General features: G+C 41.9%; 11 protein-coding genes and 2 long non-coding RNA genes across 23 annotated transcripts; 6 read left to right on the top strand and 7 right to left on the bottom strand.

Moving 5' to 3' along the window:
• Positions 1-4,795: 4,795 nt before the first annotated feature.
• On the top strand, positions 4,796-7,336 carry s1pr4 (sphingosine-1-phosphate receptor 4). The gene is made up of 2 exons (XM_076278725.1): positions 4,796-4,836; positions 5,426-7,336. Exon 2 carries the CDS (start codon positions 5,548-5,550, stop codon positions 6,697-6,699), a length of 1,152 nt encoding a protein of 383 aa, XP_076134840.1. The 5' UTR covers positions 4,796-4,836; positions 5,426-5,547; the 3' UTR covers positions 6,700-7,336.
• A 7,795-nt stretch (positions 7,337-15,131) lies between these two features.
• LOC143117176 (uncharacterized) lies at positions 15,132-23,534 on the bottom strand. The gene is made up of 3 exons (XR_012985953.1): positions 23,236-23,534; positions 16,247-19,625; positions 15,132-15,716 (listed from the first exon to the last, which is right to left on the bottom strand). It is a non-coding gene; the product is annotated as an uncharacterized LOC143117176 (long non-coding RNA).
• Positions 23,535-33,084: 9,550 nt separating this feature from the next.
• On the top strand, positions 33,085-41,836 carry ncln (nicalin). Of its 6 annotated transcripts, none has more exons than XM_076278719.1 (15): positions 33,085-33,389; positions 33,946-34,136; positions 34,486-34,627; positions 34,744-34,838; positions 36,386-36,466; positions 37,287-37,390; positions 37,814-37,902; positions 38,147-38,286; positions 38,879-39,102; positions 39,345-39,432; positions 39,856-39,894; positions 40,246-40,409; positions 40,627-40,680; positions 40,764-40,842; positions 40,958-41,836. In XM_076278719.1, exons 1-15 carry the CDS (start codon positions 33,215-33,217, stop codon positions 41,021-41,023), a joined length of 1,731 nt encoding a protein of 576 aa, XP_076134834.1. In that variant the 5' UTR covers positions 33,085-33,214; the 3' UTR covers positions 41,024-41,836. The 6 variants fall into 6 exon arrangements, with proteins under 6 accessions (XP_076134834.1, XP_076134837.1, XP_076134836.1 ...); XM_076278722.1 differs by having other exon boundaries at positions 34,483-34,627; positions 38,879-39,057; positions 40,249-40,409; XM_076278721.1 differs by having other exon boundaries at positions 34,483-34,627; positions 38,879-39,057.
• A 395-nt stretch (positions 41,837-42,231) lies between these two features.
• cers1 (ceramide synthase 1) lies at positions 42,232-57,324 on the bottom strand. Of its 2 annotated transcripts, XM_076278724.1 has the most exons (7): positions 55,829-57,320; positions 49,607-49,766; positions 47,429-47,609; positions 47,133-47,294; positions 46,770-46,917; positions 45,620-45,765; positions 42,232-44,934 (listed from the first exon to the last, which is right to left on the bottom strand). In XM_076278724.1, the coding sequence occupies exons 1-7, from the start codon at positions 56,084-56,086 to the stop codon at positions 44,892-44,894; spliced, it is 1,098 nt and encodes a 365-aa protein (XP_076134839.1). In that variant the 5' UTR covers positions 56,087-57,320; the 3' UTR covers positions 42,232-44,891. The 2 variants fall into 2 exon arrangements, with proteins under 2 accessions (XP_076134839.1, XP_076134838.1); XM_076278723.1 differs by lacking the exon at positions 42,232-44,934 and having other exon boundaries at positions 45,628-46,917; positions 55,829-57,324.
• A 5,642-nt stretch (positions 57,325-62,966) lies between these two features.
• tnfaip8l1 (tumor necrosis factor, alpha-induced protein 8-like 1) lies at positions 62,967-69,852 on the top strand. The gene is made up of 2 exons (XM_076278716.1): positions 62,967-63,490; positions 67,712-69,852. Exon 2 carries the CDS (start codon positions 67,717-67,719, stop codon positions 68,275-68,277), a length of 561 nt encoding a protein of 186 aa, XP_076134831.1. The 5' UTR covers positions 62,967-63,490; positions 67,712-67,716; the 3' UTR covers positions 68,278-69,852.
• Positions 69,853-71,903: 2,051 nt separating this feature from the next.
• Positions 71,904-78,182, top strand: LOC143117170 (uncharacterized). The gene is made up of 4 exons (XM_076278713.1): positions 71,904-73,609; positions 74,267-74,884; positions 75,621-75,702; positions 76,922-78,182. The coding sequence occupies exons 1-2, from the start codon at positions 72,488-72,490 to the stop codon at positions 74,789-74,791; spliced, it is 1,647 nt and encodes a 548-aa protein (XP_076134828.1). The 5' UTR covers positions 71,904-72,487; the 3' UTR covers positions 74,792-74,884; positions 75,621-75,702; positions 76,922-78,182.
• On the bottom strand, positions 75,504-80,502 carry mydgf (myeloid-derived growth factor). Its single transcript, XM_076278714.1, has 6 exons — positions 80,307-80,502; positions 78,532-78,582; positions 78,383-78,444; positions 78,206-78,287; positions 76,859-76,931; positions 75,504-76,503 (listed from the first exon to the last, which is right to left on the bottom strand). Exons 1-6 carry the CDS (start codon positions 80,466-80,468, stop codon positions 76,424-76,426), a joined length of 510 nt encoding a protein of 169 aa, XP_076134829.1. The 5' UTR covers positions 80,469-80,502; the 3' UTR covers positions 75,504-76,423.
• Positions 80,503-84,612: 4,110 nt separating this feature from the next.
• Positions 84,613-87,064, bottom strand: LOC143116428 (uncharacterized). Of its 2 annotated transcripts, XR_012985777.1 has the most exons (6): positions 86,971-87,064; positions 86,054-86,170; positions 85,562-85,715; positions 85,340-85,432; positions 85,054-85,088; positions 84,613-84,876 (listed from the first exon to the last, which is right to left on the bottom strand). It is a non-coding gene; the product is annotated as an uncharacterized LOC143116428 (long non-coding RNA). The 2 variants fall into 2 exon arrangements; XR_012985776.1 differs by lacking the exon at positions 85,054-85,088.
• Positions 87,065-89,613: 2,549 nt separating this feature from the next.
• Positions 89,614-92,873, bottom strand: loxl5a (lysyl oxidase-like 5a). The gene is made up of 7 exons (XM_076277639.1): positions 91,691-92,873; positions 91,395-91,503; positions 91,065-91,202; positions 90,599-90,755; positions 90,335-90,430; positions 90,142-90,257; positions 89,614-90,057 (listed from the first exon to the last, which is right to left on the bottom strand). The coding sequence occupies exons 1-7, from the start codon at positions 92,649-92,651 to the stop codon at positions 90,051-90,053; spliced, it is 1,584 nt and encodes a 527-aa protein (XP_076133754.1). The 5' UTR covers positions 92,652-92,873; the 3' UTR covers positions 89,614-90,050.
• A 4,874-nt stretch (positions 92,874-97,747) lies between these two features.
• Positions 97,748-101,908, bottom strand: mibp (muscle-specific beta 1 integrin binding protein). Of its 2 annotated transcripts, XM_076278711.1 has the most exons (8): positions 101,667-101,908; positions 100,659-100,749; positions 100,219-100,267; positions 99,854-100,028; positions 98,737-98,808; positions 98,463-98,569; positions 98,237-98,322; positions 97,748-98,063 (listed from the first exon to the last, which is right to left on the bottom strand). In XM_076278711.1, exons 1-7 carry the CDS (start codon positions 101,690-101,692, stop codon positions 98,237-98,239), a joined length of 606 nt encoding a protein of 201 aa, XP_076134826.1. In that variant the 5' UTR covers positions 101,693-101,908; the 3' UTR covers positions 97,748-98,063. The 2 variants fall into 2 exon arrangements, with proteins under 2 accessions (XP_076134826.1, XP_076134827.1); XM_076278712.1 differs by lacking the exons at positions 100,219-100,267; positions 101,667-101,908.
• A 935-nt stretch (positions 101,909-102,843) lies between these two features.
• atcaya (ATCAY kinesin light chain interacting caytaxin a) lies at positions 102,844-109,579 on the bottom strand. Its single transcript, XM_076278710.1, has 13 exons — positions 109,055-109,579; positions 108,075-108,151; positions 106,593-106,651; positions 105,942-106,175; positions 105,626-105,796; positions 105,421-105,523; positions 105,140-105,271; positions 104,836-104,922; positions 104,657-104,755; positions 104,299-104,334; positions 104,090-104,164; positions 103,920-103,971; positions 102,844-103,759 (listed from the first exon to the last, which is right to left on the bottom strand). Exons 2-12 carry the CDS (start codon positions 108,149-108,151, stop codon positions 103,920-103,922), a joined length of 1,125 nt encoding a protein of 374 aa, XP_076134825.1. The 5' UTR covers positions 109,055-109,579; the 3' UTR covers positions 102,844-103,759.
• Positions 109,580-109,829: 250 nt separating this feature from the next.
• Positions 109,830-126,635, top strand: zfr2 (zinc finger RNA binding protein 2). Its single transcript, XM_076278706.1, has 19 exons — positions 109,830-109,898; positions 110,945-111,194; positions 111,486-111,600; positions 111,849-112,070; positions 112,248-112,561; positions 112,844-113,026; positions 113,334-113,580; positions 113,829-113,983; positions 114,169-114,288; positions 115,378-115,538; positions 116,208-116,334; positions 117,507-117,700; positions 118,260-118,428; positions 120,431-120,611; positions 121,769-121,857; positions 122,209-122,304; positions 122,394-122,505; positions 124,825-124,922; positions 125,026-126,635. The coding sequence occupies exons 1-19, from the start codon at positions 109,846-109,848 to the stop codon at positions 125,197-125,199; spliced, it is 3,060 nt and encodes a 1,019-aa protein (XP_076134821.1). The 5' UTR covers positions 109,830-109,845; the 3' UTR covers positions 125,200-126,635.
• A 200-nt stretch (positions 126,636-126,835) lies between these two features.
• On the top strand, positions 126,836-138,045 carry matk (megakaryocyte-associated tyrosine kinase). 3 transcript variants are annotated; one of them, XM_076278707.1, is made up of 12 exons: positions 126,837-127,096; positions 127,203-127,316; positions 127,395-127,510; positions 130,476-130,695; positions 132,534-132,627; positions 132,956-133,021; positions 133,255-133,354; positions 133,671-133,755; positions 134,325-134,398; positions 134,546-134,741; positions 134,857-134,943; positions 137,590-138,045. In XM_076278707.1, the coding sequence occupies exons 1-12, from the start codon at positions 127,088-127,090 to the stop codon at positions 137,779-137,781; spliced, it is 1,353 nt and encodes a 450-aa protein (XP_076134822.1). In that variant the 5' UTR covers positions 126,837-127,087; the 3' UTR covers positions 137,782-138,045. The 3 variants fall into 3 exon arrangements, with proteins under 3 accessions (XP_076134824.1, XP_076134822.1, XP_076134823.1); XM_076278708.1 differs by lacking the exon at positions 126,837-127,096 and having other exon boundaries at positions 127,227-127,316; positions 127,400-127,510; XM_076278709.1 differs by lacking the exons at positions 134,325-134,398; positions 134,546-134,741 and having other exon boundaries at positions 126,836-127,096.
• Positions 138,046-138,455: the final 410 nt, after the last annotated feature.

Raw genomic sequence — 138,455 nt, 5'->3', positions numbered from 1 at the left:
ATTGATCCCCAAGGGTCATTCTTAATTACAAAAGAAAATACACAGTAAGTAGGCTAATAGTAATAATCCTATAGTAATTTGACCATTTCATCATGCTTGAGTCATTGTACCCTAGGCTATAAATGTATACTATTTTTTCCTCTTTGTTGTTGTACACTAGGCCTACAAGTAGGCCCTGGCAGTAGGGGCCTATGGGCCTAGTAGCCTAGTTGTTGTACATCATTAGTTTCACTACTGTTTCGTGTTATTTTATATAGTCTGTTGTTGATAACCTATGCAATTCAGCAAGCCATTTTGCTTTGAGGACATCCAACACTACAATACTTCCACACATGGTAGCCTGCCAAATTCATCTAGACTAGCAATGTTTCCATCTATCATTCTAAAGCTATCATAGGTTGCCTACAGTCAAATGGATAATAGCCTATGGAAGTGTGTAGGTTTTAAGGTTGATGTCGTCGCAGATAATTTATCAATAAATAAATAAATAAAGACAAGTTATGAGTCAACAATTTTGTTCAGCATGTTTTCCATTTTATTTTTTTGAACTAGGTATGTTACTCTGCTTTAAAACTATTCTGGTTAAGCAGGTAATATTGAACAGACATAGACACAGACAGTGTAAGGTGATGCTTACCTCTTTAGTTAGGTTGGTCTAAACACAGACCTAGTGCACTACCCTGTGGTGAAAAACAGAACTCCAGGTTGCCTGATTTTTGTAATATATAATGTACCATCAGATGTCAGTATTGCTTTACCATTTTGTTTCAGACTATGGTGGTTGCTGTTTTTCAGACACAGTCTCGCACATGCAGTAGGCCTAATACATGCTGTATGGGGTGTATCCTGTTTTTTCGTTGTTCCATTATATTAAAGAAGTACAGTAAAACACACACACACACACACACACACACACACACACACACACACACACACACACACACACACACATTATTCATTAGATTTTTTAGGATAAACATAATATTCACAATAACACTTCAATATTTGATCAATCCTTGCATAGTGAATCTTATCCAATATGGTGAAAACAGTTATTAATCATCATACCTTTGTTTAATGGAATTAATACACCCTCTGTACACATGAAACAGTATCCGAAACAGTCTGCCAAACCATAAACATATGCATCTGACATACAGGAAGCATGAGTAATACACTTGAGAGATATTGTGCTTCAATGACACAATGTAGCGTAAAAGGATCCTGTCTTAGGCAAGTTCATTGGAGAGCAGCAACTCAGTCCTCAGTTCTAATCTTCACAGTCAACCACCGCATCCTACTATCCATACTCCCAAACATGGGCATTTCAGGCAAAGCCCACTCCTGGTTTGAATTGAATCCTACCTCACCGGGCGTACGTTTAATGTGTCATGGCTAGGACACATGTCTGCATCTCACTGCCTTGCCACAGGGGTGCCCCAAGGCTCAGTGCTGGGGCCCATTCTCTTTTGCTGTGTACACTACCTCATTGGGCCCAATCATCACTCATCACTGTTACGCAGATGATACACAACTATCTATCCTTCCTGCCTGATGATTCCACAGTCTTGGCATGGATCTTGGACTGTCTTGCCTGGCCTGCACCGTCTGAGAGCCAGGCCTTCTTGTCCAACATCAGTGTGTTACCTCACAAATGCATATCTGGAAGAACGGTCAGAAATTCCCATAAACACACTCCTAAACCTTGTGGAAAGCCAGAACAGTTGAACCTGCTATAGCTGCAAAGGATGGACCAACGTCATATTAAACCCCTATGGATTAAGAATGGGATGTCACTTAAGTTCATATGCGAGTCAAGGCAGGTGACCCAATACTTTTGGCAATTTGGTGTATCTCTACTTGTACAAGTCAGTGTACAAAACGTAGGATGTTGCCAATAGCTAGAGGTTAAGTAGGCTATTGTTCATGTTGTAAAAGTATAGTAGTTAACTGTGCTAAAACTGTTCTCTCAGCCACTAAATAAGAAAAGTTAGCTTCTTCTGGCTGAATGCTTTCAAAGTGCTTAAATTATGGGCTAAGTCAGTGTGTGAAATGTAATAAGCTAGGATTTAAAAAATATACATATATATTTAAATTAGCTCACCACATACAAGCTTTTCTTATTTCTTTCTCAGGGTGCTTTGCTTACATTATTAACTTCATGAACTTTATGAAGGGCCCATCGGGTTCCTTTTGCCTGGGGCCCCCAAAGTGCCTTGAAACGGCTCTGCAAGAGTGTCCCTCTGTGTTTAAAAAAAAAAAAAAAAACTCTTCCAACAATTCCTCCTCTCCTAGCACTTCTGACAACCTGATTGTCAGAACATCTGATACGCACTTATCACACCCTTCCCTCCTACTCCTCTTCCACTTCTCCTCCTACCATACTTGACTAGTACTTATTATGTAGGCACTCCTATCCTGTAGTACTAGTATTGACTGATGCAGTGGTAATTCCTAGCTAAGGTCTCATCTGCACTGTAGCTTAAATGTTATTCTATTGCTGTAGCTGTAGCTCTCTAGTTTAAATGTTAAAATGCTTAAATGTTATTCTATTGCTGTAAGTCGCCTTGGAGAAACGTGTCTGCCAAATGAATAAATGTACTGTAAATGCAAATGATTAGGGGGTAGCTGCCTCTTCGCATTTTGTCCAAAATGAATCATCAGCTTCCTTCTCCTACATGACATGAAATCCGGATTTCAGTCAAGGAGATGAGTTAGCATTTTCACAAGAAGATTTCAGAGAATGTGATAGAGCAGGTTATGACATTACATTACATAGCCTACCCTTAAGCATCTCCAATCATCATTATGAAATGCATGCCTCTGTGCAGGAGTCATCTATAGCACAGGCAACCACTGGGCTATGAAATGACAGTATGTGGTACATCATGATCATCTATGTTCCTCAGTTTTGAGACATCTCATGATGCATAACAGAATAATATTTTGCAACAGAATAATATTTTGGTAGAGAAACCAAAAGTCACTTTTAAGGGTAATTACCCTATGAAGGATAAGGGCAATGACTAAATCATATTGTCTAAGACTTTGGTCTATGGGCATGCAGTGACAGTGCTAACCACAAAAGCCTGTGGAGTCACCCAGGGATATGGGGGAGTTACAGTATGTTACAAAAGTGTTTGGATCATTTGCAGTGATTCAGAGAAGGGACTGGATTAATACCAGGTTTGTTAATGACACATATCTAAAGTCATTCAGCAACTTTTCCACCATACAAGCTCATGGATATTAAAGTGTTAATGCTTTTGTCCAAAGAAAGCAATCATGGTTAGAAATGAGTTTGACTGAGCGCATATAAATAAACAGAAAGGTAACACACTGGTGAGCCCACACATGTTTGTGGTTTTCAGAGAGTGTGAGGATGACCTAGTGAGGGGTGTGTGTACACTGTAATTCATATGCATGTATATGACTGGAACTGGCTCTGAATCTTTCATCAATACATTTTGTTCTTGGCATAATAGTGCATTGTAAAGCAAATGATCTTTCATACCGAAAGATGCTAAACAACTGAGAAAATATAGTTTTATGAATATATGCAGAGTAAATATACTGAATGACGCATTTGTTTTTGTTAATGACGCTGGAGTTAGAATAGAAATAGGTGAAAAGGTATACTAGCGTATCCTGTTTGTATGCTCTCCTCTCGAGTGGTTCATTTTACAGAGAAAGGGCGTTTTAACAGTTATGGGTGTTAAAAACAGGATGTGGCTACATATTCCTCTGTCATTGCAGTCAATCTAGAATAGGCGTTTCTTTATCTTGATTTAGAGGTATTGAAGACATGGTGTGGAGGAAAATGGATCTTTCAAATTTTGGCCTCTCAAAGTTAAAATAGTTAAGTGTGGCCAACGTTGTAGACAAAAGGGGAAGTAGTGTTAGTAATTTGTTGTAAAAATCAAGACCACCCCCATCAAAATATAGGTCACCTAATGGTCACCTAATTGTTTCTGTAGTATGTACAGTGTACAGTTTGCAGATCAGGGAATATCATCACTTCAAAAAGTGTGAAATATACCTATAAATGATGACAACAAGGTGATATGTATTTGAGGTGATGTTAATCATCATGGGAATAATTTAAAGTGCATAAAAGAGGTATGAGTCTCACTCAATCTCACACTTATAAATAGCCTGAACATTTGGGGTGTGGAAAATAGATTTAAATGGCTCATATGGTCTGTGGCCTACTGTACATTTGCAGCTGTGTGAAACGATCTGAGAAAGCTGAGATGGCTCATCAGTGTGTGAACACGAAATTTGTAGAAAGGGAGTGGTGCTTCCCGTTTTGTTTCTGAGAAAGATTGAGCAAAGCAAATTTCAAATTGAGGCTTTTGTAAGACGACTGATGGCATAATAGAGATTTAGTAGCAAAATACTTCTTGCAAAATAATAAATTAAAACATGTGGGATGTAGCCCTTATTTATATACTCTATGGATGTAGCACGTGCATGTAATGACGTACTTACAATGCATCCAAATATGTAAAAAACATATGCACACACATTTAAAAACATAGTACCTTATACAGTATATATTTAAATGATTGTTTTATTATTAATATTTGCCATAAAAATATTATTCTACAAGGATATTGACCATTTTAATTGTTGTCATCTGTCTATGGCACAATCACAGACTCTCTGAAAAAACGTGAGGAAAGAGAGGGCTTGCATCATGGTCTTTTTTCCCGTATAGGGTGTGCCAACCTGCAGACGGTCACAAAGCTTCCTTCCTCAGCCTTTTTACTCGCAAAACATCCGCACACGCTCAGAGGGAGGGGATACCCATCTGCATGTAGCATCTCTGCAGAGGTGAGTGAAACTGCTCAAGGCAGTCATTGTAGTACCAGTTCTTCTTCCTAAAAAATACTCTTAGTAAATAATCATGATATGATTTTTTATGATATGTATTTTATTGTAGATGATTTGTGTGAATTTTGTGTGCATATGAGATTTCTTTTTAGTTCTTCAGCTGTTTAAGGGTTTTACAGGGATATAATTAATCTGACCTTGTGTGTCCAATGCAAAACACATTTTTATTAAATAGTATGTGGTAAATATTTTGTGTTCTTTTATGCATTACCAGTTTTTAAAAAAAACAAATTGTGACGTTTTGCTTTACTGCACTTTACTTCTTCACATGTGCCACGCATTTAAATCCCCTGTGAGTTTGCCAAGTCACCTAACCACAAAGAGTAGTGAAACTAGAGTGGTATTTAAATACGCATGGCTGTTAAGGGTGTGAATGACTATTCAAGGCTCTCTACTCAGGCGCTCTACATTTTTCCTCAAACCTAACAAAAAAACTGTAAAAAAAATGCAGTTTATCATCAAAAAAAAAAATTTTTCTGAAGAAAGAAAGAAATACAGCCTAACACACACCCTTTATTTTTTGTGTCAGGCTATTTTTGCCAGATATTCAGGTCTCATTTGTGTCTGGTTGCGGGAGGTCGAGTGATAGCCTGAGTCACGACTAGAAAAAAGATCCTACTCCAGGAGTTTCACTGCAGCTTCAGCACCAGTATGGAGGCCCTCTACTCCCGCAGCGCCTGCCCCTCCATGTACGGCTCGGACAACTCCAGCGTCATCCTGCAGCACTACAACTACACGGGCCGGCTGCAGCACCGGCAGCCACGCCAGGGCGGGATCAGCGCGACCACGGCCAGCTTCCTGTTCATCAGCATCTGCATTATCCTGGAGAACCTGGTGGTGCTGATGGCTGTGCTCTTCCGCATCCGGCTGCGCAGCCGCTGGGTCTACATCTGCATCGCCAACATCACCCTCAGTGACCTGCTGGCTGGCGTGGCCTACGTGGTCAACCTGTGCATGTCGGGCAGCCGCACCTTCGAGCTGAGCCCGGCGCTCTGGTTGTTTCGCGAGGGGCTGCTATTCGTGGCGCTGGCCGCATCCATCTTCAGCCTGCTGCTGATCGCCGTGGAGCGCTACACGACTATGCTGAAGCCCTTGAACCAGAAGTCGGGCAAGAAGACGTGCCGCATCTACACCATGGTGTTGCTGTGCTGGGTGCTGGCGTGTGCCCTCGGCTTTCTACCCCTGCTGGGGTGGAACTGCATGTGCAACCTGGAGCGCTGCTCCACCCTCCTGCCCCTCTACTCCAAGAGCTACATCCTCTTCGCCCTCATCCTCTTCTTCTTCATCCTGCTGGCCATCGGTGTGCTCTACAGCGCCATCTTCCTGCACGTGAGGAAGAGCACGCAGTCGATCTCTCAGCGAGGCCGTGGACGCTCCATGCGACTGCTGAAGACGGTCATCACCATCGTGGGCGTCTTCAGCCTGTGCTGGGGCCCGCTCTTCTTCCTTCTGCTGGTGGACTTCTTCTGCTCGTCGCGCGACTGCCGCCTCCTGTTTAGCTCCGACTGGGTCATCGCCATGGCCGTGCTCAACTCCGCCCTGAACCCCATCATCTACTCGCTGGGCAGCATGGAGCTGCGCAAGGCCATCGCCAGCATCCTGTGCTGCTGCTGCCTGTGGACAGGCCTGATCGACCCCAAGACCTTCATGTCCAAGGAGACGGGCAGCACGTCCGGCAGCCGGCATGACAGCCTGCGGAACAGCTTCAGCAAGGTGAGAAGCATGAGCACCAGCCCCACGCCCAAACCCAGAAAGATGCGTCTGAGCACAACCACCTCTTGCCTGTCTGTGTCAAGTGGTTAGACCGCAGTGCACAGAAACACAGTGGAGTAAACCACAGGATACACCTTTGTGGCAGCTCCACCCAAGCACACTGCAAGTTCAGCACTTCTCCGGAACTGAAGGGTTGCAAAGTCTTTGCTTTTTCCACCTGACTGTCTGTTATTCATAAAATGAAAGAAACCAGCTCACCACAAAAAAAATGACAAAAACTAACTGTTAGAGCAGTTGAGAGCCGGTGTTTGGCTAAAATGTTTATTGCACTGTACTATTGCACTTGCAGCATCTGATTTATTGTCAGCCTGTGCTGAACATGGTTTCATTATGCTGCAATGTTCGTTTAGAATTTAGTCCTATTTCAACATACTTTCATGTAAGCAGGGATATGTATGTACTGTATATCATACAAATACATGAAATATAAAAAAAGATTTTAACTGGCAATTTATTTTTTACTTATTGTATTTTTACCAAAGTTTTATTTTTTTCTATAGTTTTTGTATATCACTTAAGTATTAAATGTGATTAGAATGCAGAACTGTGAACTGCATTTAGAACTTGCACATCAATGTATTTTGTAACAAAAGAGTCAAAGAGAGTTAATGTTTTTAATGGTTCTGTATTTTTGTATAATAAAGTTTTTTGTGGATTGTAAGATAAAGATGTAATGGCTTCATTTAATGTTATTTTGATTTACTCACATGGCGCAATCATAAATGGAGTCCCTTACTAAGACCAACTTCCTCACCTTCCCACAGTAAGTTACACCAAGTGAACTCAGGGTGGAGACATTCAAGCAGACAACTGTTTCTGCTGAAGGAAAGTACAGGTACAGTCCTTTACTCAGCGTTAGAGAATGCTACTTCAGAAAAGCCCAGGTGTATGCAGACTTCCTGCAACCCTGCACTCAGTTGTTCAGTAAAAATAAAAGTGGTTGTCTTCAGGGAGATGCCATCTTGCCTCAGATGCTGACTTAAGGTCAAAGTCCCCAAAACACTGCATGCTTTGCATAAACTCAGCAATGGTATTTATGTCCCCTGCCCTTGAGATAGTCATGCCTGGAGCAAACAGATATAGCCTACTTGAGCATTTGGCCTCCCACTAATGCTTTTCATCTTCGGTTGCAAAGCAGTCTATTTGCTGGTATGCTTATATACAAGTTAGGAGTACTTTGACTTCATTAGTGTCACTCCTCTCAGCAAGGTGTTGTTATTAACTAATGTAAAGAGATGTAAAGTACAACAATGTCACATCCTAAGGGGGATGATAATCTTACATTGTGGCAATTGGTGACAGTGCATCTAGAATGAAAGAAGACATGAGAAGATCATTACACCAAAACTGAAGGGTTCTGAGGGGTTAGCACTGTTCTCAATTTCCCAGGTTCTTCTCCAATCATGGTCCCACCTCGTGGCCATTTCTTGAACAGTCACGTGGCCTGTGAGGTCGAGCTGTGGGCGAAACAGCTGTCATAAATCACTCTGATGGATCACTCATCGGGCAGCACCATGGATAATCGATGAGGGGAGACAATGAAAAATCCCTGCTGCAGATGAAAGGGATGTCTCATGATACGGGTGACAGGGTGCACCCTGCTCCAGCCGGGCCACACCACACCAACGCTGCTGTTTGGTGCCAGATGAGGTGTGAGAACAGGCAGCAGAAACTCACCCCCCCCCCCTCTCTCTCCATGTGATTGATTTGCCCTAGCATGGAGACATGATTCATTGCCTTTATTCATATGCCCCTTTTTTGTTTCCAGATGGAGGTCAGAATAGCTGAGATCGAGGTGATTCAAATCTGCTCCTCAAGGTTTTTCTCTCGGAGCAAAGCGTTACTATGGAGAGTGTGCGGGGTTAATGCAATATTCTTCTCTTCAAGGAACGTATTCATAACCCAGAGCGTTTTTGAAGGATCAAACATGCATAACATCTTGTGCCAAAAGTTCACAAAGCCAAACAGAAAATTGCATTAAATCACATTGCATATTTTCCGCATAAAGCATTAACGAGACTCTTCAAAAACAGGCTGTCTGTGTGTAGACTGTTTGTCATGCAAACAAGTGGTTGCTAGCACAGACTTCAATGTGTTCCACCCAGGCTACATTTTTGACTGTTAAAGTAGATAAACCTCTCATCTTGAACTCTGGCAACAGCCCAACTCATGTCGGGGGCGGGGGGGGGGGGGGGGGGCAACCAGCAAATTCCACCAGCAAAAAGTTCTTGTTGAGGGCTTGGCCACTGGTTATATAAAAATATGATATTTAATGTGTCAAAAGCTGATCCATTGGAAAATGTTGCCTCTTTCCCACCCTCTCACACCTATTTCTATCTTGTTGGTTTTTTGAGGTGCAGTGGGTTAATAGCTGTTGCGTGCAGACACAGCTGTGCCCTCTTTAATTACTGTGCATAGCCTCCAGGTGTGTAGCACCAGATAGTGATGTACTGTCTGAGTGCGGACAGTCCCCAGCTCGACAGGTCTGGCGGTTCCAGGCAGTCAGTTTGACATGTACTGCTGTTTGGCAGTCAGTACAAGCTGTACTGCTGTTTGGCTACTCCAGCTACAGAGCGCACAGTATGTATAAATGTGGTATACAGTGATTGAATAACCACTGACACCACAGAGACACTTTTTCTGTGATCACATATCACAAGAGGTTTTACCACAGGCTTTATATCATACGCGTGATTTTTTTCTAAAAGGGAATACATAGAAATAATGACAGAATATTTTTGGAATGGTATGATTTTGTAAATGGTATTTCATTGTGAAAAGTTTACATGTACCTTGAAGCAGCCCTTGACATGGTATATATGTTACTTTAACAATCATGAACCAAAACGTTTCTCTCAGGAAATCAAAAAGAGGTCACAGTGATATAGAGGTTCTTTGTACACTGAATATCTTGATTGTTTCAAGTAAATGATAGGTATTGTTTTCTCAGTGGACATTAGGATATTATGTTAGTGCACAGACCTACCTGAATAACAACAGAGCACAGATCAGCTGTATTAATATGAGTGTGAAATCTACTTCTGCTTTCTGCTGCAAGTATCAATAGATAATGTAAAATTTCAAAATATCATTGTGACAGCGGTATATTCCAAGTAAAAACACATATAATTGGCCACTAAGAAGTTCACTTAGTACAGGATTAACAGGTAAATCTGAAACAAAGACACACCTAAAGTAAAAACTGGATTGGTCTCTACTGTGAAGCATTGTCATGATGTGACCTGGGATAGCCAACAGAGGACAGAGGCCATAGTGATCCCTTCACACAGCTTTGTTGTTTTATTGCACAGATGGTATTGCTCAGCTTAATTTAATTATAAAGGCTGCCCACAGCCATGGCCTGGACCAGAAAGACCCTGATTGAAGAGTGATGTGGACAACAAAAGACAATCAAACAACATAAAACAGCCACATCACGCAGTCTGGTCAGCATCAAGGAGAACAAGAAGGGCGGTCTGACATTGCTATGGAAACTAAAATAAGGAACTGGTCTGAAGTCCCTCTCCTTTATCTTATTACCTTCCTGGAACCGTTTGAGCAAGGGAAGCATTTGCTCAACAGATATATTTTTCAATGTTTGAAGGAGTTGACTTGTGGTAAACAGATGTATTAATGTGGCACAATCAAAAACTAGTCCTTATATATTCATTGACCTTAGTGACTTGAGTTAGCAGCTTAATTCTCAATACCAATTCCAGGTTTTGCCTGAAATTGCATAGCGCCTGCTTCAGAGGCCACTGTTCCCACCTAGTTTGGCCTATAATCAAATGCTTTACCTCTTTGGAAAGCTAAGACACTGTAGTTTCTTGGAAAACAATCAGAAGAACTGTGTGATGTACTGACACAGAGTTACAGAGACTAGAATATAGTTTTTTTTCTTTCTGCCGGATAACAAGCATCTATGAACTCACCACATTTCAGCCCTCTATGTCTAGAATGACAATATGAGTACTTTAGACCATTATTTGCCAAGGTATGCTCATGGAAACTCTCCATAGGACTTGGTTATCCAAAATGCATACTGACAATCAAATGCCTACTGTCTATGAACCCCTTTGTGTAGAAACATAATCTTGGTCTCAAATGAAAGGTAATATGTTTCATGCTTGCATTTGAATTGTACTTCAGGGGTTCTGATATGGAATGACTACACTAAATATGGAATAATTACACAAAAATATAAATCTTTGCAATTACTATTTCAATTCAATTGGTGTGTATAAGATGGACTATACATCTGTACAACTAATATTGGATAAAATAACATCATTATTCAATTTATATGGATTCCTGTTAAAGGACAATTCCGGCGCAAAATGAACCTAGGGGTTAATAACACATGTGTACCGAGTTCGACCGTTCGCTGGGATTTGTTTTCATGCTAGTCGAATGTGACCAGTTTTATTGCAAACCGCTTATTAGCGGTTAACGCTAGCCTTCGGGGCACACGTACAGTAGAAATAAATCACTATTTCTATACCACTAACAAGACTCAAAATAGCACCACACTTACACAGTAGCATAATGAGGGTCTCTACATGTAAACCGAAGCATTGAGAACTTTGTAAGTGTACAGGCAGTTTATTAAAAAGAAACACATTACCGTTCACGTCTGGTTCACATATACAGGCAGGCGATGTGAACTAAAATCAAACGTAATTTGCTCAATATAGGCCTATCAGAAATAATAGCTCCGATGTAACATAACTTGTGTAGTGTAGGCTACTTACTTAGTGGATCCATGTCCCTCTGGTAGCCTATGGATCGCCGCCGCCTGTGTGTGGTATTGACTACAGCTTCTAGCTCTCTCTCTCATAGCCCTTTCACGGAGCTCCCGCAGCTCTTCGTTGGTATTCCGACTCGAAAAGATAAGGACGTCCAATAAGGGTTCATCCTTGATGTCTTCAAATTCGTTCAAATAACCTGCCATCTCTTATGTCTCCTGTTGCGTTCAGTGCTTCTCTTTTGCACAGTCCTTCTGCAACAACGTTTCACCCGAGATTCACTTCACATCCCAGTTGTAACCAAGGCGCCTGCCTGTATGTGAACCAGACGTCAACGGTAATGTGTTTCTTTTTAATAAACTGCCTGTACACTTACAAAGTTCTCAATGCTTCGGTTTACATGTAGAGACCCTCATTATGCTACTGTGTAAGTGTGGGGCTATTTTGAGCCTTGTTAATGGTATAGAAATAGCGATTTCTTTCTCTGTACGTGTGCCCCGAAGGCTAGCGTTAACGCTAATAAGCGGTTTGCAATAAAACTGGTCACATTCGACTAGCATGAAAACAAATCCCAGCGAACGGTCGAACTCGGTACACATGTGTTATTAACCCCTAGGTTCATTTTGCGCCGGAATTGTCCTTTAATATTTCAAGACCCAATATGCTATATCTAGCATATTGCTAGGGTGTTCTGAATTGATCACGCTCAGCTTTTCTCGGCCTACAAGGCGTGTCATAAACCTACAAATGTCAACAGATCTACTATGCTGACCTGCCTGTTACATCTCATAGCCTAAATACTCTATCAGTAGCCTGGAGATTCCAGACCCTGGTAATCTAGAAAGATTAAGGGTCTGGCCCCGAATAATGTAATGGCCCAACTTGAGGGGCGACACCAAGCGTGCATTTGAAAATCTCATGCACGCAATTTGATTAGACTATAGCCTATATGACCAATGTTTACTTCGACGCAATTGGATAACACTACGACTGTCATCTGTTTAGCTCGCCTTTGGCCCGCCTTTATCAGATACACATGTGATTGGCTCCCCGCAATACAAGTTGTAAAAGTAACGTGCAACAATATTCATTGCCAGAGTGTCTCGCAGAGAAAATTCAAATTGTGCTCTTACGAGAACTCTGGATTTTCCAGGGTCTATCAGAGATGCACTAAAAAAGTCACAACTGAACTTGTCAAGTGGTACAAAATGGAGACAAGTCTCTGACATTGTCAATGCATGCCCAGATTGCTTGATATTGCACTGTGGAATGCCTTTGATCAGGAAGGATCATGACCCTTTTAATTGGTTTTTAACTAGGGTACCGTGTAAGCACTAAATGGTCAATGTCAAGAGGCATAAATATGAATTTTTCATCGTGTTGCTTTAGGCAATACTTGGCGCAACTTTTTGAGCAATGCTGCAGGGCAACCACATTCCATGTGTTCTCAAGAAATTGATGACTAAAGTTCTAAAGAAACGAGTGTATTGTGTGTGTGAGCAACCACCTTATCTTGCACTGGATCATCTTCCTGAAGTTCAATATTCTTATCACAGCAACTCTAGTTGTATAAAATACACAACTATAAAGTATTTTGATACAAAATATGAAGCCATTTTCTTCAACCCAATAAAATACAAATTACAAAATATTATTTTGCATTTGAAATACGTATTTCAAATTCATAGCATACAGTACTGCCCATCTCTGATGACAACCATAATATTACTTCATATGCTCAATTAATATGAATGGTATAGCACTTGAGATGTTACAGAATCTCAAAGAAGGACCTTAAAGGTAGCCTATATTATGCAGTTCCAGGTATTTTTGGCGACCGTAGAGTTCCCCCTAGAGTCGCGATATATCTATATTTTACTCTGCCATTGTAAATAGCCTACTTCTCGTGGTTTGTTCCCCCTGTACAATGAAAATGCTTTTCTTGTGGAAGCGAAGGATTAACAACAGGCAAAAACTATCTCCAAATCGAACCACGCATGGACAAGAAAGTTGATTGGATTAGCTTCTACATCGTCTATACCACTACACTACCAGCCGCTGAAATCAATGCCAGATTTCTATGTATTGAACTGTTAGTCAAAGTTAACACAGGTTAACATAAGTGAGAAATATACGCCCATGTTAACTGGTGCCATCACAATTTAACATGGGCATATGCAAGCCTCAAAACAACAAAATAGGTTCATCTTTGCCTCACATACCAAAACCTAACTGATGTACAACAAACTGGCATGTCCCACTAACACTTTATTCCGTTTTGGGGGTTAATAATATGAAATACGTCAGTCATGGGCAAAAATGATCATAACTTAGTGTCATGTCTCGGTGAAGTTATGCAGTGAGCTGTCTAATGATTTGAAGTGAACACATGAAACTTATTTTCTCCGAGTTAAATATTATTTAATTTGTTGGTCCTAATTTGACGACACAAAATGGTTATCATGGTAGCTTACAAAACTTTGATGAGAGAGTTTGATGACAGATGTTGCTGTTTCAGATTCCCATGTAGCCTAAATTAGAAAATAGTTTAGCCTACTTATACTGCTCGTTCAGCAGCCTGTTGCAAAACATTCACTTAGCCTAGATGTTTGCTATAATGAATATCTTGATCGACAAATAAGCTGTCACAAGACAACATAGACCTACATTCATTTAATAGGAACACCATGCTATTGCATAGATACAAAATAACCAGTGGTGTAATTGGTTAGCAGGGTGGACTATTGCTGCTAGCTTGCTATTTTAGTGAGCAGTTCGAGGCACAAAAAATGAGCAACGTCTGATGGGGTCATTTGTTACTGTTTGTGATGCAAAATTACTGAGGCAAAATTAATCTGCATTATTCAAGGCATGCATTCGCTGTGTTTGCTCATGTTATAGGCTATCACCAGTTAACATAGACATCAGGATAGCTAAGTTAGTAGACTAGTCTAATAGACTAAGTGTTGCTCTCTGTGGTGTAGTGCATAGTGCTTACTGCTTAGAACATTTTGCCTCAGTGAGACTCATGTTCGAAACCCAACAAAACCTTCGCTGATTTACTTTGACACATTTCCTGTTTGCACAACATTTTGTGTGGATGCTTAAGCAGACATGCATTATACATAGCGATTCCCGCATGTTTTCGGCAAGATCTTGCTTCATATTCTGTCATGCACTGTAGGCTTGTGAAAATGTGAATCTCCAGCACTGGAAGGGCGGCGGCAGAGCAAAGCGTTGTTAACAAGTAGGCAGGGTCTTGTTGAATATTCACAGATTTTATGCAAATATCACAAGTTAACCTGCTCACCATCTAAACTGGAACACCGGTTCTCTTGTTAGTGACTTGACAGCTATGCTGTATGGCTATGCTAGGTGAACGATTCCCCTACAAGTTTGTTTACCATCAAATTGGCTTCATAAAGGTTATATTAAGGTGAAGCCTTGCACAGTGTACCTTAGAAAACAATGAGGTTAATATGAGAAACAGCCCAAGATGGAAAACTTAGACTGAATGGCTTGCATGAATGTAGGGCTTGAATAGCTATGCTGTGGATGAATGGGACCACAAAAAGTTGTTTCAGAGCATGACAGCTGCTTGTAGAGACAAGTGAATGAACTTAGTGCACATATTTTTAAACTCATTCAACTAACACGACTGAGTGAAAAGACAAGGAAGAAGAACACTAGCCAAGGATCAGTTTAATATTTAATTAATCTGTTTTCAAGAAGAATGAAAATACAAAAGTTCACATACTGGAATGGAAAAATACAGCAAAGTAAAAAGCACTCATATGCCTGTTGGCTCAGAGCTTAATATAATTATAAAGTTCCTCCAGGTCAATCTGTAGAGCATCATGAAGACATGAAATAGGGAAAGGGTAAGTCAGGACAGCAATAGGGAGGCATAGGTGATGAAGCCACTGGTGGCAGGGCCAGGGCATTTAGTGTGGCAAAAGGAGTGGAGATGATTCAGCTTTTAGGTGCAGACTGCAGGGAGGGAGTGGTAAGACTGCGGTTACTGGTAGATGGAAAGGGTGGGTGGTACAATGATGTGGTCATTATGGGAGGAAATGGGGGGTGAAAGAGAGGAGATGGACACGAGAAGATAAGAGACAGGTTAGAACCATCTGTCACGGTTTCTTCAGAGAAGTGATGTTGCAGATAGAGGCTGTTCTCAGGAAGGGCAGAGGGCAGAGAAGACCTGAAGCTGATGGCAGCACTGATGAGTGCTCCCCGTCACTGTTCTGTCATCTTTGGGTCGTCTTGTGATGAAAAAGAACAGCCTGCTGCCAGTGATGTCTGCAGGAGGACAAACAAAATAGGATGGTAGAACCGTTGCTGGCAAGCAAAAGTGGGAAACAGTGGCCAGAATCCAGATGGGTGGGGTCAGTACTGGTGCTAACATGAAGAGCTGAGAAGGAGGGAGGTAGCTGGCAAATGAGGCTGGACTCAGGGTGCATTCAGGGCACCTCGGAATGACAAGGACCGCCCCCATGGCTACTTTGTTTTTCCGACAGCAAGTGTTCATGTGCTTTGCCATCAGAATGTGTGACAAACACGGATGCCACAACAAAGGTTAAAACATACACTCACTAATCCAAAACAAACAACTGTATTTGCTTAAAATATAGTGTAAGATGCTCGTGAAAGAATGATATGCAGCTTTCAAGTGGCAAAAACGGCAAATTTCCAAGTTCACATTAAAACTGTTGGACATGAAAGGCCACATGGACTACAAACGAACTACGTGACGACAAAAGTGATGACGAGCCCCTAACTGGGCAACTCTGTTAGAAAAATCTAGCCCCAGTGTCCGACCTCTGACTCACACATTAAGTGACGTGAATGACGCGTAATGATGATGTTTTCACTCTGAGAAAGGTTTTTCCGAAGCCCATAAACGCTAGGTCAGACTTGTGTTGACATCAACCTTCATGAGAGCTGTTAATGTTGGTAGCCGTTCCCACTTCCCAGCAGCTGTTGACCTGTTGACACAGAGGTGTGGAGGGCTGGAGACTCGGGGTGGGTGGGGCTGTGACTCAGGAGATGAGGCTTGTTGATGAGTCAATATTGGAGTCAGAGGGCTTAAATGCAAATGGCTGGAGGAGGCAGGTCTGGTGCAGGTCTAGTGCAAGGAAGTAGGAGTGATGTGCAAGACCGGGAGAAGGATAAGGGAGATATGGAGCTTAAGCAGTACAGCTAAAGATGTGCAAATGAAGACACAGCACTGACAGATTGTAAACCAGCAGGCCTCAAGAGGTGGACAGCAGAGCTGAACATACACACACACAGCATAAAAGATAGATTAGGATGGTGCACATTTAAATTGAAAGAGGGACTGAAGATTATCACAAAGCATGAAACTGATGGCTGAGCTGAAGATGTCTGATATCCTTTGAACTTTCCTCTCTGACTGATCTAATATGCTAGTGAGCTTGAGGGAGTGATGTGGGTATGAAGTAACCTTGGGCTTTCACTTAAACCACCAGAAGTGGCTTCATTGTTCCCCTCTCCAGTGGTGAAATGTGAAACAGACACTAGAAAGTTACTGCATGAAAGGGATTTTAACCAAACCATAAATCTGGCCCAAAGCTGGAGTCAAAGAGTCTTGAGTCAACTCCAGCTTTGGGCTGTTCCGATGTAGAGAATCCACAGGTACAAAAGTGGACTTATTGTTCTTGTCCCTCTTTTCTGGATCGAATCAAATCACCCGATTCACCTGAAAGTCTCCAATTGTCTTGTGAAAAGTAGAGGCTGGCAGATGCACTTACAGCAGATGAGACAGATGATGAGCCAAGCCAGGAGCCAAGCCAACTGAGCATGCAGTGAATTGTAACAGCGCAATTAAGAGAGAGAAGAGAAGAAAATAAATACATGAAAGAAGTAATGTGAAATATGACCATAGATGGTAATATTCATGACTCTTACTTAATTGAATATACCTGGGGGAAATTAATTTGACAACACTGATACACTGCAAATTTAAAATGTTTTGTTTTACTCAAGAAAATTGTACTGAGAGAAAATTGGACGAGAGTCAATTCAAGAAAAGTTTATCTGAAGTTCACCACCAGTAATTTGACATAATCTTTATCATAAAAACATGAGGTCACATTGCAGACATTCCAGTTTTTTGAAAATTGGGTGAAGAACAATTATGCAAACATTGACCAAAGGATTATTCCACAAAGACCACAAAGACCTTCAGTTCCTTGCTAGGTCTGAGATGTCTCTCAAATCACGCCTGTTTGTGCTCTCATAAAACTACTGATGCGATCTTAAAAAGGCCTTGTGAAGAAGTTTGCAGCTAAATCATCACAGCCCACATCCCAGCTCTGAGTCCCCGACACACACCTAATCAAATATTAAATTCAAATATTCATGTTCTTATCAGGGCCGTGTCTATAAGAACTGTCCTTTATGTCTAGGGGTTATAACCGCCAAATGGAATGCTCAGATCGGAGCAGCCAATTACGATTTGATTTGAACCTCGCTGGCCCTCAGCCAAGCAAATAGCTGAACTCGGCTGACCTTTCTGCGGCTGCTTGCAGTGGTCGTGCGGCACTCCGGCCGGTGATGAGTGGCGGGACTGATGTGGGAGCAGTGGGCCGCACTCCTGTTCCTGCTGAACTGAGCCAGTATTTTGAGGACACACTGATACCAGTTCAGTAGGCACAGAAGGTCATAACCCGGTTCACGGTGGATTCACACACAGCCCTCTGAGCTCAGGATGAAAAACAGAGGCAAGTGAACCAAAGGTCCTTTGTACAGGCTGTTGAACAATTATTTTTGAAACATTAAATGGGATGCGTGTACAAAAATGCAGGGTGGTATCGCTAGGTGAGGTAATGACAACAAAATGATTCAGATAGGCTTTCACAGAGACAGAGATGGGCAGGGAAAAGGCAGGGTGTGCATACAAAACATACGCATGTTTATTCTGTCTTGAACTATCTTTGTGCGACTGGTGGTGCAGCAGAAATAGGCAACTCCATCACAAAATGAAGCTGCTGTGCATCAAGCTCGATCCATTAGTCAGAGAATGCCATGCACACTCCAGAAAGGAAAAGCGGGGCGTGTCCTTTTTTATCCCCATAAATGAATGGCCTCGTTCAAGGCTGGGCACTGACTGAATGGGACGGGCCCACTGCATGCCGCAACTGGCTTGACATTTGCAGAGCATTCCTTGGGTCTTTATAAGAAATGTGTGCGGCCCGCCGCTGCTGATGCCGAGCCCACATCAGTGAGTGGGCTTCATGCAGCCCTGTGATTAACTCTGCCTTCTTCTTTTACAATGAGGTGAACGGCTCTCCAGCTGGGCCTCTTAACATCCTATCAACTATTTCACTTCAGGCACTGAACTTAGCCACTGTGAACAGTATGTTTTAGGGATCAATGCTCACCAATCAGCTAAGCTCTGTGCCTTTAGCAAGTGATGTTATAGGATGTATTGTGACCTATAGAGATACTGGGGAGAGAGTGTTACACCAGCTGTGATGCACATATCGGCTGCTTATGCTGTACAGTTGAGTGTGATTGTGGATATGTTGTGGGTGGTGATGTGGAGCTGGCTAAAGTAATATTTTGTGAATGGAGGGCAGGCATTGCGCACTCATCACAATCTTTGCTGCCTGTTCCATAAACTCCACACTATGCTGCACAGCATAATAGCTTGCGCTCATTCAATAATAAATCTAGTGAGGAGTACCCGTCGCTGAGAAATACTAGACCTTTTTCACAGTCATTCTGTACTCCTACGGATTAAATTTTGTTATTTACCCAAATCTCACATCTGTAAAATTCAATTCTCATATAATGCAAATAAGCGTATTTGGCAGCTGACAGATCTATTTGGGCTTGGGTTTATAGGACCGTAGCTTCAGCCTGGTATCTTTCGAATCTCCAAATGTGTGACCTTCTCCATATTCATTTAGAGCAGCACAACCTTTTTGTCCTCGTTATGCCACTTGCTCCGACGTCCAAGAGAGTCCGAGGGGTGTGTGGCGACACGTCGATGCCAACAGTGAGCGTCCTCCTCTCACACACACCTGGAAAGCAATGAAGGGGTGGAAATCCCTGGCAATGTGATTTTTGTTTATGTTTGTCCACCAAATCACGGTGCCAGGAACCCTCCCCATCATCGCCAGACTGGCGGCACCAGATGCTTCCCCAGCTGCAGTCCAGCTGTGACCTGTGGCTGCTCTCACCCTATGGGGAAAGAGAGAGGAAAAACATCATCTTAACCTACACCTCATGAAAAATAAAGATATTCAGCCCATGCAAAGATTTAGCACCACTGGAGCATGGATATAAATATCATCCTCCTTCTTGATCGACTTAGAGAAATAAATCAATGACATTGCATGAGACTCCAGTGGGTAATGGCATACTCTCCAGGTCAGAATGAGCTTTTGCAGTTTCTCACATTACTATGTGATGTCTAAGTGTTCGTAGAATCCTATTTTAGGACCGTAGTGATGGACATTATTATTATGATTTTCTTCAAACTGTTGTGCGAGTTCTTTCGAAGATTGGCATTTCAGAATTCTGCTGCCAATTCCTACTGCGGAGGTGTAAAAGACGTCTTTGTCGCCTAACTGCCACAATGATGTTAACAGATCAGAGCAAGACATGGCGGGAAGAGGGAAAACATTTTCAGATCGAACACCATTGCACTCAACTGAAAAGTGCTATGTTTATCCCAGCTATTTTCCTTCTTTGGAAAATTCCAAGGCCACCCTGCCGGTAACCACAAAATGCTGTGATTGTTCATGGAAAGTAGTGAATGAGCTGCAGCTTGAGAGACGAGAAGACTTTGTGCAAGGTAAACGCAGACTAAATCAAATTTAGAGCTGACCAATGCACTTCACGGCTGAAGACCATGCATGCATTGTTTTTCACACAACAAGCAGCCCTTGCTGGCATTCTGCAGGAAATTGCTGAAATCCTCCAAGGTATATAACAGTGTACTTTTAACTGGCACTATGGTGCAGAATTTTTCCAGAGGGGGAAATGTATGTCTCAGTTTGTGTTAATATTTAAGCCCCTCTTTCCCAAAGGAATCGTGAATTCATACTGTGTTTATCATGCACTGAGACGAACATGTGAGCATCTCACGCTACCCCAAGGAAGCAGCAGCAGGAAGCACGTCTGTGGAATGCCAGCAAAGCATTAGATGAAGACAAATTACGGGAGTGAACTATGTTAAAAATGTTGCCTTGGTCCATGGAGACATAAATCATGCCATGTGAGCAGAATAGCCAGTCATACCATGATGAACTTTTGCATGCAACATACTGTACATACAATGCAGCCTTAATGTATGTTCGGAGAGCAGAGTAGAAATTAACATAGAACAATATCTGCACACAGCTTGAGATTTCTGGATGAGCTTGGGACAGGCCTATTTCCATACCTTCGCACATTCAATTTACCTATGTGGAAAGGCAAATTAAGCGGGCTGGCACTTTACTTATGGGTCAGGAAGCAGTTTTTTTTCTCACGAAAGCCAGCCACGATTCAGCCAATAAAAAAAATTCATGCCTCACTACGAGATTTTTTCCCCTCCATAGGCTGAAACCACGTTTGCAAATCGTGGGCCAAGTCATTTGTTTACAAAGGAGACGCTCACAGGTCCCTGAGATCTACGAGCCCCTGTGTCAGTTTCACATCCAATTCATCGCCCCCTTTGCCATGCCCCATTTCAGTTACATGATCCAACTTTATAGAGGCACAGCGATTAGCTATCAGAATGTGTTTACCTCACAATGGTCAGCAAATGGTCAACACATGGAAAGGTCAGCCTCAGTGGGCGCCTTCTGCTGCAATCTCACATCAGTATGAGAGCCCTACTCACGGCACCAGCCCGCTTTGAAATGAATAGGGGGTGACTCATAGTGTTGGGCACATGCAGAGGGTCAGAGACAAGGTCTGAATATCAACTGAAATACTGCTTTTTTAAACTGGAGTTTGGAAAGTGCACTACTACACTATGACGCATTCATTTCTTTATTTTTTGGGTGTGATGTTTTGGTTGTAGAAATGTGCTTAGGAGGAATTACAGTGTTAATGGAATACTATAAGATAAATGCACATCTTCGCACACTGAGTTTTGTTTGTTAATTGTCCAGAAGAGTCTAAGGAGAGAAGTCTACAAGCTGCCTGTCTCAATACTGCCCAAGAAGTGCTCGTAACTTGACTAGTGCTCATTCAATATGTGAAATGCCAGCTCACAACACAGCACTGTGACACATTAATCAAAGACTAAGGCTATGTTTAGACAGAAACGATCTGAAGAGAAAATGCAAAAGTGGTGTTGCGTTCTCACTTATTATTCCGCGTTTAAACAAGCGTTTTTAGGGGGAAATCTGTGTGCATGCGGTGACGCAAATGTGTGTGAAATTCGATGTAGTATGCACGCCAGGCGGCTAGGTGGTAGTGTGAAGCACTGCTACACAACACCACCAAGTGCAGACTTTTGCGTTTTTACCCTTTAGACAGGAATGCGACGGTGAAGCGTTTTTAATATTTCCACTCTTGATGGGCGGTTTCACTTTTTTTTTCGTTTTTAAGCCCCAAAAAACGCTGTTGCCATCTAAACGAAAGGCACTTCTGATGAAATATTTTGTTGTTTTCTCCCACGAGTGTTGTTGTGTAAACAGGGCCTGTAGTTCATGATAGAAAAACACTTCCATACATACTTAAACCCCCAAATTGTTTATATATACACAGTATCAATCATGGCCCACAGCCTGGGACATACCCGCCCAAATCAAACATGCAATCTGTCTCCCAGATGTCTCCAGCTGCTGCGCCTGAGATACGCATCCATATTATCACATTCTAAACTCTAAGTCATACGGCTGCACCATAAAGCCAGGAGTACTCTCATTCATGAATTACATTACACATTCATGAATGGGGGCGGTCATGTCCTTCCACTGCCTTCAGTGTAAACAGGTTTGATTCACCAAATTATGCTAAGTGCCTGTTTTATTTCGACATCAAACATATTACAGATGGCTAGGCCTTTAATTGGACTTGTATCCAGCTATGGATAGGCTGCAGATATGGCGTCAGTGTTGTCCATGCATTTGTCTCGGTGACAATCATTTTTGCGGTAATCATGTCATTAAGACTGATGATTGTGTTGCAGCCTTATTGGCACCTCCCATGTGGGCTCTGACAGAGAGGCTGGCATGGAGAATCAGGATGTCAGCTCAAATTAACCTGAAAAAAACATGTTGCGATGCTGCTGAGGCCATCCCAGAAGAACCACAAAAAGAGTAAGATGACACCAGTCATTTTGCTAATTGCTAGGATCTTTGGTTTACAACTAATGCCTTTCAGCTTACATTAAAGTAATTAGCCAAATATATGTTTTTCTTTGCAAAGACCTCAGAGGAATATTCAGAATTTCAAAATTCACAGTTTAAGAGAAATTCAGTTTAGAGGTGTTAGATCTGTATGCAAGATATTATCTCCCTCATCTAACTAAAATTAGACATTGTCAACATTTTTGTTATGGCCTCATTATAAACAAGACTAAGATAATTTGCCCCTCTCTTTGCCCCACTCCCTCTGTAAAGCAGACGAAGTCTGTAACTCAAAACAAGTCTGTGAAAATGTTATTGACATTTCAGGCATGTTTTTCAGACGGCCACCTGAGAGTGAAACTTCATCAGTGTCCAGAAAGGAAAACCACTCTGGGCACAAAATAACAGACACACTCTGCAAAGTTGTACTTACTGTCTAGTAGTTTGTGAAACAGACACAGAAGAAAGAGAAAGACTGCTGAAACAGGGAACACATCACTCACCGTAGATTTTACGTGCTGATACCACACTGCGCCAAGTTCAAATGAGGATATGAACAGTGAGGCAGAGTTCAGTTCACGCCTTCAGATTCCATGAGAAATGCGTAATGTTCCCATCCACCACTATTCCGTTTGTTGTGTGGGGATGAGAGCGCCGTTCGGATCGCCCTTCTCCGTTGCCTCCCCTGCCTGGCATCAAGCGAAGGAGGGATAGAGAAAGAGGGAGAGAGAGAGAGAGAGGGGTCAGGTGTGGTGTGAACACTCTCCGTAGGCTGAATGCTATCCTGGTGTCTATCTCAACCTGATGAGGCAGAAAAGGGAAGGGAGAGAGAGAAGTAAAAGGGAAAGAAAGAGAGAGAGAGAGAGAGAGAGAGAGAGACTTTTAACTGGCAGTCCCGGGAGATCCACTTTCCATTTGAGACTTGCAATCAGTGCTGCCTTCTCTCTCTCTCTCCTCCCTCACCCCACCTTCTTTAACCCCCCCCCCTGTTTTTTTCCAGGCTCCGTTGAGACTGCTTTATTGTAGCAATTGCATTAGCCTTTAGCCAAAGAGGAATGAGTCTTAGTGCCTAATGCATTCTCTATCTCTTCTTCCCCCTCTTTCTCTCCCTCTCTCTCTTTCTCGCTCTCTCAGTCTGTCTGACTGTACACGTACACACCTTCTCACACTCCCTCTTTTGGAGTCTCTTTCTGTTTTATCCCTTAAAGGGCCACTGTCTTGCTTTGGCTGTTTCTGCTTCTGACTACTGATCATTCCTAATGCATATTTGTCCCAGTGTATTGCATTGTGTCTTATCAGTTGAGCATACACCACATAGGGTTGCAAAACCTATACCTAAACTACGTGGGAATGCTAAATGCAGGTGGGTATTAGTCTTACATTCATTATAGAAATAACTTTTAATAATTCATACCTTTGCAAACGTTTAATAAGTCATACCTTTTAACTTTAGCAATATCCAATCTGTTTTATTAGTCGTGATCAAAATCAAAAAGTCAGATCATGTTAAAAAAATAGTATGTTTTGCTGCTCTTGCTTTCTTTTCTAACGACAATAAATATTGTCTGGCTTTGAGGGCTGTGCTAGACAGTTGACCTTGACTGACTTGGCTTCTGCAATTCTTGGCATGCTGAGATAAATAAGCATTTAAACTTATGTAAATATATGTGGAGAGTTGACAGACTTTGTGCAGCCAATGTAAAACACGGTAAAAAAATTCTAAATATCATCCAAATCATCGGAACAATTGTCTGCGTCAGCTGATATCTTGTCTATCACATAAAACATTTTACTGCCCATGAAATTATCATAGAAAAATAAGCTGCAGCCATCAGTGCCTGTCTCTTGTTTAAGTTATGGGAAAGAGGGAGAGAAAGAGACAGACAGAAAGGAGAGAGAGAGTGAGTGAGAGAGAGAGAGAGAGAGAGAGAGAGAGAGAGAGAGAGAGAGAGAGAGAGAGCATTTTCAACAGCATATTTCTGTTTTGGGAAGGGGCAGGGGGGCTTGACAAATATGAGCACTGTGACATACAGAATGATTAGCTTCTTTTTATGTGTCCTCAATCATTTTGTTGTTCTTTTCCGGGCAAATGGAGGCAGCCACATGGAGCGGGCACTCATGTGGCTCTGGATGAATAAGTGGGCCTCATTTTTGCCCCTGGTTTATTTATTCTAAGATGGGGCATTTAGACTTTCCAGACCCGGTGCCAGGGCAGCCCAAAAAGGGGTAGCCTGTCTTTGTCAGAGGGGACTGTGGGCATGAGCCGTTTAGATGCCATGCGAATTACCCGCCGAGAAACACCCACACACAAGGGCACCAGTCTGCAGTTTTGCGAGGAGGTTGCATGACATGTGGCAGAGGCTCCTTGGCCCACAAATGAGCGCAGCAAGAATTCAATTTTTCATCAGGAAACCATTGAGCTCTTGGGCCCCACAATGAGAAGTTGGCTTAACACTCGAAGATTTATTAGAAAACACTTTTATCCAAACAAATCATTTAATTTACGTATGTGAAGATGTATGATAACAGTTTTGTGTTTTTGAATAGATGCAAATATCATAAACAGTGTTCTTCTGAACAAATGATATCGCCATTAGTTAATGCTGCTATGAATTCTCTATATATTTGAAGGGGGCACATAAATTCCAGAAATACATTGAGGCCCAGAGAGATAAACAAAGATTGCTCTCAGTATACAGGACAAGTGATATCCTGCAGAAGCCAGTTGGGAAGGACACTAAATTACTTTTCAATTGAAAATACACACACATGTTTTCCAAATCTATAAGAGTTTAACTTTAAGCCATCTACGGAGTAGAGTGTGGGGCAGATTGCTTGCCAAGCATCTCACTTTGCCAGAGCTATTTTCAGTCAGCTTGTTGTCGTGCTGTTGCAGCCGTCGTTGTTTCATTAAAACAACCATCTGGATCATTCGCAGAGCGAGACTGAGACCGCCACGATTTGTTCCCCAGCACTCGCTGGCTGTGGGGTGGCTATCGCACAAGGGGCAGGAGAGATGAGATTATTGCCTCGGCTTCACCCGCCCGTGCCTAAGAGGGGCAGCACATGTGCGGCTTGTGCGGCTTCCGCTGCCGAGGATGGTCCGAAAATCTGCTGGGACCATATGAACTCCCCGGTTCTGAACCACAGCTGGGCCCCCACATCTGGCGGCCACCCCTCCTCCAGACATCAAAGGCTGGGCTCGCTCCATGCAGACAGGTGGCACAGTAATGCCACTGGAAACCCCTCCCAGTACCCCCCCCCCCCCACACACACACACCTCCTGCCTCTGTAGAAGCCCACTGCATGCCCCCAAGGCTCCCGTGTAATGAAACGTGCCGCGCCCAAAAGCAGGACACGCTACCAAAACCTCGCCGCCAGCGCAACCGCCTATAAAAGAAATACTTGGTCTGTTGAGAGTATGCTGTGGAGTAGACCCACATGCCTGCCCAAACCTGCATAGAAAAGGCTGGCCTCATGAAAGCCACATCATCATTCAACCCCTACGGCCTATCCAACTCTGGAGCAACCAACACACACGCAATTGGTAGATTACACACATACACATACACACACACAGGGTGCAAATGGATTATATCATGCAAGACTAGACAGGTCATGCAAGAGCAAGTAAGCATCAACCTTCACCAACACCTGGATATCACCTTGAAAAAAAATCATAATGACCTAATGCAATATGATCTGGGCATTTTATTTTCCTTCCATATCCATAGCATAAGGTTTTCAGTTGAAATATATTTTACTTTACAAGAATATGTATGTACTGATCATCAACTCATAAATGGTATAAAATTCCCTCAATGTTATCATGTGATTTTTTCATCTTGAAGACATGTTTGTTCATTGCCTCCTGGGGCCATTCTAATGTAAATCAGTGACAAGGAAATATGGGGTACCGCATACCAAAGCCTTATTTAGATTAAAATCTTGTTTTTACATCTAGAGTCATTATTGTGCTATGTTGTGGCAAAAAGAAAAAGGGAAAAGTTCAAATACCTAGCCACATGATTAGCAGGGCATATTTGGAAACGAGAAACGAGAATGAACCCACATGGCAGCCCATAAATGACACAAGTGAGGTGTGTAGTTAGATTACTCAATGTCTAACTAATCACAGACCCTCTGAAGCAACCGGACACAGTCTGCTAAAATTAACAAAGTGTCCTAGGTGAGTAAGAGCACTTTCCTGTAAGGCTACTCCATGAACCCCATACATTTGTATTTCACAACTATGGTTACATTTTGGTTTCCTCATTTCCGTCTGAACCAGCAACCACAGACTTACTCTGTGAAAATACCATCTGATTCCTAACATGAATGGTACATTCATTACATCTAATAAGGAAATAAACACACACCTGAATGTACAGTATATCACCTTGTCCTTTGTCCAAAAACGGATTTTGATCCTACTGTTTTCTATTTGCACAGCTAGATCCTGTTAACACTACTACTGATATGAGTAGCACACCGGATAAGCTGTAGGTCAGTATACAGGCTTTGCTTAGGTCGTGTGAAAAGAAGTCTCATACCACACAAATCTCTAGGTGAGCGTAAGCTTTAACACAAGGAAACAGCCTTTTCTGTCGGAGATTACTCTTTGGAAGCACACTCGAATTTCAATCGTGTCTCCGCGGCATCTGGCCTTAGCTGTTGTTTGGATTGATAACAAGCAATGAATCCACACAGAAAACGCAAAGGAGGAAAACAACAAAACAATATGGCTCAAGTGGCTGCCAGATCTCATCACTCAACTTTTACCACAAAAACAATGATTGGTTAGATGGAGAACAGGATAGACACTGAGGCTTGGTCAGCCAATATAATCAATACAAATCATGTGTTAACAAAGCTGTCTCATGCACTAATTGACCCATTTCCATGCTGAAAGGGACATCTAAATGGTCTCCTCAAGCAGATCTGTGTCATCATATCATGTATCTACTGAAAACACAACGCACAAATTAAGGCACAAAATGGACGTACACACTTGGATTCCTAATTCCGTTCTTCCCCTGTTTATCCACATGAGTAATAGTGTGCAGAGTGAGATGGTAACCCAACCAAATAAGGCTAATCCAAATAAACAGAGAGCACGTTTTGGTGGTAGCCTAATCTAACCCACAATCTAACCCTATGGCCATACTCCTGTCTTATTGGCAGTTAAACAGGCCCCACTTCCTACTCCTGGGGACATGTACTAAATAGACCCATTCTCTCGAGCTGCTCTGGCCAGAAGGTTATGTGGGAGTATAATTGCCTTGTATTTCCATTGCTGTGTTCATTACGCTAACTGCTTGGCCCACGCTACATACCTCCGACTTGCCGCAATTTGTTGTGTTTGTTAGTTACTGTCAGATCCTCGACTGCCAGGCGCTTGTCTCTACAGAGAAGGTCAGTACAGTATTGTTTAAGAAAAATGGTTCAGACATGTTTGCTTTGTGATTCACCAGCCATGCAAATCAAAATAAAAAGAAAATAATACAAGTGGAACACAGAGAATAATTTTGGACTGTTCTGGAAAGGTCAGATGGAAAATGCTGTGACAAGGCTCTTTCATACAGTTTCAGTCGCTCCCTCTGGCGACAGTTAAGAATTTGTAATTAAGAAATTAAATTCACATAAACATCAAGCACAATGCATGATGATGACCTTTCTGTTTACTACAAGGGTTGGGGGGTGGGAAAGAAAATTGACATGAAAACACAGGCATTTTGAAGTCAGGAAAACACACATTTTGGGAATCCATTCTGGCACATTTCTGGGAAACAGTATGGACAGATGCCATGAGGACAGGTTAACAGTGAAATCAACAGGTCAGAAACATCAAAGCTCATCGACCCCCCACTGGCACCCCATGAGCATATTGCAATGCTGTCAGGACATCTAATCAGGCTGCTCTCCTTGTGGGCAATACACTTTACCCTGTTTACTGACAGTAAAAGGTAGAGGGAAGAAAAACAAATGAAAAAGGCTGTAGCATTTCAGCTTTGTGTTTATAAGAGTGAACACATGAGTCACTCAGGAGATTGAAATTAAAAACAGAGGCAGCGAGAGATGCACTCGCTGTTCAGATTCATATCTGTCCACTCTATTTAAGTCACAACCTCACAGTCACATTATCAGATTTACATGGAAGAATCTAAATCAAATTTTGACATAGCCAATCATGTGTTGCAAAAGTTAATTTCATTTTATCTAGCGGAATATCTAAGCATTCCTTACCTCTGTGTTTTCATGAACAACTGAGAGGATGAGGTGGTGAGATGAGATTTCTTAGAGAGGCAGAGCTCTGGCTGTTACTGGAGCAGTCTGTAACAGGATACGCAGACATGAGCAAAAAAAAAAAGACCTTCCTGAACGCATTAATGTAACTTAATGGAATCTGTGGCTCCACAGGACCTCCCCATCCATTATGTCTGTGTCTATACCTTACGAGATGCTGAGCAAATTACAGCATTGACTTCTCATAAACACTCACTCACACCCATACTGAGGAAACCAGATTACAATAATCAGTTCAGTATGTAATATTTATGTAAAATGTTGCTGTATTTTTATCTATAGATGTTTAGATTTAATCACGTTTGTGTTCTTAAGTAATTGAAAAGAATGGAAACTGTAAATACAATATTATGCACTGACAGCTAAACACTTACGAACACTTACTGAACACAGCTGAACACTTAAGTTAAAAGGGTCTCTTGTATGTTACATGGGCTTGACATGAGTTGATTACAAAATTATTAGACTGGCAGTGAACAAATGTCATAAAGGACGGGATGATTAAATTATTTCTTTGGTGCTGCGAAAGAGTTGTCTCTAAAATTATAAAACATATTACTGCATATTTTAATTTATAAGATAAGCATGCATGTTTTTCTACATTAAAAAAATGATGCTTGTAACCAAATTGCTTAATTCACTTTGTGTCCCATAGCAGACTGGACAGAATTTTGGAGGCCTTTCCATAAGCAATAGCACGCCCTCTTCCATTAAGTGAGATGGCAAAACAACATCTGATGGTCTGCTCACTTGTCTTGTTAATGGAGCCACGTGACAGTGAGTGAAAGTGCATGACATCACCTCTACTATATTCAGCCACAGTAACCTATGGCAAATTAATATTTCCTAAACATTATGTTTACAAATATATTTTAAATGTTTTCATAACACTCACAAACGTAATAGGCTAAACATCTGCAATTTTTAAATGTATGCTAATAATCCCACAAATTTTATAATTTTCCACAAAAGCTGTTGCCTACATACGTAATAACTAATTTCCAAAAAACATTAGAATTATTACACAATTATTTTTATCGCTTAATAATAATTACATAATAATTGTTACACTTGCAGGAACACCCACCAACATAATTAACTAACATTATAAAAAAAAATTCCCCAATCCCACCAAAGTAATACTTTCCCACACATGTATTAACTGTTGCCTACCTAATGATTATTACATTTGTGGGAAGCTATTACATTCATGGGAAGGTTAAAAAATGATTACATTAACTTCCCACAAACATCATAAATCACTAATTTAGTGAAATTCAATCTATTTTATTGGTTATAAGAGTATGTTTGTCAATAATCGTTGCCATCTGAACAAATCTCATGACCATATAATACCCATTCTTAAAAAACGCTTTCATAATTCTTCAAATTATTACATTACTGAGAAATTATGTCAATAATACACTCAATACACACCTATGATTAATTAAGAAACTGAAGTGCAACCATTTTAAACCATGTGCCTGATGCCTCAACCATTTTTTTTATCTGTTAAATGTTAAACCTGTATAAACTTGCACAATGCATTAAAAACCATGCACTTAGATTTTGTTAAAATAGGGCCAGAGGACATCAAGCTCCCGTGCCATGTTTTGCCTGCTAGGCTGCTTCCCCCCTCATTGCTGCTGCTATTTTACCTGCTAGGCTGCTTCCCCCCTCATTGCTGCTGCTATTTTACCTGCTAGGCTGCTTCCCCCCTCATTGCTGTTTGCTGCTATATAGGCCTAGATTGTCTCCAGAAAGAGTGCCAAATTTCTTAACTGTACAGTTCTAGGGGCTGCCACAGACAGAAGAAAGAAGCAGAATAATAACAAAATTATTGAAGCACAATGGATGGAGTATAATGGAGAAAAAGAGAAAGACACACAGCTTTGCTGCTTCACCCATAGTAAAGGTGATGAATGATAAGTAAAGGTAAACAGAAGGGGGAGCTACAAAGTTTCCCCGTTATTTGTTGAAAATAACTAGGGTACTGTTAACAGTGAGTGGCCAAATGTCTTAACCATACAGTTCAAGGGGCTACCCCAGTAAAAAGAAGCAAAATCTTCAGCTTTATGCTTAGCCACCAGTAAAAATAAAAATTAGAAACACAATGGTTTATTTGCATCGGCTTGGTCCCCAATCATAATTAAAAAAGAAAAAGAGAAAAACACCCACTATCTGGGTGCCTAGCAGCTTCACAAAAAGAATCAGGGTACTGTCCCCAATAAATATGCCAATTTTTAAAATTAAGTCATACGATTCTGGACTGCCATAGACTGGTATTATGAAAAATATAATACAAAAGGAAAGAAACACAGTGGATACTTAAGCAGATTCAGGGGCAAGGGTGGTAGGGGAGTATTAATACTTAGGAACAATAATAGGTGAAGCTATCATGGAATCCCAACACTGATGCCATCTATGAAAAGGGTCTGCAACGACTATATTTCATGCGGAAGCTGAGAAAGTTCAGAGTAAGAGAAATGATGGTCTTTTTCTATCACTCTTTTGTTGAGAGTATTTAAACTTTCTGCTCCATTGCCTGGTATTTTCCACTGTCAGTGACAAACAATTAAGATTGCTGGACATCAGTTAAATTCTCTGACCAAAATCTGCGAATCCAGGGTGGTGAGGAAAGGACAAGCAATTTGCGGTGACGGGCTAGATCCCCTATTCCAGGCGTATGAGGTGCAGCCATCAGGCAGAAGGTAAGGATGTCGTCCTTACAAACCAACCAGGCTCGCAAATCATTTATTCCTACCAGCATTACTCTGCTGAATAAGTTAGGGAAAGTAACTTGATCCTTTCTGTGTGATGATACTGCACTTTGTTATTATATTAAAATGTAACTGATGATATTGCACCTTACTAGTGATAGCCTACTGGTACTATGATACTGCACTTTACTATTTTATAATGTAGAGATACTTGGTGTTGTGTTGTTGTATGGGGGTGTGGGAGGGTTTAGTCGTCCTGTTGCTGTCTGTTTAATAGGCCAAGTAAAGGTAGAAACACAATGGCAATGTGGCCCTACAAACCATTGCTTGGCCCTAAAGAATCTGTCATTGGTCTTCGAATGTGTCAACATACAGGAAAATAAGATGACTCTGGTGTGTAATATCTAGCTTTTCCCATTCAAGTTGTTGCTAAACATGTATAACCTAAGAGGGATTTTTAAGCTATGATCACCTGACCACGTGTTTACTCATTTCTTCATACACTTTTTACACACTTGGCTTTTCCAAATTTGTTCTGAAAACTATTCATTGGTGTGGGGTCCCTCTGGTGGCCAAAGTGAGAGCAGCCTGTTTAGGCCTAGTAGTTGTTTGCTGACACCTATGGCTGACACACGTTGCAACCATAGACAGTAAAAGGTTGCAACGGAAGGGCTGGCCGTTTGTTGCAAACAGTTGGGGCTGTTACAGTTTTCCTAATTATAGAATGCGGTCTTGAGGCTAACCCTTACCAGAGAATGTCTAATAAGGGGAGAACTGTCACTCTCGGAACTCTGTGGTGCCAAATTCGGTTTGTATGGGATTAATAGAGAGTGAGGAGGCTCTCCGTAGACGGGCTCTGCACTTACACAGCAAAAGAAACTGACGAGAATCGAACTGCCAAACAAATGAAGGCCGGAGAGCCAATAAAATTGTAGCAGAGAATGTAGTCGCATCGTTGGGGTGAATGTACGGAAGGACCCCGTTTAGTCGAGATGTTCATAATGCCAGAGATAATGCATTAATTTCCGCACAGTGTTGTTTAGTCTTACCTTTAACACGTGAAATAGACAGTGAAGTGTCAAACATACAAACACATGTCATGAATAAATATGACAATTGACAATTCAACTACTGTAATATTGTTAAACATTAAAACCTGTATTAGTGCATTCTGTATATATAATATATTCTGCAGTGTCGGCTGCACATTTTGGGTCCCATCAAGATGATCCCTTTTGACTTCAAAATTCCTTTCGACGAGCTCAACACGGCACGCGACGGTTGTTAGGTGGCAGTTCACATTGCCTGTGTCAAAATGATAGCACCACCAAACTAGCTAAAGAGCTAACAAGCCTCTGACAGCGACCGCAGGTGTACCCAACATCCATCGACTGCCGGAAGATACACGCTCAGTTGTCACGTTTTCTTCTTAAACTTGCTACGTTTCAGCCTCAACATGTTCGAAGAAGCGAGCGAAGTGTTTGAGAACATGTTTAAATCTTCATTTCCTTTAACATTCATTGTGTTTTTGCCGGCTGTGCTTATTTTGGTCTCGCCACTTCCAGCCGAAGCGGCACATGAATTCACGGTGTACCGCATGCAACAGTACGACCTACAGGGACAGCCCTATGGTATGTTACACTCTGAAAAGTGTATTTTGCAGATTTATTTTTAAATTTACATACGTGTGTGGGTGTTATATGGGATAGTTTGCTAACTGACGTTAATGTTTATCACAACCGTTTGATAACTTGCCTTAGCTTAGTTAGCAATCTTGATTTGCTAGCGTTCATTCAAGGTTGCTAACATCATTGGCCAGATAAGAAGCTATCGAGCTCTGTTACCACTGGCTAATGTCAGGCTAGATTAGCTACCAATACGAATATAAACATTTGGAGGCACTCAGACATGTCCAGATTACCTTTTCAATGTTGACAGCATGAATTATTTGGCTGTGAGGCATAGTGGCAGCTATGACTGTAACCAAAATCAGCTGACGGTATTTAAACACAGGCAGGAGGTATGCTAAGTTGGCTAATTAACGAGGCTAACGTCAAATGAGTGGGCTACTGTAGCTAAACTTAGCTGGCGATATAACCAGATATTCTTTAAATGTTTTGTTTGTTTATATTGTGCAACTCCGAGAGATCAGTCAAATTTGTACTGATCTGTTACATGCCCCCTCAGGCACCAGAAACGCGATTTTAAATACCGAGGCTCGCACCGTGGAAGCAGAGGTGCTGAGTCGCCGCTGCGTGCTCCTCCGACTAGCAGATTTCTCATATGAGAAGTACCAGAAAGCTCTTCGACAGTCTGCCGGAGCTGTCGTCATTATTCTGCCAAAAAATATGTCCACCATGCCGCAGGACGTTTTGCAGGTATACTATTATTAAGAATATCCTGCCAGGTTATACACCATGTAAACTAAATGAGATTTAATAGTTACTTCACTATAACTTCACTATAAATTGTTACATAGTGTACACTACAATATACTATGTGGAATTATGTTTGTTTATCATAGTGTGGATAATGGTGTGTTACATTTTCATATGCAATGACATTCTTATTCTGTGTCTCCATTGGCATAGTATTGTGTAAAGATGTGTGGCCTTAAATGTTGATTTGTTAAAATCAGTAGCTTTTGTAGTTCAAGTCATGGAGACCATGCCATTTGTCATTTCTTAATTTCTCATGACACAATGTGTCCGATTCTCTTAACAGCAGTTCATGGAGATGGAGCCAGAGCTCCTTGCCACTGAAACTATTGTTCCAGTGTACTTTGCACTGGAAGATGATGAGCTGCTGTCCATATACAAGCAGACCCAGATCTCGTCATCATCACAAATATCTTCATCAGCAGCTGAGGGTATGGAGCAGACTCACAATGAATCTGAATGAACATGGCGTTGAATGGCAGCATTTCTCATACCAGCTACACCATATTTGACCACATGCTTACTAGGTGTGTTTTCTTTATTCTAGTGCTGCTGCACACAGCAACTGCCAATGGTTTTCAGATGGTCACCAGCGGCGCACAGAGCAAGGCAGTGAGCGACTGGGCCATCACCAGCCTGGAGGTGAGCAGACTGCTTCTTCAGCTCTCTAGCTCTCTATCGAGCTTCATGTTTGAATTATACCAATACTACAACTAAGTATTTTCCCCCCACCATATCCATAGCACATTGCCAGCAAGATCTAGACAAGACTATTATGGTTTAGATATTTCTACTGACTAAAGTGGCTCTAGACTGTATGTTGTTTGAGTGATTCCAGTCTCTCTTGGCTCTGAGAGTGTTAAATTATTTTCAATGGCTTTGTGTTCTACATAATGGAGCTTATGTCTTGACAAGGGACGACCTGATTTTAAAATGTAGATACTGAATACATTTTGCATGTATTTTTTAAAATCATATTTGCATGACTTGTAGGCTGTACAGATAAAGACAATTGCAGGCTATACAGACAGGCAGTCAGAGAGCTTGTCTAGGTCCCAGCTATCAGTTTACATACTCAAAGCATATTATAATAAAACATGATTCACCCTCTGTGTGGAAATAACCTCAAGTCACACAACTCGCTCCACATTCTTGGACTGCTGAATGAAGTGTGTGTGTCCATGTTAGTGGGCACATGAATCTGTGACCCCACAGTGTGACCACACACACATATAGAACGAATGCACTAGTTTGAAAAGCAGGTCAGATAAATAGGCTTAGCGATGCTGGATGGGGGGGGGGGGGGGCAGGGTTCTAGGTCTGCAGGCCTTTGTTCCAGCTATGGACCGGTCACCTGATCAGTTTAATGGCCTAATCGCCACTAAATCAAACCTTGAAAGACTGCAGCAAGAAAGGAAACCTGCCAGTTCAACCTCAAAAGCAATGTGCCGTTTGAAAAGGATTTTCATACCATTAATATTGTCAAGGCCATTACTATGAGCACCTTTTTTCGCTGGTTAGATTAGTTAGTAATGGCTTATCATTAATCAGAACTGTTTGGAAAGATTGAAGATTACATATGCTGGCTGATTATTCTGTGTGGCCACAGAAGTGGCCATTGATTCACTACACATTACTACCACACATGACCGTTAACCAAAAGCATAGTTGCTAACTATGATAGCAACTACCTTGGTAGTGTCACTGCCAAATATGAGTCCGTAGATTTGAGTTACTCATGCACAAACATTTAAGCTTCATATTGTCACATCACATTTTTTTATTTTGGAAAATTAAAAAATAAGAGCACATTTGTTAGCTTTTATTTGTTAGCAACTATGCTTTTGGGAAACGCACTCCAGATGCTTTTCACAACTTCACTGCTTCCACAGAACATTGGCAAAATGTCACTGCATTTTCTTTCTCGTACATTACTCAGTGCACTTAAGAACGGTCCAGTACTTAAATAGATTTTTTTTAAATTGTGATCACCCTAAATTACTTGTTAATCAGACTTGTGGCAGACTACTTTCATCAGGATGTTTTAAAATATTCATACTGTATAACCATATCAGTACCACTAAACAATTTAAAGAATATCTTATGACATTACCCTTGCATTAGACAAAGGTATCCAGTCTAAACAAAAACGCATCATTGTTGCATCACTGATTCTTGTGTTCCACCAGGGAAGACTGGCTGGAGTTGGAGGAGAGGACCTGCCAACCATCGTCCTGGTGGCTCACTATGACTCCTTTGGAGTGGCACCTGTAAGCTTTGTTCATTCCCTTTGACACTGATTCAATATTTCATAAATGTTGGAAGAGCAGAGCTGGGGCTTACCGTACAGTTACATGCAAGCGAAGTGAAAGGCTTTCTGCGCTCTCTGTGGACGTGCCGTGATGTGTGGAGACGCTGACCGACAGAACTGGCAAACTAATTAGCTAACTAGCCTTCTAGTTGGCTGTCCAGTCACTTGTCTTTATGTCAGAGCTGGCACTCCATCAAAGTAAGCCCCTGATTACATGTCTAATGTACCAGCAACACCAACCCCTTGCAAAGCCCTCCAAGCTATTCATTTTAATCAAATTAACTGATTGAACAATGCCACAGTCCTGCAATTTTCTGACCGTCAACAAACAATCTCATTGGCAGCCACCCACAAAATGTGCTCCTCATTTGCATAATATTCAGCTTTCTCCAACTTTTTTCACTTGGTTCATCCAGCTCGTTGCCCATTGCCTTCCCCAACTGAAAATGAATGGAACACTGATCTTTGCTTTGCTCTCATGTATGTTAAGTGCTGTTATAGTCTGTCTAATGAAGCTTGAGTTTCCCTCTTGTTCCTTGTTCTTGTTCATGCTTAAGAGATCTTTGGATGTAGCTGAAATGGGATAAGCAAAGTGACCCCAGCCATTTTAAGAGGATTTGCATGTTTCTTTCACCAAAAGTAGTAGTTTGCTAGACAGTCTTGTAGCAAATGGCACAGCTTTGTGATAAGCGCAGACTGACATTCCTAGAGCTGGACACATCCTTTCGTATTGGTCCACTTTAAAATGCCCTAATCTGATGTGCTGTTTCCTCCAACAGTGGCTGTCCTATGGCGCTGATTCTAATGGCAGCGGGGTGTCCGTTCTGCTGGAGTTGGCCCGTCTCTTCTCCCGACTGTACACCTATAAGAGGACGCATGCCGGGTATGTATCTGTCCCAGACCAGCCAAGAAACGGCGTCAGTATCTTGCCACATCCTGTCTGTCTGGCAGTGGAAAAAAGCTGATGGACTGATAGCATAGTGTCAATGGACTGGTTGGCAAGAGGCCAGTTGCACTTGTCCAGTTGGATAGTGGAGACAAAGGCAGTTGTGTCGCTGCTTGATGAATAGCTCTTTAAATGACTGCACTCAGCAGTATCTCTTGTTTAGAGCCATCACTGAGATATTTAACAGATGTTGAAGATGCTGGCACAGACGGTCCATCTAATGGGGTTTTTAGTACCATGGCAACTATGTTGGCAATACTTTTTTTTTCAGGACCCTTGAAGAATTGATACAAGCCACAAGCCATGTGTGATCATTTGAACTGAAAAGACATGTCATGAATTCTCCTTTCTTATATCTAGGTACAACTTGTTGTTCTTTGTGTCCGGAGGTGGAAAGTTCAATTACCAAGGCACCAAGCGTTGGCTGGAAGATAATTTGGACCATACAGGTAAAATTTTGCGTAATTCACTGCTAAATTTTATGCAATTATGAAGTCCCAGTCCCAGATGTATAAGTGTCCATGTTGACTGGACACAAAGCTATAATAAGATATTTTCATTGGACCATGAAAAGAGTTGCTGCTTTTCTTTATTGTCCTCTTTGATGATGTATACCACCTGAAGTGCTGCGATTTTAAGCAGGGTTTTTATCCGTGGCATGGTGACCTAATTTCCCTCTCCATACCCCCACAGACTCCAGCCTGCTGCAGGACAATGTAGCGTTCGTTCTGTGCTTGGACACTCTGGGCAATGGGGACAGCCTTCACCTTCATGTGTCCAAACCTCCCAAAGAGGGCAGCCCACAGTACACCCTGCTGAGAGAACTGGAGACTGTAAGTCTGACTTCTGATAGTATTATATGCGCTGATGAGCTGATGAATAAGGATGTAATATGACTACTTGGATGACTGCAAGTCTCCCCATTTTTTATGAATACTCTCTAATGGGCCCTGTTTTTTTATTTTTTCTTATGATGTGATTTATTTCCATTGTTTTTGCCACAGTATTGCCACCACATGCTGTCTGTGAGGTAATTATTTCCTCAGTCAACAAGCTCCCTGTAGCAGTGAACCTTATAGAGCCTCAAAGCTGGAAGCATCACTAGCTAGACTCCCTGTAGACATTGCCATTAATTCAGTCGGAAAAACAATACTAAGCAGAGATTGTTGGTGAATTCAATGAGCTGAGAAGTCACAAAGGCAGAGCAGTTGGTCCATGTTGACAGCATGGCTGTAGAAACACTTGATGAAACCAAAGGAATTGATTTCAGCATGTGACTGTGTGTGACCGTGTGCGAGCCTTGTTCTTCTCTCTGGACCTACCACCTTGCATAGACCACAGATGTTAGTCCTCTCACATCTTTCCTCCTCTGCCCCCCCCCCCCCCACACACACACACACACACACACTCACATCCTGCTCACAGGTGGCCGCCAGCCAGTACCCTGACGTGAAGTTCTCCATGGTCCACAAGAAGATCAACCTGGCCGACGACACTCTGGCCTGGGAGCACGAGCGCTTCGGGATCCGCCGTCTCCCGGCATTCACGCTGTCGCACCTGGAGAGCCACCGGCACGCCCTGCGAAGCAGCATCATGGACATGCGGTCAGTGTCCCCCTCTCAGGATGGGGCGGGAGAGGTGACAGCTGGGTGGGTGGACGCCGCTCGCATTCCCTTCTGTGTTTGTGTCCGACCGTACCCTCCACCCCACTCCGCCCCCCCCCACCCTCATTGCTCCACACTTTGTCCATCCTACGTCACCCATGATTCCCCATTCTCCATCGCCTTCATTCATCATTCCTTATTTGTCAGCAGAAATAATTCTATACTTTGTTGTTTACTGTTGGGGGTAATTTGCACTTGTGTTTGCTTTGTGTGTTTTTCATTTTTAGACCTCATGTGGACTTAAAAAAGCTCAGTCGCAACACTAAGCTGATTGCAGAGGCTCTGGCTAGAGTTGTCTACAACCTGACAGAGAAGGTAATGGACCAATGAAAATCCATCTGCTCCTTTTACCCACCACACACTTAATCTTATTTACTGTCCACCAGAAGGACCCACAATTGTTTTACTTCCAAATGCCTTATGTTCTCTGGAAAGCCTAAGTGAAAGGCAGCCAGGAACATACAGGGAGAGCTCAGCAGGGTTACAATTGCTAGTGCTACTATAACTGAAGTAGCAACCGGCTCAGAGTTATTTTGCAAAGGGATGACTTCCACTAATTAAATAAATGTATATTTAACTTTTAGTCACTGCATAGAAGTATTCACATCCTAGAGACCTTTGTATTAATGTAGAACCTTACAAATAATTTGGGTAACACAGGAAGGCCTAGTTGTTACTTCCTGAAAGTTCTACATAATTATTCATGTAAATCTCCTTTTTTGCATGTTAATCCGTCAGGGTGCGCCAGGAGACCTTCAGATCTTCACAGAGCAAATGGTGAGTATTAGCACTTGGGTTCTCTGAAATCCCCGTCTGAAATAACCTCAAATGAACCCCCTCACACACACGCACTTGTGGTGGGACCACATGGTAGCAGGTGGGATCCCCCACCCCCACCCTCACACACACACATACTTTCCAACATAAACTGTTGTCTGCATATCTGCATAACTGTTGTCTGTGTGTCTGTGTGTGTGTGTGTGTGTGTGTGTGTGTCTCTGTGTGTGTGTGTCTGCATGTTCGTGTGTGCGTGCATGCGTGTGTGCGTGCGCGTGTGTGTGCGTGTACGTGTGTGTGTGTGTGCGCGCGCACGTGGTTGTCTGTCTGCGCCCTGCACTTCTCTTTCAGCAGGTGCAGGAGGAGCAGCTATCCTCAGTGGTGGACTGGCTGACGGCCCAGCCCCGGGCTGCCCAGCTGGTAGATAAGGACAGCAGCCTAGTCAGTACACTGGAGTACTATCTGGCCCGCTATCTGAAGGATGTAAAGCGGCACTACGTCAAAGCTGACAAGAGGTGATGCATTTTTCACCAGCTATCTGTGATTGTGAAGTGGGTGTGTGGAGCGTATGGAGCTCTACATATCCTTATGAGATTGGACGGATTTTAAGCACAACTTTATCTCTGTGTGTCAGCTTTTTAAGTCTTAAATTCTGTTTCCAAGAGTGATTGTAGATAAAGAACAAAGGTGTGTGGGGAGATTTTTAGAAGTGTCTGTTTTCTTATTCCCCAGAGATCCAGAGTTTGTATTTTATGACCAGCTCAAGCAGACGATGAACGCGTACAGGTAAGACTGTTTTTTTTTGTGTGTTTGTTTGATCATGTCGTCATGTTCTTCTGTGGTTTTCATTGTGATTTGATGCTCAACAGGGTAAAGCCAGCCATCTTCGATCTCCTGTTGGCTGTTTGCATTGCTGCCTACCTTGGAGTCATGTATTTAGCTGTGCAGGTAAAATATAATTCTGATGATCCCTTTTAAACAGAAGTTGTTTTGCAAGGATGAAGATCAGTGAGAATAAATCCATATGCTGTCGCTGACATAAGACGTGTTTTTGTTTTGGCAGAACTTTGGACTTCTCTACAACATTCTGCGCCGGGTCACCCAACCCAAGGCCGCAAAGCAGCATTAAGAACCTCAGCTCAGGATCGACTCTGTTATCTTTTCACTGAAACAGGAACCCAGACCCACAGTCCTGTTTGTTTCTGAAATGAATGAGCTCTACAGCTGGTCCACATGGACTTCCAACCCAAGAGCGGCCATGTTTACTTAAAACTCACTAATACCCCCCCCCCAACTACAAGTGTGTTTTTAAGAGTTTGACCTTAAACGACCCCCTCATTCAGGTCAGGATCAGCTTCAGCGTCTTCCTTTCTACTGCCATGTTTGTTTTTGAATTTTTCTCTCTTCTTTCCCCAACCAAGTGTCAAAGGGTGGCATTCTCAGGCAGCTAAGATGGGCTTTCACTGTGTAGAACTTAACTGGGACCTGAACTACCGAGATGAAATCTCTGATAGCCTGCCTTTCTTGTCTGTGCTGTTAAAATGTGCAGTTGTGTGTGATTATTACTTTTTTCTGTTTTCTTTTCCTGCATCGGTTGTTCATCAGATGTTTTTAGAACCTGACCTTGAAGTGGAAATACTCTTCAGTCGTTACAGCTATTTAACTAAAACTTCCATTTTGAGGTCATGTCCTGTTCCGAGATGTCTTGCTGTGAAAATTGCTCTGAAGTGATGGGAGATGATGATGATGATCATACATTTACGCATTTTTTTAAAATTTAGAGATGAAGATGTCTTATCTTGAGCCAGACCTCAAAGGTGATTCTGAAATGTATGCAATGTTCTAATAAGATATGTACTTTCTACTTGAAAGCAGTGGCAAGAAATTGTTTGATTTCCTGCATGCCTATGGTTTCATAAAAAATAAACATTCATGTAGTGAAGTTCTTTACTGGTACATTTCATTGCAAGGGAAATACTGCGTGGTACAGCTAAGCAAGATTATCATTAGTTACCCCTCCCTCCCATCACCAATTTTCATTTTTGCAAAAGGGATGAATGATAGAAAAATAAAGATCTGTTGAAATAAAAATGAGAACCAGAGAATTTTTTTTCCTCTGACATAATTTAATGGGAAAACAATACAATAACACTGGTTCAATGGAATTATTAAAACTGTTTCATTACAAAAGAGAAACTACCTGTCATACCCAAGTGGTCAGATTTTAGAAAGTGGTCAGATCATGATCCTTAAGGGTGGGAGGGGGGGTATAGGGCAGATTATGGATCCTTGAGTAAAAGTGTCTGGTCCAAGTTTAAAAGGAAGAAAAAAAAACAATTAAGTTAAAACGCAATATTTAATACTTCATTTGATCCAAGTCTTATGAAATTAATTCATAAAAATCCCCCAGTATCTTCCCTATTTCCTAATGAACAATAAAAATAATAGCAATAAATTACAGTGCAATTTGTACGAAACACCGGCAGGGCAACCCCAGACTCCTTATTTATTCCCAGGTCTCTCCGTCATAACACTTCTCAGTGGTTTTACAAGTTCATATTTGGCACATTCTCAAAGGATACATACACTATCAAAGAAAATGCATAGGTTCAGACTTTGTAAGCAAAGTCAGGTCCACATTTTTAAACCCCAAACCTGGATGGATTTGTGCTCCAATACAAGGAACTTAAATATGCCAAATCGGCAAAGAGTTCTACAACCCAAATGGTTTCGAAATCGAATGATAATTTACTACTCTTAACATTGATGCGATATTGCCAGTTGCGCATTGAAGGACTGTTTTTAGCTCTCCCTCGTGGCGCCGGTCTTGACAGCCCGCAGGGAGGCGGGCTCAGACCAAAGAAAGTGCACACTGCGGACAGTACCATGGTAGACTAAGGGCACCTCGTCTGTACAAACAGTTAACCAAACCAATGCATACACAGGAGAAGGACAAGTACAACTACAAACAGTGTTCTCAGAGAGAAAAAAACAAAAATTACAGCAGCTGACTCGGATCAATAACAATGTCCTAACATAAAAATTGGAAAAGCGCGGACTAGTGGAGAGCCTAGTCCGGAGAATGGAAGACACGTCCACGCATATTGGACTCCTTTCTCTTACTGGCATCTGCGGACTGTTCCAGCACAAGCATGCTGTCCATCATGACGAGAGATAAAACGGTAGCATGGATTTGATCAGAATGACAGCACTTGGTCTCAGCACAACAAAATAAAAGAACGAATCTAGACCTGATGCAAACGTACACATTTAAAACTCATGAAAACATTCAGAACAGTATGTAGGCAAATAGATTTCCTTTGTATGTATGATTGTGGTCTCTGTTCTTGAGTGTGACGTCGCATGTCGATTAGTTACATTTAAATAGTTTTCATTAAAGTTTTGTCATAGGACTACTTCATAACATACTTGGAGCCATTCCAATATCATGCATTTCCAGAATACCATATTATGTGCATACATATTCATATTTGCCAAAGTTTAAGGGCTATTAATGTCAATTGGTTTCTGTAATTCGCAGTTTTCCAAATAAAAAAAAATAAACCAAATTTCCTTTTGGAATAAATTATGCAACCAATTCAATCAATTCCTGCTATGTCAGATCATACGTAAATCAGTGGTCAGCTTGTATGCCTTCATATCAGTGCAACAACAGATACAGAACAGCAATAAAATCAGAAAATGTGACGCCACATCTTCCCCAAACAGGAATGCAAGCAATATAATCAATCCCTATTTATCCACACCAAAAAAAAGTGAAAACAAAATTCCCTTAAAATCATGTGTTTTTTTTTTCACATTCAAGCACACTTGCCTAGCCTGACGAGCCAGACCCACATTAAAATGTAGGGTCTGGGCACTCATCGTTGGCAGTGCTCAGTCCGAGGGGCGGGATAATCGGTTGTCTTTCAAATTCCCTCTGCACGCAATAGGACAGGGCTATGAGTCCCATGCGTTTTCCCACCGGAGCTAGTTGGCTAGTTCAAACTTTTGCCAACTTAAAAAAAGCTTAACTCGTGTCTCTCTGTTCGCCAATAGCAACATCCATCTTCTTTGTTTTCAAGTAGCAGGGAATTCAAGCCAGACCGTTGCAACTCTGTCATCAATCATTATGTTAAGCCCGCTTAACGTCTCTATACACGATTTGATTGGCCTGATAGAAGTTACATTTTTCCAGCACACAAGCCAACAGAGAGTTGCTAAACTAGCCCTGCTAGGGTGCGTCTAGATTTCTAGGCTACACCAATATTACGAAGATGTGTGGCTCGCGCAAGAAAAACAGGTCAGGCTGGGTAAAGTCTATTTGGTCTGGAGTAACCTGTGCAATGATATGGATCATCAGTGCATGTCTTTAGAAAATTAAAACCAGAGACTCAACATGCACTCTTTCATTGTCCCTTTCTTTCTCACACAGAGACAGGATACAAACACACCAATGTTTCCCTTTATACAGCCGTCACTCTAGGAATTAAAGTAAATTAATCAAACATCAAATTGGAAAAACAAAGCCACCGGCTCTTAAAAGAACACTAATTTGAAATATGTTCGGGTCTCGACAAAGCACAATTCACCAGTGTTACTGTGAATGCTATAAGTCCTCATACTGTTGAGAGATGTTTCACGCGTTGAGGCTAAGAAACAGAGTTCTCTTCCGCTGTCAAAGCATGGTGAAAGAGATGACACTATTTCTATATATAACCACCACACAAGAGGAACTTCACAGAACTTACACCTTTTTTTCTCCAAAAAAGTAAAAGTATAAGACATAAGTCACCTGAAATAACATTCACAGTGCTATAATAAAAAAAAATAAAAAAACAGAATAGTGTAACTGAAAACATATCACTGTCTACATGTGTTTTTTTCCCCTGCAAAACCATCTAACCACTTGGAGCACAAGTCAATGTACGTAGAATAGATCATCTAGTTTAACTGTAATTCTAGGTATGTGCCAGGAGATGGTGCTGGAGAGGCTCTTATAGATGCTTCTCTTTGGTGATCCCGTTCTGCACGTGTTTCCTATGGTGAGAGGGGGGACAAAGATCAGGTGATGAGATGATGATCAGCGAATGCAGAATAATATCGAGGGATATCACTTTTTCAAGGTTAGTAAGATAAGGGCTAGGGCTCATGGAATGCTTTGTAATCACATCTAAATGAGCTCTTTGATCCTATCTGCATGTTACACAAGGTGTGCGGTATCTCATCTCCCCGAGATTGTGTTACTGACAGTGGGAGGTTGCCCCCACCCCACACCACCCCCTCCAACTCATTGTCCCATGTCCGAATGTAGCCCTGCGATAGCTGGGGAGAGAGCGCTGTGGGATTGCTGGGCAGATGTGCAAACATGTCCTGCCTGCATCTGTTGTGAAACAAGTCTTTAGCACGGTGCCATTTTTATACCTGGTAATTTGTATATCAAGATCATAAAACCATCTGCGGTTTCTTTGAGCAAGCATCTTTTTACTGTATGTGGCAGTAAGACTGTATGCATGTGCTGTGTGCATGTCTTTGCATATGGTTGCCTTTTGTATTTGTGACCCAAGTGAGTGACCGAGTGAGTGAGTGACCGAGTGAGTGTGTGCGTGTGTGTATCTCTGTGTGTATGCATATTCCTTGTGTGTGCGTGTGCATATTCCTTGTGTGTGCGCACGCATATTCCTTGTGTGTGTGTGTGTGTGTGTGTGTGTGTGTATGAACATACCCTTCCTCTTTGTCCTGATGGCCAGCATCAGGGTTCTGCATCTTGAGCTTTGCCTTCAGAGAGGCCTCTTCTTCCTCGTACTCCCGCACATCATTCACCTCCTTCATCTGGCCCGTCAACACTTTCACCACAAACAGTACGATGAACTGCAGACACACGGAGAGAAAGAGAGAAAGGTGGAGAAAAGATGCAGAGAGAAAAGAGGGAGAAAGAAAGGAAAATAGGTGGAAAAGAAAGAGCATGATAAGTCAGTACTAGAATGGACTATCGGAGAGCAAGAGAGAGAACAAGATAAAAGTACTATGAGGTAACAATATGCCATCATATATCATAACAAGATATACTGTGAGATGACAAGACAGCTATTGAAGTACAGACAAAGAGGGAGAGAGAGAGAACATCAAAGGTGTATATATAATCCCACACTATAACCAAAAAGAGGAAGAAGTGAAAAAAATAAATACTTTTCTTTTTTTAAATCACCAACTCCCAACACCTCAGAACCCAAACACTACTGCCTCTAACCCAACACCACTCCAGCTGCCCGGCACTAGAACCGAACACCACAACCCTGCGCCAAACCAACACACTCCTCACCCACGTCTGCCTCGGAATCCGGAATGCCGGAATCTGCTGCTTACTTTAGAAGGGGGCTGCCGACATGCGCACGGAAGAGGAATCACACAACATTCTCAGCTGTCAGCAGTCAACATTCATCAACAGCACACATGATCACACGTGCAGATGGCTTCAATTAAGACAGCCAGGCATGAAACATCAATGACAAGCATGGAAACATGAACTTGCCTGTAAATCACTATACAATTGGGCCAGTGAACCTGGCAAAAAGCACTGATGAGAGCAGACACATCCAGGAAGAAAGACAGTAGCCAAGACTTGGGGAGAGATGAAGAAGGTTGAGTATGCCTCCATGAAGAGATGGTCAGTCAAAAGAGTGAAGGAGTAGAGAAGGGGAGAGTAAGAGAGAGAAAGAAAGAGAGAAAGAAAGAGTGAGAGAGAGAAAGAGAGAGAGAACTGGCCAGTGTCTGGATTCTCGACTCAAAAACATGTGGGCCTGAGCCTTATTCGTGAGCCAGTTCTCATCATAGGGAGAGCGACAGAGAGGCAGGAAGTAGTCAAGCCGTCTCACCAGGAACCAGTAGATGTTCATAAGGAGCAGCGCGAGCAGTAGGGCATTGAAGAAGAAGTAGAAGGGGATGTTAGGCACCAACTGGAGACTGGCCACACAGGAGGCGTAGAGAACCTTCAGTGGGAACCAGTACAGACGGAACCAGAACCTGCCAGGTAGAACAAAGAGGGGACACTCTCACTCGTTTGTGTGGTGTGAGGGATCTCAACCATGACTCAAGACACACAAACACACACAGAGTTAACAGTTCACTGCGCAACCTGTAAATAAATAAGCCGGCGTCTACTGACACAAACAGAACTACATGACAAGTCAGTGACCGTGTGTGTGGGTGTGTGTTTGTGACTGCCAGCTAAATCTCACCAGGTGATGCTGAAGCTTACAGAGCCCATGTTGGAGAGAATGTCGTTGATCAAGTAGTAGCTTCCCCCCCGGGTCTTGAAATAGACATTCAGTTTGGTGAACTCCAACTGAATGTCATTGATGTCATGTAGGAACAGCACTAACACCCCAATGTTGTGGTATCTGCAGCAGGAACACAAAGTATTACATTCCCGTGTATGTAAGTGATAGCCTACATCCAATACAGGCAATAGTGGTCAAGCAGTTTGGGTGAGCGCACAATGGACACTCTGGTGCTGGTTCCTGCGGCGTCTCACCTGAAGGCATAGGAGAATGTGATGAGGGCCAGCGTGATCACATGATGGACCACCATGACGGCCGAGTCCTTCCTCCAGGCGTCCATGTAGACGGTGGCGTATATGGAGTGACCGTAGAAGCTGCCCTGGATCAGATAGGCGATGGCGATGTCCGTGGGCACTGACATGCCACTCTTCCAGTCTGTCGTCAGGAATAACGTGCCAATGAGTCGTCAGCATAATGCACACGCACAGGAAGCAACACCACACACACACCTTTACATTTCATCCATCACACACACACACCCCCCCCCCAAGAGACACATACATCCACTTTCATTCTCATATACACGCATAAGCACGCACACGCACCCTAAAAGACACATATATCCACTTCCATTAGCTTGTGTCAAAAGCACTAAGCAGCTTTCTATCTACTTTCCCCTGGACAGGAATTTGTGAGCCCGTGATGTACCATTGGTATGTCCGGTAGAGCCGTCATTAGTGCCCAACAGGCTAATTTTCGTGGGATATGGAGACTCGGCCTGACAGGACGCCATGCCGTATTTATGGAGCTTCCCCCGGGGACGCATTAACCTGGAAGTTTGAGGAACTTTCCATGCTGAGCCAAGCTGAGGCAGAGCCATTGCTGCCTCTGTTGCTACTGCCGCTGCTGCTGCTACTGCTGTTGTTGATGCCACAGCCTTTAATGCGTATTGATCCCCTCCCCGTCATTAAACATTGAGAACACGATTACAACAGTCGGCGTGGGCCCCGGGGGCCGCCAGAGCAGCTTAAGGCTGGGAAGCACCCTCTCAGAGAGTCTCGTAATGAGCTATCATTGCTTGCTCTAAAGCTTTCTGACCGGGGTGTTATAGGGGAAAGAGTGCTCATCAGCACACTAGAGGATCTTACAGAGCCAGAGCTAGGGGTACACATCAGTTTCAAAACTGCAGCAGGAATTGATAGAAAACTCAAAAATAAGGCTGAAACATTTTTGTTGCGGTTGGTTCAGACATTAGTGCCCAATTATACTTTAATAACAGTTTAGTAAATCATGACTACCGGTAGTAGCTTCTCAGACAAATCCAGGCATGGTTCACATATACTTCAAATGATGTGTTTTTTATTGTACACATAGGTTTGTGTTTTATTTCCACCATGGACTTTAAATATCCTTGTAATGTTATGTATTTGTCCCTATGCAAATACACAAACATGATAATATGCACATTTGCAAGAATGACAGTTGACAAGGAATATGGTTCGTCACACAAAAGAGCATTTGCTCATTTGGAGCAAGCTACATCTCTGATCTAGGAAGATCCCCCTAGTTTAGCTACAAAGTAAATATTAAGTATGGCATTAAGTCAAAGTTTCAGACAGCTGAAACAGCAAAACTATCATGAACACCAAATACACACAGTGCAGCTAACATACTTACCCCAAATAAAATTTAATTTAATACATGTTTTCATAAGCAAAAAGTTAAATATTGTTTGATTAACCTCTCTGGTAAAATGTTTGTGATGAATGCCTATGAAAACCAGCCAACGTGTGTTTTCACAGGCAACCACTGTCAGCCTTTCAGTTCCTTATCTTGTCCCACAGAACAACAGTCAGCTAAATACTGGATCATGAGATATTTATTTTTGTTACAAATTATAACTGATAAAAATTCGCTAAGGCGCTAAGCCCTTTCTCGGTTAAGCTCACAGACCAGTACGTTGACTAATGCACAGTATTAAAAAAATACAACTCCATGGCCTTTTGTATCTTTGAAGAGGATGAGAGTTGCATTACAATATTAAATATCTATTTAATATGAGCCTTTTCTGTAGTCATTTAACTCAATGCCGTGTAATTTTATGAAAAATACTGGTGTGTCTTAAACTGAAAAATAAAAAGTGGTATTTGGATTAGTAACTTGATACAATCAAAATAGGCCAACTGATACAAAATTGCCATTCTAGCCACAATATTGACTTTCAGTGCAGAGGGGCTGTGACAGTTACAGGAGTAATAAGTGGTCATTTGTAAAAGCACCCATCAAACCACAAGTAAAAGAAGTGCAACACCATCATCCGACACCAGCAATTTACACTGTAATAAGAGACCTTTCTTATGACAGGCTTTGGAAAGCCCCTTGAGTTTAAACACGCAGGGACTCCCAAAGAAAGGTCTGTGCCTCCGGCTTACCATAGAAAACGGACGGCGGGTTGTAAAAGAAGGTGTACTGGGTGAAGAAGAGTAGGTAGGTGCTGTAGGACCACGACATGGTGTAGAAGACCAGCTTCCACGCGCTCTCCGGCATCTTGGCAGTGTCTTTGGGCTGGAGACAACACCACTGTGCAAACGGCTGCAGGGGGGACACAAAAGAGAGACACAAAGGTTGCTTATCAAAACACAAAGCCACACTCCCGCCAGGGACACTGTGATATATCAAACAGGGTTCATACAGCAACATCTGCGACTGCACACGTGTTGATGTTGTGTTTGTTTTAAGAAACCGATGATGATAAAAACAGTGGGGAGTAGACAAGAGGACTGGAGTTGAGTTGTGCTGGACGAGTACCCTCAGTGAACCTCATGGCTATTCACTTCATGTGCTACGCCAGCAGAAAAAGAGGAAGCTGAAAAGCTTCCTTCGTCAGAGAATCCTGGAGTAAACTGTGGGCGGCCTAGTGTGTCGTGGGGGTGGGAGGGTGGGTGGCTGATTAGCAAACACACAGTGCACACACTCAGATAAGCCTGGGGGGTGGGCAGCCGCACAGGTTCCACGCTCACAGGTGGTGGTGGGAGAAAGTGGGAACCAGTGTGCCGTGTCTTATCTCTCCACATGACAGAGTATCTGCCGCTGTCGAGCGATGGTCACCCAAGCCCGGTCGACGTAACCGGAGATAAAAAAGCGAAAGGGCAATTTACTCAGGAGCGCGTCGTAATCATTTATCTTTTATCGGTCACGGCAGGCAGCCGGGGTCCACTGCTCCTATTCGCTTTCATTCCGGGGCAGCTTCAGGTAAACCCCCCCCCCCCCCACACACACACACACACAGGACTCCATCAGACCAAAACGTGCCTACGGACCAAGCCAACTGCCAGTCCTCCAGTGAGAGACAGAGAGGGGAGGGAGAGAGAGAGAAAGAAGAGAGAGGATAGAAAAAGAGACAGAGAGAGAAAGAGAGCTTGCGCTTGTCACATGACCACATCCTGGGGCACTGAGCCACGTTGGCTGTCGGCCTCTGATTGGTTGTCGGCCTCTGATTGGCGCAGGAGACCTGGCCATGTGTTCCTGCTTGTGAGTCGTGTGCAGCAGAAGTAGCGGCGGCGGCAGTGGGGACGGTGGCAGCCCGAGCAGCAGCATCAGCGGCAGCAGGATATCCACCTCGTGCCTTCCTGGCCCTCGCTCCGCCCCGGCGCATTTATTTATAGAGGCCAGCTGTCAGCAGCATGTCCACCACTCTGCCGTCTCCAGCGCCGGCCCCAGACTCCCCCTCCTCCTCCCCGCCTTGACTGGGCATGTCTGCATGTCAGCCGGTGCGCGTACCACATGGCCCAGACCCGTCATCACCCACGCCGCTGCCTACGAACGAGGCACAGCGTGGGGTCGAGAGCCCAGGCCAGACTGCAACGGAACGGAGGACTACCCTACTGAGTTCCTCTCAATCATAGTGTCTGGCCAGGGGGTGATTCTCTGCATCTCTTGCACAACATTTACAGTTCCTCTATTTGCACAATGTGTTGCCATCAGCAGTTCTCAAGATACATAGAATAAATAGCCCAACACCTTGTTGTGGTAATAGCATAAATGCAAGTCGGGCTTTTGCTAGGGTGCAAAGATGTTTGCAGCGAAAGACGATTTGAGATTCAGTGAGAAGGGGGATTGACCTACAACTAAGGTCTGAGCTTCAAATTAGCAGTACCTCATTCTAATCACAGATGCCTTAAATTCACTTTAAGGGCTTTTCTGCGAGACCCCAAGAGACCTGTGAAATTTAATCATCACAGACTGAATTTGACAGACACATCAACATCTCTATTCTACCCCCATTTTCAGTCAAGGAAAAGGCCCTTGTATCCGTAGCAACCACTTAACGATGGCAGGTTTCTGTTGCCAAAATCTCACAGGCCTCAATCTGACCAGCTGTTCGCTGCCACGAGTATCTCAATCGCTTGTGTCTCCCTCTTTTCCTTTCACTTTCAGTTGCAAAGACTCCACAAAAGGGCTTCATCTGACGTGGTGTCATGGGGATACATTTAGCAGAGCTTGACATTCCCCGGAGACATCTGCCGGCATAGGACAAAGCAGCCAACCCCCAAAAACAGACTGCCCCCCCCCCCCTCACCTTCACCCCAAGCCCCTTCCCAACATGCACTGCTGAGTCACTGCAGGAAGTGGGGGGAGGGGGGATTCTATGATAAATAACTGCGACTGAGTGGAACTTGACCCTTCCACAACAAAAGCATCAGGGTTGGAATCAGGGTCACTGGCACAAATTTACCCCAGACTGAACTTGCATCAACCCAGTGATTATGGGTAAGTGGAAAGGTCATTCATCCTGTGACAAGGAGACATCAATACGTCCACTCATATTAGAGAGATGGCTTCTGAGGACAATTTGAAAGACTAATTGTCAAACCTGATGAGCTTGAGACATCCATCTCCATGGCATTCTTTCAGCTCGAAACAGCAGTCAGGTGCTAGCAAATATCATGTTCACTAAGGGTGGGAACTGCCAGATGCGACAACACTATCATACTATTTGGGCATGATACAGTTTTATTGTGATATCTTACAATATAGCACATCGATTCAGATTCGATTTCAGCTACATTGTGATTTATTTCTCCCATATACTGTTTCTTATACAGGTAGTCTCTGCAGCCATCTTGATACAGTACATTTGTTCTCTATGAAGTCTTGTACTATCTTGTGGACTTCAAAAGCAATATATGTAAGTATAAATTAAGTATAAATTAAATAAATATAATTAAAACCATAATGGCAAATTAATATTGTCACAGTATCGATATAATATTGTGGAAAAAAATATTATTAAAATTATTTATAAAATTATTAAAATATTGTGCCTATGTCAATAACAAAATAAAGTGCTTGCATGTAAACTGTTAATAAAAAAAATATCATTGTTATGTTTTTGAAAATCGATTGTGTATGCAAGACCACAACATCTGCCTCAAGTCAATGAAGATGGAACGAGGAACTGTGACGTGGTCAGCAGGGGAACTCATTTACTGACATTAAGGCCTGTACTCCTCCTCTGGACATACACTCACACACACCTGAAACTGGCTCGGCTTGTCCATCGGCCTTAATCTCGGGGAGGTATTACGGCAGTCATCCCCTTAATTGACTTGCAGAATGAGATCAAATGAACATGGAAACACTTCGTCACGGGATTATGCACACTTTATTCTTCTCCAGAAACATGAGCCCAAGCCGGCAAGGCGCTATCAGTCAATGCTTGCTCTCCTTACAAGTGCCCATCTCTCTTTTCACCCATTTGTGGTAAGCAGACAAATTGCCTATGAAGAGCTCTTACTTATATTGTCCATTGACACAAAATGGTTATTTTTAACAATGCAACATTGATTTAGACTCACTCTCCCATTCTATTGAATGAGACAACACACAATGTAAATAATTAATGTTTCTTTTTGTCAGTGAATGACGAGATAAGGCATTAATCAAACTTCACATGAAACAATGACATAAGCAAAGAATGCCTGATACCGTTCGCCACCACATGATTAACTACTGTAGATTTCCTCTGCACTGAACACAGAGAGAACACTGATTGAATCTGTGGGTAGCTTCTCTGTGAACGAGAGACAACACAGTTACTCAAAGTTTAAAAATTAACTTCTATAGCTGGTCAAACCAGTGGGAGTTCTTTAAATCATCTCCATTGACTCAACTGGTACAAAACGTCCAGCAAACTAAGCTATTGTTACACTGTTTCATGACCCAAGTCTGTTCCTTGAATAACCATCTGGCCATCATTTATAATGCAACAGGCTGGCATCCTCAGCAGAGTAAAAGTGAAGGGAGAGCTTGCCACTGTAATCCAATTTCTTCCATTCAAAACAGTGCTTCTGGAGGGGGCTGTCACGCTGTACACTAAATCAATACGGCACATCACCACTCCTTCAGCATAAGGGTAATTCATATGAAGTTAAGCTCTGCGTGGTCTGAATCCAACTGGGTGGGGCCGTTTTGGAGCATAGCCTATATATCACTGTGTCGACGTGAACTATATCGACCACCGACTAAAGAACACAGCCCCTTGGTATCGGTGGAGGGTCACTCCCCATAATAAGTGCCAGATGGTCTCGCACAACGCACTCCAGCCTAAGTCATCAGTCACCCTCTCCCTGGCTTGCTTCACAGATGCGGGGAGGGAGGAGACCACTAACGCAGGACGTCAATTATACAAAAATGCGTCTCCCTTTCCTGTTTTCCAATCTGTAGGGTAGTGTGTCCGTCAACAGCGGCCCGTGCAACAGGAGACCAAAAGTCAGCGATTACAAGCAAAGGGCGGGACAGCCGCAGGCCCAGACTCCATTCTAGAGATTCGGAAGCAAACCCATTAACAGAACCCTGCTTTAGATCTCCGCGGGTCAACGCTGGGGCCATTAGTGTGCCATGACCGTTGTGCAATTACTCTTTCTGAACTGCTATGTGTTGGTGAAGTCAACGGTCACTCAGGTGCCAGCCTCTGTGAGTGCCGTGCATGTGTGCAAGGCACAATTTTGCACAAATTGGATTCCAACTGGGTGACATGTCTCTCCTCCTACACATCAAGCTCAAGAGGCTCAATTAATCAAGGTGCTGAAGCACTACAGCTTCCATCATAAAGTGAAAGGCATACACGAGTAATGCTTATCGTCTGTTGCTAGCGGTCACTAGCACATGCTGATGTGAATGCAAGACAACAGGATGGTATCCGGGAATAATAAGCCTAGCCTGTAGCACTTCTCCAGCTAGGTGGGCTCAGGAATTTGATAGTTGGCCTGAAACAAATGTGTTTGGTAAGTATCTGACACAACAATGTATATTTGCAGATAAACATCACCACCGCTGCAAGCGGTCTCCTGTGGCTTCTCGACGGGCGGCCTGTGAGGAATTTACAAGGGGAAAATAACATGCAGCTGAGTGTTTTTACTCTGGGCGGGCATTGCTTCCTGCCCCGTGAGTGCATCTGGAGAGTCTATGTATCAGTGAGGCAAATTGACCCTTGTTAATGACGATGCAGTGTGCTGATCTAGCACAGAACAGTATATGTGTGTGTGTGTGTGTGTGCTCGCACATGGGTCATGAACAGACTCTTTCCATGTCACACGCGCTGCAGTGTCTATGCAGGAAGTGAAACCATTATATCGTTCTCAGTCACACATGTCGCCTTCAGACAGAGACTCGATTCTCTCCACCATTACACTGTGGGGCCAACAAAAGACTGCTGTTTTGTGGGTACTCGATCTAAATATGCTTCAAGAGTGAATTAGACACTCTTATGCTAGTCCCTTTTCTGTTTGGTTGACTATAAGAGCTATCCCCTTCTTGATCAGGGGATAGTAGGCTAAAATGTTGCCCTCAAGATACAAGGACGGTATGTATGACTAAGGTAGTCATAGTCCTCTTGATTAATTATATTCATTAGTCTGTATACTGTTCTAGACACGTTCTAATGTCATTTGGAAAGAGAGTTCTAGAGCCTCACAGCACATGTCCTTAGCTGTTTAAACTAATCAAGTCTAAGTAACTCCATCTCCACCTGAACCCATCAGCTCAAATGCTCCTTAATAAACATCATGCCATGGATGCCAAGATCGAAGTTTCCTCTAGGTTTAAAATATTTACAGGGTCGACAGCCTACTCTAACAGTATAGGAAACAGAATATCTGTTTGTCATAGTTATTGTAGGGCAATAACTATGACATAGTTATTGTAGGGCAATTAATTAAGCAGAGAAAGCTGTAGAACTGATGAAATGACGGGTTCTTATGGTCTGGTTACCCATCAATTGCAACAGTAAGATTTACCCATGACCACATAACCCAGAACTTCTCACTTTCCTTGAAACCATCAAACATTACCAGTCCATGTAGGTGCTGGAAATGATGGCACCAAAACCTTCTGTCCTGCCATTAATGTTTTCATAAATCTTAAGAGGTGCTGTGTGCGAACTAATCTGTTTAAACCTTCGTGCCTGGATCTTCTCAAACGGGTATGCGAATAATGCGTAAATGTCGCAAATAGCTTTGCAGTTGATAGGTTCTTCCACAAATACTACTACTGACTGTTGTTGCAGTTCAGTGAAAGATGTTGCCAGATATATCTAGTAGTCCACGAGGGTGGACAGCGTCACACAATATGCCAAGTTATCGGCAAGTGTTTACCTTGAATAGGCATCCGGTCAACCCCCGTCGCATCTGCGTCCACATAACAGCGCAGATAAAGAACAGCCCCATCTCGGTCCAGGTAATATAGGCATTGTCCAGCAGGGTTCTTCTGGAGAGCTCCAAGCCGCAGTCGCTACAGTCCTTCAAGGCACTGGCCATGACGGAACATGCTCTAGTGAAGAGGTCCACATAACCTGGCATGGGCTCCTCAGCCACGCCGAGGTTCATACTATCATCTCCGATATGTTCGCCCATTGTGCTAAGTAACTACTACAATACTTGCAGGGTAAAAAAAAAAAACAGGTGACGGAGAAAAACCCTCCTCACTGTATTCACTGTGCTCTTTGCGCAAATCCCTGCTACTAACTTGGCTAACCTTATAACGTGAAAAAAAAGTTTAAGCTGCTTAACCACTCAAGTAGCCTAATACTTTGTTGCTATATACAGACATGAATATGACATATGTCCATGTCGAAAAACGTCGGATGATATATCTCCGCTAATGTTAGTATATTTGTGTCGTTGTCCTCCAAACCTTTAGCTGGCATATTATTGGACCACAGATGTATGATCACTTGATAGTGGTGGCTAGCTAGGCAGATAATGGTGATAAAATTCTGAATGTGGCGCGGTCAGCTAGCTTTAAGAGCTGGCTAACTGGCCAGCTAGGAGTACCACGACCCCTCTACTACCATAGCAGAGTGAAGGATACTTGATAAAGGTGCCATCTCAATTAAATGCATATTAAACGAAGAATTGGGTCTTCAAATGAAGATGTACAATAAATCACGTTAACTGATAACGTTACCGTTATTAGCTAGCTAACGTTAGCTGGTATTAAGCGAGCGGTCTGAAGCCGTTAACCTTACAGGAGTAGATGTCAGCTTCCTCGCTAGCTGTCTTTGTAGACCACTAAATTCGCCTAATTGATGGATGGTATCAATGTAGTGAACACACATAAGTAAGAGTTAGTTATCGACCAATATCATCAATACCATTTCAACACCACTTTATAATGTTAACGGTAGCATAGATAGTGATGCATTCAGTTGCATTACATGCAGCCTTTGGAAGAGGCAAACGTCAAACAGACTATCCGCTCCTTTCTATTATTCGCCTTATATAACATATCTTCCTTCTTTCATCTGGTAAAAACAATGTCCCTGCCACATTAATCTACAAACCTGGAACATCTTCAACGCTAAAAAGAAACGTTGGTTAGATATATCCTGTAATCCTTAGTGATGAGCGCCTTGTGGAGTGCTCCGTCTGGTCAACGTGTCCAGGGTGCGAGAGACTGGCTGCTGCGGCGCCTTGACAAACGTGAAAGAAAAAAACGCGCTGTCCCTCAGCTGCTGTTGAAGGAGCACACGAGTGCCCAGTAAATGTGACCAGTTCCCCAAAAAAACGTGGTAACGAACACCTCTTCTTTGAGATCTAAGAGACACACTACCGTTAAGACAGGAGGCTTTGCAGAAAAAAAGCAGAGGTGACGTGACGTAATTAAGGCCCGCTATCTTCTTCAACTGCTAGGATTATAGGGGGAAAAACAGTTAAAGACACAGTGCCTCTACTGGCAGTGGTGGACAGTACAGCGAATGCTTTCGAAATTTTTTACAAGTACATCTCCAAGTATAGTTTTAAGTAAGCATTGGCTACACTATTTATGTATAATCTTAAAACATGGATAAAACAATTTAACTTTAACTGTTTTGAGAATGAAGACGCGAGGCCTGTACCTGGAAATAACTTCTTCAATAGCCTATAAGCTGAAGCAAACATTTAAGACGAGTAAATTCAAGACATTGTAGCATAACAAAACCGTTCCTGTCTGTAACTAGGCCTACTGTAACTTTACATAACTTGAATACATTTTCTAGCATTAATGCAAATAACATCGAACACGTGCATTGGCTCAGTATTTCAGATAGGACATCTCACTATGGATATTAAAGAGCCTCCAAAATATGTTTTTATGAATATCCATGAATTAGCTAAAAAAACACATCAACAAACTGGGTGTTTGACTTTCTCCCGGGACAGGGTGTAGATTAATGTTAGCTTAGCTACAAGTTGATCTAATCACTGTGTACGTTTGATCAATACTAGCTATAGGCCTATTGGCCCTGCTGGAATTCAAGAATGAATGAATAGAAGGAATGTTACATGGCAGAATCATGCTAGATGCTTGGAGGAAAAAACAATGAAAGTTCATACGAACAAACGGGAAGTATAAACATTATTGAATCATATAATTAGCGATTCAATTGTAACCACACAAATTTTGCTGTTAAAGCTAGGCAGTTTGCATACGTATAGGCCTATATCTCTTGAGTACTTCCTTCACTCCCTTGTCCCTGCTGTGTTCAGCCAGACACCCTGGAGATACAATCCTTCATTTTTACATTCTCTGCTCTTCTGACTTGAAGGTTTCTATTATTTCTAAAAACCCTTTGCATGTTAAAGACTGCATAGGACAATTCCACACAAAACTGTCACGCCCATAACGCCAACACAATGCCATAAGGTATGATGTGAATGATAATTTTGAAATGTAAGCATTCACTCTTCTTTGTAGAACTTACATGAAAAACTTTTCACATAATCATTTGCATTATACAAATACCATGGCATTTAGTTGGCATTATGGATGTGAAAGTTTTGCCCCATGGAATTGCCCCATAACTGAATCTGTCATCTCACCAAGGTTGGCAGGAAGTAAGAATGAATAGGCTCATGATGAATTAGACATCATATGTTACTATAAGCCTATGGTTGATCTAGAAAGCTATTTACTCAAATTACCCTGAATGTTTTTCATTCAGCAGCACATTGTACAATTTGGTGGTATTCCTGGTGTGCCCTATTCATCTGTGTCTGTGAACACAATAGAAAGACAGATTTTTTTTACAGAATAAGTCAAAGAAATGTAGCCTACTAAAACATGGTGCCTGCTTTTATATTGGTGGAAAATCTGCTTAGAAAGTCTGAAATTGTGACTTCCAGCTCAGGATTGTCTGGTTAGGCGTCCGGTAGAAGTTTTTCTGATTTTGTAGGCTTACTTCCAAACAGATTTATAGACACCATCACATTTTACAAATACAGATACAACCCATCTATAAATCCAGACCTAACATGACACAACACAGATTAACAGATTTTCAGGGAGAGAGGGGAGAAGACAATATTGTAAGGGAGTGTATTGAACCTTGAAATGAACTGGCAGAGTCAGAAAACCATAAAAATAAAACCCACCAAAGTTATCTCAATAGCCTATCTTCACCATCTTCTCAGCATTGTATATTCATGTTTCTTATTACTACGTATATTTTTGCAAGAATTGTTTCCCATTGAAATTAAATCTTTATTGATTATATATGTTTTACATTTTACTACTGTATTCAAAATATGTAAATAAACAACAACCACGGCACCATGACACCATGCCGTCAAGAAAAATCCCGCAAACAGCTGCCATTTGTGTGTAGGTATTTTAGTTCTGCTAAACATTTTTTGGTTGTTTGGGTAATCAGAGGTGAAAGATAGCATTCACTCAGTGCACGCATGTATCAGGAAAGACAATCAAAGCTTACTTTGACCTCCGCACAGTGATGAATGATTCTATTGATTATTTACTAACTATCATTTCCATCTGGCAGCTCTGCACAATTCACTATCAGTGAACTTTGTGTCCTGTTGTTTATGACCAGGGCTCCGGTTTAATGGAGTGAGGTTCTATTTGAGCAGGTTTAGTGGATCTTGTGCCTGTAGCATAATCGCATGGCTTAGGCAAAGCAACAACAAAAAGGGCCAGCGACATATGCATAGTGAGCCCTAAACTATAAAGTTCTGATGAGACCTGCTATGCAAACAACAATTTCTCATCATAAGGTGTGTCTGGAAGAGCTACCACCTGTTGTGATAATTGATTGAGCATAACTAGCCTGGAACAGAAATGGTGTTTTATGTATATCGCATAACAGCTTTAACTGAAATGTTCAAAGGTGTTAGAGATCAGGGTTTATGTGTAATTATTTGATGAGCAACATTCCAGACACTGAGCACAGTACCACCTTGAAAATGTCTGCCATAATCCTGTTGGTATTATTTAACCACGGGTCATTGCCTCATAACAGTCAAACTAGTCACAATCTTGAACAGGCCACGTTTTTCTCACTTGATGCCAGCAATGTGGTTTCATACACAATGGTGCCATCTATAGGTCAAATAGGTGTCTAAAGCCAATAGACACATCATTAAATACTAGCCTGGAAGCCAACCCAAAAATTTACCCCGCCCACAAAAATTGAGTTTGGGTGACTCCAGGCATAAAAGAGCTCTAGAAGCACAGATCAGTCTGAAGCTGAAGTCCCGAGCAATCTCTCTGGGCATAGTAGGTGTATTTATCCAAACTAAGTCACTGTATTAACCAGTATATGTGCTGTAGCCTACCATGACCGTATGTTATTAGCACTGCACATTGTTGTCCAAACTCACCTACACAGACATCCCAACCCCCAAAAAGTCATTTCAGGGAGGTATCACGAAGCCCCCCCCAAAAAAAAAAAAAAAAAAAAAAAGATTAATATGTTCAATAATGTCTAGTCAGGACAACAAATAAGGAAGGCCTATAGATATAAATTGTGAAAATAAAATATGTAGATTTTGGTAGTTTGGTCTTTTCATGTAGCCTATAGCCTTGGCAACTAGCCATCTAGTAGGCTATAGGCCTGAATAATATGCACATGAATTGACACTTGTTAAACTCATCTCAACATGTCTTTTGCAATCATTTAGCCCGCTATGGACAATGCTAAAGTCACTGTTACAAACAGTGCAGGGTGCAAGACTAGGTCCATCATTATGTTTTACTCTTATGAGACAAGGGTAGCCTACACTTTGAAATGGGTCCTACATTTCCCTTTTTTTGAGGCACTGACACTCCCATGACCCTCCTGTTCCTGAACTGATTAATTAAGTTCGGGAGAAAAGAGATAAAAGCCCGCCTACACTGAAAACTGATTGGTTGATTTAGCGAAACAGGCCAATCAGGATGCTCTCGGTCTTGGATGCGCTCAGACACAAACGCACCACCTCTCTCTCTCTCCCGTCGTGTGCGCGCTACACTCAGATGCACACGCGGTGTCGCATGGGCGCTCTTGATCGCTCACTCTAGATTCCGGGAGATTTGATCTAATTTGCGGGCGTCAGGGAGCCGCTATCAATATGCGGGAGACTCCCGGAACTTCCGGGAGACTTGGGATGTCTGCCTACAGGACACAGTGCGCACGAGCTTCCAACATGGTATTCTGAAGGACTAGTGAATGATACTCGTTAGTCGGTGATTCTGATTTCTGTTGGCTGTAGCACCAACATATAGGCTATTTCTAAGTAGTAGGCTACACTTATATGTCTCCTGGGTGGTGATGACACTACCTATCAAATAAAAAAAAATACAAGACTATAGCAGAATATGAAACAAGATATGGCCATAGATGATGATCAAGTGAAGTAACGCAGTCTCACTTTTGATTATATGGCACAGGAGAGGTTTAAAAATCCTTGTGCTGTACTGTAGGTAGGGGACTTCTCACAGTGGCTGATCAACAACCAGTCCTATTTACCATTAACATTAGTAGCTTGATGCAAAACCAAAGATCCAAAGCAGCAAAAAACACCACCAACAACCGTTGAAGCAGGCTCTAAGCAAAGCCAGTGCGAGTGAGACCTGTCCCATTAATAAGAAAATACAGTGGTTGAAAATGAATGATGTGATATGCTCTTAACGATCTAGTTTCAGAAAAGTCATTACAAAAAATCATCACAATGCTTAATGGTGGCTTTATATTTTGCTACAGATCCTCCCTGAATTTCGTATTAGTACCACCTATGGCGCAAGAGCTTTAAATCTCACACTGAAGCCATTGTCTTGTGCCCAAAATCACTACCGCGTCGCCACCTAGTGGGAGAAATGGGGTCTACTGTATATAATTTTAGATCCTAACTACTGCACGAAAAATAGCATTGTCTTTCTGAAGGTTTTTTTTAGATTTGTAAACCAATCAGATAAAATGGGCCTAAAAAAGTTTCTTGTGTGCACAGGAAATGTTTTGACGACCATGAAAAAGTAGGTATATGTGTGCACACTAACAAACAAAAAAGTCCTCTTAAGGGCTTTGAGTAGCCTATGTGCAGGAGAAGTATAGTGGTACCAGAAACTGTGTTTTTAGCACATGTCCCTGTACATGCTCCTTAATACAGATAATGAAGGCTACTTTGTTGATCATTTTTATAAAAATGATATTCAGCAGGACAAAGCATTAAGTGTCAAAAGAGATGTGTGTACACAAAGCAAAGCTGATTGAACTGGATCCACACAATACAATTGTCATTATGAATTTCAAACGTAGATATCTATCTTATGTTTTCATGTAGAAATGTTCTTTTTGGCCAGCTGTTCAAATAATAAAGTTTTTTTTTATCTTAGCCTTCACATCTAATTGTGGCTATCTGCATTTCTTATTTTTTCTACCTATTCATTAACTAAAAAAAAATATGGCAACACATTTTGAAATATGAAATCTTATCACATTCTTCCAAACACAATCTTAGCAAATGAGAAGGATTGCCTTACATCCTTTTCATGTCACACCATCTGGTGTATGCTAGTCTGTAATAAACTAGGCCCATTGTACTTACTTAGGCTACAACAACACATTCTTCTTTGCCAGACTTCCTGCAAAGTTCATCATGGAACGGAAAATAACAACACTGTGCTGTCCAGAAAACATCCGGCTTTACTGCACCTATAGCACGTCTGGATTTATAATCTGCTCGCACTGAGTGTGTGAGTGTGTGTGTGTGTGTGTGTGTGTGACCTACCTGTCTGTCTGTCTGTCTGTCTCTCTCTCTCTCTCTCTCTCTCTCTCTCTCTCTGTGTGTGTGTGTGTTTGTGTGTGTGTGATTGGGCGCGCGAGCGCGCGTTTTCACTGAAAGAACAGCAGGCCAAGCCAAGCAAGAGCCAAAGTGAACCGTCTAAATTAACGTCTGAAGTCTGTCTCCCCTGTTCAGTTGTGTGATATATACGTTTTTTTTGTTTATAGAAATGTGCCGAAGTTCCTCTTCATTGTTCGGCTAATGCAACTTCCTTTGGGAAATTTTCAGCCTTGGATTTCGAAGCTAAATGAGGATAATTACTGGAAACCGAATGGGGGCAGGGAAATTGAGGCTCTAGCGGACAATTTGCCATTTATGATTGGTCCCTGAAACACCTAGGACAACGATTGGTCAAATATACTATCAATCTAGGTTTCCTTGAGACCCTCAACTTTGAAACTTTTTGCGAGGAGGAGTCAGATTACTCACTCCTGTAACCGATCTGGAAACATACGAAAGAAAATACCATTTCAATTATTTACGACGATCCAGATAGAAACAACGAAGGGGTTATGAGACCTAAAACAGTTTCTTTCCTGTAGCAAAGTCAGAGTCTACAAGGTATTTGTCAAGTTGTTTTATCATCGGCTGTCATCATGAAGATTCGACGTTTATCTCGATCTTTGTATTGAACAGTTGGACGCAGCCAAGCAACAAACACTGTAGCCAGATCACAGCTTTCATTCGCCTGTATCCGGTTCAAAATTAAGATATCCCAGGAAGGTAAGGAAACTGATTGTAACAGAAGTTTTAATCCTCATCTCGTGTCATGTTAACCCGTTTTGAAGAAGTAGCCTACAAGTTGTAATTGTGTGTGTTTTTCTGTTGGCAACAGTATAATTCCTCTGTTGCGTTTTTGTTTGAGTGCGCTCAGTTCGCATTGAAGGACTGCTGAAACAAAGCTGCGCTGTAAGTCATATACCTCCTGAAGTGTTCTCCAAGAGGATATAACTCATGTTTTAGCCTACTATGTATCAGCCCATTATTCCCAAACATCGTAGAGAGTGGCTGAATGAACTGATGTCATGTCTCTATCTGCTATATGGGTCAGGGTGTGAGAGGGGTAATTGTTTTGAGTGACCATGTTACTGAACACTGGCCAGAACTGCGCCTGGACACATAACGCTCAGCACTAATTGCTTTGTCAATGTAAACTTGTAAGCCTATTGGCTATGTCCAATAACAAGACAGTATAGCCTTTGTAATATGGAAAGCATATCAGCTGATAGATAAATAGATAGATAGATAGATAGATACTTTATTGATCCCCAGGGGAAATTCAAGATGTGGAGTAATATCGGGGTTGTGGGTATTTTATACATATATATTTTTCAAATTGAATAATCTAATATTGTTGTCAAAAAATGGTAGCCTAGGCCTATCTATCTTGGAAACAGATTTGTGGATGAATGAATGGATGGATTGGCTTTTACTGAATGTAGGCTAGCCTACTGTTGTTTGGTATGAGGCTATCAAATAAAGCCTATACAAGCCAATTCATTGTCTAATATTGATTAAAGATATATTAATGCATTGCTCTATTTTTTTAAGAGAGTAGTGCTTAGTCTACTGTCAGTCATTTACAGACAGGGTCATATGTTTGACCTGATTTACTAGACTGCAAAGTTCAAAGTGGGTAGGCTGCTTCATTTGTTGCCAAGGAAACATTAACAGTTTGCGCTTTGATTCGTGCTGTCAGCAGGTTTAAAGTATGCCCTTTGTATAATTTCATTATTTTTCTTCCACTCTCCACAGCAACTAGCCTGAAGCATTTTAACACGCAACCATTAATTTTGAATATGTGGCTCATTCATTTCAGACCGTGTTCCTGTTTTGTGAGCAGGTGTCCTCGTCTTTAATGACAGGAAGACTGTAGGCTATGTTATGTGTGATATCAGTGTTGGACAGTATTTCTCAGAGCATTCTTCTAGTGGATACTGCATGCTGTAATGGTTATACCATGGAAATAATGTCATGATGTGGCTATTCTATTCATTAACAATATGACATAAAACAATGTTGCGCCCTCACATCCCCTCCTTTTGGCAGAAGGTATCCTCATTGACACCATGTGTGGGGTGCCACTGTAGAAAACTAAAAAACCTTCTGGACACCTTGACACTGATGATTTTGAAATAATTCACAAGTGGTTCAAGTATAGAGGTCTAATGTAAGTTTAACAGTCTTATTCTGTGGTGAATTTCTTGCTTCATGACAGGCTCACACAAGTGACTTGGAGTTTGCACTGTGACTTCTTACGGCTGAGACATAATTTAGCGCCTATTATTTATTTGGCGTCAGTTAGCTTCTTTTCAATAATTCATTGCACCACAGGCATCTCAAGGTGTTATGAGAGCATTCTGAACATTGCTTGCTTTTTTGTTTGGAGTTGGAGGGCCTGTTAAACTCTCAGCATTCTACTCAAAGCCTAGCTGCTAGTGGGAGGATGAGAGAGACAGCCACACACATCACAGCCATACTAAATAAGGTCCCGCTCCACCACCTAGTGTAGTGATTTGTCTCTTATGTAACAGTGCAAGAATAGAGAGAATAGCCTGAAAAAAGAAAGACAATTGGTGCATCCTTTAGTCAGTTTTTGAAAGTGTATTGCCACAGTTGCAGAGTGTTGCTGCATTGGTGAGGCTCAGCAGTGAGGAGCCTTTGGAGGATTTCCAAATGTAAAGCCGAACTTGATTGGAAGACTTGTGTTGCAGTCCCCAGGTGAATCCAATCTGACACCCTACCTCACCTGACACAATCAGCCTGCAACACCTCCTCCACCTCCCCCACTCCTCCACCCACACGTCCACCGCCCCTCCATTCACTCTGCTCAGACCAAACTGTTTAGTCTGGCTAAACTCATGAACTTCCTTCCCCATAGAAACATAGCCACTCAGTAATACTTTACCATGGAGCTAGAGGCTGTTCTATACATCTCTGAGGGTGAGTGACTGTTGACAAAATGGGTGCTAAGGAACTAGGAGTTGTTTACTAGGAACTAGGATTGTTTTCATTTAGCTTGGTAGAGGGGTCAATTTTTACTCATATGTGCCAGATATGATCAAAGTGAATTCACTCTCCTTAGTCTGTTTGCTGTATTGCAGCATCTGCATTGAATGGCTTCTGGGATTTATTGCTGTGCATGCAGAGCATTTTGAAATCGGTTAAAATTGCCTTATCCAAATTCTGAGGTCGATGCGTCTTGCTGGAGATGCGTCTCCTTTGTGTTTGTTTATTCCCGTCACCTCTAATTCTCCTAAATGCAGCTCAAAGAACCGAGTTCTGATTCATCCCATGTAGCAGTTGATGCTTGTATTTGGCACCATCACTTGAAGCGTAAGGCACACAAGAGCACTTTATGCTTCCTTATAATTCTGAACGGTGCTTCAACCTAACCCTCCTCTCCGCGCCTCTCCTCCCTTCTCGTTCCCCCACATCATTTGCTCTGAGGAATCAGTCATCTCTTCATAGAGATAAAAAGGCACCTTTGCCAGCCAATGACAGTGACATTTTTTGTGCTAAGCTCGGCGCTGTAGTGCAAACTCTAGGAGGCTTGTGCCAACTCTTAAATCCAAATTATGCACATCAGACTTTATTTGAGGAGCTAGCCATCAAGTTGAATTGATTTTGGGACTATGCCTTGAAAGTTGAAATTTAATGAGCACACAAATATATTTCAATTGACCCCCCCCCCACCCTGCATTTTTTGTGTGTGTGTCCGTATGCTGTGACAGAGAGGGTGACAACAGAGAGGCATATAGTCTAGATATAGGAAAGTCTTTTGATATCTACAGCCTAATATCATGATCTCTAGATCCTGAAAGCGTTTCAGTTTGATCTCGGCTGACATTTTTGATTAGCTGAGGCAGAGAGAGTGGGAGATTTACATCATCTGAAATTCCTGTCATGTCGCTGCTGTGGAACTGTTCCTGCACTTTATTACTGAAGTTTTCTATGGGCAAAAAGGCCCATTGAGCATACATTAATGAATGCAAATTGTGTTCTTTGAGGGACAGTGTCTTGGAATACAAATTACTTGTGTCTCACCAAGTACATTCTAATTTGTGTAATGTTGCTCCATGCATAAAATATAAATGCAGGTAACACAAATATAGGTCAGAGCCTTGCTCCACAAGGGCCATGAATTTGTTCAGTATTGTTCCTGCCATAGTTGACCATTATATTGTGCCCCTGATTTTTACATTGTGTCACTTGAATCAATCTCCATCACTGGTTCACCATATTGATCACAAAAGTAGGTGTTACAAGTGACATTTGAGTAAATAATTTGAAACAATTAGAATGTGCTTTCGACAATGAAAGGCTCTTGAAGCATTGCCAGTGAAGCCCTGACATGAAGATGTGCTCCTCCAGTGCATTGTATTTTTTTTGTTTTGGCTGACATCAGCGCGTGAAGTAGCAGTGACTCACAGCATGCTGGCTGGCAGGCGGCGCACAGATAACTCACGGCCCCACCTCTCCTGCTCTCTCCCACCGCCGATGGTTCAGTGCTCTCAGCGGCAGCGCAGGATGTTTCAGCGACTCGCCTCGCTACTGGCGTTTCTGCGGGAGATGATTGGTAGTTTTCATCTGCCTCCAGTGCGTGCTGAGTGGTGTGTGGTTTTATTTTTTTATTTATTTTTTTAGGACAACCAGGCCACTGTTTTTCTCTCTTCAGAGCTTGGTTGGTGTGGAATGAAATCTATTGTTATTGAGCTGAATGAAAAAGTGGAAGTAATTAGTAGATTTCTGTGTTTCATGAGCACATTCTTTTGATCGATGTCTCAGTGTCTTCAAAGAGAGTTTTTCATGTCCAAGCCTCCCTCTCATTTCTCTGCATGGAACATGATTTGATTGCCATTAGATTAGTCAGAATAGGAGAGTCTCTGTGGGAGACCACTTGAGAAGTGCCTCAAACCTCTTCTGCTTGATCTCGTTCCACAGACATCATGGACTCTTTCAGCACCAAGAACCTGGCGCTGCAGGCTCAAAAGAAGCTGATGAGTAAGATGGCCAACAAGACAGTGGCCAACATGTTCATCGACGACACCAGCAGCGAGGTGCTGGACGAGCTATACCGCGTGACCAAGGAGTACACGCGGAACCGTAAGGAGGCGCAGAAGATCATCAAGAACCTCATCAAGATGGTAGTGAAGCTGGGTGTGCTCTACCGCAACAACCAGTTCAGCGCTGACGAGCTGGCGCTGGTGGAGGGCTTCCGCAAGAAGGTGCACACGCTGGCCATGACGGCGGTCAGCTTCCACCAGATCGAGTTTACTTTCGACCGCCGCATCATGAGTGGCATCCTAAACGAGTGCCGCGAGCTGCTCCACCAGGCCATCAACCGCCACCTCACCGCCAAGTCACACTCCCGCATCAACCACGTTTTCAACCACTTTGCCGACTGTGACTTCCTCGCAACGCTCTACGGGCCCACCGAGGTCTACCGTGGCCACCTACAGAGGATTTGTGACGGTGTGAACAAGATGTTGGATGAAGGCAACCTCTGACCTCTTACCACCCTATATTCTGCCTCCCTCCTTTTTTAAAAAACAAAACAGTGTGTGTTTGTAAACATTTTACATGTTTTTCTGTGTGCCTTTTAGTCTCTGTGTGTCCTCTATTCACAAGACGAATCCGAGAGATCTTCAGACTCAAGACACTTTGCCCCTTTCCCATCATTTATGATGATCCTTATAATGCAGACAGACACTTCCTTTGATGACTGAACTATCTACCTAAAATGGTCTTTCACTGAAAGCCTATGATCAAATTTGTGAGAGGATGTTGTGAACTAGTGCAGTCTAAGGACATTACCATGAGCCAACAAGCCCTAATGCCTAGTGAGAATATGATGAACTTAAAGCACAACTTGAAGCAAAACAAGCACTGCAATTTCTTAAGTATACTAACATGTTGAAGGACCATTTATGATTACAGGTAGGATATGAATGTATATGTAATCCTGAGTTTACATGTAATCCCCAGCACTATCCCCATGCCTGCTTTATTCTTGTCTATGCACAGGTGAGTTTGTTTTAATGGAAAGTAGTTATTAGATTACAGCAACACCAAAGCCTGTTTGTGTAAACCATGTAGCTGGTGCTTTACAAACCTGACCTTTATTTTGGAACTGTAACGTATATATTTGTCAGTTATGAAATCTCAAGTAAGACTCACTCAGACCAGGATCTAGTATTTTAGTAGTATTCGCTTACAGCCCACTCTAAACCCTGTACCCCAAGCTAATGTGATAGAGATAGTTAGAAATCTGCTCTCTGATGCAAGTCCTCAATCAGGAATGAAGTTTGATGTGAATAATCTACTTGCCTCTATGATGCTACTCTGCACACACAGGCTCTTCTAGATTTATTTTTATATTGCTGTTTTTTAAATACATCCTATTCTCATTTAATGTTGTCTCTGGCGAAGATCAGAGACACTTGGAAGACCGTCAATTCATGGGATACACCAGAGGAGTAATCGTTCCGTCACTGAATCAAAACCTGTAGCAGCTCTGCCAAAGAGGTTTCAAATGATTGTTTTTAAGTCACAGAGAGGACCCAAACATTCCAAAAGAGGTTCTGTTTTGGAATGCTGTGTTTACATTCCACAGGAAGTTCAACTTTAGAATGCTACTATTCATTATCTATGCACTTAGTAGATTAGTGGGTAATATTTTTGTATTTTCTAAATATACATCTCCCAGCTGTAAAGTGATCACCTGTTGGACTGTTCTGTTGGTTATGTGACACTTGAGCTCATGAATAAAGGATTTGAAAGAGTATGCCAACACAAGTACTGAGAGGAGAACAATAGACCAGAATATCTTTTTATGGAGCAGTAAAGTTCAGCTGCAATCAATGCCATATCCGTCTCCAACTTAAGCACTCAGGGTTGAGTCTCTCAGGCCTTCTGTTCTTAGTGAGTAAGTAACGAAATGACGGTGAACTGTTATTTCTGTATATTTTTGGTTTATCATGACCATTAAGATATTTTTAGTCAAATCCCATGTATGCCTTTTGATTGAAAGTAATATGATATGTGTGAACAAATCATGTGAACATAAAGGTTTTGTCAACATCCGTTCTCTTTTCTACAATTGCAATATAAACAAATACACTTTTTAGACAAGTAAAAATAATTGCATTATTTGCATTGTTAAGAGGTTATTGCATTATTTGGTCCTCTCCGTATACGTCTGTTACTGATCTCCAGTATTAGAGTCTCTTAAAACAGTGGAGAGAACATTCAGCTAATCTCCATGCATCTGACCTGGATTAGTCCATTCAAATCAGTCATTCTTGGCCAGAGCATTGTTATGTTTAGAGGCTGTACTTCCGACTCCCCAAACAAAGCACTCCAGCATTTCCCCCACTCCCACAAGTAGTCAAGTCTGCTTACCATGACGGAATTTTTCATGCTAGTATCTAGTTGGGAGGAAAGCGGAATGCGTATCTGTGTTTCATATCCCCTCCAATGTTTACTCAAAAGAACACTATGAAAATATATTAATTAAAATTGATTGTCTGCCTATTCATTTTCGGAAATCAATTTTTACGTTTCTGATTCCCAGTTTCAGATTCCCAGTTCCAGCCAAACGCATGTTCCTCCTCGCCTCTCTCCATTTCTATTTCCGCTCGCTGCTCTTTGCCTCAGTCGCTCTCCACTGTGTTTGCTTAATATCTTCTGCCTCCAGGCTATAGGAAATATGACAGTTACCTGAGACTCAGTTTCTGAGCTCCTCCAATCTCGCTTTTTCTTTAAAGTTTGTCCTCTGAGAAAACAAGACTGGCATGTTTATTTGAGATAAAACGGGAAGGGGTGTCAGCAGGAAAAGCAGCACCCTATAAAAATATGTTCCTGACAACAGCATAAGCCCACACTCACTATGGCTTAATGTATTCAGCACTGGGCCCAGACCACCATACGTCAAAAGGTCACTTGACAAACAATCCACTCTCCCACTGCGAGAGCCACAGACCCGCCATTGTGAAGGCTGCCCTGTCAGACCGTGCCAAGACAAACACCGACCCTCAGGAATACCAAATGACCAAGCCCTTGAATCACAAACAGAGGTGACACTAACGACCCCTGTCTGTGCTCCTGCACTAAAAGTTGTCCCCACACACTCCCGGGTGCCCATATAAATGTGGCACAGTGCAAAGGGACCATTACTAGCTGTCATTCTCTGTTGTTGGGCTGGCAAGAAAATAAAAGTGCTGTTTATGTGGACCATTACTCGGTATGTGTCTAAAGTTGGTCCGTTGCACTAACACATGATGCTGGGGAGGAGGGCTATTTGAACAGAGGTGATTCTGATGCAGTCTCCGGTTCTCCAGTGCACCAGCACCTAAATAGATGAAGAGGAGAATTGAGAGGCTGTCAGCAGACAAGGACGGGAAGTTTTCCACTGCTACAGGTACAGAGTGTACTTGTTGTGAATTTAAAATAATGTAGATTTGGACCTATTTATAGACCGCACAGCGAGTGGGTGATGGCTGAAATGAGAGGGAGTCAGTGTGATGTGACGCATGAGCAGCCGGGGCCCTCGTGAGAAAGAGAGAGAGGTGCATGCAATGTCATCAAGTGGTGGGAAGTTACTGTTCCATTTCCATCGAGAATGGAAGACAAAAAGCCCTTCTCCTAGGAAAGGAGAGGAGACAAAAGCTGTGACAGCCACTATTTTCTGCTGCCTCAGATAGGATCAGCTGCAAAAAGTCTGCAATGGGTGCCTATAATTCAGTTTCATTTAAACCGGTTTCATAAGGCGTCTGTGCTGAGAGACACATTTGGAATGAAATTACACCAGAGCCTCTGCTACTGAATGCAGTAATTTGGTATGAAAACATCAAACACAAATAAAGACAATACACTGAAGACGCACTGTGTATTTGTGTAAGTGGAAACAATGAATGACAATGAAGGCAATGTTTCATCAGCACGATTACATCATTTTCTTTTTTGCCGGTTTCCTGTAACTCAAGTCTGCCTGTTCCTAAGGGGGGAAAGCCCACCTCCCTCTTATCCTCCCCTGTGCTCCCCACCCTCCCTCTCTCCTCCATCTTCGGAATCCCATGCTGTGTTTAATTGTAGAGTTGTGTGCCAGAACGTGAGTGAGGCAGATCAGAACAGAAGCGGAGAACTCACGTGGAGGCACATTGTCTAACCCGGGATTAAACGCGGGCTTGATTGAAGTCAGACTAGTCCACGCAAATGAATAAGCAAAAAGGAGCAAAGAGAACAGCTCAGAGTGAGATGGAGAGAGAGAGAAAGAAAGAGTGTGGGAGGAAGAAAGAGCCAGAAAGGGGAGACAGCGCAGTATGTAGGGGGAGTGAGTGAGTGAGTGAGTGAGTGAGAGAGAGAGAGAGAGCAAGAGAGGGAGGGAGAGGCAGGAAGCGTGCCACTGCTACTGAGACAGAAATGCAGGGAGGGCGCAGGAGAGAAAGGGGAAGAGAGAGGCCCACTGCAGCACGGGGTAACAAGGGAGAACGGTGAGAGGCAAGAGGAGGGGAGGAAGAGAGAGAGGCGGACAGCATCCAGGAGGATAAGAGGGGGGGAGAGAACAGAGGGATAACATCAAGAAACTAGCCGAGGCAGGAAACGGAGGGAGCGAGGGAGAGGGAGCGGACAGGAGGAAGGGAGGGGGGGGGAGCGAGGTGCACCGGGAGCGGAGGAAAGTTGGAGGAAGACAAGAGGGAGAGAAGAAAACCCCATTCAATGCTAAATCAAGTGGCGGGAACCGGACGACAGGCTCTGTGCACCACACCTCCTCTGAGCCGACCGGACTTCTCCATCATGTTCGCAGACGCCAGGCAGGGAGGCCGGGACAGCGTCTACCAAAACAACAACGGCACGCACCACCACCACCACCACCACCACCACCACCCGTGGCCACACAAGGTACCGGGCTTTCCACGGGAGCTGAGACGCGCCGACAGTGAACACAAGATGACATGTGACAAAAACGGGAGCCTGCGCTTCGTGGCAAAAGAGCACACAGCGAAATCTCACGAGAGCACGGGCAGCAGCGGCGACCTTTCAAACAGACCCTGGCGTCAGACAAAGCTGCCTTTTGCCGCGCGGGACGGCCGCGAGCAGCCAGATGTGGCCGGATACAGCTGTGCGCCGGAGGCGAGCCCTGTGAGGTGGAACAGGTCTGTGGGACAGGAGCAGAAACACTGCCTGTTTGTGAGGGACTACTACAGAGAATGCCGCTTTGTTGAGCACTGCCACCAGACCGACACACACCCCTCCTCAAGGAAGTGCTCGCCTGCTCCACCGACACAGTTCAAAGGTCAAGAAAACTGTGGAGCGCCTGTTTACAGCCAGGGACAACAGCGGGGCTGTGTGAGAGAGCCCTTTCAGCGAGAGCCATATGGAGCTGACATGCCTGACACAGGTAAACAAGACCCCGCTCCACACGACTACTTAAAAAACACTTTAAATTCTGATTCTGATTGCAAAGTGGATAGCAGCAAGGGGGATCAGGTTGCACCCAAGGTCCTTGCACAGGAAAGCCTAGATAAATCCAGCTCCAGTAACTCACCCATCCTCCCATACAAAGTTTCACGTGGGGAGCTGGCTTCTGCTAACAAGCAGCAGCAGCAGCATCAACAGAGCCATTCCCAAATGGGGGAGATCACAACTAATGCTGAGCGGCTGCCCTCCAGTGCAGCACAGGGACCGAAGCCCGCTCCAGAGCCAGAGCCCCAACCCGAGCCGTGCCTGCCGTGGCCCAAGAAGAAACAGAGGGCTGTTCGGGACCAAATCCAACGAGTCGTCGTGGAACTGGAGGGGATTTTGCATGGCCTAAAAGAGGTTCATCTGGAGATGAAAGAGGTAAAAAAATTACATTTCCATTTCTTGCCCGAAGGATTGGAAAAAAAGACTAATTCTGAAACATTAATGACATAAATTATTAATGACCCACAAGCAACATTGAATTGAGCTGTATTTTGAAACATTCTGATAGCTTTCAATATATTCATATAATTCAGTGTTACGAATTGTTGGGTACAAATGGACCAGCTTCATTTGCATGTAAACACAGCATTCCCAGAGCAATTATGGGCTATGCCGTTCACTGTAATCCACCCAGAAATACAGCAGGTTCAGATAATGTAGCATAAGAAGAGGACAGCAGAAGAGGCCAGTGGTCAGAGTGCTGAAAGCAGGAGGGGAAGAGCTGTTTCATATGCTCCATTTACCAAATGCATGCACTGGCAGAAGGCAACACCTTTTTTCCGAGTCCACTCATCCACAGATGTTGGAAACAGCTGGAATAAGTTATTTATTTAAATATTTAGCCGCCACTGTATGAAAACATTACCATGGCTAATGGTGTAATTGCCATAAAAGCGTCCCCATAATATGCCCACTTTCGGGGTGTTTTTTTCCCTGCCTGATTGTGGTTTGACAAATGCAGGGGATGGGGCCTCTTTGGCTGTGCACGGAGAGCTGCTGTGGAGATGTTAGTGTCATCTTTCTCCCTCACAGGTGGTCCAACAGATTGAGCTTCTGACCTCAGACATTGACCTCACGGGGGACGAGCCACACGCCGGTCTCCATAGTGACACGCTGGGCAGCAGCAGCTCCAGCGGGGTGATGGTGGGCTGCTTGCGGGCGGAGGGGGACGACAGCGGGGATGTGGAGTCGAGCAGGGCAGACAGTGTCCCCTCCTCCCAAAAGAGCGTCGCCTCGGAGAGCAGCAGCCCTGTGTCGTCCAGCACTGTGGCCAACGCCAGAACACAGCACACTCCGAACTCTAATGAGGACCACAACACCTCGCCAAATTACCCACTTAACACTGATTCTCCACCAGCTATCCAATCCAGTGGCCCCAGGCCAAAGGGCAGGAGAGAGGGAATGAAACCAGCCCTCTTGAGGGCAGTCACTCTAGGAGCCAGGGGCAAGAAGCCCCCACCGTACCCCCACCAGCACCCCAAAACTACCAGGGCAGACAAGGGAAGGGATTGTCCCCCGTACCCAGTGAAACGCAGGCTGCTCTCCACCACCGTCTGAGGGACCCGGGGCGCCAGGGCTGCTGCCGCTGCTGGCTGGCACAGTTCTCACCAGCTGTGAGAGGTCGGTCTCCACGGTGACAGGAACCTTTCAGTGAGTATGAAGCCGGAAACCCCTGCTGTGCCCTGACTGAAATTGATGTGTTCTTATTTAGTGGGCTGCTTCGACTGGCTTTGTGCCAGAACGACACAGTGCACACACTTTTTTCCAGAAAAAAAAGCAGCTTCTGGTCCCTTGTTAAATGTTACGTTTCTGCCTAGGCATTGAAATGTGTCAGAAGAAAACAGCTCTCTGTGTAATTACCTGAGTGGGTCCCTTACTGGGCCTCCCTGGCAATGTTTTAGTAGCTGCATACAAGCTACGCAAAATATGCTAGCTAATCAAAAACATTACTGACACGCCTGCATTTGCTGCACAACATAATTATAATAGACTTAAGAGTTTTTCAAAACTGAGCCCCCTGAGCTGGATCCAAAGTACTCATCACCCCCTAGAGGATGTTGGGAATCATTACAGCTACAAGACATAAAAATTAGATGTCTTCTGTTGGCAGAATTTTGTAATGGGGGAATATTTGTGCTAATACATTGGATTAGAATGTATTGTGTTGAGGCACCTAAATATCAGTGTCCTAAATACAAAATATATAAATGATTCCTGAATAAGTTCAGCTTGACACGTTAGTCCAAAAAGACAATAACTCGAGCAACTGTCTGGTAAAAAAAAAAATCAATATTTATTTTACAGAAGTGGCAGCACAGTAGAAGTTATAGCAATATGTATGAGTAAGGGGGCAAAATCTAAATAACAATGTCTTGTGGCCCCCCAGGAAAGACCCACGGGACTACTGAGGGAGCATGCACCACCACCAGCTAATACACACCCTGAGGACTGATGCTACAGTAGATTGGGTAAGTCCCATCAATCTTCCTCCATCTGTCTGATGCAAAAATGATTCTATGGGAAGATAAGCATCAGGGAAAAAAAAAAAAAAAACTCAGACTGTATAAATAACTGAGATTGCGTGTAGGTGAACAGTTTTAGAATGCGCCTGTGGGTCTATTGCACTGGACCAAGAGAGACCATCTTGCCAAATTCTGCTTTATAGATGAGGATTAGGAATGAGAACAAGGAAGACGGAATCTGCAGGCTGCAGGTTTGTTTCACTCTCAGTGGGAGTTCGTGCGAGATGCTGGGATTCTTGTTATGGCAGATACAGTGAGCTGCATTCTTAATTTTCTTGGAACAACCTCATTTGGAGACACGGAGTATCTTCAGATACAATGTAGCTCTGTCTGTGCACATGGCTATTCTAGCAGATCCTTAATCCCTGGTTTCGTTTTCTATATCTAATATCCCCATAGAACCCCCCTCCCCACCCCACCCCATTCACCCTCTGGGATGCCTCATTAGAAAAACAAACCCTAAGCTGTACTATACGATACTGTATAGAACAGTTGCATTTGACTACAACTGTTACAGTGAGCAATCTCTTTCTTTCGCATTTACAGTTCCTTCCCCTCTTTTGTCACAGAGGTTTCTGCAGGACGACGGTAATGCACTCGTCCAGCTTCCTTCTTCCTTCCTTTATCTCACGAAAGCACATTCAGTTGATCACCTGCGTCCGTGCGGTCACAGCTCGTCGTGTTTGGTCCGGGCGATCATGGTCAGCTTCGAGAGCTCAGCCCGGAACTTGCCCTCTCTATGGGTCACTGAGGATGAAAAAGAACAGAGTGCTTCACTCAAATTGTGCACAATAAAGAAAAGCAATAACCTAGTTTTGTGATTATGCTCTTTTGGGCGTCATCCAGTAGATAAAGGCAATCAAATGGCACTGCAAAACTATGACCCCATAAACGTCAACTGCCAAACCGGCCCACAGTGGCAGCAATAGGCAGCCAACTGCTGCTCAGTGAGTAAAAAAAAAAAAGCGCCCCTTTGATCTCAGTTCAAAGTACACGCTTTACAGCTGTGCTTGTTGAGATGGTTGTCAGGAAATAAGTGCCAGTTCGGAGAGGTAGAGGAGCTGACAGGTAACGGAATACATCAACGGCCTTGAAAGATCACCTGAGGAGTCCCCAACGATGTACTCTTCCTCCTTCAAAGGCACATCCTTTTGTCCTCCCACAGCAGACTGGGACTGTAGGGGGGATAAAAAGAAAAACAGTGGCGGTGACGAGATGTGACAAACACGAACATCAAGAGGCCTGAGATACAAGGAGAAACTGCATCCTGAAACAAGCAGAGATAAGTGACAAGGGCAAGGGAAGTGTACTCTATTTTTTAGTGTGCATGTGTGTGAGATTTATTTCCTAGATACATTTTTTTTAAAAACACCCATCTTTTTTTAATATATATATATACGTAGGTGCTGCTGCTGCATATGGAGTTGTATGGAGGCCACGAGACAAGCGTCTGCTCAGTGCACTGGAGTTGTGGAGGACACGGACCAGATCCTGCCGTCATGTACTGCGCAGTCCGTTCTCATACTCACTACCCCACTCATTTCTAGATCACGGGCCCCACACAGAAACAGGACTTGCGACAGAAACAACGCTGCCTGTCTGGCGTGCCGGAGGACGATTAAGGATTCTGGGTCACCGGTGTGGCCTGCTTATCCTCCACTCAGGGCAAAGCGATTGGTGCATACATGTTTTGACTCGTGCAGAGGAGAAGACAAATGATTTTGACATCATGGCTGGTCCAGGGAGAGCTAACATATATACCCATCACTGTTCAACAATCAGTCAAGCATGGTTTTATAGGACAGCACAGCTTAACAGAAATGTGAGCCTCTCGTAAACAGCACATCACCTACACAGAGAGCCTGTGAGCACGATACACGTGCGGCCCTCTGTAAGATGCAAGCCGTTCACATTCCGTTGTATGTGCATGATTACATTCTGATCTAAAAGCTAATCAAGCAAATCATGGCACTAAAAGAACAATAGACTGGAATGTTGGAGTCATATCCATCAGACTAAACTGTGATGCAAATCGGTTAAGACGACTTGCCTACTACAGGAAGGATGCATGCATGCATGCAAGTTTTCAGACTTACTTTATACCTTTAAACATCATACTGAACTTCACATATCAACACTTTTATTCCAGCCACTTTAAATGAAGCAATAAGAGTATTAGCAACTGATGGGATAATATTAGGGCCCTGATGTCTTAGCTTGGAGTCATCAAGGTCAAGCAGACCTGTTTGATTAATTGAAACCAAAATGTACCTTGAACTTTAACATTCTGTAATGTATTCTTATATGTAAAATCTTTTATGCTGCAGCAATTGTTGTGAATGTATTACTATGGAATACCTTCTCCAGAAATATTACAAAAAGGTGAACACAAAGCATTCATGATCTCAATAAAGACAATCATTGTAGATTTGCTGATCAGGATACTTACATAAGCACTTGCAAATTCCATTTTTGATCCTGTGATCTCTCCCTTGAACTGAGTGAAAAACAGGTAGGACTTCCCTTGTGGCCTACCAAAGGAGTAGAGAAAACACCTCAGATAAATGTATGGTACACTTCACTTGACACCAAATGGTAACACATGCTAGGGAACAGGACAACTCACCTCCACACAGAGCAAGAGAGAAGCCTGTCGTCATCACTGAGGCCCACGCTCATTTGCCATTGCTAATTAAAGAAGCCGTTAAAGAAAGAGTTAAAAATGGAATTCAAGGTTTCTGAACTTGATGATACACTGAAAGTAGCTCATATTACCTCATTGGTGCCTCCTTGAGATGCATATGTGAAAGAGCATTCATGATCTTTCTGCAAGATAAGAAGGAAGGTGGAGAGAGACACAAATTCAGAACTCAATCATAGGTAAGGTTTCACAGTCTATAACGAGTTGACAACCCCAAAATGCTTAATTAACTCAGGCCTTATTCAATGCACTCTCGCTGCCACATTACAACAATTATGCTGATGCATTCTATGCTTTCTTTCACATGAAAATGGCCATATACACCAGTTTACTAAAAATGTATCATTCACAGTTAGTGAACTAGAGCAGTGGTTCTCAAATGGGGGTAGCGTACCCCTGGGGGTACGTGAAGGCACTCCAGGGGGTACGTGAGATTTTAAAATATACATATATTTAAAAAGTAGAATACATGCAAAAATACTTTAAAAGCAATTACTATATAATATATATTTTAGGAAAATATAAGTTCATAAAATGAATTTTATATTTCAGAAGGCTATTCAATTTCATTATCCTAAAAACCCAGAGTCCCCCCCATACCAGGATGGTTCGACCCAACCTGTCAATCACTGTCAAAACTCAAACGATGGAGTCGTGGTTGAAGCGTAGCGGTAATTCTTGTGAAAACCTATTTTTTACAGTCTATGGTGAAAACACAGAGGGACAAGTGGCAAAGAAGGCCAAACCAGAGCCGGCAAAATTCCGGCTGAATCTTGAAGAATGTTTTATTGCTCTGTTTTAAGTATTTTTTTCTCAACTAAGAATGCTTTGCGCTGGTTAGGGGGTAGGCTACTTGGCTGAAAAAATATTTTACAGGGGGTACCATCACTGAAAAAAGGTTGAGAACCACTGAACTAGAGCAACCTGCAGCACTATGTGGGGACAAGGGAGTTCAAGCCTTCTTCCGGATGACCAGCAGTGGAGTTCTGTTTAGGCACAAATCAAAGTCTGCAAAGTAACTCCGTAAGCAAATTTGATCATATTTAGTAAAGCTGGTATAAATCGAGACCTTTCACCGGTCTACTCTATACTGACCACTATGTGCTTACTTGCAAAATGCACTGCAGGTGGCGCATTATGATTAGCCATAGTTGCTGGTGACGTTGAGTTTTACCACCAATGAATAGCCGAATTGTTGCACTTCCGCACTGACGTGTCGAAATTTAAAGCGCTGCTTTTTGTACCAAATCAATGCTTTACATTTTCCAGTAAACCCATTGTTCATATTTAAAAATTGCAAAACACAACTAGAGTGTAATTAATAGAATTAATTCAGCATTCCTCTTTCAACTACGTTGCTCCTAGCTGCAGCAGTTGACTGACTGGTGGAATTCAACGCTAGCCACGTAGTGCTACCACACAGCAAGTTCACTTATCTGCCTACCGTGAGCTAAGGAAAAGCGTGAATGAAAATCGATAGTAACGCCTACCTTTTAACGCCTAGATACAATATTAACGTGAACATTACATCGATCTATGGAAATTTAAAACGTGTCCTGTCAACAACGGTCATTCATGACAAGTATGTCCATTCAAACCAGCCACCTGAGTTAGCACTTCATCGAGCTAGCTTACGTTCGCTGCAAAAAAGCAGCTAGTTAGCCATGTTTTGACACAAAATGTCAACTTTAACTCCTAGGACAATCTCCTGGTCAATGCGGGTATTCAAATAGGATCACAGATTATCTTTTAGTTAGTTGCTGTCGTTAAGTTGACTCGTCAGAGTTTGGGATCACTGTTTGCAAGCTAAGGTTAGGTAGCTATGCTAAATAGTCTAGATGCTACTTACGATTTTCTGGGAGAAAGTGTGAACAACTCCCCCGGGTTTTACGTTGAATTCCACCGTTTTTGTGTTTTCGGATGAAGCAACCGCAACGACGATGAGAACAACAGTTCCGAGCAGAATATTAGTGGAGGGACCTGCACTTCTGCTGTTACTGAGGAGGGCCATTTTGGCTTTTTGGCTGATGCACCAGAGTTGAGGGCAAGGAGGTTCCAGGGTTGCCAGATATTAGCATTGCGTGACGTCAAGAGAGAAAATGTCAACAGTAGCCCTCTACAGTTAGCCTACAAAATATTCAGCAAATGTCCATGAACACGTCTTACCTATAGAGATATTCTGGCATCATTTGATCTTGAATAAATCCAAAAAGGCCCAGGCTACAATGATAAATTATAGGCTATGAGAGGAAATGGGCTATTTGAAATGACTGATTGCAGAAAGCCTCTTAGGACTAGGCCTAGGCCTACTAAGAGCTCAAAAACCCTGTCTGTAAACACCTCATATAGCCTAGGTTTGAAAATTATTCCTGAAAACATGTGAAAAGACTGAACTGTGTAGGCTACTGATAATTAAACAGGACATCATTTGTGTGTGTGTGTGTCGGCTGACGGTCCTAAAAAGGGGTCTATCGCCTTATTTACCCGGCGGCCAGAACGAGGCTAAAGGGTAGGCTACACTTACACCTAAGTCCAGCAGATGGTGGTGGTAATGCACTCAGTTTGCAAACTGCCAAAAAAACTCACTGAAGAAGAAGAACAGGCCAGCGAACCTTTCTTTTTTTGGTGAGCTTTTTTTTGGCAGTTTGCAAATGGAGTGCATTACCACCACTACCTGCTGGACTGAGGTGTAATGGCAAGTGTACCCTTTAGCCTCGTTCTGGCCGCCAGGTGAATAGACCTCTCCGGAATAAGTCCCGCCACCGAAACATCCGGATCCACCCAACTTCCGGGCGTCAAAGGTCTATGGGAAATAACATGGCGTTTCGAAATATCTGTCAAACATCTGTAGGTGGCGAAGTAGGAAAAAATGGTGGGCCGATTGGCCTACACACTTCTGCCATCTAGTTTCCACTGGTGCCGTTAAAGTAGAAATATATCAGTAAGAAGCACTAAGCTAGCGCACGCTTCGGACGCTGCGACTCCCTGAGTCAAGGTTGCATAGCAACGGTAATGTCAGTTTGTCTTCGAAATGGAGTTCATGGCACCAGAGCCCGCCAGAGCCTGTCTACGGAGGTGGCACTAACCCTGCATGAAATTGTCATGTTTGATAGGTTGTTAATACATTCTGAAAATGTTACTGTTCTGATCAAGGTCATGCAAAATAAAGCTATCGACTCAATACGACTCTGCCTCTGATTAGTCTGTTTGTCATAATCTGTTTTTCGTGAGAAAAAAAAATCTCGATATCAATAATTAGCTGATTTACTGAAGACTTGTGCTAATTAGGAGCAGCTGGTTGAGTGAATGGAACAAATATGTGGTTTTCCATCTCTGAGATAGCCTGGTTAACACAAGACCACTTCACAAATTTGCTAACAGATTCATGTGGGTTCTCCCATGAGTTGAGGCCAACGCACAACAGCAGTGACATTCCAATTGGCGCTCAAGAGATGGAACAATTTTCTAAACTTTTATGTCGGCGCACATCAGATGCCACCAGTTGGCTTTGCCTCGTTCAAAATAATGGAGTTCTAAACTTTTGCAAAATTATGAATGTAATATTCTGCATATTAGCTTTACTGTTCAGATAATTCAGATGTAATCTGTTTCTAATCACGTAGATTTTGATTAGTAACTGTAATTTAATTACACAGTTTTTTCTCAATTGTAACTGATTGTAATTACATTTATTTTGTAATTTATTTACGTAACTGTTACATGTAACTAGTTACTCCCCAACACTGTAAACCCTAATTCGTTCAATAAACATAAAATTTTCGAGGTAACACGTTGCCCTAAATATTTTATGTTATGTATTGTTCAATAAACGAACAAATTTACGTCAAGTGTACGACATGTGCCAAATAGTAATGCATGATGAATTTTAGTACAACTAGATGTACCGCAGAGCGGTACAAAATATGACCGCCGCCCAGTCCAGCACATTTTTTCCACAAAAAGAAATCACGCTGAAAGGCCTATATGATTCTAACTGTCTCACTAAATTGCATTATCCACACTCAATTCTCACTGGTATCTGCTAGACAACAAGTACCAAAACATGATTAGTTCATAGATTTCACATGTAAAATTCATTTTATACAACCCCACCTCCATCTTGCCTGTTCATAATTATGAGAAATTCTTGATTGTTTGTGTTATGTTTATGTTATGTGTGTGTGTGTGTGTGTGTGTGTGTGTGTGTGTGTGTGTGTGTGTGTGTGCGTGCCTGCGTATGTGCCTGTGCATGGAAGTGTACATATGTCTACTGTGTGAGTATGTGTCATGATTACTGTGAATGTGTGTGTGTGTGTGTATCTGTTTGTGCACATGTGTGCACATGAACTGGGTTAACATGACCCCTGGAGGCAAATATACGGAAAAAATGGTCATCCTAGGCCCTACAGTTCTCAAGATATTCACAGAGAACTGTGTCTGGCCTACCCTCCTTTCGGGGGGTCCAGTCCAGCGGGGGGGCTACAGATCAAAACGAAAAATGACAGTTCCATGCTATCCATGTGGGGGTACATGCCCACCAAGTTTTGTGTACCCCGGTCTTTCAGTGTCCCGGGAATCCTTGTTGGTGTACGTCACTAAATGTACACATAAATTGTTTTATTGTAAGGCCCCCCATGAACGAAAGTACACAAAACTTGGCATGCATTCGGAGGGTGTCATAATGATCCTACACTTTCAATTTCGTGCAGTTTTGACCATGTCAGCCAGAGATATTGTGATGAAAACACCAAATTTTTTGCTTTTTAATTTTTAACTAGGTGGCGCTATACATGAAATAAGTGGTAATGGGATGGGTTGACATGGCCCCTTGAGATCAACATACAAAAAAAAGGTGGACCTCCTAGGCCCTACGGTTCTCGAGATATTCACAGAAAACTGTCTCCGGCCACCTACAGGCCAGTTGGTGTATAGTAACATAAATTAATTTATTGTGTGGCCCCCCATGAACGGAATTCCACGAAACTTGGCGTGCATTCAGAGGGTGTCATAATGATCCTACACTTCCAATTTCGTGCAGTTTTGACTATGTTAGGTCACAGATACCTGCGATTACAACACCTCATTTTTACTTTTTTGTGTTTAACTAGGTGGCGCTATACATGAAATGAGTGGTTATGGAATGGGTTGACATGGCCCCTTGAGATCAACATACAAAAAAAAAATGGTCCTCCTAAACCTTACGGTTCTCGAGATATTCACAGAAAACTGTGTCTGCCCTACCCTCCTTTCGGGGGGTGCAGTCCAGCAGGGGGGCTACAGATCAAAACGAAAAACGATGGTTCCATGCTATCCATATGGGGTTACATGCCCACCAAGTTTCGTCTACCCCGGTCTTTCAGTGTCCCGGGAATCATTGACAGAAATTTGGACATGCGAAAAAGAAAAAAAAAAAAAAAAAATCTGACTAAACCTATATGACCGCCGCTTCGCTGCGCGGCGGTCATAATAAACTAGTTTTGCATGTTACAACAACGTAAACTTGCGATGAAAGAATACCTTCAATGTATGTTTATGTAACTTATAAATATTTACTATTTTAACTTAAACTTTTAATTAAGTGAGCATAAAATGTCTTTTTAATTTAATTAAAAGTTCATTAGACATTTCTTATAGTTAAATGTGTTTTATGGGGCTTAAGCTATGAAAGTAAAAGAAACAGTCTTTATTCAGAACACTTGAATGTTTATTCAATTGTTACTCAACTCAACAATTTCAAAATACACATGATCAAAATCACAGAGAATAGAAATACAAGCTCTATAGAAACTCTACATACACACACAGATGTAGAATACACCATCAATACAATTTCAAGAACATACTATATTTATAAGTGTCAGCTGATATCCAAAGTGGTAAAAGGCAAAATGGGCCAGACCCCACACACATCCACAAAGGAATTATATTACAGCTCAGAGCATACTATGATAAGTAATAGATAATCAAAATGCACCTTTATGCAAAAAATGAACATGGGCATTGACAAGGCAGTCAAAAAGTACCACTCTCAAACACTGGATACGTGCACACACACACAAACACTGAGGTATTATTATAAACATTATCCACCACAATATCCAACCCTGCAAACACTCAGACACACTCACTCACATTCACTCAGACAAACTCACTCACATTCACACTTTACAGCTGATTTGTCAGCATTAAAACTTTCCTTTTTAGCATCCCCACAATACCAGCCTGCAAACAGCTAGGTACACAATACAATTGCTCTATCCCCGTCTCCCAAACTCACGCTCACTCTCAAACACTCTTGGAGTCCCCTCCAAGACGATTCCTACAGAAGATGGAGTCAGAGGATGCGGTGCAATATCTTCCTCAGTAAAGCAGAGTATTCCTGTTCCAATGTGTCTGTATACGCCCTCGTCATTAGTGACCTAAACATAACACACACACACACACACATATATATTTAATTAGAAATACAGCACATTGTTCTTACTTTTAAAACCTAACCAAGTACAAATTACATCATAATTGGGCATTGTACATTGACATTACCAAATACATATTCAGACTGGAAATACAAAAAGGTCCAGATTGAAATTTGTTACCAGCCACCCTCGTGGTCATGTTGGGCTTGTAGGTACTAAGGAAAATCAGAGCACACAGTAACATATTTGAGTACTGACTTGAGATTATAAAGTGAAATGAAACCTGGATTACATAAGGAATGGCATGCTGATTTCACATTTTATATTATAATATAAATTGTAATTTCGTGTCCCATTAGGATGAACCACAAATGTCTTACAGCAAATTAACTCTCTCTTCATGGCATTATTGGCCTTAGTTATATATCTAACAACTGAAGAATTATACTTCAGTGATACTACTTACAAAGCAAGTCTTGAAGAAATCAGCTGAGTTGTCATCAAAGAGTATTGGAAGCCCTCTCAGGACAAGGCATCTGATGTCAGCAGTGTCCGATGTCTGGATTGCAGTGAAAGCAGAGACATTAGAGACATTAACACAGTAACATAAGAGACAGTGACATTACAGACAGCTATCATTCAAGACATCCATACACCAAAATCAGTAGTATCACTTCATCTTACAAACCTTTGTTTGGCGCAACAGACCATCCAGAAGTTGTCCCTTTAGACCTCTCTTTGACCTGATGATTTCAACAAGTTTAGGGCAAAGACGATCCAGAGACTCATATAATTCCTGTTTCAGGTTTTTCCCTGCCACTCTGCTGAATTTCCTGGGAGACCTGAAACAGAGACAGAAATAAATCATGTTTATCAAGACACTGTGAACAATCATTTATGTAGTTCGCTTGACACTTCATATTACAGGGCTGTCCCATCTACTCTGTTTTTTGTTTATGGTCATGTACTCATAAAAGGAATTGGGGTGATGAAATGATGGGGGGGGGGGGGGGTGTAGCCTACCTGTGTGTGAGGGGGGGCGGAGGGCATACCTGTGTGTATGTGAGGGTGGGTGTGTGTGGGTGGGTGACATCAAAGGCTACAGTAACATTATGTTAACTTCACATGGCTGCATTATATTAGACTTTTACAGACATTAACAGAGACAATCAAACCTTACCTGATTTTCAACAAAGAGTGCTGGCCAACGCTGTATAATCTGGCTCACAGGAGGCTTGTCCATCACAACCTCCTTTCTTCTAAAAGACAACGTGAAGGGCAGATTGCTGTGACCAACCTGGCAAATGAAACCGGGACATGTGAGTCCTAAGCGTGCCAACTTAAAGTGCACACACACTTATTGTAAGGACAGCGAAACGGTTCGCTTCTAGTACAGCTACCATGCTTCACAGCTTCAGTCTTAATGCTTTAATATTTGTCCTCTCTTCTCGCAATTAAATGCGCGATACTTGCATTTCCAATTTATGTTCCTTTCTTTATTTTAATGTTGCTGCATAATTTACAGTAGCATGTTGTCAGAAAGACGGAACGTTATGTAAGGGATAACGGCCACCAAGGTGTCCTTATGCGGGCAAGGGGCAAAGAACTCCCCGACGCGCAACGGAGTTGCCTCCACCCGAGTCCATTAATACCTTATAACTGGACACACCTAGAAGGCCGTTATCCCGCGTATCCCCCGGTTGCCACTGTAAAGCCATGCCTTTATAGCAAGCAAAGGAAACACACGGCTCCGTTTAAAAAGAAGCCCACTAATTCAGCTTGTTGTACAACTTTCCTTGATAGCATGGACAGTTAGCTTGTTTACAGTTGATTCCTTTGTTGCGAAGCCTGCCTCCAGGCTCAACTGTCGTCCTACTGGTTATAATTACCATTCATAAGCATTGATATGGAACAGCGATAGTAGGTTAAGTTAGCATGTTCACTCGTAGGCCTATGTAATAGCTAATGTAAAATGGCGAATGCTAACTTGTTTACAGTTATTGGTTAAACTGCTAACGTTACTTAGCGGAGGCTATCTAATGGCAAACTTATGTTGGTAATCGGATAACAAGATAAGAAACAAAGAGTGGGAAATACCTTGGCATTTTACTGTCTTGCTCCAATTTTAAGCAGTCTGTGTCTTGCTGTCGTGAACCGTCCGTGACTTCTATCTATCTCTGTCGTCTGCGGGAAATCCCCAGGTTTGGGAGTGGAAAAAAGTGCATTTTGGCGGAATCCAATCAAATCTTCTTTCCTGGGCCACCTGTTGCTCAGAATGTTGATACAACTGAAAGATCCTAGTTGATTCTACAAATTCATGAAAACCATTCTCCTCACTCAAAATTGGCGTGTAATATGTGGGATATTCTGAGATTTGTGTGCAATGTACAACTTTTTATAGGGTTAAACAAAATGTGGGATTACAGTGAACCCTGACGGCAGTGCCATGGAGAAAAGTATCTACCAAGGAGTAGAGGGCAGTGTAGGAACAGAAAGTAGTTTGTTTCCCTTATAATGTTATTTCTATCTCATAGCTCTAATGATTTTACTGCATTTCAAATATACACAGGAGAAATGTTAAATTCCTAGTAGGGAATTTCACAATCAATCAACCAAGCCTATTTACTGTTAAAAACAAAATCACTAACAAAGCAACCAAAAAACATCACCAACAGAGCATTTTACTGAGGTTATCATGCAGGCACCTTCTATGGTGTTTCAGGGAATTAGGCCCATGACACCTCAAGAAGGCTCAACAGTGGTGTCTGGCGTCCCACACTCCTCCACACTCATGATGGGTTCTCTAACAAATACCAACAATGAACCAAAGCAGCCAACACAAAATCACACAAAAACACAACAAAGCAGCCTCAGTGCGCAACAATAGGCTTCAGGTCATGCCCCGTTGATGCAGGTTTTAAGCAAAGCTAGAAGCCAATCAGCCAGAGAAAAACACCAAAGCAAGAACAGACAACATATCCACCAGAACAGCCTTCAACAGTATTTCACGGGGATTATCAAGCAGGCACCTTCCTTCTTCTGTGTTTCGTTGAATTACATTCACGACACCACCAGAAGGCTCAGTCATTCTCTTCATTGCCGTGGCTGTTTATGATCCAGTCAGCAACCAGACAAACCACAAGCCCTTGCAAAAGTGCAAAGACTTAATAAATACACTTCCATACATGTACATTTATCATTATAATGTAGAGTAGGAACTGCTAGATAATCCCAGAAATATGTTTTTAACAGCTGCAAAAAAGTGACTCCATGCCTGGTCTCTTTTCACTTTATTTTCACGTATGTAACCCATTTAAAATATATTTTGAGATAATGTGATTCATGGTTATAAATTAGACTATTGGATTTACCAGTCTGTCACTGTATTAATCTGGTTTCAAATAAGGCAAAAAAAACAACATCAACCAACTTCAACACAAACAACCAGAGCACATGGGCAAGCAGGAGGTGAAAAACTGCACATTAAGCAAAAGTTACACATGTGCTCAAATCCATGCTTCTCCTCACTCATACCTACAAGAGCCAGCTGGCTGGCTTTCATATGTACATTATAAATATGGAACAACACAGACATTACATGCTGTTGCTCTTCCAAAAATAACAGCTTCAGTCTAACAAACACCTCACCTGCCTCGTCCAGCTGGCCTCACCACCCAGTGTTGCATCTGGCCCCAAAAAAAACAGCCTCACCACCCAGTGTTGCATCTGGCCCCAAAAAAAACAGCATTTCAGGATGTTCATTAGTCTCAAGTTCACAAATGCATTGCACAGACCATCTGGTTTTATTCAGGAGCTATGAAGGGAAAGCACAGTCTAGAGGATGTTCTACACGGAACAACCTGTCAAGAGTATGACCAGGTAAACATTTTCCTTTGCAAGAAACAGACATTGTAGGTCACTGGAAATAAGTAGGGTATTATTTTAAACAATGAGCCTTTCATGTCAGTCTCAAAAATACAGAGTAAATACTATCCCACAGTAAAAAATAAACACCAGTAATTCTGTCCCTCCATTAATTTTCTCCCTCAGCACAAACAAGAACAGAAATACGCTATTGCCATAAACTGCTGGTGAAATGTGTACTGTCTCTCAAAACCTGTCTCAAATCGGCACCTGATGAGACTACAAATACAGAAACTATGGAAAATGCCAATGCATCATCAGAAGTGAACGGTGAAGATTCTCCTCACGTTCACTGTCTTTAGACAGTCAAGATGACTATAGCGTAAGGTTTACTGATGAGGTGTGTATTTAGCGAGGCGTTCTGCAACACATGCCGTTTAACTGCCCCCACAAATCTCTGTGCCATACAGTGAGCTGGGTCAGACACTGAACTCAGCACTGTTCCACATGCTCTCTATCTGACACAGGACCTGTGGAATTTCTCCACTCCGTGCCATCCCCAACCTCCAGGATCATGGGCCGTTCCTTGTCTGAAGCTTAGTATGTTGGAACGTACGCAGCAAAAAACCTTCAGTCGTTTAATAATCAGCTCTATTTACTTAAATTTACATTCAAAAAGACATAAAATCAGAACCATTAATGTCATAAACCCAAAGTGAGTGACATTATAGTGCCTTTTATATGAGACAAACGTTTTATCTTGTTTCAACTTTGGATGGATGTGCTTCACACGTCCCTGTTAAAGTAAACAGAGGATTCATCTGTAGTGCCGCACACATATGGTGGGTTCATACCTGACTGCTGTGCAGTGTTTGTGTTGGGGATGAGAAAAAAAGGGGGGAAAGGAGAAAAGTGATGCTTCTCTTTAGATGAAAAACTTTAATCAAAAATACAATTTGCTTACACTTCATACAAAAGTGCAAATTACAATAATTCAAGCTTTCACAAATATATTGTGTGCAATATTCCAAATTTACAGCACACAGAGAGCAACATGCATTGAACTGAAAGGTGTGGCACTAAAGCGATATGTATGGAATATATGAGTTAGCTGACATCCAAAATAATCATCCTTAAAGCTCAAATGTTGATATTAATGTGGACACATTGTTCATTACACTATTTCTTCATCTCAGTTACTCAATTACTACTGACACACAATTGCATCAGCACTAAAGAAAAACAGTTATGTTTACTGTACTGAAATAAATAGAAATCCTTAGAACTTGATTTCTCCTCTTCTACTGAAGAAGTTAATTTCTGTGAAAGAACAACAGTTTGTCAGTAAAGGATCTAACTTATATTTTGTCTAATGCACCTTTTTTTGGGCGTTTCACTACTTACACAGTTATTCTGCAGTTGCGCACTTGTACATACGGGCCTGTGTATCTGACGTCACACCTGACAACATTGTTGGAGAAATCAGACTCCTCCACCTGTCGTGAAGGGTTCACTGTGACCTGTAGGAAAGACGCAGCTTTTAAAGAAAATGTCACTTCTGTTTTGTAACACTGAGTTAAAGTATAGTTAACACTACCTTCAGAATGTAATTTCCTGGAGGCACATCAGTGATGTCAATCCACTGACAATCAATGTTGGCATGATACGTATCATAGCAACCAGGGCCCAATCCCTATGGCAATCATCACAAGAAGAATATCTGGTACAATATAAAACTGCCAACTGCTTTGGTTATCCAATCGAAATATCGGAAAAAGCTGATTACTATGCAGAAAATTGTAACATCGGGGACAGAAGCATTATTTAGGAGCTGAGTGGTGCTTCAGGTAGGTTATTTTACCTGTGTGTGAACTGTGCAAGCGTAGCGTCGCCTTACACCGTGATCACAGCTTGTGTCCTCAAGACAGAAACTTGCCTTGTGTCCTTCAGCCACTTTTCTCTCAGAGGAGATTTCCAACAGATCGTAATTACTGAAAGCCTCCATGCTGTGGTAGTGCCTGAGCAAAATAATTGTGGAGAAGAATAGATGCACTTATCTGGCAGTATCACTAAATATAAATGCCATAAAACTTATTTAGTTCAGCTTACTCTCTCTCCTTTTTCTTGCTATGAATATAACTACTGCATGTGGTTGTAAACACAAGACACTTTTAAAAAAGAAAATACACATCTCACTTCCAGTGCAGAAGAAAATAGTGATACTGACTGACTTATAGTTCTGCCTGGAGCCTATCAATGGACTGTTGGAACAGGTGGAGGTGGAAATATATTTATGGTGCCAATAATTAATTTAATAGTGAACTCACTGATGGCAACTATGCCACTCCCACTCGTGTCTTGGTTTCACAGGCAAGAAGTCGGCAGTTCCTTGATTCTTGACTCTCTGAGGGAATCGAAGTAGTACTCTATAGTCAAGGTCTCTGACGCTTGGACTATAGGCAGACCTTGATGGGGAAATACAAAGAAAGTTATTTTTTACCATCATATAATGTCTTCCACATATATTGAAGAACAAATGTATCAAATGTATCATTGTATAGTGTTGTATCTTTTAACAAAGACTTTAAAAAATGTATATTGATATATTTGTCATTATGTATCATTATTTAACCAGAGAGCAGAAGACGTTAAGTTACCGAGAGAGACAGTTCTCCTCAGCAGCACATCTCAGTGCATACATCTGCACACGCTGGATATAAGATGCTGCTTGAATGTAATAAGGGTCGGGGATGAGGTCTGGAAGACCTGAGAAAATCCAGATACATACAGAACATTTTTCAAACTCTCATTGTTACATATAGGCCTATGTGCTAAAGGCAGGACCTATCTGCCCAGGGGACATATAAGTTCCATTATTCAGCATAGAAATGTATGGAAATTGATGATTGAAACTTTGTGAGAGTCATTTCTAGCATCAGATGTTATCACCTACCATTATGGAAGTACCTGGTGCCATAACCAGACACAGGTGGAGGATGGGCTGGTGGTCTTATTCTCCCACTTGAGGGATACATATTGTGAAAAACTGAATTTCTGTGATTCTTGCTGCGGGAATCATTGTTGGTCACATTTTCTGCATTTGCCAGCTGAGCATCTTCTTCTGTTGTGTTATAAGCAGCAGCAGAAGGAAACACTTCGTGAGGCACTGAATCTCTTTCACCCGGAGCTAAGTGCTGTCCAACCTCTTCAGTGGTGCCTTTAGTCTCAGTTTCGTTCAGTGAGGTGTTTCGTCCAACTTCTTGTGTCTCAATGTCAGCGTTATGGTCTGCTGTTTTTTCAGCATTGTCCAGTGATGATGGTGATGGTTGGACATGTACAGCTTCGGACACAGGTTCCTCTTCGCCGTGACTGCGCTGTCCCCGCGATCCACCGTTCCCAGAATATTCCTGCGTTAAGGCTGGCACACCTGTTGTGCCATCTAGTGCATCGTAAGTGCTAGGGTTGGTTGGATTTGCACTTACAGCATCTCTGCGAAAAGATGCCAGAAACCTCTGATTCCCGTTACTGGAGATGAGGTTGTTTGCCGTGTGGGGACCAGCATCCGAACTTAAAACACTTTGTGATTCCCGTAAATTTAGTGGCAAAGCAGAGCCCACCACATTGGGATGAGGTCGCCGGGACCTAGACTCTGAATCCGATGCTGTGGAAGCGGTGGACCTCCTTGGAATTCCCAAACCTCTATATGTAGTTAAATAGAACTGACTACTTCTCCTTGACTGCACAGGTCGTTGAAACTGTGATCCGGTGCTCAATAAACTGTAGACATGGCCGTTGCTCTCCCATTGCACTTTATGCCGCCATGGTCCAGCGCGCTCGCCTAAATGGCGCTGTCCGGTGCTTAAATCAACCCACGTATGGAATAGAATAAAAAGCAGAACTATTAACTTAATCATGGTAAATGGATATAGTTGTTCCACTGTAATGTTTTTTTCCCTAATGTGATGAAAACTCCTATACTTAAGTTGGAGAATTTAAAGGTCCATTCTGGCTATTAAAGAGGGAGGTGCGTTATAAAGAGACTGCAAAACGGAGGTGTAAGACACCTACTTGTTCCAAAGTTTATCTACGCATGCACAGATAGCTGTAGGATTTCGAGAAGAAGCACCGTACACTTAACCATTTCGTTTCTGAAATCCTTATACAAGGATATTTGTTTAGTGAGGTAAATGTGGCGAGTAGGTGGCATCAGAGGTGGTTCTCCCGTGAATGGCTGTCACATTTAAACGTGCAGTACGCGCACTACAAGTAGGCTATGTTGAAACTGCAGGAGTGAAACTGCCTTTGCATGTGGCATTGAATTAAAATGTCTTGTTCCACTTGCCTAACACCGTCCACCTACTAACACATTCCAATAACAGTAACCAGGGGGCGCCGGGGGTAAAAACTTGGCCTGAGCGGTGAACGCTTTTTAAAGAGAGGATAGTTTACATGACGTGCAAATACCAAGGCAATGGAAAAGCAGACAGACGGTTCAGGTTTTTCCTACCCACAGCTAAACTGGGAGAAATCTAACAGTCTAAAATGGTCTTGTCACGAATTGGAAACTATGAAGAGCGCCAGTCTCAGGGATTAAAGTGAAAAAAAAAATCGTTTGACTGAACTTTTTTCAGGCCATAAGTCCTACGAGGTTGCGATATGGTGAAGGACAGGTCTGTTGCGCTATTAAAAAGAACATGCGTATCCTACTTTCTAAACCAGGGGTGTCAAACATACGGACCGCGGGCCGGATGCGGCCCGCTAGATGGTTTAATCCGGCCCAGACTTGTAGAGAATACATTTCTGACGATGTCAAAAAAAAAAATCTCTAGCCCATTCCTGCGAGGAATTATGAATTTTCAAAGAAATAACCGAAATGCTCAATTCAGCCGCTAGGCGCAGCCAAAAAACAAAAAAAAAAGTTCGGAGTTGACTGGTCCTGTGCTGTCAGTTTGGCTACATTGTCGGGAGAAAAGCAGGCGTTGCGACAAAATTCAGAGACAAAGTGCAGCCTGCAAACGGAGGACAAGATGTTTGGACATTTCATTGTATTTTGCACCAGGAAGTGTTGTGTTGTAAAACACTAAACTTGGATCATGTTAAAGTGTGGTTGTGCAAACTGTAAATTTAATCAGGTCGCGAGGTCTGACTCACCGTCAGTTTGACTGTTTTCTTAGCTGTAGTACGGTGGTTAAGCCGAGGTGCCGTAGGCCTACTCAAGCGTTTCTTTGAACTACGAGAGGAAATTGGACAGTTCTTGGAGAAAAAAGGCAGACCAGTAGCAATTTAAATGCCCGGAATTGGTGCAGGATCTGGCCTTTATGGTGGATAGCCTATTAGCCTACACAGCACCGCCACCTAGCCTACAAAATTATTTGATCTGATGTAACCTAATCGTATCAGTTGATCGTATTGCTCATACACTGCTAACTTATGTTTGTTAAATTCATTTTATTTTTCATACATTTGCACATTTACATTTTTAAGGCAGGATGTTAACTTTCTTCGTAGCTCCCACTTGAGTTTAGTGTGGTGAGTTGGTTCAGGTGGTCAGATGTAAATCTGTAATGTAGGCCTATCCACTCAACTATAAAAATAAACCAGTTGTTTATGAGAGTGAAATGCATTTTATTTCAATTTCATTGGCCTCTCTGAATAAATGTGTAATAATCTAATATATCCCTTGTCATTATGTAGGCTACAAATGTAGGCTGAAGGGTAAAGCATAGCCTGAAAAAAACTAAGCTGGAGATTTGGAGTTGTCAAAGGATGTTTTGCAATTATTTCACTGGTCCGGCCCACTTGAGATCAGATGGGCTGTATGTGGCCCCTGAACCAAAATGAGTTTGACACCCCTGTTCTAAACGTAAAAACGGTCAGCCATAGATAAACGTAGCCTACCTCTGTCGTGGTGGCTAGTTGCACCAGGTAGGGAAGATGTCCTGAAGTGCACGAACGTTAACCTTATGGCGGTTGTTGTCATATAGACGGGATAATAAATTGCATAGGCTACGGTTTATATTGCGTCGCTTTACACATAATGTTAGTTGCATTGATTAAAAACTGTAACAATAATATAGCCTACATCGGGTGGCATAGCAGGCTATCTGCTCAAGTCATAGGTGACACCCAAAATGAATGACCTACCCTGACAAGAGTTCGCGATAGTAAGAAATTGTCTACATTGATGCACGGAAAGAACACAGCCTACGCTTCTTCTCATATCCAAAAAAGTTAAACGGATTGGCCAACCTTATCAGCTGTCTCGATTGTGCCACTATAATCCAACTTTTAGACCGTTATAGCTTCATACGTGTTCTTTTTTTTAAGCAAACGCTCAAGACAAGTGTGTAGCTACAACATAAACAAAGCGAAACTCATGGCTGACGTAGGCTATCTTCTTGATTGAGACAGATAAGTTCTCAAGAACACTATTAGGTCTTAAACATTTACCTAATATTTGTAGTTGCCTTAAAAAAAGAAAAGCAAAGGTGACAGTACCCCCCCCCCTCCTCCTATTTCTTTTCTGCATCGATCTCAAATATGACATTTCTAAAATCAAATTGACGGATATCCGTCCTATACGACGGAGAACTTTAATCCTTGCGGCGCAAGTGTGATTGGGCTCTTGTCAGCTTGCAATGACATCTTACAATGCTTAAGGCGTGTTTGTCTGGCATTTTTCACCACATGATGGCGATGCTGAGCATCATCATCTCATTAACACAATTTCCTTTCCATTTTGTTTTGGTTCCTTAGACATAATAGTGGTCAGAGAGGATTTCTGACATAGTTGTAATGTGAGGGCACATAAGCCTTATGTTAATACAATATTGAAAACCAAGATTCAAACCAAAGTAATTAGGAGTAGGCTAGCATTAGATTGTGTTATTCTCTTTCAGGTGCTCTATATACAATGTTAGGTAGAGAGATAGAAAGTATTTCTGATCATCTCACCTTTCCCCTGTATAGCTGTCCTCAATCTTAGGGTATGGAGGCTGGACGTGATGAGGAGAAAGTAGCTGGCTGATAAGTATGGGCAAGAGGCCAGTCAAGCTGTCAACCATGGCACGTTGACCATTATAAAAGCCTATCCCTGCCTCCCTGACAGAGTCCCGGCTAAATATAAACACAGTCTGTCCACAAGCACTTACAGGTCTCTCAGCAATGCGTGACAGAAAGAGGAGCTTTCAGCTGAGGGCAATTAAGCAACTGCCATGAAGTGTGAGGATGAGTGATGTTTCATGATGGAGATTTGTGCCTGTGGTAACTTTATTTAATGAAGTTACATAGTGTGTCTATACATTTTATGTTTGACTATGTCATTACAATATTTTGACTTCAGCTGGCTCATGAAAACATATAATACAACACTATACTTTGTGACCTTGACTAAGAAAATGACATTTGTCTTTTAACTAACCATACAGTGATTCCTTGAATTTAATGATGGAATTGTTCAGTGAACGTCTAAATATCCAGTGGTATTTTTTTTCTAAAAAGAATTTAAATGAGACCTAGGTCACTTTCAAGGAAAAAGTCTAGACAGTATTTGTTTTTGCTCAGGTCAGCCTTCAGTGCAGACACCAGTGTAAAGGCACTTGGAGTATTTCTGGCTCCTTAAAACAGCGGGTGTGGAAAAGCTGATCACTTGACTGGCTGACGTTCACTCAGCCTTTCAAACCTCTGCATGTATGCCCTGGGATTCATCACCAACCATACCATTCATAAAAACCCACGGAAAAAATTCAAGATTATTTTTGTCCCACCTCACAGGGTTGTTTGGTCATTGCTAACCACACAGAGCATTCTTGGCCGTTAGCTGGCATAGGCTGAGTTGTGGTCTGTCCAAGACCACACACACAACACAATGACACATCCAGGGGTTGTCCCTTCACACATCCCCAAACCATTGTTACACAATATTCAGGGGAGACAGCTGGAAGATCAAGTTCCAAATGTATAGCATCATCAAATTTATGGCCTCATATAGATGGGGTGAGTTCAAATGACTCAAACTACAACTTCACTTTTGATTACCAGATATCAAAATAGATCATCTTGTTATAGTGCTAATAGACTTTTATTTCGCTCCAACTCAAAAGTCTACATGAAGTGTCTTGGTTAATACTCAAAATACATTTTAGCAGGTGTACCAAATAAACATTTTGGTAGAATTACCCAACTGGAAATAGATCACTTCTCTGTAAGAGGTTTTACCTGGATGTTATTTACTGACAAACATGTGGTTTCCAAACCACTGCCCAACGCAGGAGAGCTAAATTAATCTCATTCCATAGCCAGATGGGTTTCTGGATTTACCAAACAGGCAGCTATTTTATATCACTTTAATATTATCTTAAATATTGTGTCATATGAACCTGTGGTAACCACAGGCAAATGTAGGCTACCGGTGATCCTTTACTGCCAGACTCATACTCTTTAAGATTTTAAATCGTGGAGGTTGTAGTTTTGACTTGGACTAAATTGTCAAACCAGAAAAGTCAACCAGCTGAAAAGGTCTAAAGGAAATATTCAGTGATATTTACTGAAACCACATCCCTAAATGCATTCTACTAACTACCTGTGTAAAAGCTAAACATGAATCTAAATACATGGCCAATTTCATAGCAGTAGTATCATGCAAATACAGACATACAATGTCCTTTTCTAATCCTCCCATAACCCTATTTATAACTCAAAGAATTTGAGGCATGGTCATGTGGTACAAAACTAGGATACTGATGACCTAGAGCCTATGTTCTGCCCATAAAATTATAGCTGTAGTACAGAGTTAAATTCTAATCACCAAGTATTCTTTGGAATGCAAGGTCTTAAACCCACTGAAATGACCAAATAGCATCAGCAATTACAATAACCTCAAACAGTAGTTAAAATGTAGAATTATATAAATAAGATGAATTTAATCATTAAGACTAACTCAACTCATATATGCTATATTGTCATTGTTTATGACTCTTAATAAAAGTTACAAAAAGATTAAAGATAGTAGTTTTGTTTTGGAGAGCATTCACAAAATTGTGACGCTCATTTATTTGGAAAAGGTCTTTCAAAGTAGGCAGGATGGAACCTGGCTGAATACACAAATAAACTACTTACACGTCTTAGAAAACATTACATAATCAAGTAATAAATGAAAGTGACAGAAAAACAAAACTAATCAATTTCCAAAAAAAGATAAATTAAATCCATTCCTTCATACTATATACAAAACAATTATGGGCAAGGGAAAAAAAATCATCCACAAGAATGTCTTCAGACTGCCTCCTATTTACAGAGCTATACATGGCAGCGATCTGGAGTTGTTACTGAAAGACAAAACAGCATTGTTATTGAAAACAAAACATTATATAGCAACAAAGAATCCAGATTCTATTCACTCAGATTCTATTAAGTTAAGTCACACACTGGAAAGATATAATGTTGAATATAGTTGATAGCAGTTGATGAGCTGTAGAAATGGCTCCTTTAATCCGCTTACCTATAAACAATTTAACAATGTATTCTGAATGTCTTCAAACACCATGTTGAATATTTCATCTTTAGACTTCAAGCCATCCAGATATTCTGAAATAAGACACACAAAAAAAAAAATCAAATAAATTATTCAGAGGCAGAGAGAGAGAAAAAAAAAAGGAATTATTAGACAGTGTGAGAACATGGTTCCCATGAATTTATCTGTATATATATCAAACATTTCCACTCACCGATGTTCAAGCAGCCATCCTCCATCACCTTCCTGTGTTTCAGGTACATGGGCCACACGTGGCCATCAAACAAACCAGGTGGGTCTGGGACAGTGTATTGTCTTGTACTGCAAAACAATTACACTTTCCATTCAGTTATTTTTGGGGATGAAGATCCATACAGTACAGATCAAAGTCTATTTTTATAATAATAAGAATAATTGGACTCTGCAAATTGAGTCCATAATGGAGCATGTTAAAATTTTAAACATGTTAAAAATGCACATATACAAACCTTCTCCTCCTCTTGCATTCTTCATATGGAATGCTGATGTAGTAACACTTGTCGAAGACATCAACCAAAGGCCTTCAAACGAAACAAAAAAAGATAAAATGAAGACCTGTGCGTAATATAGATACTGTGTGCCATAACCTCACTACATACCAACCCAGCTTACATAACTTAAAACATCAGTATCTCCTTTCCATGGTGTCTCGAGTGTACTATTGGTCTCAAGTGTGAGTGAGAAGATATCACACTTCGTAAGAAGCGCTGCTCATCAGCCATGTCCAAAACATGCGCTGCTCCAATCAGCAGCCACCTTCCTTATCTACAGCTCAGCAGTGCTACACTTACATCTCACGTGATGTCGGACTCGGTATACTCTACCCAAACTTCCCTGAAGCTTATCTGACAAAGCTAATTTTTATGTTTCTCCAGAAAGATCTATTTTTTAGGTCACTGTAGACATTCCAGGCACTTAAGGTCACCAATATGGTACAACACACATCGGTTTAATAATCATAGTCTGTTTAGTCTGAATAACCTTTCGTGACATTCCAAATTGGATATGATGTACTTTGTCAATAAATGCCAGGAACTAGTGTCATTGTAATGTATATCATAGCAAAGTTGTAAAACATGGACAGGGCTTAAAGCAAATAAAATGTCTGCCTGAAGTCATCAAAAACTTTCAAAGTTGTTATATACAATTATTTGCTTTCAAATCTTAAACGGCCTGACCCATGCCAGAATCCTGGCACTGTGCCCAAGAACTGTAAAGCTGATGATGTATGGGGAAACTTTCTAAGCAATGTTGCTGGGCAATGTTCCTCATTATTGTGGTTCTGGCATGTTCCCATTGATATGTAAATCAGGTTTATTGGCATATACAAGACATTTGTTCTCTGCATTTTACCCATTAGGCAACAATTTCTTTTCTGGAAAACTTTAATCATCAGTAGGCAAATCATCATGATCATCTAATCAGAATACATGGAACTGGTTATGTGGTTGCCCAGCAACATTATTCAAAAAGCTGCTCCATGTATCATCACCTTAAGCCCAGCATGGAACACTTGCTGCACGAATGACCTAATGTCTGATGATGCAAACTTGCTGCAAGACTCACCTGTAGTTGTAGAGAAGGAAACCCTCCACAATCAGTATGTGGGTCTGCTCCTCTTGATCTTCCACCTCTGCTGTATGCGATAGCCTCACACCGTGGGAACGAGCAAACTTGACCGGATTCTCAATCCAACCTTTTACAGTGTTGACCATGGCTTCCATATCCAAAGCTGTAATAACTACACAGGGGGAGCACACATACAAATGTGGAACGCTAGTGTTAATTCATAGTTAACTGTGGATGACCAAATATGATCAGAAGTGGTGTGATGCTACTAAATACAGATAATATATTACAATAGCATTGAGGTGGAATAACACAAGGAATGGATGTATGGCTGGGTTTCCTACAGTCAAACACGATCTTACCATCCCATTGCCTAAAGCCGTCCTCTCCGACTTCTATTTGATCCGGTGGCTGAAATAACAGTGACCAGTAAAACACTGCTGCAACCTCAGGTTGACCAGCACACCAGACGGCCTGATCACATCCTGAACTCAAGCTAACACATATCTGCTCTAGCCACACAGAAGCATGCAAAGCACAAAGACTGGGTTTGGAAATCTTGTCTTTTACAGCATATATGAGAGTGCAGGTACAGAAGGATGTGACGAAAGCTTCCAATTCCTACATTTGGGGTACGGTACAAAAAAAAAATCACGATTCGGTATGTACCTCTGTATTGAAGCTACAGTTTGGTTAATTTTTGATACTGCTAGTCTAAAATTCACTGACAATGTGTCACTGAGCTCATGTCCTTTACTCACTGTTCCTTAACCTTTTAGCAACAAACTGAAACAATACTTACCTTGAAGAAATCATCTTGATGGATCACACAGCAGTTAGGTAAAAGATTGACCAATCTTTTCGTTAGTGTGGTTTTGCCACCATTTGTCACACTGTATATAAAATAAAACATACATATGCACAGATTAGTAATACTATAAAGTCTAGAAATCAAAGTTTGTCCTGTAACGTTAATTATCATTAGCCTGCCTGGAAACAATTACTTAAAATTGGCGGGACTATCATTAACGTTAGCTTCAAGCTTCATGGTCCAGTCTCTGCCAGCCAATGTCTAACGTAAAAAAATCGGCAGTAATGAGTGGCAATATTACTTTCCCAGTTAATGTTACTTCCAGAAACATTAACACTATCTATTAGGATACATTTTAATCTTAGTCAACGTTAGAGGCAAAATCGGCTAACCCCTTGGCCCAGCCAATGTGGTTATCAAATCGTAAACATTGGACAGCACAGCAGTCAGGAACAATTACTGCTATACAGACATCTTAGTAACGGATACTGTAACAACATGATTGCAACAGACTAACATAAGTAATACAACTTTAGAAGCAAATAGTCAATTACACCATAAACGATTCATCCTGTGTCTTACTAATGTTAGCTACTGGCTAGAATCCCACTTCCCACATGGTGCCGCGCAATATTTTTAAATCTCCCGCTTAAACTTTAGGAAACGAACTACCAACATGACGCAAATGGACATTAGGTTGTCATAATAAATAAACATTACAGATCATCAACTCTGGTGTTGAATGTTTAAAGTGAAGTTAACGAAACGTCTGTTTAGATTTGTTGGCGAAAGTTTCCAAGCTAACTTGCTTACACGTCGACTTATTAACGTGACATGTTTTAGCTAGCACGCTAAATACGTTTTCAGCAGAGTTTCAATTGCCAAATGGTTCATTTCTTTTCTACCAATCTATGTAACTAACTTTGTAAAACATTTCGTATTTCATTAGCTTACTAACATAACGTTACAGTTTAAGTTTCAAATGAAATTCCAACTTACCCGCCAATTCCTATGATGTACTTCATCCTGAAATCGGTTTTGTTACAGACCACCACCACAACAGCAGTAGTTACTAAAAATGAAAGGGACAAGTTTCCAATGACACTAACCAAAATCCCCACGATAAGCTAGCGCTACCTAACTTTCAGACGTTGTAACGTTATAAAAGCCTGGGTAACGTTATCTAAACTTTCCACGCAGCAGTTCATTGATACCTTCGAGACACCACGAGCTATATTCCAGACCAGGGTCGAATCACTAGAATATTTACCCCTCGTGGGCGATTGTGGGCGCGGCTCTTTTAGAGCAGCCAATCATGTTTTTAGAAACCACGATAATAACCAATCGGCGTTTAGGGATCTCCAAGGTTTACATTATCGACTACCACCTGTTTTGTGTCCTTGTGACAAAGTAACTGCTGACCACTTACATGTATTACTGATGGAGCACGCAACGACACCTATAAGGTATTACAGGCACATTGTGTATAGCCTGCGTCAGTACAGTGTGACCACCAAGTGAGACAACTCGTATAGACTATAATGTAAACATGTTAAAACAGAACTGAGAAGCTTTGGTCTGACTAACAAACTGGGCTACAACCTGACAGCACCAACAACAGCATAGCTGCTGATAAAACTTGCTAACATCTTTTGTCAACAGAGTGTGTGGAAGCTGCTCACATTTTCAGTGGCAACCCGTTCCAAACAATAGAAATGCAAGCCTGGACTTATCCTTCACTTGGCAATGGTCTGTAGTGTAGCCTATACCATCCAAATGAATTTGATGATGATGTAAAACAAGTGACTTACATCAATTATCAAATTATACTAATACACAGAAGGTCAGTGATATTCACAGTCCAAAATGTCACATAAATCATCAAAGGCATGAGAACAATATTTATGCGACCAACACCTGCCCTTCCGGTCACTGGCAGAGGACATTTTGACTAGTGAGCTTAACTTGATCTATGTCTATGAACAGTTAAGCTTAATAAATACTTCTGCTCTAACAAAAAGATGTGAATAGTCTTGATTAATGTGTTTGCATGGCACAACCTGTGATAAACATGTAGTGTGCCCAAATAAGTTATTTTCTGAAGATATTCCATTTCCATATTCCATTAAGTTTAATTATAATTAATTGATGAATTATCACCGGCATCAACACCATATTAAAAGAGTAATCTTGTTTTAATCAAACCAAAATGGTCACATTCAACATTTATGAGAAGCAGTAAGAAATGACTGGACAGCATTTATTTTTTGCAGTACCATATCACATATCTTTATCCAAAACTAAAGGATATATTCGCTGTTTACAACAGTTGTGATTCATATTCAGAATTCAATAGTCAAGCTATACAGAGGCACCAGCATATTCTAGTAATTCACAAGTCCAAAAGAGGCCCATATCCAGCAGATTGCATTGCTGTGCTGTTTAACTTTTTTCCTTTGTCAGTACTTTTACAATGATGATTATTTTTAACGTTTGTTTGTTTAATAGTGTTGTATTCCACAGCTGGTGACATAGCTCACTTTGTTATGTATGGAATACAACTGGAAAACTTGCCTTGTTAAGGACTTGTCAGAACATCAAAATCCATGCCAAAAAAGCATAACATAAATGGAAATAAGCAGGTAATAAAAGGACTAATTTAAGATGCACTTGAGCTGTGCAAATAATACATACATTCAATAACATATTGAACAAAGCAGCTATACAGTAAAGTCCCTATAATGCCATTCAATAAAGACAAAAAATAAACAATCTGTTCTGGTCTATCAGTGCATGTGCCTTCAAATGACATACAGCAATAAGGTCAACATGCATATGATACTGAGAAATAAAAAAAAGAGAGAAACTTGGCCATAACAATTTACACATTAAGGAAATATATAAAAATAACATTTCACTAATGACAAGGCAATGGAAGCTTGGAGAATAGGTGCTAAAAGCAATGCTCCAATCTGTCACACGGATCTTCAGATGAATGCTCCTATTTGGCAAACAATGGCCGAACAGAGGCATGTCCTGTGGTGGAACTTGGATATATGGCGCTGTGGTATAGCATTTTGAAAGAGGTGTTCCTACCCAACACAAACACAAAGAGCTTGTTTTATACATCTAACAATACAGAGAAATATAAAGGAAAATATATGACCAGAACTGTGAAAACAAATACAGTAACATGTAAAGATTACTGCCATCTAAAAATTACTAGGAAGTTCAAGAGTATGCTCCTGTTACCTAATGGGTCATTTGAGATCCGATTCCTCGGTCCCCAATTATAGATTTAGGCCTGTAAAACATGATAAGTCGTTGAAATGTTCGAATATTTGAACAGGAGTATTAAAATGTAATAAATAAATAATAAATAATAAAAACATGACAAAGAAATAAGGCCATGTATGACTGACCTCTCTGAGTTGGATTTAGCTGGGCCTTGCAGCTGCTGTTGCCTTATCTGTTGTTCCCTTTGCTCCTGTTCCAGTCTTCAAACAGAAATATTTATTATTTCATATCCCTTTATTCTCATACATACATTATTCATGCATAAAACTCTTTAAAAGTAAAATATAACATAAACTCAGAGGGCAAGAAAATATCACAGTTATAAAAGCTCTACCTTTCTTTCCGTGCTTTAATCCTTTCCTCTTCAAACCTTGAAATAATGATTAAGAGAAAATGAAATGAAAAACACTGGCATGTTTATGATAAAACATGTTATATACATGTTTTATCATGTATATAATGGCATAATAATAGCACGACATTGCACAAACCAAATTACTGCATATCAAACAGATTTGCCCCTAACACCAAATTAATATCCAAAACATTGTACCATATGCCATAACAGTCTCGGATTAAAAAAGCATCTGTTATAAATATTTCTCCCGCCTTTGGTGGTTTTCAGTCCTATGTTTTTGATGACAGCGTTGGTGGTGACAGATCTGTCTTCCCCTAGTGGCAAAAATACTTACTGAACGACACACTCGGGAATCTGCACATGCTCCATGGGGACGAGCTGCTCCAGTTCCTCTAAGCTGTGCACATAGCGAATCTTGTTCATGAACTTCACGCTGTGAAAGCATAATGAGGTGGTATTACTTACACTGACATGCCACATTGCCATGTCCACAACATATAGAACAGTAATTACCTGATGAAAGGTCTGGAAATGGCCACTACTGTGCGAATGAACCAGGAGGGGTGAGCGATGATGAGAGATTTTAAGTTCTTTCTTAGCCTAGTAGAATAATAAAAAAAAATAGACAGAGTTAGCAATGTTATCCAATCAAAACCCCCTCATCAATATAAATTAGTTTGTGTGGGAATTACTTTAACAAGACATCACAAATCAACAGTTACATGCAGTCATATTTGTTCGCTGTTTGCTGTCTGTGTCATATATGCATCACAAAGTGAAGAAAGGCATGCTTGCATTTTGGCACACTCATTCATACCTTCTGTCAATCATTTGATAACACTTCTTAAGCCATCCGATGCCTGGCATCTTACTCCGTGGTGTGCCTCCGTTCATGTAGATAATCAAATAGTCCTCCGCAACCAGCATCTCAAGACTGCTCACCACATACCTGAGGGTGGGTGGGTCAGTGTGGTTTAGGGGAAAGGGTTGAGGGATTTCAGTGAGGTGAAGGGACAAGCAGTTTGTGGAGGGGTAAACACTTAATCACCCGGTGAAAACATTCACTGAAATAATCTGTTGTGGATCACTCATACTCACAGGAAGAGATTTTCCATGATGTAGTGATATTCTGTACAGCTACTGTCAGGTAGGTAGCACGCAGAAAACACAATGATGGCATTCAATCCTTCTCCATAGTAACCTGTAGAATCATACATACAAACCCAGACATAATAATTTAAATGCACGACATTTACATTTAAATTCAAACGAGCCCATGGATGGTTAATCTGGCTAAGCCTACCTCCGTGAGATACGACACGCAAGTATGGCCTAATGACCTGCATGTCAATGCGGTGTTCCTGCTCCCCAATGATCACCGTTCTCCAGAGTCGTCCATTTCCACCTGCGCCATCCTCATCCTCCACTTCAGCTCCTGCTCCTTCCGCCGAGGTTTTTGCAACAGGGGTGTCATCTGAGTGATGCGAAATATTACAGCAATTCATCCAACTGATCTCAAGATTTTAGAAACACTCTAGAAACACAAGCATGTAGCACATCTAGCGTAGATCACGTGTGTAATCAATACGATCATAAAACTCAAAGTCAAAGTGACTAACCCTCCCACTCAAGGTCATTGCCGTTAGGGACAAACTCAAGAGAGTCGTCGTCGGGTGTCTCAATATCATCCACGTTGATATCAAGGTCATCAGGTGTATCCAGGAAGTCATCAGAGAGCAGTGATCCTTCACTTTGGTCCAGAGAAAGGTTCATGTCTGGAGCCACTAAGGTGCGACGCTTCCGATGGGATGCTGACACTCCTGCCCCACCCAGATGAAGGGAGTTTGGTGGAGCTACAATGGCCAACAGAAAATACACAAATGCTCTAATTATTGCTAACTGGAAAGAGGAGGCTGGCTGATAAGTTGAGGAGTGTGATTAAAGATGCATCATATATGCACATCATATACCCCCTGGAACATCTCTTTTAAGAGGAAATAAACTTTAACTGGCAAAGGTGGCAAAAAGTGTGATTGAGGACAATGAAGGAGAAGTTTGTTTTGTTGAAAACAAAAATCTGTTTGATTGGTTACAGAGCATGATGTATGATTACTGTACACTGTATGAGTACTGAATATGAGGCTATAAAGCAGTTAATTGGCTGAGAAATATGATCAACTGGGGAGTGTAGGTAAATGATGAACATGATTGGGTGAAGAGCGGTCCAAAATGTGTGTGGTAGATTGAAGTGTTATGATAGCTTCACTCACATGTTCTGTCATCATTAAGGCCACAAGATGACTCCATTTCACCTTCCTCCGGGAGTGGTCTAAAAAAAATCAACACAATCTTGACACAAGGGAAATTTAGGCAGTGCAACAATATAGTATTTAGCAGCAAGTCAGACTTTAATGACATGCAGGACACTTTAACACAACAGCCGGATGTCCTGAAAGCCTTTTCACATACTTGCCATTTCGTTTTATTCATCACTCACACAGCACTAGTCACTGATCAAGTATGTCTTTATGAAGATCCCATGAAGAGAACAGAGAGGCCGCTATGGTCGTAAGCCCCTAATAATGCATTCTAATGAATTCAACGGAGGAGGAGGGATCGCCAGTGGTACTTAAAGGGGCGGTTGTATTTGGTAGCAGCTGTCTCAGCGCTACTTAACTTGCATGGGGTGTCATCTCCCTCACCTCCCACACAATGTGCAGGCAGGGAGGCAAGAGGAGAGGGGGAGTAGGAAAGACACAATGCCGTAGGGGGTGGGAGAGCAGAGATGTCCGCAAAACAAAGCACACGCGTCGGAAGGAAATCAACAAAGGACTGGATGTTCTATAGACACAGACACAGTAGCCAATTTGGTTAAAAATACTACACTGCAGGCATTTATAAGCCCCCCCCCCCCCATGTTTTTTTTCCCACTGCAGGTAACGCACCTTATCTGATGTTAGCATATTTGCCAACCATGATTTGATACACACTGAGCTGTAAACAGAACTGTTAGGTGACTGGCCAGCGAGTATGCCTGAGGCGTATCATCAATAATGCCATTGATCCAGAGGGATACGACTCTAACACTGCAGGGCAAATACAAGGGAAGCTAATATGGAAAATCAAGTGTTTGCACTTACCTTTAGGGAAACAGAAGGAGCAATGGATCTGATGAAAAGTGATTGTCCTATGTCTGTAATTTCTAACTCTATCCCCCTCTTGTGCCTTTCACTTGTACTGTGCCAAAAACCACATCTCTGAAGACCTTGCCTAAAGATGCTAAAACACAGCCTCTGCTATTTTTCTCTCTACTCCTGCCCTGCCTCCATTTTCCTGGTGATGCTGTGTTGTTGGCTGCCGCGCACGTCACATGACGTGACTGATTTCCATTTAAGGAGAGAGCTGCACCTGCTCATCTCTGCAAGACCACAGACAGAGGGAACTGACACCCGAATCCTCTCTGCTGTCAGATCTAGTCCTTTCTGAGTGGCCGTGGGAGGATTTAAGGAATCTTTCCAAAACCCAAATCAATTATTTAAAATTACTCAATGTCATTATGAAGGTTACAATATGGTTACTGAAAATAAAATACAACATAGGGCCTATATAACCAATCCAATAATTCAGTAGTAAGCCTTTGAAATACATGAGAAGGTTTTCGTTGGATTATTTATTAAGGATTATTTATGTGTGGCTGTGTTTTCAAAACTCAGTGACAATCAAATAGTCTATGAACCCGTAAAGGATCTCACCTGGGAAAATCTTCATCCTGCCACTCATCCCTCACCTCCATGCTGTCCAGCAGTGACGTGGCCTCAGTGGTAGCCATCTTTAAGGGATAAGAGGGGCTTGTGTTACAAAGGCAGGCACAACCTGATCCATTTGAATGGCAAAATAATCTCAGCACTCATTTCAAAAGAGTGCATATCCAGAACTTTTTGACATGAGGTACACATTGAGGAATCACACTGAATATAGTGGAGAAACATACTGAAAGTACTGGCTTCAGTTGTCTCTGATTGTTTGATTGCTTTGTTCACAATATATAATGTTTTTTTTTTTAATTAATTAAACATCTGAATGTTTCATTCAGGTCACAAGACCTACCCCACGAAAAGCATGTGAGGCACATGTGACCAACCCCCTGACTTTCCTCAAAGTCATCCTAAATGGAAGCAAAATGTAGGCCTAATCTTCCTTCACAATCCTCTAATCCTAAATTGAGCTGTCATATTTTGTGTCAAATCTCACCACTTTTGGCAACACAGTTTGGAAAATATTATTTTTGGGCTAGAAATTTCAGTGTCACACTAAGATCTTGAACTGAAATTAAGTTCACGATGAGACACATTCTGAAGTGGAGGGCTGAGAACACATATATGTAGACAAAACAGTAGCAATAGTCTAATGTGCACTGGTTGTGCTCCAGATACATGATGTGATTAATGCATGCATGCAATATTCTGTTGTTTAAGATGATGTGTGACCTTACTGTATGCCCATCAACCAAGTGATTGTAGGGCCATGCATCCTCATACCTGCTGAAGAGTATTTGAGCAGTTATCATTTAATCTGAATATTCTCTTATGTCAAAACTAAGGTTAATATCCTCTCTTGAATGCCACTAACAGAGCTGTGTAGATGTTGGCTGATCTACAAAATACAATTGAGCCTATTTTAAACATGACAAAAACATGTTAGAACATGATTAAGTGAAGCTGCTGATACTCACAGTTACAGATACAGGTCGACCTTATTTGTGACCTTCCTCATCAGTGTTAGAACTTGACTGGAAAAAACGAGGGCCTAGTATATCCAGTTACAGAACCGCATTCTTCCAAAATTATTATCCTCCGGGGGGGGGAATCGTTTATTTGAAAGGCCTGCCAGGTGACATGGCTTCAGCCAAAGCTCCGCATGGTGCACACTTCAGGGAAAAGAATACCTGTTCGTAAGGTCTTAACTTCAATAAAACAACCAACATCTCTTACTGGTTGTCTCAATTTGTCTCCCACGGCTACTGCGCGCTCTTATGCACTTTCGTTGTTATTTATTCTAAGGATTTATTCAAATAACTTAATATATTGTCTTTGCTCTGCCTGGTCCATGGTAACCGCATCCGCCAGTCAGTCCACAAAAATTCACCCGACCGCCCCAAAGTGACTCCTTCCAATCACATCAGCGTGCATCAGGTTTGTGTTGCCATATCTAGTTCACTTCAGAACCTGGGATGTATCTCACGCGGCTGCAAAGGAGGTAGACTGCAATTATACAAATTTTCTTTCCCAGTATTCAAGATACAGCAAACTATTCAACTATGCAACCACTGTCACTGTAGGCATAATAGGACGGATGACAATTCCTGGAGAGCTTCTTTCAGTCAGTGGGGTTAAAAAAAGAAAATGAGAAAATAATAGCAGATAGTGTATCGCTGCAGCCCGCATATAGTTAAAACAGTGGTTTGCGAGTGGCTAGGTCTTGTCACATGACCACAGACCGATACAGCGGTTCTGAAATGCCAAGATGGCTGCAAGTAATTATTATGGGTTCACACATGGTGCCGGTCCGCAGTACAGGTAATTGCCGGGTCAGCGCTACATGCGGTAAACATGTAACAGTTTATTGTGTCCTGCAGGCATACTGTAAATCTGAAGCTGTTGCGTCGCTTTGGGGTTGCTACAGAGGTATCTGAATGAGGAAATGGCTAATCTAGCTAACAAGGTCTGAACCTTGCTAGTTAAAAATCCTTGCTAACGAAAGAAGTCAGAGAGGTTAGTCACGGTTGGTGCAGAATCTGTGCAAGCAGGTTTGGTTATGCGATGCCGGAATGGCTCAGTGTAATGTCAGTCTGTAGCCTACATGAGTGATTATGTCAGTTGAAGTGGGCTTGACTGCCAGAGTTAAATTGTATAGTTAAAGTTATACGACGAATAGGGCACAACAGAATGGCTAGATTTACGAAAAAACAACAACCCTCATCTGTTCAGATATAAGTTGTGGGTTGACTTTACAACACTAGCTGCTATGCTATTTGCAGGAGCCATGACAGTTCTGCTGTGCCTTATTCGCAGTGTTATTCAGTAGCCTACGGCAGTAGAAGTTAAATGCAGCCTCTAACTTTGGTGTTCCCAGCTATGTTCAATGAACAAAGCGCATTGTTTCTGTATAACATGGTGTATAGACCAAAAACCTGGAAGAAAGTAGATAGATAGATAGATAGATAGATACCTTATTGATCCTCAAGGGGAAATTCAAGAAATTCAAGTATTATGACATGATAGTATGATAGTTATGATACAGTACTCTGACCTGTCAAAGTTTTTTTTTTTCTTAACTGTGGGATTCATTTATCCGCACTATATTGTTAACAAATCATTATTTATCCTGCATAATTGCCATTGTAGGTGTATTGTTATTATGTAGTTTAGTGTTGAGATTTATTTAGTATAGTCAGTGGAGAAATGATGGAAGCCTGGTTGACTTTTTTCATGAACATCTCTCCAAGAGGGGCTTCAAGAATATTGAAGTCCTGTTTGCAGTATCTTTTGCAGTAGTCCTGTTTGCAGTATGCTCCTGAACGCTGTGTGGTCTTTATGTTCGCTGTTATGTTTGTCTCTCGCAGCACGCAGCCTCCCAATGCATATTCACATCCCACCTCAGCCAGTTACAGCGTGCAGCCAGCAACTGGCGTGGCCCACGCTGTAACTGCCTCCTATGCCCCGGCCCCCAGCCCTCAGGCTGCCCGGCCCGTGGCGTCTGCCCCCTATCCTGGGTACCAGGCCCAACCGGCTCCAGAGTACGTCTACCGCCAGCAGGACCCAACGCCTCAGCCCACTACTGTACCACAGACGTACCAAGTCTTCACTGAGGCGGTCAGTTCCTGCGTACCTGTTAATCTGTACACATTTGCCCCTGTAATCTAGGCTAATTAGAGGGTTGTCAGCGCCAATTTCTACTTTCTTTGTTCTGTTCATTGTATTCTTGGACAAAATACAAATATGTGTAATACTATTAGAATTATGTTGTCTCTTGGTATGTGTATCAAATTCACCAAAAATATTTATTGATTATTTATTACCAGAATATTGTACACTGTTTGATAATGTAATAAATTGTCATTATATAATACTGACCAATTTTGCTTTGCTCTGACAATATTACAGGATAACTACACCTATGGCCGCGCTGCATCTGTTGGCAGTTATGAAAACAAACAGTACTACCAGACCACCATAGCTCCTGCTCAGCGGACCTCAACTGACACTTATTTCCAGCCTGGTGATTATATGTTTCTTATTTACCTCTTAGTGCCACAGATATTAGTACACAGGTATTAGCCATTGACTCTGGAACACATTTGGGTTGTGGGCATATCTGGGCCAATGCATTATGATTATTATTGCTCCTTGATGCACCTACAGTTCTGCTGACATAGAATGGCAGGAAATTAATAATTCACTTTTGCCTGGGCAGACACTAAACTGACCATCTCTCTTTCTCTTGTCACTGCATCTGTTTTCCTGCAGCGCTGAAAAACGTCTACAGTCCAGTCAGCACAGGCTACACCCAGCCGCCACCTCAGAGACAGGTGACCGCCTTAAAACCGCTGACCCCAGCCAACCCCGTGTCCTCCAACTACTGCCTGTACCCTGTGTCTACCAGTGTACAGCAGCCCCCCACCCCCATCTCCACCTACACTCCTAGCTCTTCTTACAGCGTCAATACCACTGCTGCTACGTCTTACTCGGGTAAGAGAGCTCAGTGCTAACTGTTCCATCTTAAGATGTCATAGTTTAACCACTCGCAAAGGATACATAGGTTTCAAAAATATGTTGTGCCATCATAGGTTGGTGTACGAAAAATAAAGAACTGTACACTTCTAGACATAATGAATTTTCTTGTCTTCTGGCGTTTCCTCCTCGTAGGCATAAGCTACTCCAGTTATGAATCGACTGGCTACACCTCCACCCCCTCCTACTACCAGCCTGCCCAGATGCCTCCCCCCCAGTCCCAGCCGCCCCCCCAGCAGCCACCCCCCCCTCCACAGCAACACCCTCCCAAACAGCTGACCAGCTCCTCCTGGAGCAACGCGGGCAGCAACATGGTCACGGCGCCGGCCGTCAACTCCTATAAGAAGCCCGTGTTCCACCAGAGCAAGCTGCAGAAGCCCAAAGGTCCGCCCAAACAGCCCCAGCTGCACTACTGTGATATCTGCAAGATCAGCTGTGCAGGACCACAGGTACTGTAGGCCTCCATTGTTGGGTCTGCCAGATAATGGTGGTTGAGGGATGACTGTATTCAGTCTATCATTTATGTGTGCAAATCAGTGACAAGTTGAAATAGCATTCATGGAGTTAGAAGTAATGTTAAGGTGGTGTTGCTATTTTATTGTGTTGCTGAATAGAGATAGTTGATGTAAAAAATGATCAAAACTAATTATTGTAGCTAATGTAAGTAAAGTAATCAATCCATCACATATAAGGTCTTTCACTCAGAATCATACTGTCCTTGTCCCTCACAGACGTACCGCGAGCACTTAGAAGGTCAAAAGCACAAGAAAAAGGAGGCGACACTGAAGTCAGGCAGTCAGCCCAGCAACGGGCCCCGCGGTGCCCAGACTCAGCTGCGCTGTGAGCTGTGTGACGTCTCCTGCACCGGAGCAGACGCATACGCAGCACACATACGGGGGGCCAAGCACCAGAAGGTTAGCATGGCAGCTGTAACCACTACTCATAACAGCATGCAAAATTGATGTTGTCCAGGTGATTAAGACATCACAAATAACAATTGCTCTGTTCCCCACTAGTAGCGGATAAAGGCATGTGTTGAATTTACCCAAGTACACATGCTACCATAATGTTTTGCTTTTGTGGTTTTGCCTGTTAGTTGCTCTTGATGAAAATATGCTGAATTGCTTTTTAACTGTCGGTAGAGAGTAAGTGTATGCGGGCTCAAGGTGACTGGCTCAAGTTTATCGTGTTTCCAGTCAGTGAGGTATTTGCTTTCCACAGGTAGTGAAGTTGCACACAAAGCTTGGCAAGCCCATACCCTCTACTGAGCCGGTATTGGTGAACTCTGCACCCGTCACCACTACAGTGACCGCAGGGAAGCCTACAGCTCCCAGCGTCACCTCCTCCTCTGCTGCTGTTGTTACTGCTGCTGCTGCTGCTGCCACACCCCCGAAAGCTACTGTACTGAACACCACCAAAGCCTCAACACCTGCGAAAAAACCTGTCCCACCCAAAGCACCTATTGTTGGTAGGACTCAGCTGTGATAAATCTGAGACCTTTTATGTAGTAATTGCTTTGGTCATATAGATATTATGATAATTCTGTGGGGGATGTTGGGATAGTGGTATTCAATGTACTGCTGGTTGTCATTTTTCTTCATAATTATTATTAACGTGATTAATGGGAAAAAAAGAATGTAAGCATATATATGCTCATTGGATTATAGGTGTTTGATGAAAGCCATGTACAATAATTTCACATCTTTGGTGCCCTAGCTCATAAACCCACCCCGCCAGTCCCAGCCAAGCTGGAGGAGGCCAAGCAGACACCGGTCAAATCAGATGAGCATCTCAACAGTGACGATGATGAAGGGGACAGTGTGGGTGGCCAGGGGGACATCCAGCCTGTCGGCCATGACTACGTGGAAGAGGTAGGTGGACAGATAACCTCCGAACAGTACCCTGTTCGCTCTATCCACTCAGTCCATAGCCATATTATAAAGACATGCTTGGTACAGTATGGATTTGGCTTGGTGACATTTATTGTCTTTTTGTCTGGCTGGGATTACATTGATTTTTTTTTCTGGAATGATCACATGCTGTTTCGATTTTGCAGGTTCACAATGAGGATGGGAAGGTCATCCGTTTCCACTGCAAGCTTTGCGAATGCAGTTTTAATGATCCCAATGCTAAAGAGATGCATCTGAAGGGACGGAGGCACCGTCTGCAATACAAGGTGGGAAAAAAAAAAACCCACGAAAAGGATACTGAGAAGCAGATTACATTAGAGATGATAGTGCAAGCAGAGACTTGGCTTACTTTGTAGGTTATAATTGGAACATGTGGGGAGGTGGTAGCGTAGTGGCTAAGGAGCTGGGCTAGCATACAGTAGCCTGAAAAGTTGAGGGTTCAATTCTCGGCTTCCACCGTTGTGCCTTTGAGCAAGGCACTTGACCCTGTGTTTCTCTGGGGACAATGTAACAATGAGTAGTAGTGGAAGTGTGCATATCCCCACCGGTGAGGTGCAGGGCAAATGGAACTAGAACTGAAAAGAAATGAAATGCCCACACTATGCTAAAACTCCCATATATTTATTGTGTTGCAACGTTTCGACCCGACCTTTTGCCTGAGGAAGACCCAGCCGGGTCGAAACGTTGCAACACAATAAATATATGGGAGTTTTAGCAGATTGCGGGCATTTCATTCCTTTTCAAACAATGTAACAATGCCCTTGTAATATAATTGACATGTAAGTCGTTTTGGAAAATGCATGAATAAACTGCCATCTAACATGGAAAGGAATGAAACAGGTTCCTTTCTGCTTAGTGAAAGAAATATTAATAGGACAGGAATAGTCCTTGTTAAACAGCTAGAATGTGTGGATGCTTTCTAAAATAAATTATGCTTAGCATTAAAATCACATCAGTGTTTGGTGCGAACTGTCTTCAATCTGTCTTCAAAACAGCATCAGTTTGCCTATCGGTGCAATTTAAATTTTTTTTTGAGGAACTTGGCAAGTAGTTCTTTTCAAGCATTCAAAAAAATTGCCGCAATTCTTTGGTGGATTTAGACGGCTTGATTCTTCCTCTGTGTTTATTATGTAATCCCAAGTTACATTGGTTACTGCCAGTGTACATCTGGTCCAGATTGTATTCAGTGGAGCCTACAAATGTTAGTCCACTGGTCTTACTGTGTCTTCACCACAAGATGGCGGCCCTGACAAGCAAACTGTGCCTACATTTCCCCTCCACTCCAGGATTATTTCAGATTTAGCTGTATGGTGCTTAAAGGGGTGTCTGATGTGCAGTGACATTTTTTCTGGCAGAAAAAGGTGAACCCGGAGCTGCCGGTGGAGATCAAGCCGAGTAATCGGGCACGGAAGCTGCAGGAGGGCAAGCTAAGGAAACAGAAACAGAAGGCTGTGCTGAAGAGACAGCAGGAAGATGAGCAGCGCTGGCACATGGAGATGAGGTCCGACATGGGGTGGTATGGAATCTCTCTCTCACTCTCTCATTTTGTGTGTGTGTGTGTGTGTGTGTGTGTGTGTGTGTGTGTGTGTGTGTGTGTGTGTGTGTGTGTGTGTGTGTGTGTGTGTGTGTGTGTGTGTGTCATATCATGTCAGGTCACATTTATTTGTACAACACATGTAGAAATAACAGGAGTTGTAGCAAAGTGCTTTCCAGTCAAGGTCAGTCATTTTAATGTTACAATAAAAATCTAAATGAATAAAATAATAGAATAAGAGATTGAAAAAGACTAAAGCTATTTTAAAACGTATTAAATAAATAAAACATGAAAAAATAAAAAGAAATAGAAGGGAAAGACTAAATTCACTGATATAATAAGGCCATGTGTGTTTGTGCATGAGTGAATCAACACCATGTGTCACTGAACCAGACCCACAGGTTTGATTTCATCTGAAAAAAAAAAATGGAAAAGCCTTTGTGTGATAAAAAGGCATGTGACAGCAGCTTCACATGCTCTCCTTCTCGCAGATGATCAATCATACATATACACAGGCCCACAACAGTGGGAGAAAAGGTCCTCCGAACATCAGTTCCTCTTCTCCTTTTTCTGGACTTCTCCCCTGTGTGGAGTCGTTCCTCGGAGTCCGACTGATCATGATTAGTTGTGCTTCCCCTTCTGCCCTGACAGGCGCTATGAAGAGGAGCTGTACTGGAGGAGGCTGGAGGAGGAGCAGATGTACTGGGGGGAGCAGCGGCGTAGGATGGCACCTCCCCCGCTCATGAGTCGGCCCGGCATGCCTGTTCCTCCTCTTCTGGTTAGTGTCCAATGTCATGTATCGTAATGCACATGTGGGTGTGGTGGAGCACAGTCTCTGCCTGACAATCGCTCGACCCAGGTTCAGTTTCTGAACCTGCCATTGCGAGTCTGTATCACTTAGGATAAAAGCGTTTGCTAAATAGATAGATAGATAGATAGATAGATAGATACTTTATTGATCCCCAAGGGGAAATTCAAGAAATACCAGTCAACTTTAACTTTAACATACATGGGGGTAATGAGCTGGAGGCAGTTTGTTTCGATGAGCTCTAAAGTGAAGGTGAAAGTGGTTTGAAGGTGGTTTGTTTCCATGAGCTCTTTAAAGCGCCTTCGTCAAGCACCTTTATAGCACCTGTCGTCAAATACACTCATACATTTATTTAGACTTCATGACTAAGGCTGTTTTTACTCTTCAAGTTTTCAAGTTTTGACAAATTTGAAACTGAGTAGATGTTCTGTTGATTTATTTTTGGCACTCTGAAACCACAGGAATATATTGAGAAAATTGTACTCAGCCTAGAAGAGTATACATAAGAACTGAAACTGGTTTTAAAGTGATGGTAGTTGTGGGTGGTCTAAGTCAGTGTATCATTCTTTTGTTTTTAAAAGTGAAAGATGAGAAAATTGACACAGTGCCTGTAGCTACAGTAGTCAATGCTGTCAGAAATCATAAAACTGTATTGCTGTGTTCTGAGATAAAATGCCAGAGTGCCAGAGTGATCTGGATGTGATAATAAATAACACAATACATAATTTTCTCTGTGCTGCACAGTGCTGATAGCAACTTGGAAGCAATTTCATGACGTTCTGCTGTGAGTCCTCTGTTCTGAAACGCTTCCATAGTGGTTCAGTCGATTGTGCTGCAACCTGTGCTGCGGGTATTTCCACAACAATGTTGCATCAGAGACGCCGTTCCTTAGCCTCACAAGGAAGCTACACCAGGCGCGTAACTGAAGCGTTCCGTTCGCGGCCTGTAAAATCGATTTTAGATGAATGGTCTATCTTTTTTCTAACGTACGCACCACTCTTACGTCTGGTGTAGCTTCTTCCATTGATTATAGTAAGCTAATTGTTGCAGCAGACGCAACGCGAACGGAACACTTCAGCTACGTGCCTGGTGTAGCTCAGACCTCACTCCAAAGCTCTTTGTTGATTTCTCCCATCCTGCAGCCTGTCCGCCGGCCTGTATCCCCGGACGACCGCCACATCATGGCCAAACACTCCACTATCTACCCAGTGGAAGAGGAGCTCCAGGCCGTGCAGAGGATCGTCTCGCACTCTGAGAGAGCCCTCAAGCTGGTCTCGGACTCCCTGCTGGAGAAAGAGGCCTGTGGGGACGCACAAGATGCAGAGCATGAGAAAACGTACGGTTTATTACACACCCTGTCTCAAAGCAGTCTGGCATCCCCTGTGGCAATATTTGCACAAAGATGAAGCCACAAAATTACAACAGACAGAAAGCAAGGGAAATGAAAAGTGGAAAAAACAAGCAACTTCTGGTGGTAGTTGTTGTAGTGGTACAAGTATTAAGAAGGAATTACTAATGAGTATTTCTTCCCTTGCGATCCACTTCTTGTATACATAGTCAGTTGTTTTAATCCATCGCATAGAAAGCCCTATTACAACAATTGTGGAGGGATCTAAAGATCTAATTTATATCTTATTGGTTTTCTTATTGTTAGGTGGAGAAGCAAAGTGGGATGAATATGAGTGTGGGAATATATAAGCAATGGCCCATATGTTTCACGCAAACCTGATTTTGAATGTAAACATGGAATAATTTTGCACTTAACTGTTGTCAGAATGTGCGTGGAACTGGGGCTCTGTGACACTTCCTGTGTCTGTGTGTCTGTTGTCTGGCTGGTTTCTTATCAGTTTCCCTCCTCTGTGACCCCCCCCCCCCCCCCCTCTTCCTGAACTCAGAGTGGACCCCCAGGCCCGGATGCTAAAGGGGGTGATGCGTGTGGGTATCCTAGCCAAGGGCCTGCTGCTGCACGGTGACAGGAATGTCCAGCTCATTCTCCTGGCCGCCAAGAAACCCACCTGCTCTCTCCTGAAGACGGTCGCTGAGCAGTTACCCAGTCAGTTAGCGGTAAGAGCGTCTCACAAGAATGATGTCACCATATGGGGCAAACAAGCATACATTTGAGGAATATATTGTATCAGGAATCAGAATATAAAAAAACATGTCAAAACTGTTGAAACTAAAACATGGAATTTCATTTTAAAAGGGTGCTATCAGCTAAAGTGGGCCATTTTATTCCACAGCCTAATTATAGGGTTGCAAATGGGTTTGTAAAATAGCATCTTAAGATGTTTTGTCAGACCAAAGTTGCATACCTTATATGGTAACATCAGAGAATGAGGTAAAATACTCTGTTCATCCACTCATCTTTATCTAAACTAGAGTTCCAGTGTAATCTTAAGAAAGGTACAGCATTACATTAATACACAGGATTAGATGTTAAAATCCCTTGTGCCAAAATCCAAGGTAAAAACACATTCAGAAGCCCCTGCTCAAGTTTAACTTTAAAAAGCGCACTACCCACAAATCCGCCAACAAATGGTCACAAGCACAATACAAATGGCCTATCCAACAGCAGTAGCCTATATAGTATGCGGCATGTCATTGGGGTTATCAAGTGGGCACCCTCATTCACCAATGTTTCGTTAAGTTAGGCCCACGACACCTCATGAAGGCTTAACAGTGAAACCAGCGTCCTGGAGACACTCCCCTCCATGCTGACACCATATTACCACATTGAAATATCCAATACCCAAAATACTCTTAACCAGCCCAGGCATGGTCAAGGTTGGCTAGGTTGGTCCGTCCCGTTGATGTGGACTGAACCATAACCATAAAAACCTTGGCCAACCAACCATCACCCTAGGCACAGCCCAAACACAAAACAAATTAGCCAGTTAGCTTAGCCCGTTAGCTTAGGCCCCATCCCAAACACAAAACAAATTAGCCAGCAGTTAGCAGTTAGCTTACGCCCCATGCTGCCCCATATTACCACAACAAGTGGACTCTATCTAATAGAATGTGATCAAAAAGGCTGAATTTTTGTGTTAAAGGAAATTTTAGAAGCACCACCTAAAGAAGTGTTTATAGCTAGGAGCCAACTCTGATCTGAAAGTTGGTATGGAATAGGTCTACAACAAAAGCCTGTTTTAGACTGTTACAGATAAACCGCATGCAAAATATATAGTGGATGGGACTAATGGGTACAAGTTTGGGATATCTAATATTATTCACCATGTGATGTTTTGTTTGAACTAATGGTTCAAACTTCCTGTGGTAATGTTGTGAAAAGAAGGTATGTGGGTCATTTGGTTGAGTAATTTTTAGTAATATGGGGAAGTTGTGGAACAAATCCATTTCTAGATTTTACTGGGGACAAATAATGGTAAATGAGAGAATATAAGGCTCTTAACAAAAGCAACTGGATTCCAAGGGATTCTGGGTTTGGACCTTTCAATAATTATTAGAGGGATTTAACATCTTAAAACTTCTGTTCAGTTCATCTGTATAAGTGCTTGTAATTCCATCCATTTACACACACATTAGTAGAGCTCTATTACTCCCAACAAATATGTCAAGAGAAGTACCACACAAATGCTCAGGGATACTGTAGGCTGAGGAGGATTTTCACGATTTGTTTGAGTGAATGTGTCAATGAAAATGTTTTAACTGATCTTTAGTGCAACTGCCTGGTTATGACACCCAAACCCTACAGAGTGACATTGGGGCAATAATTTGTCCTAACTTTGTGAATTACAAAGTGAAAAGTATAAAGCCATACAACCCCCACTCCACCACACACACACACACACACACACACACACACACACACACACACACACACACACACACACACACTTGACAATTGATTTGAATACAAGGACAGATTTCCTGGTCCCCTATTTTGTTTGATATTGACTGGATATTGTTCAAATATTTTGTCACTGACAGAAGGTCACCCTGGTTGCATTGTGCACTCCAGATGTTAGAGACCGCTGAAACTGTCCTCTAAACCTGCAGCAGCCCCTCCTCTGTAGTGAGTAATCCGCAGTGTCCTTTTAACCGGCAGACATTTTCTGAAGATCAGTATGAGGTGCAGGCTCACCCAGACGAAGCCAACATCGTGATTTTTGCGAGCAAGGAACCAAAAATGCAGGTCACCATCTCTCTTACGTCGCCAGTGATGAGAGAAGAACCTGCCCCTGCCCCCGACAAGGAGGAAGAGGCAGGAGCCAAGGCGGCCGAGAAAGGTTAGAGAAGCCATGCTTTCAATCCAAGTGCACTGTGTGTCTCTCCTGACCAAAACAAGTCTGCCGCTGGAGCATGTTAGAGTGACTTTAGACCGGACTTTAAGAATGTCCAACTGGTCTCCCCCACCCCATGACATTGAAAATAAGGAAACAAACCATTGGCCAGCCTTTTTATTTTGTCTGTGTCATTTGGTTCATTAATAGTCCAGACCCTCCCTTACATGGTTTGTTTATTTATTTATTTGTTTGTTTTCTTGGAACCTCAATTTACATTGGAAGCAGGATCTCTCACCTTTCTATGCCACAGTGGCATGCGTTTGCTGCCAACATAGACTCTCTTCACAGTGTCGTAATGTGGTAATGAGAAGCTGTCTGTAAAAGTTATACCCAGGGACGAGAGTCTGTTTATTCTTTTCATCTTAAAAACCCAAAGCTGGGTTTGGCTTATAGATTATATGCTTATAGTGTATAGCTTTATATGCATATAGCATACATTGCCTTGATTTAGGGTTAGAAACTTTCCCCATCACATTCCTATGTGACCTTTCAAACATTTAATATTTACATGCCACATTAAGTGCCTATGGTCTAGTCATTGAGGTGTATTGCACCACTTCTCTCTCATTCCTGGAAGGTAGAAGAGAATTATAAGGGAGTTTAAGTTTTTATATAAGGTTACATAAGGGCATGTTATGTGATATCTTATTTCCTTGTGTACCTTGTTACTCCAAAAAAGTCTGTTGTTGTAGGAAATATTGCTTATATAAAAGCACTGGTTTGCTTTGTATCAGCAGACCCTACTGTACATAAGTCACTTTGCTTTGCTTTGTGTGAAAATATATTTCTTAAAATAACTTTCATTATGCAACTTGTGCCATTGGTTACTCTCTTAAGAATGGGGAAATGTTCAAAAAGTGTTCACCTTTAGGTCACCATATTCACACTTCTATACATACGGTGTACTGGGTACATTTATCAGGCGTATACTTCTGACGTCTGACTAGAGAATTATGTCTTGATTCTTTTAGTGTTCACTGTGTTAGCTAGTATTGCTTTAAGGTAAGTCCAGTTTGTTTTCTAATGTAAAATGGCAGTTGTGAAAACTCTATATCTCTAAATCACAGCATGGACTAATAAACAAAGTTCCTTCTTTACAGTAGTGACAGAAAAAGACCCGCCAGACGTTCTCAGCAAGAAAAGGTGTTTAGAGTACCTAGCTGCTTTGCGCCATGCCAAATGGTTTCAGGTAATTATTATTATATAATTATAATATTATAATTAATGATTTATTATTAATGATTTATTATTAATGAATTGTTATTATTATTAATAATACTTAATTATTTTTGTACACAAAGTTGCACATTGTTTGAATTGCATGAGCATGTAATTTTATTGCTATAAATATGTGTAACAACAACACAACACGTTACATTTATATAGCGCTTTTCTCGCCACACAAAGTGCTTCACAGGGAACAGGGGACCTCACTAACCACCACCAAAGTGTAGCACCCACCTGGGTGTAGTGCATGTTGCACAGGAAGTAGCCTACACTAGATCAACGATTTCTTTCCTGTGGTTTTTTTACACCTCAGGCTCGAGCCAATGGCCTGCAATCCTGTGTGATCATCATCAGGGTGTTGCGAGACCTCTGTCAGCGAGTACCAACCTGGGCAAAGATGCCAAGCTGGGTGAGTTGCCATCAAATCTTGTGGTTGTGATATAATGTAATTTTATTTCAGGGCTGTGCAAACCAACCATGTCTCCTCTAAACTTGTAGGCTATGGAGCTGCTGGTGGAGAAGGCCATCAGTAGTGCCTCAAGTCCTTTGAGTCCCGGAGAGGCCATGCGCAGGGTTCTAGAATGCATCGCCACTGGAATCCTTATGCCAGGTTAGTGCTCTTTAGCTTGATGTTCGCAAACGTTCACGAATATTTGCAAAGACTTTTTTGTTTGCTGTGAACATTTGCGAACACTCGCAAACAGTTTCAGGAGGTACAGTAGTTCTCGCAAACATGCTGGGAGTTGGAGAGAGGGTTACCGTTGAGATGGAATGTTTATACAAAATTGTTCTAATTATCTCATTGCAAAAAGTGATATCTTACTAAGTGTTATAATCTTGTTAGTATTGTTTTTAGTATGAAGATACTTACTTTGAGCTTTCTTGTAAGATTATTTGACTTAAAATAAGTCAAAATCTTCTTAAATTAAGACATAAAAAACAAGTACATTTATCTGCCAATTGATTGAGAAAATTAACCTTAATTTAAGATAAGATTTCAGATTTAAGACAAATTGTTCATCTTAAAATAATTTTTTCTGGTTTTCTTAATCCATTGGGAGATACATTTACTTGTTTATATATAGTAATTTAAGAAGATTTTGACTTATTTTAAGTCAAGTAATCTTACAGGAAAGCTCAAAGTAAGTGTCCTTATACTAAAAACAATACTAACTAGATTTTTTATCTTAATATAAGATTATAACACTTAGTAAGATATCACTTTTTGCAGTGCTGTTTAGAGAAAACATGTTCGTAGTAAATGTTTGCTTCTGTTCAAGGCATTTAAAAATATCTCTGGACACACTTGTAATTGGAACCGTGAAGGTGGAAACTTTGAAATTGCATTGCGAAATACATTATGAAATGGTAGTTCTGCATGTTTGTTTTGTCTACGTTTAAGTGATATTCAGGGTTCCCACGGGTCACGGAATTTCTGGAATATCATGGAATTTTGATAAAGTCTATTCCAGACATGGAAAGTCAGGGAATTTTATCATATCTGGGGCAAAGTCATGGAATATTGTTGTAGCATTTTAGAATATACTTGCCAAAACACATTAATACAAATGTATTTATTTATTTTCTTATTTCATCACACGTCAAAACACACACACACACACACACACATATCTGACTTTCTCCAACTTTTGCACATCTCCATAGAACTTTTTATTTATTATTTTTAATTTCTCCTCCATCTATCTACCCATGTCCTTGATTGCCTAGCCTTTCTGCCACACACACACACACACACAAAACACACACACTTACATCATCACTGTCATCACCTCACATACATACAGCACACTGCTTGCTACAGTAAGCCTCCTCTACATACTTGCTGCACACTGCCCCCCCCCCCCCCCCTACATACACAGCACATTGCCTTTAGGATCTTCTCCAACACACATCCTCTACATACTTACAGCACACTGCCCCCACCTACCCCCACACACACTACACACACACACACACAGTCACTGCTCCACTCCCCTCCCGCCCACACACACATCTTCACTGTCATCACTCACATACATCATACATACAGTACTCTGCTTGCAATAGTAAGTCCCTTCACCATACTTGCAGTACACTGCCCCTCCCCCCTCTCCCCTACATACACAGCACATTATTTCATCAGGAAGCTTCTCCAACACACATCCCCAACATACTTACAGCACACTGCCCCCCCCCCCCCCAATACACAGCACATTGTCTCATGAGGAAGCTTCTCCAACACACATATTGCACACTGCCCTCTCCCCACATACACAGCACACTATCCCATCTGCCCTGTCATCCCCCCAACACACACACCAAGACCCCTGGCAGTTGGGTTAGCCCCTTGAGCCGTGGATCTGCCCAAGGTTTCTTCCTTGGTAAGGGAGTTTTTCCTTGCCCCTGTTGCTCTTGGGTGCTCCTCGTTGGTGCCCCCCCCCCAATCCCAATCCTCCCCCACCTTTCTTATGCAGCCCTTGCCACTTAATCTACTAAACCCCTCTTCTACTGCACTTTTTACCCCCCCCCCCCCATAAATGCACAAATATGCTGACACCAGACATAATTTCACTGCATTTCTTACTTCCAGTAACTATATGCATGTGACAATAAACTTCCTTGTATCCTTGTATCCTTGTATGTATTTCCACACAGAATTGGTGTATATCTGGTCATTAGCTTTACTGCATGTTTGAGTGGTGATGGTTAGCCCAACTTTGTTTATTCAATACCCATTTATTCATATTCTGCTCTAAAAAAAGTCAAAGATTCTTGAACGCTATGCGGCTGCTCAGAAATCTTCTCATTATAAGTCATGTAAATCCAGATTTTTTGTCAGGGAAAAGTCATGGAATTTTACACTTGACTTAGAGTGGGTACCCTGGATATTGTTATTGTGTACATATCCCTTACTGCATGTTTCACTCAGATGGCCCTGGTCTGCTGGATCCTTGTGAAAAAGATCAGACTGATGCTCTGGATGGTATGAGTAAGCAAGCCAGAGAGGACATAACTGCTAGCGCACAGGTAATCACGCTATACTGTGAAGGCCGGTGCTGAACCTCGTTATGTATGTGTATATTTATCAAGGTCTTTATCCAATTACCATCTGCACCTCTTCTTTCTTTAGCATGCCTTGCGACTACTCGCATTCCGCCAGATTCACAAAGTCCTTGGCATGGATTCCCTGCCGGCATCGAAGACCGGTGCCCGGAACCGCAAGAGGCGACGGGATGGCAGTGAAGTTGGGGAGGGAGAAGGGGAAGGCAAAAAAGACAAAAAGGAAGACTTGGAAGATGCTTAAATCTATACGAGGCTAAGTGCAATTCACTGACTGTCATCAGCATGGTTTATGCTTTCTTTTCCATATATTCTACACAGACACCTTAAATAACTAGAGTGATGACTGGCCCGCAATTAGGGCTGAGGAGGCAGGAGAAACCATTGCTGTTTCTCCTACTTAAGGTACTGTAAGATTGGCTTTGGTTACACTCAAATCTGATTTACTGTCACTTAAATGAGAAGGATATCATAGCATCATTCCGTGTCCAGGACCGGTGACAGTTTAGCTGCTGAAGATCTCAATGAGTAATCTGAATTGACTACTTTTATTATTCTTATATTACTGACTGTACATTTAGATTTAGCCATTTTCAAACATCTTGTCCTGTATAAGCATTATGCCCACCAAAACAGGCCAGTTCAAGGCTTTTTAACCTACTAAAACTACACTCATTCAAAGGTCTTGAGAAGAGATGGGTTTGCAAGGAACTTAAACATGTTAAGTGGAAAGCCAGATGACAATAAATAAAAAAGATAAGACAAATTTCAGATAAATTAATAAACATTAATATGTGATAGAACTTGTAGCCTAAGTATGCCTAAGTGGTATTCTAAAAGGAAAATATAAACTGTATAAAACTATCAAAAGCACCTTTCCACATAGTGGAAAGATGTTCTTTATGTGTGATTGTTTGTAAAACAGACACATGAATAGTAAGGTTATACCTTGTGAAAAAAGAATGTACACCAAAAAAACTCAATACATTTTTAAGCAAAATCATAGGATTAATAGTGCTGAAGCAATTACGATTGTCTCAGTATTGGGACTTGAGTATATTTAGATTTGTTAAGTTGCACAATTGAGAACCAAGCATGCTGCAAATAAGGCACTTTCAGAGGGACACTTGTGACTTGAGGTAAGGAGTGTATGCTGTCAGGTTCGCTGGTTAAAGCCTGCTATTTTAGTGTGGGCTTTATAAAAAGAGAATGGCATGCATGAACAAGACGGAGAGTAGGAGTTTTCTTCCTTTTGCCTGATGTATGAAGGGTGTGTGTGGTCTATGTGAGTTTTCATACTTTTTTTAGTGTGAAGACTCTGGAAAGTGAATATTTTAGTAAATAAACTTGACATGTACCATGCAATATGGGTGTCTCCAGTCCCTAAAATGGTGTGATGAAAAACATAAACAATTTCCTCTATGGAACAGTGCACTTACGCATTTTACTGTCTGTGTGAGGTGTGTGTTTTCACTGTAATATTCTTAATTTACTTTGTCCGTCTTATTACATTTTATTATTTTAACCCATTTTATTTCCCTTTTTTAGTACTGGTATACTGTGTTACAATCATCTGTTTTACAGATATTGTTTAAAAGACTGTGTGAACGTATGTAATTTCAAAGTCTTTGTAGTGTTGCCTAACCATTACAATATTAAAAAGATGTACGAAACTTAAAAGTTCCTACGTTTTTTTCTTTGCAATTTAGTAGCCCAGTTGATACAGTGACCACATAACCGAAAAAAACACCCAACTTTTAAGATTCTCAGAACTAGTCAGCTCGACAACAAATAAGTTTCTGAGTAAATTGTGACAGGCTACATGCGACTTTCCAAATATTTCACATCATATTGAAGGGTGTTTCTGAGCGTGTGACTAATAGCCTACGTGACTATCTGGCGGAAGTTGGTTTTAAATGTGTGTGGGTGACAACTGTTGGATGTCCAAGAGAGTGAATCGCAATTTAGTCAAAAGTAAATGTCCTTTTCAATAGCCTAACAGTCGTGAAAAATGCTGACATTTGTCAATATAATAGGCTACGCCTTACCTGTCATGGAGGAACGAGTGCGATGATGACTACTTGGTCAAAGAGAAAATACTCCAATGTAAATGTAAACAGCTACTCTTGAATATGGCAGTGGTGAGTATGGCTATGCTTGATGTCCGGCTGTTGACCTTGTAGGCTACGTCCGTCGGAACCTTTAGCCCAGTGAAAATAACATCATTTGTGCTTCTTTTTTCTAAAGAATGTTCTGGTGGCAGGTGGGCAGTGTGTCGCCAAATGTAACCACTTAAAGCTTAAACCTGGTGAAATTGCTTATCATAAAGGAGATATCCTTACTATTGTGGAGACAACGCAGGTAAAGTCAACTTTGATGTGCAGGCTAATACATTAACCTGACAGAACAAATCAATGATAGGCTACTGTGTTTTTTCAGGACAGGGGTATATATAAAGCCTATAATAACAAAACGGGAGAAGAAGGGCTGGTTTCTTGTGGTAATATGAGGGAGAGAGAGGCTATCCGCATAGACTCCTGCCTCAGCCTAATGCCGTAAGTTTCCACATTATTTTGTTTAGGTCTTTCTCGCTGAGATAAAAAGCGCAGTAAGCTGTGCGATATACAGATGGCAAAAGATCATCAACTTTTCTTACACTTTGAGGGGTAAGACTATCCATTATTGGAATGCATGGTTTGTCCTTTGCAAACATCTAACATGCAAACTTTCTGCCTATGAAGTTTTGGTTGGTTTGGTCAGATTGGTTCCCTGCAGTAATACAACGGCATGTATACAAAGAGACTCTATACTTAGAGAAATGAAAGTAATGAAGTAAAGAATAAATACTGACCAAATGATATAGCCACAACTATTCAGGGGGTCATTTCTAGAAAAGTTAGCAACGACATTGCTCAACCACCATGGTACGACGCAACTTGCGACCAAACAACGACACTGTTACACCTGTTTCCAGAAAGCATCGTACCTGTGTCGCAATTCGCTACCTCCGACGTTCGAACACCATAGTTCCAACAACGTTGTTGATGATGCAGCGATACATATCATTGGTGGAAACAGTGACAACGTGTAATACCCCACCCCCTAGAAATGTTCTGTCACGGCCTATGTCGACATGTTTCTAATCTAAACCGAGTGATTAATGTTGGTATTGTCATTGCCATCAGCCAAAACCTAAACCTATTGCAAGCATATAAAACAGTTAACTTAAGCAGACCAATATGAGTCATTAGTTGTGTTGAATATCTGTGTTGGAAAAAATATATAGCCTGGACAAATATCTGGGTATTCCATAGGTTATCAACTCGTGGTTTAACGGCAGCGCGTTGGTGCACTGCGCGCTCGGCCGGAGTTCGCAGCCTTTCTCTTCTTTTCATCTTTGAGTAAGAGTAGGCCTACGAGACACAAAAATAGGTTTTGACCATACATATTTATGTATATAGTTACTCTACTTCGAGAGACCATAGGTACAATACATCAGAAAAAAACAATTGAATCTACGTGTCACACAGTTCACCTGTAGCGAGAAGCAAGAGGACAATCTCACATCATAAGAAAATCGAACCTACAACGTTGGGATAATAAGTCATCTGCTTTAGCCACTACACTATTTATCACTGCTGATGTAAGGGACTGTGAAGATTATAATACTAAAAGCAAGGCAATACTTGAATTAACATAAATAGCAAGAATGAGCCAAGTAGGGGAGTCAGTGTCTTAATCGAAATTAAGCTACAGGATAGATCAATCATTGAGTCACGAGCAGGGCCTGAAGTTAACTTTTTTGGTCACCAGCCACTGTGGCAGGTGAATTTTGAAATCCACCTGCCACAGTGGTTTTTTACCAGCCAAAATTATTTTGTGCCCAAAATAAAGGTGAACGACTCAGAAAATGCATAAGAATGGTTCTTGATCTTGTACAGAATACACATTACAGTACTCAAGTAGGCTAAAAGTAAAAAAGTACTTTGTTAATAAACTACTCAAGTAGGCCTAACAAGTTACTTTTTTGTAGGCCTACATTTTTATATTTTTGATGGACCTTTAAAGGGATACAAAAGTATCCTTTATGCCTATTTGCTTTTCTCCTCCTCTGTAGGCTAATCATATAGTCAAACATATTTTAAAAGCCCAATTCAAATATATTTTATATTTATATTTATATATACTTTGTCATAGCCAGAATAAGCATTACGTGGCTATGGATTGAAAAGCAGTCTTCCAATACATTGCAGCTGATTCTTCTGCTTTGCATTGCTAGAAGTCTGGTTATAACTTCACCATACGGGTAGACCTATATTTAGGCTATAATAGCCTAGGCATATCCACTCGGGCAGAGCGACTGTCTGGGCAGGCTATCTGTTTTCTCAGCCGACCGTCTCATGTCATGTCCTGCAACATTGAGGCTACATAAATGAATGCTAGGCTTTTTCTAACTTGTATGCTCGATTTCCAGTGCATTTGATTTGCTTGTAAATTAAGTTGTAGGCCTACTTTCCTTGTCCAATGTGATTGTTGAACGATGCTGGCCAGAAATGAATATACGTAAAAGTTTCCGTGTCATGTCATAGCCTACCTCTAGTCTCGTTGCTACTCTGGCAGCCTCACCAGAAGATGCAGCAACTGTACGTCATTGTGTTAACTGAGCTGTTAGCTAGGCCAGGCATTACTTTTATAATCGTGGGCTAACGCATTCTGAAGCCCTGTTTCTTTTCTCCAAGGGAGAGGTGCGCTTTTCCCTCTTCGAGATACTTTCTCCAATAATAAACTTGTACTCGTAATGTAAGGCAATTGAAATGTAGCGGAGTAAAAGAGTAGATTATTGGCTCAAAAATGTACTTGAGTAAGAGTAAAAGTAGGCTACCGTTTTGAAAAAGGAAAGTCGTTTGCCGTTCCGCGTTAGGCTACTACCCACCCCTGCAAATGGGTTTGATCTCGCTTTCTTCGAGCCATAGCCTACAAACGGCAATCTGGACAGTGCATCTCCTTGCTCAGTGTTGTGTTGTCTTATTGGCTACCCGCCAACGTGGTAGGTACATTGACAGTTTCACCCGCCAATCACAAAAGTTACCCGCATTTGGCGTGTGGGCGGGTGCCAATTTCATGCCCTGGTCACGAGATAAACATCCACTTAGCAAATTTTGGTTAGGCGGTTGTGATTTTTGGTTAGGCGCCCCGGACACCAACAGGAACTACCAAGGAACGACACAAACTGTGCGACTGCCTAGGGGCAGTAGTTCAAACGACCAAACTTTGCGTCCTTTTTTGCGATTGAGAGTTCGAACTACCTTTTCTAGAAACACCAAATCCAAGAACGATGGAGCGTACTACCAAGGTTGCGACGCAAGTTAACAAACGGTGCTTTCTAGAAACGACCCCCTGTTCAGTGTTTTTGCACAGATATGCACAGCTTAAGTTCACCAATACTGTCAAATTGTCTTCAGATTACAAGCTAGTTTTGGCTCCACTAAAACATCTCTTCTGTTCATTCCAATGGGTTAGTTGGTTTCATGGGAAGATTTCAGGGCCCCAGGCTGTGAAGAAGTTGAAGCCTAGGGAGGATGGTCTGTTTCTGGTGCGCGAGTCCATCCGCCACCCAGGCGATTATGTCCTGTGCGTCAGCTTTGCTGGGGAGGTCATTCACTACCGAGTCATCTACCAGGACAACAAACTGACCATTGACAAATCACAGTTCTTCCATAACCTTATTGATATGATTGAGGTGGGTGCTCCATACACCTGTACCTGGTTTCTGAATTTAAGATGTGCATTCTTTGGAAATTGTTATCCATAACATCCTTATGTATATGTAAACAATAGAAACAATTTTTATTTGAGTTCTTCAACGTCTTTGAAACAGCCACTTCTTGGGATACTGACAAAGACTTGCAAAGCATTCACGTTCAGTATGTTTATGTCTCATTTAACTGATATTAGACATAAATATGGTGAAATGACAATGCTGTGATCTTCCTATTTTATTCAACCATATGCAGAATATTGCACTCTCGGCTACTTTAGGTAGGCTACCTTGAGCTATAGATGTATAGATGAATAAAATCAAATGAAAGCCTTGGTTCCAACCCAGTCATCATCCCCTTTTGAAAATAATAGACTTAGTCATGCAGATAAACTGTATGGGGAAGAACAGTGAGATAGTGGTTTGAATGAGGACGCTACTGCGGATCAGCTTCCCTGCCCTATCTGTCCTTCTCAGGAATGTGGAGTCTGACTTACTTCCTCTATAGTAGCCTTTTTTAGCATAGTCTTTAGTCCCCTGGCTGAAGTTTCTGTTGGTGTTGTCAGTGACAGTGCCACTACAAACTCCAAAAGACTCTCAGTACATCAAGCATTACCGTAGACCTTTATCTGGACCCATCTCCCACATCTCTGTCACCATCTCTTTAACTCCGTCATGTTAAGGATACATATCAAGATCAAAGACTACCAAGAATCACTACCATTTTGTAATTTCCAGTGCACAAAAACCATTACGAAAGTTAACCATGGCTTTACTATGACAAAATAACCATGGTTTTTCAGTTTAATGGTTTTTTGGGTAATCATGAATATAGTTTGTCCATGTTTTTTTTGTTTTCATGGGACAGTGGCGGCTGGTGGTTCTAAACATAACAGAGGAAGGAAGGTGCACTTGATTGGTGTTGGTGACAAATACATTTATTTACATTTATATTCATTAATTTAGCAGACACTATTATCCAATGTGACTTATATATTTAAATTATATTACAAAGTCAATTGTCCCTGGATCAATTTGGGGTTAAGTGCCTTGCTCAAATGCACAATGGTGGAAGCCAAGAATTGAACCCACAACTTTTCTGGCTACTGCATGCTAGCCTAGCTCCTTAGGTCAGACCACCCCTAAGAATGTCAGAACAGCTTTTATAGCATACATTGCCAGTTAAAATGCTACATAGTAAATACTGCTGCTTTAAATGTGTCTTGCTAGGTGGCCTACATACTCTATTGCTCACATATGCCACCAACACCATCACAACCTCACACATTTGTCACCAAAACCAATCAAGCGCACCTTTCTTCCTCCGTTATTTTTAGAACCACCAGCCGCCACTGTTAGCCGCATTGTGTATAAGCCGCAGGACAGTGTTTTATGCATACATGGTTTTATGAATCAAAACCATATTAATACCATATTAACTGCCCCCCATGTATTAACCTCATAGTTGAAGAAATTTTGCAAAATCAATGTATAAGCCGCGGCTAATAGTTGGGAAATTACAGTAATCCTGATAAATCTGGACAAACAAAAACACTATATATTAAGGTTGTATATTAGGTTTCAAATGCAGGTCTACGGACTGTGCTGAAGCCACTGATGATGGCCCTTTCATATCGGTCTATGGCCCTCTAGACAACACGTAGATAACTCTAAATCTAGCACTATTTCTTCAAGAGTGTAGAAATGAATTCAGACATGAGGTCTGTATTATTTCTTTGTATTGATTTTAGACATTGTTACAGTTGCATCTGACAAGAATGTTATTTCAGCATCTGTTTCCACTTACTTTGTTTTTAAAGTTTTATTCTAAAAATACGGGAGCCATTGCTACCATTCTGCACAGAGCCAAAGAGAAAGAGGGAATCAGATCAGCTGAGTTAGAGCTATCTAAAAGTAAGTGTTCATAATATATACAGATAATTTTGGCTTCTCTTGTTCTTTATATATAAAGTAAATACTACTGTAAAGCTTTATTTTATTTTAGCCCTCTGACGTTTCTCTTTACCTTCCAAATTCTCTTTACCTTCCAAAGAAGAAACTTTCCCTATGTGGAATTACACATGGTGTCCATGTGAAGCCCTCAAGGGTTGTAGATATCATGTATTTCAATGGATAGGTAATTGAAACAGATGAAACTGATGGACTTTTAGATAAAAGTCAGTGTGATCATTCATTGAGATTAATTCATTTGTCTTTTGTCTGTTGCTCCTTTTGGTCTTAGCGGGATGGCTCCTCGATATGGACAAGCTCATCCTAGGAGCAAGCATTGGAGAGGGAGAGTTTGGGGGTGAGTCTTTTCACCTTTAAAAATAAGACATAATTTTAAGATGCGATATTGCAGTTTTCAAATATCAGACGATTAATTTGAAGTGAAATGCCATAAATGGCATGTCAGATGTCAGATAATATCTGTTTGGTGTGGATCAGATGCTACAGACTTCTTATTAATGATTCTTGTCAATGTAAACCAGTTTTTTACATCAGGCTCCAACTTACAGTGAGTCCTTCTTTTGTCCACAGAAGTGTATAAAGGGGAGTACATGGGCCAGCAGGTGGCAGTGAAGAACATCAAATGTGATGTTACAGCTCAAGCTTTTTTGTCAGAAACAGCAGTTATGACGTGAGTTTTACTTAAGAAAGTGCATTATGACATTTTCTTCTATATTCTATTCTATTCTATACACCTTAAATTAGAACCATTTTCACACACATTTGTCTTAGATCACAGTTGGTTATTCAGTATGGGTGGTTTGCTATATATATTTTGAGGTTAGTGTTATGGTAGTATAGTCTGGGAAATTTCTTAAATCTGCACAATAAACATCTGTTTGTTTACAGAGTACACAGAGGTAAAGTAATTGCAAAAATGATTAAGAGCTCATTCTATTTAGTGGAACATTTTTAAACTCCCTTAATTGCTGTTTTATCACCCATAGGAAACTCCAGCACAAGAATTTGGTGAGGTTGTTGGGTGTGATTTTACAAAATGGACTCTACATAGTCACAGAATTGATGGACAAGGTAGGTGTATATCCAACTAACTTTGTTGGTGTATTGTGCTTATGAACATTAGATTATGTTCTACTAGACTAGACTTGTACTACTTATTAACATTAGATTATGTTCTACTAGACTTCACTAAGTGTGAAAACATATGAGCAAAAGTTAATCATTAATAATAATAATGCATAAAGGCCTTAATAAGGGTTATTGCAAAGTCCTTTTAGGCAAGTCCCTCCACTCGGCGGCCATATCGCAACGCTTTTTGGGCACTTATCGGGCATCTATTTCGGCAGAAATGTGCATGCGTAAGGCTTCACGACACCAACCTAGCTCCAGCAGCGAGATCACAACGCATGATTAGCACGATGTCTTCACAACACACCACATTATTGGCTCAATGTATTCACAACACACCACATGATTGGCTCAATGTATTCACATGTCGACGTTTTGCCGTGGAAGGGGTGGGATAGGTGTAGACAACTGCCATTTTGGCGTTACAAACTAACCCCATGCATTTCTATGGAGGAATTTTTGAGTGCTGTGTCTCCTCATTAAAAAGTCTCTGGTTATTGTCTGTGTTTTAGGGCAATCTTGTGAATTATCTACGCACAAGAGGGCGCTCTCAGATCAGCTCAGGCCAGCTGATGCGTATTGCACTGTAAGGCTTTGTCTTTTTCTCCCTCCTGTGTTACTCTGGGTAACACTGCCATATGTAATGATTGAATGAAACATTTCATAGAGAGCCAGAGTAGACAGTTTGACACTGTTTGTGAGACTAGTGTGCTATTGAATTTGTTGTTATCAGTGACATATGTGAAGGAATGGAGTACCTCGAGTCCAAAAAGTTGGTTCACAGGGACCTGGCAGCCCGTAACATCCTGGTGTCCGAGGACACGGTGGCCAAAGTCAGTGATTTTGGGCTCACCAAAGGGGACTCAAAGGGCTCCGAGCAGGTGAAGTTACCTGTCAAATGGACGGCACCAGAGGCTTTGAAGAAAGAGGTGGGGTTGGGTTGGTTTGAGGCGTTCACTTTGTACTGTGCTTATAGAAATGCCAACAGCAATATTTCATATTCAGTACTGAACAACCACTGTGCTTGTTGACTGTTTGTTCCAGAAATTTTCCACTCGGTCAGATGTTTGGAGCTATGGGATCTTACTGTGGGAAACATTTTCCTACGGCCGTCAGCCTTACCCAAAGATGGTGAGTTAAGGCCAGCCCTCTCCACCTCAGGATAGTCTGTGGTCAGTCAGGACTTGGGAAGGGGTTAGAAACATTCAGCTGCATGCAGAATGTAGTTAAAGCAAATGAATGGACAAGACTTCAGTAGTTCTTCTCAGAAGGGCCCACTTGGCTACATGATCAGCTCAGAGACACTGTTGGAGATCATGGAGATCAACATTGTTGGAGATCAAAATTCTTGGTGCATCAGCTTTGATGGGATATTGGGGGAAAAGAACCAAGCAAAACTCAAAATTTGATAGGAGTCAAAATTGAGATTTACTTATTTATGGTTATGGTTATGATTATGATTATGATTATGGTTATGGTTATGGTTACGGTTTTGTCCAAAGCAACATACAAATACAAAACAATATAATACTTTTAAACAGGGAACAAATTTAAACAGGGAACAAATTAAGATGTTGGTCAGACTATAATAAGGAGAATAGCAATAATTAACAACCATGTCAATTCAATCAATAGCCTAATGAAATAAACAATGAAAAAAAGGGAAAATAGCAATACTAAACAATAATGTACATTCAATCAATAATATAATAACAATAGCATGGTAATACTGTATTATGGAGAATATCAATAACAAACAATGTCAAATTAATCAACAGCCTAATGAAAATTAAACAATACTATACAAACCATAACACATAAGAAGTGCTTAATGAACTGTGCATGTGGAACAGATATTTCTTTAGACCCCTCTTAAAAGACCCAAAATTATCACAGGAACGGAGAGCACTGGGCAACTCATTCCACCAACATGGAACCACTGAGGAAAAAAGTCGTGAATTTGACCTAGTGTTTATGACTGGTCGACACAACAGGCGTTTTTCAGAAGACCGCAGTGGGCGGTTGGGGAGGTACGTCTTGATCATTGAATTAAAATAACAAGGACAATATTTACTGTACAGTTTTGTAAAAAATCTTAAAGACAGTAAGAAACGGAACTAATAATGTAGTACAGGCAAACTATAGTTTTGGGAGTCATTTTCATCATGTTAAAGATGTCTAGACAAATGCTGGTTGAATCTCAGTCATCATAGCTTGCATGTGGGAGTCTGATGATGGTCACCTGCTTCCATTGCATGAGCCCATCTTCTCCTTTGCCCGCATTTCCATCAGTTACTCACCACACAGGTATGTGACACAGAGAAATCAAAGCGGTTTCACTAAGCAGGTAATAAAGGCAGGGATAAACCCGGATTAATGCTTGTGGGGCTTGTTTCTACGGCAACAGCTCCTCATGGCAGCAAGCCAGTAGAGGAAATGCTGGGGGGGAGAGTGGGGTGGGGTGGTGTGGGGTGGGTTGGGGTGATGGGGCAGCATGGGCCAGGGATTATCTTACTTACAGATCCCTGTGTTACACATGGTCCTAAAGGCTCATCGAACAAACCTTCTGGCCCACGCACCCATACTACCAGCTACTTTTTTCAGTTTGTCATTCGTGACAAAGGGTCACTAGACAGGTCAGGTCAGCGAGTGTCCTTAATGCGCCCAGGTCAGGGGATGAACAACCTGTTTCTAAGTGCATAAGCATTGTCAGTTTTTAAAGTGGTTAAACCTTTCGGTTTCCTTTATTAGTGTATGACTGGATATGAATATTTCTTGAATTTCCCCTTGGGGATCAATAAAGTATCTATCTATCTATCTATCTAATATCCTTGGGTTCCTGTGCTCCTCTTAGTTTATAGTGCTACGTGGTGAACCGTGACGGTGGATTAAGTTCCTAGAGAGCTCTAATGAGAATCATAAGTCTGTTGCACACCTCCATTACTCCTGTCTCTGGTCTCATTGACATTGACATGGACTCAGACAGGAACAAGCCAATCTGCACTGTAACTGCGTCAGCTCACCCGCCACTATCACTTCCATTGCGCACTTCCGGTGGTGTGACATGAAGAGATCTTAGGGTGGATAAAGTTTGAGGTTCCGTAACAGTGGAGACTTAAAATGTCATTTTACAGTGAATGTTCTTTTCAGTGCCATCGAGGGGAAGGTGTGCTGTGCAAAATGAGAAAGAGTGGCGGAGAGTTCTAGCTAATGAAATTGTCAGAGGTACAGGTTCAAATGCATTAATCAAAGTCTGTTAACAGGGCATGCTCAACTCAGAGCCAGTTATGAGTCTTATTACAACCTCATCAGGATTTAACTCGTTAACTCTTTGTCAGTGGTACACAATCCAGCCTTATTTTTAGTCACTGAAACTAAGCCTTATTTCTGTAGTCACTGGACTGACCCACTCTCCTCAGATGACCTTAAGTCTCCACGGGTTGCCAGCCAACAGTCCACTGTACTTTGCAGTCGAAACCATCTCTTGGGCTAGTTTCATAATATGCTATAAAGTCTATTTGTGGTGCTTAGACTGACAACAGGTCTTTCTGTGAGTCAGAATCAATTTAAATGTCATACCACCAAATGCACAGACATATACTTGCACAAAATCATCTAACCTGATGTATCTAAGGGGAAGTGAAGAACCTTTGTGCAGGACCCAACCATGCAAACAATTTCCATATTGAGTTTATTATTGAGGAGAGAAAATATACCGTGATACAATTTGTTTTCATAAGAAAGAAAGAAAGTGTCCCTCCATGTTTGCTGTTGCAGTCCCTGAAAGAGGTGCGTGAGCGGGTGGAGCAGGGCTACCGGATGGAGGCCCCTGAGGACTGCCCCCCTGCCCTGTACCAGCTCATGAGGGGCTGCTGGCAGGACGAGCCGGGGAAGAGGCCCTCGTTCCACAAACTCCGAGACAAGCTGCAGAAGGAGATGGACCAGCTGGACCCTCCAGCAGAGTCATAGACATGGTGTCAGGTGTGACATGTGCTGTACTACTACTACTGGATGCCGTAATATATACTAATATATTTCTTAAGACTTTCTTGACCTTTATATTTTCTTTAACCTTTGTACTGAATCTTTATGCTGTATACCGAATTGATTGTTGCTGTGCTTTTCTGTTTATCATTGTGTAAATATAATTGTGTAAAATTCTGCTTATATTTGTAAAGAGGATATGTTCATGTAACATGTAACAAAGATATTACATAAAATGTGTAAAGATGTTGTAGATGGTCTGCAGCATTTTTGTAGCATTATCTGGGTAATGCAGAGATGAACACAACACAGGCGCGCCTGCAGGTGTACGTCCGTACGCACTGTGCGTACTATCAAGCTACTCAACAACAGAACATTTCCCTTGTGTGTGTGTGTATTCACACCAAATTGGCCTACCATACCTTCCCAACTATGCACAGTATCCCTTTAGCTGCATGCCATTAGGCTATTTACCATTTTCTATTACGTAAAGTTAGTGAACACGTTATCAAAATTAACGTGCACGCATTTTGTTTGTGCAGGAGAGAGAATACGCACGCAGACACGCAATAGGTTACTTGTTGTTTTCTTTTACTCGGCTATCTATATATGGTTATCAGCACACAATGTTGAGCTAATTCACTAACTCAATACTCATC

The sequence above is a fragment of the Alosa pseudoharengus genome, unplaced genomic scaffold (assembly GCF_046254945.1).
Source record: "Alosa pseudoharengus isolate Yale_2024_CS ecotype anadromous, Long Island Sound unplaced genomic scaffold, YU_APseudo_1.1 YU_APseudo_1.1_scf_11, whole genome shotgun sequence".
NCBI lineage: Eukaryota > Metazoa > Chordata > Actinopteri > Clupeiformes > Clupeidae > Alosa > Alosa pseudoharengus.
Note: the sequence above shows the minus strand (reverse complement) of the source record. Positions and strands in the feature narration are given on the sequence as shown.

What these genes read in the sequence shown, in the direction of transcription:
- loxl5a (XM_076277639.1), bottom strand. Translation starts at nt 92,651, where the DNA reads ATGATTAAGTTAATAGTTCTGCTTTTTATTCTATTCCATACGTGGGTT. An exon ending in GAGGAGAACTGTCTCTCTCG is followed by an intron (nt 91,203 to 91,394) that starts GTAACTTAACGT and finishes TTCCCCATCAAG; the next exon opens with GTCTGCCTATAGTCCAAGCG. An exon ending in GAGTGGCATAGTTGCCATCA is followed by an intron (nt 90,756 to 91,064) that starts GTGAGTTCACTA and finishes TATTTTGCTCAG; the next exon opens with GCACTACCACAGCATGGAGG.
- ncln (XM_076278717.1), top strand. Translation starts at nt 33,215, where the DNA reads ATGTTCGAAGAAGCGAGCGAAGTGTTTGAGAACATGTTTAAATCTTCA. An exon ending in CCTACAGGGACAGCCCTATG is followed by an intron (nt 33,390 to 33,945) that starts GTATGTTACACT and finishes ATGCCCCCTCAG; the next exon opens with GCACCAGAAACGCGATTTTA. An exon ending in ACTCCTTTGGAGTGGCACCT is followed by an intron (nt 36,467 to 37,286) that starts GTAAGCTTTGTT and finishes TTCCTCCAACAG; the next exon opens with TGGCTGTCCTATGGCGCTGA.
- cers1 (XM_076278723.1), bottom strand. Translation starts at nt 56,086, where the DNA reads ATGGGCGAACATATCGGAGATGATAGTATGAACCTCGGCGTGGCTGAG. An exon ending in TGACCGGATGCCTATTCAAG is followed by an intron (nt 49,767 to 55,828) that starts GTAAACACTTGC and finishes TCCCCCCTGCAG; the next exon opens with CCGTTTGCACAGTGGTGTTG. An exon ending in ACATTCTCCTATGCCTTCAG is followed by an intron (nt 47,295 to 47,428) that starts GTGAGACGCCGC and finishes TTCCTGCTGCAG; the next exon opens with ATACCACAACATTGGGGTGT.
- zfr2 (XM_076278706.1), top strand. Translation starts at nt 109,846, where the DNA reads ATGGCTGCAAGTAATTATTATGGGTTCACACATGGTGCCGGTCCGCAG. An exon ending in TGACACTTATTTCCAGCCTG is followed by an intron (nt 111,601 to 111,848) that starts GTGATTATATGT and finishes GTTTTCCTGCAG; the next exon opens with CGCTGAAAAACGTCTACAGT. An exon ending in TGCCTGTTCCTCCTCTTCTG is followed by an intron (nt 116,335 to 117,506) that starts GTTAGTGTCCAA and finishes CCCATCCTGCAG; the next exon opens with CCTGTCCGCCGGCCTGTATC.
- mibp (XM_076278711.1), bottom strand. Translation starts at nt 101,692, where the DNA reads ATGAAGTACATCATAGGAATTGGCGG. An exon ending in TTCCTTCTCTACAACTACAG is followed by an intron (nt 98,809 to 99,853) that starts GTGAGTCTTGCA and finishes TTTCGTTTGAAG; the next exon opens with GCCTTTGGTTGATGTCTTCG. An exon ending in GAATGCAAGAGGAGGAGAAG is followed by an intron (nt 98,570 to 98,736) that starts GTTTGTATATGT and finishes ATTGTTTTGCAG; the next exon opens with TACAAGACAATACACTGTCC.
- LOC143117170 (XM_076278713.1), top strand. Translation starts at nt 72,488, where the DNA reads ATGCTAAATCAAGTGGCGGGAACCGGACGACAGGCTCTGTGCACCACA. An exon ending in TTCATCTGGAGATGAAAGAG is followed by an intron (nt 73,610 to 74,266) that starts GTAAAAAAATTA and finishes TCTCCCTCACAG; the next exon opens with GTGGTCCAACAGATTGAGCT.
- matk (XM_076278707.1), top strand. An exon ending in ACCTTATTGATATGATTGAG is followed by an intron (nt 130,696 to 132,533) that starts GTGGGTGCTCCA and finishes TTGTTTTTAAAG; the next exon opens with TTTTATTCTAAAAATACGGG. An exon ending in CAGAGGCTTTGAAGAAAGAG is followed by an intron (nt 134,742 to 134,856) that starts GTGGGGTTGGGT and finishes TGTTTGTTCCAG; the next exon opens with AAATTTTCCACTCGGTCAGA.
- s1pr4 (XM_076278725.1), top strand. Translation starts at nt 5,548, where the DNA reads ATGGAGGCCCTCTACTCCCGCAGCGCCTGCCCCTCCATGTACGGCTCG.
- atcaya (XM_076278710.1), bottom strand. Translation starts at nt 108,151, where the DNA reads ATGGCTACCACTGAGGCCACGTCACTGCTGGACAGCATGGAGGTGAGG. An exon ending in CAGGATGAAGATTTTCCCAG is followed by an intron (nt 106,652 to 108,074) that starts GTGAGATCCTTT and finishes GATTTTTTTTAG; the next exon opens with ACCACTCCCGGAGGAAGGTG. An exon ending in GCGTGTCGTATCTCACGGAG is followed by an intron (nt 105,524 to 105,625) that starts GTAGGCTTAGCC and finishes ATGATTCTACAG; the next exon opens with GTTACTATGGAGAAGGATTG.
- mydgf (XM_076278714.1), bottom strand. Translation starts at nt 80,468, where the DNA reads ATGGCCCTCCTCAGTAACAGCAGAAGTGCAGGTCCCTCCACTAATATT. An exon ending in ACACTTTCTCCCAGAAAATC is followed by an intron (nt 78,583 to 80,306) that starts GTAAGTAGCATC and finishes CTTATCTTGCAG; the next exon opens with AAAGATCATGAATGCTCTTT. An exon ending in CATCGTTGGGGACTCCTCAG is followed by an intron (nt 76,504 to 76,858) that starts GTGATCTTTCAA and finishes TTTCATCCTCAG; the next exon opens with TGACCCATAGAGAGGGCAAG.
- tnfaip8l1 (XM_076278716.1), top strand. Translation starts at nt 67,717, where the DNA reads ATGGACTCTTTCAGCACCAAGAACCTGGCGCTGCAGGCTCAAAAGAAG.